Here is a 142536-nt window from a genome sequence, read left to right as displayed (position 1 = left end):
CATTCAGCTCTCCCTTTTAGTGTAGTGATATAGGGTACACTGCTGGAGTGGGCCTTGAACCAGTAACCCTGCACTTAGTTACAGGGCAAATGCTCTACCTCCTATGCCATAAAGGCCCAGACTCTTGACAGAGGAAGTAGGTGTGACCCACTTGGTATTATTGAACCGAGTTCATCCCCGAGCCTCAAGACCATTAGCCTACAGAGCTAAAGCCTAAATATATTGACACCTTTACACAATTTATCATTTCTTCTAAAATCAATTGAAATTGAAAAACGTTCAGTGTTCACACGTGTAATTGTTTGATTAACAATTTCACAGGACCTAAACAATTATAATAATTGAAACTGAAATTGAGATTTGTCAGTTCAAAGTAAAAAAAAATACTACATGTATTATTACAAATTCTCAATACTTTGGTTTGAGGAAAGTGTAATTTATCTCACCTGTGGTAAGTTACAGGTGCATACTGGGTAAAAATAGCCATTCAAGCAGTTTTGAAAGAGAAAACAAAACATTCTGCCCCATTGCACTCCATTGTAAAGTACAGGGTTGCCAATATATTTGACCGTATCGGTATATGCATGAGATTCGAGTCTTCATGGCACAGGCAAGATGACTCATCATACGAACGCAGTTTCCCAAACCACTTCCTCTACATCTGCGTCCATACAGAGAGAAGAGACAGTTAAAGTACTACCTAGAGTTCTTTGCAAAATGGCATCACCATAGCAACCATCTCTGTATAACTCATGATCGCATTCAGCCTTGCACTCCCGCTTAGAGCACGTCATGATGCCGTGAGACTCATCTCACCTCAGACACAGTGCATTGTGGGTTCTATAGACCATGCTGTTTTTCACGTGTCCAGCAGACAAAAGAGTCAAACAGTCACTCTCTATCCAGACAGTGATCTTTGTTGAGGACATGACACACACTAATGGAAAGATGTTAGAAACGCTCCTGTGTGTCTAACACGCACGCACAAGGACACACACACACACACACACACACACACACACACACACACATACTCACAGACAAGTAGACTGTGTGTGAGTCCAGGCTTATTGTTAAAGGTATGAATAGAGATGAGGTATTAACTGTATAGATCACTGCAATAGTGTATTAGTGCACATCCCTTCACTAGGCTTTAATCCAGGGCCCACAGACTCACCGTTTTACTGTCGTGTCTATTCATCAAAAATATATTAATAGCAAACAACAAGCATTAGCAGCAGAAGATAAAAGGGCATGTTTGGGACTGGACTGGATGTTCTGACTCTGACTGGACCGGCTGCTATGACTCTGACTGGACCGGCTGCTCTGACTCTGACTGGACCGGCTGCTCTGACTCTGACTGGACCGGCTGCTCTGACTCTGACTGGACTGACTGCTCTGACTCTGACTGGACCGGCTGCTCTGACTCTGACTGGACTGGCTGCTCTGACTGGACTGGCTGCTCTGACTCTGACTGGACCGGCTGCTCTGACTCTGACTGGACTGGCTGCTCTGACTCTGACCGGACCGGCTGCTCTGGGTACCGAGAGAGAGGAGATATGTTGTTTTTGTCCAAGTTCAAGAACAAGACTTGCAGTCCTACCTTGGCCCTCGGCTGTCTCGGGGAGCTGAACAGCCAGGACTCCAACAGCAGCTACACCCCCCCCCCCCCCCCCCGCCCCCGCCCCCCACACACACACACTCCCTGATGGTGCTTTAGCACTTAACAGGGATTTATCCGATGAGATCAGATGAGATCAGGAGGGTTTAATACACAGCAGCCTCTCCTCTCTGACCAGGACCTGATACCACAGCAGCCTCTCCTCTCTGACCAGGACCTGATACCACAGCAGCCTCTCCTCTCTGACCAGGACCTGATACCACAGCAGCCTCTCCTCTCTGACCAGGACCTGATACCACAGCAGCCTCTCCTCTCTGACCAGGACCTGATACCACAGCAGCCTCTCCTCTCTGCCCAGGACCTGACACCACAGCAGTGGACATGAGAGTGCCAGTGTACAGGGCAGGACTGGACTGGGGGACCAAGTGTACAGGGCCAAGCACCTGGGGTCTGTTGCATCTGCTGGGCTTATGACATAACGCTATGAATGTCCGACGTACCATTCACTAGGTCAGACCAGCACATTATACCTGTTGCACCACCCAGACGTAGGCGGGTCCTTCCTTCTGCTACACCCGGGTCTAGATCCTACACTCGGTGAACAGGCATAGGTTTGAAACTCAGCGCCATCCTTCATTGTCTAGAGCAGTGTGTGTGTGAGCGCTCCTCATCTCTGCTCTCTGCCTGCCTGTCGGTCTGGCTGTCCTCAGGTGAATCTGATTGATCCTGACCCCAAGTTAGAACAGCTCCAGATTACAGTGTTAGGATCAGTGAGCCAACCAACCTTCATGCTGTTACCTGAGGAGACCTGGGGATGTGACAACCGTTTGGACTACTGCACGGTTTCCCAAACTAGGTCCACATGGGTGCACATTTAGTTTTTTGCCACAGCACTACACAGCTGACTCAAATAATCAAAGCTTGGTGATGAGTTGGTTATTTGAATCAGCTGTGTAGTGCTGGGGCAAAAACCTAAATGTGCACCCGGGGGGGGGGGGGGGGGAGTTTGGGAAACCCTGGACTACTGCACCTTATAGACATGTGAAATGAAACCCTGGACTACTGCACCTTATAGACATGTGACATGAAACCCTGGACTACTGCACCTTATAGACATGTGCAATGAAACCCTGGACTACTGCACCTTATAGACATGTGAAATGAAACCCTGGACTACTGCACCTTATAGACATGTGAAATGAAACCCTGGACTACTGCACCTTATAGACATGTGAAATGAAACCCTGGACTACTACACCTTATAGACATGTGAAATGAAACCTGGCCCCATAATGTAAATAGTATACATGTGGATGACAGGACTGGTGCCTGAATTGTGAAATAGTGTGTGAGTGGATATGTGCATGTGGAAGTGTGATTGTGTGGACTTACCACTGTCATTATTTTGGTTTGTTAGGTAGGAAAAGAGATGCCAATGCATAGGTTGGGTGAGGACATCAGAGGACTGTGTGACTCGTGATGTAACTCCTGGCCCAGTGTCACTCATGGTTTTACTCCTGGCCCAGTGTGACTGTTACTCATTGGCGGTATTAATCGAGGTCTTCCGCAAGCCTACTGCATTAAGGCGACCTCTAAATCTATCTGTTCATTCAGCTTCTTTACCAGTCAGAGGTTAATGGAGACATAGACCTGCTTCAGGAGGAATTGTGATAATGGGGGCACTAAAGAAACAAATGATTATCTGCTAAAATCTGGGTAAAAGATTAAAAGGAATGTGAGTCCTATTAATTACGTTTAGTAATGTCTTTCTTTTCTAAAGTTTACCAACCTTGCCAGCAGGCTTGTTAGTTAGACAAGCTACAGTGCATTCGGAAAGTGTTCAGACCCCTTGACTTTTTCCACATTTTGTTACATTTCAGCCTTATTCTAAAGTGGATTAAATAATGTTTTTAACTCATCAGTCAACACACAAAACCCCATAATGACAAATGAAAACAGTTTTTTAGACATTTTTGCTACTTTATTCAAAATAAAAAACAGAAATACCTTATTTACAGAAGTATTCAGACCCTTTGCTATGAGTATCAAAATTGAACTCAGGTGCATCATGTTTCCAATGATCATCCTTGAGATGTTTCTACAACTTGACTGGAGTCCACCTGTGGTAAATTCAATTGATTGGACATGATTTGGAAATGCACACACCTGTGCCTTTTCTGGTCCCACAGTTGACAGTGCATGTCAGATCAAAAACCAAGTCAAGAGGTCGAAGGAATTGTTCGTAGAGCTCCTAGACAGCACTGAAGGTCCCCAAGAACATAGTGGCCTCATCATTCTAAAATGGAAGAAGTTTGGACTCTTCCTAGAGCTGGCCACCCGGCCAAACTGAACAATCGGGGGAGAATGGCCTTGGTCAGGGAGGTGACCAAGAACCCGAAAGTCACTCTGACAGAGCTCCAGAGTTCCTCTGTGGAGATGGGAGAACCTTCCAGAGGGACAACCATCTCTCAGGCCTTTATGGTAGAGTGGCCAGACGGAAGCCTCAGTAAAGGCACAAGACAGCCTGCTTGGAGTTTGCCAAAAGGCACCTAAAGGACTCTCAGACCATGAGAAACAAGATTCTCTGGTCTGACGAAACCAAGATTGAACTCTTTGGCCTGAATGCCAAGCGTCACGTCTGGAGGAAACCTGGCACCATCCCTACGGTCAAGCATGGTGGTGGCAGCATCATGCTGTGGGAATGTTTTTCAGCGGCAGGGACTGGGGGACTAGTCAGAATCGAGGCAAAGATGAACGGAGCAAAGTACAGAGAGATCCTTGACGAAACCTGCTGCAGAGCGCTCAGGACCTCAGACTGGGGACGACAGTTCACCTTCGAACAGGACAACGACCCTAAGCACAAAGCCAAGAAAACGCATGAGTGGCTTTGGGACAAGTCTCTGAATGTCCTTGAGTGGCCCAGCCAGAGCCCGGACTTGAACCCGATCAAACATCTCTGGAGAGACCTGAAAATAGCTGCGCAGCGACACTCCCCATCCAACCTGACAGAGCTTGAGAGGATCTGCAGAGAAGAATGGAAGAAACTCCCCAAATAAAGGTGTGTCAAGCTTGTAGAGTCGTACCCAAGAAGACTTGAGGCTGTAATCGCTGCCAAACGTACTTCAGCAAAGTACTGAGTAAAGGGTCTGAATACTTACGTAAATGGAACGTTTCCATTTTTTTTATATACATTTGCAAACATTTCTAAAAACCTGTTTTTGCTTTGTCATTATGGGGCATTGTGTGTAGATTGGTGAGAGGAAAAACAATGTAATCAATTTTATAATAAGGCTGTAACGTAATTTAAAAAAAGTCAAGGGGTCTGAATACTTTCCAAATGCACTGTAGCTACTCTAACTTGATAGCCTGAAATGGCTCTAGGTAGTTAGTTGAGGCTAGCTAAAGCCAACTTCATAAAATTGCTATGTGGCTAGTAGTATTACAGAGAAACAACAACAACATATCTTTTTTATTATTCCTATTTTTAAAACAGGACACATCTGAGGGGGCACATGCCTCTGCCTAGAGGAGAATGTACTGGGGCCTTCTGTCACTCAAATGCATGTGTAACAGTTTAACTTTAGTCCGTCCCCTCGCCCAGACCCGGGCGCGAACCAGGGACCCTCTGCACACATCAACAACAGTCACCCACGAAGCATCGTTACCCATCGCTCCACAAAAGCCGCGGCCCTTGCAGAGCAAGGGGAACCACTACTTCAAGGTCTCAGAGCAAGTGACGTCACCGATTGAAACGCTATTAGCGCGCACCACCGCTAACTAGCTAGCCATTTCACATCGGTTACACATGGCTCTTTATGACCTTTTTCCATTGCAGCACCAGTGTGTAACCAGTGATTATGTTAATGTGAGCTCTACTGTTATTTTTGGGGAAGTGTCCATCACCCAGTGTGACACTAAAGACATGTGAAGAGGAGAATCAACAACTTCTGCATAATCAAAACAGTTGCTTTGTGAGAAAGTGTTAACCCTGGATCTTAATGCATGTTCACAGTTAGCCATTGTTATGTAAAGGAAACCATGTAGCCAAACCAAACATAACATATCATACTACTACTATACTAATTTGGTATCCCGGAATTACGTTTACTATGTTATGTCTAGTCTATGAAACCAGGCTGTTATGATATGTCCCTGCTCAGCCTCTACAGTATCAGAAACATTGGCAGTAGCCTACACATGTGGAAACACACATCTCCACTTATCCACTGCTGCCTCTGGGTGGGAGGGCCAGACCCCCTCAACACCACTGGTCCCGAGCCGTGAGAACGCACAAGGGTGAGGGAGGAGACACAGACTTGACGTCAAGGAAACCCTATCTCGCGCTGAGCCCTTCTTTATATAAATCTCGCCGCAGAAGAAATCCCATTATAACATTAGAGAGAGAGACCGATTTACGGGATTACACGCGCTCACAGTGTTCAGAGACCTCAACAACCAAACAGCCTCTTTCTTTCCCATCTCGAGGATTTAACTGTCTACCTGCACTGATGCGTGACTTCCACTGATGTGGGACAACTTCTGACGTTTGTTCGTAGCTCTTGACTTCCACTGATGTGGGACAACTTCTGACGTTTGCTCGTAGCTCTTGATGAACTCTTATTCCTATTCCTGAGTTTGGACATTCGGTTGTATCCAGTCTTCATCCATTTCACTCAATTATGGACTTTTACTTTCTGAGAATACTTTGGAGATTCTCATCTGTTCCATTATTTGTTTTATAGTCCAGTCCAAGGGTGTTTTTTCAGCGCACCTTTATTTTAAAGGGCGAGTTTGTTTGATTTATTTTATTATCTTATCATCATGCTGTTGAGCATGCGACGACATAGTCTGAGGCTGCAGCACCAACTCCACCGGTGGAGCATCAGTGATACCGGGAGCCACCTATCAGACAGCCTCGTGTCTCCAGCGTGCATGTCCCGCTCCAAATCCTGTACGAACTCCGCCGGGGAATCAGATGGGAGCCGCGACAGCTGGGCCTCTTTAGACTCCGCAGACTCCGTCATCTCCACTGGGTCTACCGGGAATGCCGGCGGCAGCACGAGACCGTTTCGCGTGGTGCTGCTGGGCGCCAGAGGGATCGGTAAAACCGCGATTGCCAGCATCTTCGCTGGAGCGGCAGACAGCATGGACAGTGACGAGTGCGAGCTCTATGGAGGTGAATGAATTACAATGCGCTTGATAATAAGGAAAATATATTTTATAGCGTAGGCCAATATTATGACTTTGTGATGGATGTATTTAATGCTTTTGTGCGTAATGGGAAACATCCACTTGGGCTCCTTTTTACGCATCCATCTTACATCAATATAAAAGTAAGATGCTTGAACAATTCTATTTGTATGAATCTAAATGTTGGTTGTGAATGTGGTTCTTAACACAGTGATTGGTTTGTTCTTCAGATGAGGTGTGTGAGCGGACTATCACAGTGGATGGAGAGAAAGCCACAGTCACTCTAGTGGACAACTGGGACTCAGAGGTAAGAGAGAAACTTCTAATGGTTACTTGATGAAACTCTAGTCTGTAGGCCTAGTCTCAACTCTGTCTTGCTGTGTGTGTGTTTTTGCCATACTCTAACAGTTTGTTTATATATCACAGCTCTAACGTAGTCTCTATTTGTGTTCCCTTCAGGATGAGGGAGGGTCGTCTCAGGACCAGTGTATACAGACAGGCGATGCGTACCTGCTGGTCTACTCTATAACTGACCGGTCCTCCTTCCTGCAAGCCTCAGAGCTACGTATATCCCTCCGCCAACACCGCCCTGCCCACCACACGCCAATCATCCTGGTGGGAAACAAGTGTGACTTGGTCCGCCGCAGAGAAGTGTCAGTTAACGGTGAGATTAGAGGCACAGGTGTGTGTGTGTGTGTGTGTGTGTGTGTGTGTGTGTGTGTGTGTGTGTGTGTGTGTGTGTGTGTGTGTGTGTGTGTGTGTGTGTGTGTGTGTGTGTGTGTGTGTGTGTGTGTGTGTGTGTGTGTGTGTGTGTGTGTGTGTGTGCGTGCTTGCTTGCGCATGTGTATACAGTTGATGTCGGAAGTTTACATACACTTAGGTTGGAGTCATTATAACTTGTTTTTCAACCACTCCACACATTTCTTGTTAATTAACAAACTATAGTTTTGGCAAGTCGGTTAGGACATCTACTTTGTGCATGACACAAGTCATTTTATATTTCACTTATAATTCACTGTATCACAATTTCAGTGGGTCAGAAGTTTACACACAGTAAGTTGACTGTGCCTTTAAACAGCTTGGAACATTCCAGAAAATTATGTCATGGCTTTAGAATCTTCTGATAAGCTAATTGACATTATTTGAGTCAATTAGAGGTGTACCTGTGGATGTATTTCAAGGCCTACCTTCAAACTCAGTGCCTCTTTGCTTGAAATCATGGGAAAATCAAAAGAAATCAGCCAAGACCTCAGAAAAAAATTGTGGACATCCACAAGTCTGGTTCATCCTTGGGAGCAATTTCCAAATGCCTGAAATTACCACATTCCTCTGTACAAACAATAGTACGCAAGTATAAACACCATGGGACCACGCAGCCGTCATACCGCTCAGGAAGGAGACGCGTTCTGTCTCCTAGAGATGAACGTACTTTGGTGCGAAAAGTGCAAATCCATCCCAGAACAACAGCAAAGGACCTTGTGAAGATGCTGGAGGAAACAGGTACAAAAGTTTCTATATCCACAGTAAAACAAGTCCTATATCAACATAACGTGAAAGGCTGCTCAGCAAGGAAGAAGCCACTGCTCCAAAACCCCCATAAAAAGCCAGACTACGGTTTGCAACTGCACATGGGGACAAAGATCATACTTTTTGGAGAAATGTCCTCTGGTCTGATGAAACAAAAATAGAACTGTTTGGCCATAATGACCATCGTTATGTTTGAAGGTTAAAGGGGGAGGCTTGCAAGCCGAAGAACACCATCCCAACAGTGAAGCACGGGGGTTGCAGCATCATGTTGTGGGGGTGCTTTGCTGCAGGAGGGACTGGTGCACTTCACAAAATAGATGGCATCATGAGTGAAGAAAATTATGTTGATATATTGAAGCAACAACTCAAGACATCAGCATACCACCCTGCATACCACTGCTGGCTTGCTTCTGAAGCTAAGCAGGGTTGGTCCTGGTCAGTCCCTGGATGGGAGACCAGATGCTGCTGGAAGTGGTGTTGGAGGGCCAGTAGGAGGCACTCTTTCCTCTGGTCTAAAAAAAATATCCCAATGCCCCAGGGCAGTGATTGGGGACACTGCCCTGTATAGGGTGCCGTCTTTCGGATGGGACGTTAAACGGGTGTCCTGACTCTCTGAGGTCATTAAAGATCCCATGGCACTTATCGTAAGAGTAGGGGTGTTAACCCCGGTGTCCTGGCTAAATTCCCAATCTGGCCCTCAAACCATCATGGTCACCTAATAATCCCCAGTTTACAATTGGCTTATTCATCCCCCTCCTCTCCCCTGTAACTATTCCCCAGGTCGTTGCTGCAAATGAGAACGTGTTCTCAGTCAACTTACCTGGTAAAATAACGGTAAAATAAAATAAATAAAATCAGTCAGGAAGTTAAAGCTTGGTCGCAAATGGGTCTTCCAAATGGACAATGACCGCAAGCATACTTCCAAAGATGTGGCAAAATGGCTTAAGGACAACAACGTCAAGGTATTGGAGTGGTCATCACAAAGCCCTGACCTCAATCCTATAGAAAATGTGTGGGCAGAACTGAAAAAGCGTGTGCGAGCAAGGAGGCCTACAAACCTGACTCAGTTACACCAGCTCTGTCAGGAGGAATGGGCAAAAATTCACCCAACTTATTGTGTGAAGCTTGTGGAAGGCTACCCAAAACGTTTGACCCAAGTTAAACAATTTAAAGGCAATGCTAGCAAATACTAATTGAGTGTATGTAAACTTCTGACCCACTGGGAACGTGATGAAAGAAATAAAAGCTGAAATAAATAATTCTCTCTACTATTATTCTGACATTTCACATTCTTAAAATAAAGTGGTGATCCTAACTGACCTAAGACAGGGAATTTTTACTAGAATTAAATGTCAGGAATTGTGAAAAACTGAGTTTATATGTATTTGGCTAAGGTGTATGTAAACTTCCTACTTCAACTATATGTTACAGAGGGCTGTGGGTGAGCTATGGTGTTTGGTGGTGTGTTTATGAGTTTCTCAGCAGCGATCTGACTGTGACTGTTATTCTCTCCAGAGGGCCGTGTGTGCGCTGCAGTGTTTGACTGTAAGTTCATCGAGACGTCAGCAGCAATGCAACACAACGTCTGGCCAGCCTTCCATGGCATTGTACAGCAGCTACGACTACGCAGAGACACCAAGGAGAACAACGACCGCCGCAGACACACACACTCACACACACGCTGCGACAGCATACCCAAGAAGGCCAAACGCTTCCTGGACAAGATGGTGGCCAAGAACAATGCCAACGTGGCATTCCGTCTGAAGTCCAAATCCTGCCATGACCTTTCAGTGCTCTAAGACCCAGGACACACACACAACCCCACCCCTACTGCAGTCTACATTAGACTGACCCTTCAAAACTGTCACCCCATTCGCCAGCCTCTGTGACGGTCTGGAGAATCAACCAATGGACATGCAGTGTTCTGACAATCTCAGCCGACAGAGAGATTGAAATAGGAAAAGAGAGAGAGGTGCTAGATAATTAGTGATCTCTAATCCTTTTAGGATCCCTCACTGAGACTCACTTCTCTCTCTCTCTCTATCATCCCTCGTTCTCTCTCCCAAGTGCTTTAACTAGGTTACCCGGACAATTTGAATTCTGATAACAAGGTGTTTGTATGTCTGTGGTTTTGTACATAGTCCTATCTGTCCGATTGAGATAACTGACAATCTACACTGCTCGTCTTGTGTATGTTCTGCTGTGTGTGGATATTTACCGTTGGTTTTGTTTAGCAGTGGAATAAAATCCATATTTCCTTTAAAATGTCATAATGTTCACTTGTCGTCTTGCTAGACTCCAATAACATCACAAACACGCTATTGGAACATGACACAGAGCAGTTATATCCTCCCCTCAGAGGTAACTCCTCTGTGTGTGTGTGTGTGTGTGAGTGTGTGTGTGTGTGTGTGTGTGTGTGTGTGTGTGTGTGTGTGTGTGTGTGTGTGTGTGTGTGTGTGTGTGTGTGTGTGTGTGTGTGTGTGTGTGTGTGTGTGTGTGTGTTCCCACCAGGATGATTGGCACTGACCCCCTAGAGACCTGGGATTGGGGCCAGGGCAGTAGCGTGTGTGAGAGAGGGATAATTAGGACACACAGACATGTCTTGTACAGTGGCCTTACAAAATACTTTTAAACTGGAAGAACTTGTCCTGATTGGTATTTTTAAATCACTGATGAATGATCTTGAGACTGATTCTCTGACCTGTCAATGTTTTTAATTTGCTGTTTTTGATTTTTGTTATACTCTTGTGAATTTGATTGTTTTTACTAGATGACTTGTAGTTTTTCATGTTGTTTGTCTGTAATTTTTGTAATGACTTGGTGCTGCCTATCTTGGCCAGGACGCTCTTGAAAAATAGATTTTAAATCTCAATGAGCCCTTCCTGGTTCAATTTTATTTTATTTTTTTCTTGTTCCCTGCACACCTGGTTTTCTGTTCCCCATCATGTCTTTGTGTATGATTGTTTTGTGTTATGGGTATTTGGATATTGTGGACTTTATTACGCGCATTTATTTCTGTCTATGTTCCGTGTTTTAGGCACATTTATTGTTATTTTTGTGCTGTTTTCTTAACCGGAATATATTGCGCCTGTTCACTACACTCTGCTCTCCTGCACCTGACTTCGCCTCCGATCCACACTCATAACAGCATGTGTATTTGCGTTCCTTATCTCAGAGGCAAGGTAGGTTAGGTTGATATCCTAATCTTGTTTCAGTACTTCAACACTGATTGATCAAAGTAGATCATTATCGATTATGGATCACCTACTGAACGAGTCAGCAGGGAGATTAATACCTTCATCCTCATCATCATCATTGAAGGGTTAGCAGGATGGCAGCACTATTACTGACCAACCTTTCACAGAGGGACAGAGAACTACAGAGACATGGGTTTGTGCTTATACATTTGCGTAATTCTCAAATAACCACATGGTACCTTTAGATTAGACCAGTGGTTTTTAACTTTTTGGTTTATTTTTTATTTTACCTTTATTTAACTAGGCAAGTCAGTTAAGAACAAATTGTTATTTACAATGACGGCCTACCCCGGCCAAACCCAGATGACGCTGGGTCGATTGTGCTCCGCCCTGTGGGACTCCCAATCACGGAGGTGATGCAGCCTGGAGCCTTTTGAATCTTCTTGTGATGCTAAGTGCACAACACCAAGTCAGCAACTGTAAATACGACCAGATCACCTGGCCTGTCTGACTATTTGGGATACAGTTCCTTATTCCACCAATCAGCACACTGTATCTGTTCATTATTACAGGGGACCTGTCAGAGGTGTGTGTGTCTGTGTGAGAAGCAGTCATATCTGTGTCTCAGCTAAGCTCCTCTAAACAGCTTACTACTAGACATTCTCAGACAGGAAGCAGTTCATAAAGTCAAAGGTTAAAGTCCTCTTCGAGTGAGAAACTTTTCCAGTCCTTTGTAATCCCCACCTCCACCCTTACAGATTGTTCAGTCTGCCTGCTGACTGTGTGGTGTTGAGTCCAGTAGCCAGTTGTATGGTTCTACAGAGATGAGCCTTTAGCTTGTAGTAACAGTAAGAACTCTAATAGGGGCTTAGCACTGAATATTCATACATACATTACAACCTACAGTACTTTGGTTCCTGTGTCCTGTTCATGGTTACCATTCTGTGACGATCATGTTATATTAATTTATTACATCCTTTAGTTACACTCACTTCTCCTGTCCCCCTGTTTCTCTATTGGCTCGGCCTGTTGTAGGGGCGGGGAGATTAGACAATGAATAGGTTCAATAAAGCATTGTGTGTTAATGTTGAGTTAACGTTTGACCAGGCTGGATGGGGCAGTAGTGATCACACTACAGTCCAAGGAGTGAAACGGGAACTCTTTTAAGCAAGGTATGTCTCTCCCTCTTCCTCTCTCACTCTTTCTCTCCCTATCTCGCTTTCTCTCTCTCTGTCTTTTTCTGTGTCTGAATGTTGAGTTGAAGCCTGTATCTATATGTTGGTTACTTCTGTTTTCTATATGTGTGTTTAATATTGAGCATTTCCATTAGGGGATTTCTTTTGGGTGTGTGTTGTGATCTTGACTTGACTTTGCCAGGGCCTGTGTGTATATATGGCATCTTGAAGTCTGTGTTATTGAGCACCACTGTCCTGGGGCCTCTGGAGCCTCTGGGCTCTGGTTTCTGGGTCAGACACAGGAGCCTGGGTTTGATCAGTCTGGTCTGGTCTGGTCTTGGGGGCAGAAAGACACTAAAGGTCACTCAGTGTCGGCCTTCTAGAGACAGGCCTACATCAGGCCTCACACAAAGTTTGAAAAATGCATTCTACAGGTTGAGATGAATCTGTTTTATAAGGGAGACATGTCCCAACATGTCAGAGTAGTGTGTTTCCCTTAGTCCTTCATCTGGTGCTTGTCTGGGAGTGCCGGTTTGCTGTGTTCTGAACCCCATGTGTTGTGCATGATTAGTTATTGCGATTCTGGCGTGTGTCAGTCAGCCAACCAGTCAGTCAGTCAGCCAGTCAGCAGGGACAGAACTCCTGGAAACACAGAGAGTGCAGAGAGCCAGCAGGAGAGAGATGTAACAAGTGACTAACAGAAGACAATTTGTGTTTTAGGAGAAGGTTGTAGAAAAGGTCATAGCAGTAGGTAGATAGTGAGACAGGTAATGGAAGTTCTATGTGGGCACCACAGGCGGCTGGTGGCACCTTAGTTGGGGAGGACAGGCTCCTAGTAATGGCTGGCATGGAATAAATGGAATGGTATCGAACACATCAAAAACATGGTTTCTATGTGTTTGATTCCATTCACTCCATTCCAGCCATTATTATGAGTCATCCTCCCCTCAGCAGCCATCTGTGGTAGGGAACATGGAGTGTAAATGGAGTGTCAGGTGGAGCGTATCGTGCTGTGAGGAAAGCAAAGGTCGTCTGCAGCGGCAAGCCTCAAAGTCACATTCACACTCTTAATATCTCCCTATCACCTCTCTCTGCCCTCTGCAAGACTGGTCATACACATGTACTGGACACACTATAGACTCACATGTAGTGGACACACTATAGACACACATGTACTGGACACACTATAGACTCACATGTACTGGACACACTATAGACTCACATGTAGTGGACACACTATAGACTCACATGTAGTGGACACACTATAGACTCACATGTAGTGGACACACTATAGACTCACATGTAGTGGACACACTATAGACTCACATGTAGTGGACACACTATAGACTCACATGTAGTGGAAATATTTTAGACTCATGTACTGGACACACTATGTACTGGACACACTATAGACTCACATGTAGTGGACACACTATAGACTCACATGTAGTGGACACACTATAGACTCACATGTACTGGACTCACTATAGACTCACATGTACTGGACACACTATAGACTCACATGTAGTGGACATATTTTAGACTCATGTACTGGACACACTATGTACTGGACACACTACAGACTCACATGTACTGGACACACTATAGACTCACATGTACTGGACACACTGACACAGATAGAGAAACAGGTAAACACACTGTACAGACAGAGAAACAGGTAAAACACACTGTACAGATGCACATCCTGTTGAGGTGTATTCTATCTAGTCTGTTGTCGTTGTACATAACAGAATGTCCTGTAGCCTGAAGTGGAGACGTGTACATAACAGAATGTCCTGTAGACTGAAATGGAGACGTGTACATAACAGAATGTCCTGTAGCCTGTCATGGAGACGTGTACATAACAGAATGTCCTGTAGCCTGTCATGGAGACGTGTACATAACAGAATGTCCTGTAGCCTGTCATGGAGACGTGTACATAACAGAATGTCCTGTAGCCTGTCATGGAGACGTGTACATAACAGAATGTCCTGTAGACTGAAATGGAGACGTGTACATAACAGAATGTCCTGTAGCCTGTCATGAAGACGTGTACATAACAGAATGTCCTGTTGCCTGAAGTGGAGACGTGTACATAACAGAATGTCCTGTAGACTGAAATGGAGACGTGTACATAACAGAATGTCCTGTAGCCTGTCATGGAGACGTGTACATAACAGAATGTCCTGTAGCCTGTCATGGAGACGTGTACATAACAGAATGTCCTGTAGCCTGTCATGGAGACGTGTACATAACAGAATGTCCTGTAGCCTGTCATGGAGACGTGTACATAACAGAATGTCCTGTAGCCTGTCATGGAGACGTGTACATAACAGAATGTCCTGTAGCCTGTCATGGAGACGTGTACATAACAGAATGTCCTGTAGACTGAAATGGAGACGTGTACATAACAGAATGTCCTGTAGCCTGTCATGGAGACGTGTACATAACAGAATGTCCTGTAGTCTGTCATGGAGACGTGTACATCACAGAATGTCCTGTAGCCTGTCATGGAGACGTGTACATAACAGAATGTCCTGTAGCCTGTCATGGAGACGTGTACATAACAGAATGTCCTGTAGTCTGTCATGGAGACGTGTACATCACAGAATGTCCTGTAGCCTGTCATGGAGACGTGTACATAACAGAATGTCCTGTAGCCTGTCATGGAGACGTGTACATAACAGAATGTCCTGTAGTCTGTCATGAAGACGTGTACATAACAGAATGTCCTGTTGCCTGAAGTGGAGACATGTACATCAAAAGGCTGACGTTTTGATTGTGTGTGTTATGGAGTATATTTACATCTTAGTCATTTAGCAGACTCTATTATTCAGAGTGACTTACAATAAGTGCATTCATCTTAAGACACTGTAGCTAGGTGAGACAACAACACATCACAATGGTATCAGGTACATTTTCCCTTAACAAAGTATTTATCAGCAAAGTCAGTGCTAGTGGAGAAAGAGAAGTGCCTTTTTTGTGGTGGGGTTTCAGATGTTTTCGAAAGATGTGCAGGGACTCTGCTGTATATATACAGTTGAAGTCGGAAGTTTACATACACCTTAGCCAAATACATTTAAACTCAGTTTTTCACAATTCCTGACATTTAATCCTAGTAACAATTCCCTGTTTTAGGTCAGTTAGGATCACCACTTTATTTTAAAAATGGGAAATCTCAGAATAATAGTAGAGAGAATGATTTATTTCAGCTTTCATTTCTTTCATCACATTCCCAGTGGGTCAGAAGTTTACATACACTCAATTAGTATTTGCTAGCATTGCCTTTAAATCGTTTTGGGTAGCCTTCCACAAGCTTCCCACAATAAGTTGGGTGAATTTGTGGCCCATTCCTCCTGACAGAGCTGGTGTAGCTCTGTCAGGTTTGTAGGCCTCGTTGCTCGCACACGCTTTTCAGTTCTGCCCACAAATTTTCTATGGGATTGAGGTCAGGGCTTTGTGATGGCCACTCCAATACCTTGACTTTGTTGTCCTAAGCCATGTTGCCACAACTTTGGAAGTATGCTTCCATTTGGAAGACCCATTTGCGACCAAGCTTTAACTTCCTGACTGATGTCTTGAGATGTTGCTTCAATATATCCACATCATTTTCTTCCCTCATGATGCCATCTATTTTTTTTACCAGTCCCTCCTGCAGCAAAGCACCCCCACAACATGATGCTGCCACCACCGTGCTTCACTGTTGGGATGGTGTTCTTCGGCTTGCAAGCCTCCCCCTTTTTCCTCCAAACATAACGATGGTCATTATGGCCAAACAGTTCTATTTTTGTTTCATCAGACCAGAGGACATTTCTCCAAAAAGTACAATCTTTGTCCCCATGTGCAGTTGCAAACCGTAGTCTGGCTTTTTTATTGCGGTTTCTTGCTGAGCGGCCTTTCAGGTTATGTCAATATAGGACTTGTTTTAATGTGGATATAGATACGGTCGTACCTGTTTCCTCCAGCATTTCACAAGGTCCTTTGCTGTTGTTCTGGGATTGATTTACACTTTTCGGATGAACCAGACTTGTGGAGGTCTGCAATTATTTTTCTGAGGTCTTGGCTGATTTCTTTTGATTTTCCCTTGATGTCAAGCAAAGAGGCACTGAGTTTGAAGGTAGGCCTTGAAATACATCCACAGGTACACCTCCAATTGACTCAAATGATGTCAATTAGCCTATCAGAAGATTCTAAAGCCATGACATAATTTTCTGGAATGTTCCAAGCTATTTAAAGGCACAGTCAACTTAGTCTGTGTAAACATCTGACCAACTGGAATTGTGATACAGTGAATTATAAGTGAAATATTCTCTGTAAACTTGTGTCATGCACAAAGTAGATGTCCTAACCAACTTGCCAAAACTATAGTTTGTTGACAACAAATTTGTGGAGTGGTTGAAAAACGAGTTGTAATGACTCCAACCTAAGTGTATGTAAACTTCCGACTTCAACTGTATATAGACAGTGCCTTCGGAAAGTATTCAGACTCATTGACTTTTTCCACATTTTGTTACGTTACAGCCTTATTCTAAAATGGATTAAATAAATGTTTTTCCTCATCAATCTACACACAATACCCCTGTCGTGTCTTTACTGTCATTAAATTGAAGACTTAGTTTTTATCAAAGATTCTCTGTAATTAGTTATTACGCGATCAACTAATTAATAATGTAACAAATTAACTAGGAAGTTGGGGCACCAGGGAAAGTATTCAGATTACAAAGTTATAATTTCCCAATACAACCTTTCAGATATTTTCATATCTGATCAATAGTCTTCTGATTAATGATTTATTTATTTTACCTCACGTTAGTCTCATTCCAAACGTCGTAAATTGTTGTTATCTGCACGAACCCAGCCTTTACTATGAGTCATCCATCCATCAATTGTCTTAAATCATTTATTTATTACTAACTAAGTAATTCACAGAAATGCATAAACAAACACACTTAAAATGGTTATATGAAATGATAGGAGAATATGCCCTTTGGGCTAAACCGGCATGGCGGCTTGTTAAACAAAGGGAAAATGGGGGGGTCTACCAAGAAGTCACTACAGAGTTCATAATTTTAACAATTGACATGCTAATCTTTTACACATGAACGCTCACTCATTCGGGAACAATTACAATCAATATATATATATATATTTACGCTCAGTGTGTCGTCTTGATCGCTGGAGAAAAGTTAGTTTCTGTTGGAGAGTTTCGTCCATTCGTCCGTCTTGGTTATTGTGGATAGTTCAGAGTGACATTCGTTATAGAATGGATGTTTCGGCGGTTGTCATTCTTCGCGTTCAATGATACCGAATTCCTTGCTGCAGACTAGTAATCAATATCAAAGACTTGTTCTTATTCTGTCGGTATAGTCTAAGAGTTTAACCACGTGGTATGGTTAAAAGATTCAACAATGGTACACAACCTTCGTTCCCCTCCTAATGGAGAAAAACATGGTCTAGTGATAATTTCTCAGAGTTGGGTTTTATTCGGAAATGCAGAAAAGGGCTGTCCCAGGATGTCTGACCCTAACTGGGATCAGGGCGGTCCTCGGATTTAGTTTAAATCAAAAGGGAATTGTATTTCTCTTCATTAAACAGTCCAAAATCATATTACACAATTATACAAACAGTATCATACTCACTCATTCATCTTATACAACAATTAGATGTAAACCTCATATCTGAGGCTATTATATAAACAGCGTTATGGTAATGTAGCCACACAGTCTCCCATGAGTTTCCCAAGTTGTGACAAACGGACCAGTTAATAGCTGGAATCTTCACCGATATTTTATACTTTTTCCGGAACATGAAACCTGTTCGTACCTCAAGTTCTGTGAGGTGGAAGAAATCCCTTTGTTCTCTATGAAAGTTTACCCTCTCTCTAATACTGTGTGTCCATGAGGAGATTCTCAGGAATTTACGACGTCTCTCTGTGACCACAGCAGCCTAGTTGTAGGGGGCAGGGAGAGGCAGGGAGAGGCAGGGAGAGGGGGATGGGGCTTTCTATACCCAAACAGGCAACGTCATGACACCCCATAATGACAAAACAAAAACAGGTTTTAGAAATGTTTGCACATGTATAAAAAAATAAAAACAGAAATACCTTATTTACATAAGTATTCAGACCCTTTGCTCTGAGACTCGAATTGAAGCATCCTGTTTCCATTGATCATCCTTGAGATGTTTCCACAACGTGATTTGAGTCTACTTGTGGTAAATTAAATTGATTTGACCTGATTTGGAAAGGCACACACCTGTCTATAAAAGTTCCCACAGTTGACAGTGCATGTCAGAGCAAAAACCAAGCCATGAGGTCGAAATAATTGTCCGAAGAGCTCTGAGACAGGATTGTGTCGAGGCACAGATCTGGGGAAGGGTACCAAAAAATGTCTGCAGCATTGAAGGTCCCCAATAACACAGTGGCCTCCATCATTCTTAAATGGAAGAAGTTTAGAACCACAAAGACTCTTCCTAGAGCTGGCCATCTGGCCAAACTGAGCAATCGGGGGAGAAGGGCCTTGGTCAGGGAGGTGACCAAGAATCCGATGGTCACTCTCGCAGAGCTCTAGAGTTCCTCTGTAGAGCTGGGAGGAACTTCCAGAAGGACAACCATCTCTGCAGCACTCCACCAATCAGGCCTCTATGGTATAGAGGCCAAGCAGATGCCACTCCTCAGTAAAAGGCACATGACAGCCCGCTTGGAGTTTACCAAAAGGCACCTAAAGACTCTCAGACCATGAGAAACAAGATTCTCTGGTCTGATGAAACCAAGATTTGGCCTGAATGCCAAGCGTCACGTCTGGAGGAAACCTGGCACCATCCCTACGGTCAAGCATGGTGGTGGCAGCATCATGCTCTGGGGATGTTTTTCAGCGGTAGGGACTGGGAGACTAGCCAGGATCGAGGCAAAGATGAATGGAGCAAAGTACAGAGAGATCCTTGATGAAAACCTGCTCCAGAGCTTTCAGGACCTCAGACTGGGGGTGAAGGTTCACCTTCCAACAGGACAACGACCCTAAGCACACAGCCAAGACAACGCAGGAGTGGCTTCAGGGCAAGTCTCTGAATGTCCTTGAGTGGCCCAGCCAGAGTCCGGACTTGAACCCGATTTAACTTCTCTGGAGAGACCTGAAAATAGCTGTGTAGCGACACTCCCCATCCAACCTGACAGAGCTTGAGAGGATCTGCAGAGAAGAATGGGAGAAACTCCCAATATACAGGTGTGCAAAGCTTGTAGCGTCATATCCAAGAAGACTCGAGGCTGTAATCGCTGCCAAAGTTGCTTCAACAAAGTACTGAGTAAAGGGTCTGAATACTTATGTAAATGTGATATTTCAGTTTTATGTTTGTAGTAAATTATCAAAATGTTCTAAAAACCTGTTTTTGCTTTGTCATTATGGGTGTTGTGATGTCATTATGGGGTGTTGTGATGTCAATATGGGGTATTGTGTGTAGATTGATGAGGGGGGTAAAAACTATTTAATCAATTTTAGAATAAGGCTGTAACATAACAAAATGTGGAAAAAGTCAAGGGGTCTGAATACTTTCCGAAGGCACTGCATATATATTTGTAAGGTTGACAGGTGTGTGTTGTGAATCCTCATGAGTGTTTATAGTGAAGGAGTGTCAGTAGAGATAAGACTTGGCTCTCAGTAGATGTATTCTGTTCGTCATATCTGTCTCTGTCTCTGTATGACTGTGCTGCTGTTGGGGCAAGGAGGAGCTCACAGACGGACACTATTTCAATCTACAGTAATACACACACACCTTTAGGGTGGTTTTACTCTCTCTGTTCCCCCGCCCTGAGCTGTTATATCAGGCTCTGAGGTCACTGTCAGGTAATGGGGGGGTTTCACACCTGAGTGACCTTTCACTAACGAATGAGTCACGTCTGGAGGGGGAGGGGGGTGGTGGTCATCCAGTCATCTTCAAAGGGAATACTTCCTCTAGATAGCCTAGCTACCTCTCCCCTCTCTGCCCCTAGAGCTTAAAACTCCCATGTATGGTCAGTCATGGCTGCCGCTGGCTCAAACTTTCTGTTTCTAACCAGGGGGCGGGGCTTTCTGGTTGAGTGGGAGGAGTCCTGCACATGAAGGCCATTGACTTCCCCATCAGCTCAAAGTCTGTCTGATAGAGAGAGAGATAGTGTGGCCCTGGCAGAGAACAGTTGGACTACAGTAACACTCCCTTAGTGGATCCCTGTTAGTGATACTAAGAGAGAGAGATAGTGTGGCCCTGGCAGGGAACAGTTGTACCACAGTAACACTCCCTTAGTGGATCCCTGTTAGTGATACTAAGAGAGAGAGATAGTGTGGCCCTGGCAGAGAACAGTTGTACTACAGTAACACTCCCTTAGTGGATCCCTGTTAGTGATACTAAGAGAGAGAGATAGTGTGGCCCTGGCAGGGGACAGTTGGACTACAGTAACACTCCCTTAGTGGACCCCTGTTAGTGATACTAAGAGAGAGAGATAGTGTGGCCCTGGCAGGGGACAGTTGGACTACAGTAACACTCCCTTAGTGGATCCCTGTTAGTGATACTAAGAGAGAGAGATAGTGTGGCCCTGGCAGGGGACAGTTGGACTACAGTAACACTCCCTTAGTGGATCCCTGTTAGTGATACTAAGAGAGAGAGATAGTGTGGCCCTGGCAGGGAACAGTTGGACTACAGTAACACTCCCTTAGTGGATCCCTGTTAGTGATACTAAGAGAGAGAGATAGTGTGGCCCTGGCAGGGGACAGTTGGACTACAGTAACACTCCCTTAGTGGACCCCTGTTAGTGATACTAAGAGAGAGAGATAGTGTGGCCCTGGCAGGGGACAGTTGGACTACAGTAACACTCCCTTAGTGGATCCCTGTTAGTGATACTAAGAGAGAGAGATAGTGTGGCCCTGGCAGGGGACAGTTGGACTACAGTAACACTCCCTTAGTGGATCCCTGTTAGTGATACTAAGAGAGAGAGATAGTGTGGCCCTGGCAGGGAACAGTTGGACTACAGTAACACTCCCTTAGTGGATCCCTGTTAGTGATACTAAGAGAGAGAGATAGTGTGGCCCTGGCAGGGAACAGTTGGACTACAGTAACACTCCCTTAGTGGATCCCTGTTAGTGATACTAAGAGAGAGAGATAGTGTGGCCCTGGCAGGGAACAGTTGGACTACAGTAACACTCCCTTAGTGGATCCCTGTTAGTGATACTAAGAGAGAGAGATAGTGTGGCCCTGGCAGGGGACAGTTGGACTACAGTAACACTCCCTTAGTGGATCCCTGTTAGTGATACTAAGAGAGAGAGAGATAGTGTGGCCCTGGCAGGGGACAGTTGGACTACAGTAACACCCCCTTAGTGGATCCCTGTTAGTGATACTAAGAGAGAGCCTGTTTGCCCTTGACTCTAGTCCTTCAGGTGAATTAGTAACAGACTCTACTACCAGCTCCTGTACCAAAGGGAATGTGCTGAAAAACTAACCACTTCTCACCACTGGTGGACCACTACACACACACACACACACACACACACACACACACACACACACACACACACACACACACACACACACACACACACACACACACACACACACACACACACACACACACACACACACACACACACACACACACACACACACACCTAGACCAGGGGGGGGGGATATGAGGGACGAGTTTGGGAAGCCCTGACCTACACAACCTCTCATTGACAAAGAGTTTATTACAGTCTACCTCTGTGTTTTCTAATCCTCCTCCACCCAATCCTCTCCCTCTCCTCTCCCTCCTCTCCTCTCAGAGTCTCGTGCCTGAAGCTCATCATGGCAATTCCCATAATTCACCTGCTGCTGCTCAGTCTCCTCATCGCCACTGTGAGTTCACTCCGACCTCAAATATTTTAAGTCATACTCTATTACTCTACATACATGAACTCTTACGTTGATATTTGATTGTCACTGAGGAGTGAGACTTCTCTGGGTTCTCTTCCGGTTTGTTTCTGCTAGGTGAGCTTTGACTCTGGTTGGCTTGGAAACGAGCCACAGGGCGTTGTGCCGCCCTCTGTGACTTCTTAGCGTTACTGAAAGATTGAATGAAGGACAGACGTACAGGCTCACACAGGCCAGACAGTCTCCTTCAGTGGAAATCTGTAGAGTCGGTCAATGAGTAACTGTCCTTCTGCAAGGAGAGAGAGAACGTCTACCGCATGCTGTAGTGTTTTGTCCTTGAGAACACCAAGGGTTTTACATTTTCATTACAGCCCAATACTGGCACACCGGATTCAACTAATCAGGGTGTTCATTTATAGTTGAGTGATTGAATCAGGAGTGCAAGTACTGGGCTGGTGCAAAAATGTGCAACTCTGGAGTTTTTCAACAACTGGAGTCCATGAACACTGGTCTACTGTATATTCATCACATGTGTTGTGATAGGCTGCTGGGAAAGGCCTGGAGAAGGGACCACTGGAGAACAAGGTTCTAGACGTACCAGAGGGGACACCTGTACCTTACGCCCTCTACCAGGTAACACACACACACACACACACACACACACACACACACACACACACACACACACACACACACACACACACACACACACACACACACACACACACACACACACACACACACACACAGACACATACTCTGGAGGTGACACACACACACACACACACACACACACACACACACTGTAGAAGTTAACACACAGCTGTCCCCTTAATTTCTGGTCTTTGTATTAATACATTCTCTGTCCGTCTGCAGTTCCAAGCGTCCCACCTCGAGGTTGATGGGTTCAGATTGACAGGAGAGACTGAAGGAAAGATCAGCATCTCAGAGGACGGCTGGCTCTACCTAGAACAGACCTTGGACTGGGCCCACACACAGACACATACTCTGGAGGTGACACACACACACACACACACACACACACACACACACACACACACACACACACACACACACACACACACACACACACACACACACACACACACACACACACACACACACACACACAGACACATACTCTGGAGGTGACACACACACACACACACACACACACACACACACACACTGTAGAAGTTAACACACACTGTAGAAGTTAACACACACTGTAGAAGTTAACACACACTGTAGAAGTTAATACACACACACACACACACACACACACACTGTAGAAGTTAACACACACACACACACACACACACACACACACACACACACACACACACACACACACACTGCAGAAGTTAACACACACAGATACACAATGTAGAAGTTAACACTCACAGACACACACTGTAGAAGTTAACAGACACAGACACACACTGTAGAAGTTAACACACACACACACACACACACACACACACACACACACACACACACACACACACACACACACACACACACACACACACACACACACACACACACTGTAGAAGTTCACACACAGGCACACACACTGTAGAAGTTAACACTCAGACACACACTGCAGAAGTTAACACACACGGATACACAATGTAGAAGTTAACACTCACAGACACACACTGTAGAAGTTAACAGACACAGACACACACTGTAGAAGTTAACACACACACACACACACACACACACACACACACACACACACACACACACACACACACACACACACACACACACACTCAGACACACACTGTAGAAGTTAACACACAGACCCAGACTGTAGAAGTTAACACTCAGACACACACTGTAGAAGTTAACACACACAGACCCAGACTGTAGAAGTTAACACACACAGACACACACTGTAGAAGTTAACACACACAGACACACACACTGTAGAAGTTAATACACAGACACACACTGTGGAAGTTAATACACAGACACACACTGTAGAAGTTAACACACACAGACACACACACTGTAGAAGTTAATACACAGACACACACTGTAGAAGTGAACACACACAGACACACACACTGTAGAAGTTAACACACACAGACACACACTGTAGAAGTTAACACACACAGACACACACTGTAGAAGTTAAAAAACACACACAGACAAACACAATGTAGTTAACATACACGTGATACAAGTTAGTATTTGATGTCCATCCATGTCATGGATGTGGATAGACAGGAGATGATGTGGAAACTGCCCACTAGGGGCAATAGTGAGTGATGTTACCTTCAAGTAGGTTTTGGTTTTATGGATGGGGATGGTGGATGGGCCTAAGCATCTGCCTCTGATTCCAAAGGTTGCATGTTCAAATCCAGCAAAAAAAGTTGTTTCTGATTTTTTAAAATGAAACCTATCCCAAACCTTAACCCTTACCTTAACCAATCAGAGTTAATGTCTAACCTTAAGAATTTGGAGTTAAGCTTAACCCTAACCTTAACAATTCTAACTTAACACCTAAACTTAACCTTAAACACTTCCAAATTTGACATTTGTAACAACTTTAAAATGTGACGTCTAATTCTGACGTGAGACTGTGAGAGCTGGTAGGTACAGACACACAGACATACACACACTGTCGATTCACAGATCTGACAAGTATCTGCATGCACACACATACACCAAGACATTTAGTATAGACCCACACACACATACACCAAGACATTTAGTATAGACCCACACACACATACACCAAGACATTTAGTATAGACCCACACACACATACACCAAGACATTTAGTATAGACCCACACACACATACACCAAGACATTTAGTATAGACCCACACACACATACACCAAGACATTTAGTATAGACCCACACACACATACACCAAGACATTTAGTATAGACCCACACACACATACACCAAGACATTTAGTATAGACCCACACACACATACACCAAGACATTTAGTATAGACCCACACACACATACACCAAGACATTTAGTATAGACCCACACACACATACACCAAGACATTTAGTATAGACCCACACACACATACACCAAGACATTTAGTATAGACCCACACACACATCCCAGCTTCATGTTGTTTTTGTTGTTGTTGTTGTTGTTGTTGTAGCTGGAGGCCTTAGTGGGTTCAGATCCAGTAGAAGGTCCAGTCAGCATCACCATCAACGTGTTGGATGTCAACAACCATGCCCCCTCCTTCAACCAGACAGACTACATCGGCATCGTCAAGGAACGTACCCCCGCAGGTCTGTCTGTCTGTCACTCTGTCTGACTGACTGTCTGTCTATCCGTCTGTTTGTCTGTCTGTGTGTGTGTTCATTATGTGTGTGTGTGTGTTGCAGGTGTTCCATTTGCGCGTGTGTTTGCTACTGACCTGGACGACTCAGAGTCTCCCAACGCCCATCTGAGTTACACCCTGGTCTCCCAGATCCCCAACAGAGACAACACCCTGTTCTTCCAGATCAACAGCAACACAGGAGAGATTTCTACTACTGCCGAGGGTAACACACACACACACACACAAACGCATACACACAGGTGCACAAACACACACACAGACACACACACACACACTCCCGGAGATCCCCAAAGTGCACACTCATAGATCATCCCAAATGTTGTGGTCTCTAATCTCATCCTGTATGAGTGCTAATCTGTGAGTTCTGCATCCTTTAATCTCACACCAGCCCAGATTACCACAACACAACTCTCGTGCTCCAGATTAACACATGCTTGGTGTCAGATTGACCACATGTACCACGTGATTATATTACTGATTACAGCTGTGTGTGTGTGTGTGTGTGTGTGTGTGTGTGTGTGTGTGTGTGTGTGTGTGTGTGTGTGTGTGTGTGTGTGTGTGTGTGTGTGTGTGTGTGTGTGTGTGTGTGTGTGTGTGTGTGTGTGTGTGTGTGTGTGTGCGTGTGTCTGTGTGTGTGTGTTCCTGAAGGAGAGCGTCTGCTGAAGGCCAGAGAAAGTGTTATTCATTCCAGAGGAGGGGACTTCAGTGATTCTCTGAAGAAGAGGTTTGATGACTACTGCACCCCCACAAAGGACATCCCTTATGAACTCAACCCCTTCTACAGCTGTGTGCAGAGGGCAGGTCTGTGTGTACTTCACTATATTTACTTGTAGTTTAAGATGAAACCATAAAATCACTATTGTCAGGTAAGCCTGACCAAGATGGTCCAAATAGATAGATGATTGAGCCCATAGCAGACCACAAGGGGGGCGGATAAAGAGAAAAAGAGGAGGGCATTTCAGAGAGGAAGCAAATAGAGCAGAGCACATGCAGACACTTGGAAACATGTCAGGCAGAGAGAGAGGGGGGGTAAAGTGAGAGATAGGGATAGAGAGAGCGAGAATGATAGAGTGAGAGGGATAGAGACAGAGGCATAGAGAGCGAGGGATAGATAGATTAATTCAAGTGATTAAGGCTGATTAAGAGGCTAATGGTGTGATTGAGAGGCTGCTGAACAGAACCTCCTCTACATAATGTTGTTGAGTTCAGCTGTGGCCACTGGCCAGAGCAGCCTGACCTCTCACCTCTGACCCCTGTGTTATCACACAGAGAGCCCCGAGGTCACTCTCAGGTATTCCCGTATAGTACACTACTACTAGTACACATACAGGGCGACAGTCAAACACAGTGTGCCATATGGGAAATAGGGCATCATTTGGGCCTGTCTTCTTCGGTGGTGCCTGTGTATTGACTGTGAATGGTCTTGTTTCTTCCTCTGTGGTTGTAGAGTCTCGGAGGCTGAACCCTCTGGAAGACCCAGACTTCACGCTGATTGTTCGTGTGGAGGACATGGGCGGGGAGTCAGTGAACGCTCTCAACGGTAATGCGAGGGTTAAAATTGTCGTGCAGGAGAACCTGTGGGTCAATCCTGGACCGATCAACCTCAGAGAACAGTTGAAAGGGATATACCCCATGCACATCGGCAAGGTACGGCAGGGGTGGAAATCACACTCACACAATCACTATAGGTGCCCCAGTACCTAACTAAGGAAACTGTTTAGAAAACACTAAGGACCTAAGGAGGCTGTTTAGAAAACACAGATGACCTAATTAGGCTGTTTAGAAAATACTAAGGAACTAAAGAGACTGTTTAGAAAACACTAAGGACCTAAAGAGACTCTTTAGAAAACACCAAGGACCTAAAGAGACTGTTTAGAAAACACTAAGGACCTAAAGAGACTCTCTAGAAAACACATAATCAGCATGCATACCTTAAATTTGATCTCCTATTGACATCACTGCATAATTAAAGGAAAATGTTACATATAAAGCAGTTAAGATACAGTACATGTCTAAAGCTGTCTGTCTGTCTGTCTGTCTGTCTGTCTGTCTGTCTGTCTGTCTGTCTGTCTGTCTGTCTGTCTGTCTGTCTGTCTGTCTGGTCTGTTTGTGTGTCTGTTTGTGTGTCTGTGTGTGTGTGTTTGTCTGTGTGTGTGTCCGTCCGTCCGTCCGTCTGTCCGTCTGTCTGTCCGATGTCTCCCTGCAGGTCCAGTCTAATGATCCCAGTGCCTTCTACAGGCTGGTACAGAAAGAGCGGGAGCTGACGTTCCCCTTCAATGTCACAGAGGAAGGAGACATTCTGCTGACTGAGGAGCTGGACAGAGAGGACAAGGCCATGGTAACCAGCTAGTCCTCCTCATCACAATCACTATCTAACACTCTGGTCCCAAGCAGCATTATTTAATGGAGTACTGTCCATCACTGGATAGTTCACATAAAAATAAATGTGTGTGTGTGTGTGTGTGTGTGTGTGTGTGTGTGTGTGTGTGTGTGTGTGTGTGTGTGTGTGTGTGTGTGTGTGTGTGTGTGTGTGTGTATGTGTGTGTGTGTGTGTGTGTGTGTGTGTGTGTGTGTTCCAGTACATCCTGGTGGTGTTCGCTGAGGATAGCTATGGTAACCAGGTAGACCCTCCCCTGGAGGTGCAGGTGGTGGTGGACGATGTGAATGATAACGCTCCAATCTGTGAGGAGGAACTCAGTGTGTTTGAAGTGCAGGAGAACGAACCCACAGGTAACTAACTACTGGATGTGTGTGTGATAGGTTAGAGATGTGTGATACACTACACAGCCAAAAGTATATGGACACCCCTTTAAATTAGTGGATTTGGCTATTTCAGCCATGACAGTGTCGTGTCTTTGGCATCATTAAACTGAAGACTTATTTATCAAATAACTCTCTGTAATTATTATTACGCGATTAAACTGATTAATCAGGTAACTGTAATTAACTAGGAAGTCGGGGCACCAAGGAAAATATTCAGATTACAAAGTTATAATTTTCCTAATACAACTTTCCAGATATTTTAATATCTGATCAATTAGTCTTCTTAATTAATGAATTATTTATTTTACCTCACGTTAGTCTCATTCCGAACATCGTAAATTGTTGATCTGCACGAACCCAGCCTTTACTATGAGTCATCCATACATCAATTGTCTCAATCAATTATTTATTAACTAACTAAACAATCACAGAAGTGCACACACAAACAAACAAAGTAAATATGGTTACAAGAAATGATAGGGGAATTTGCCCTAGTGGGCTAAACCGGCATCGCGGCTTGTTAGACAGAAGGGAAATGGGGGTCGATAACACTACAAAGTTGATCATTATAACAATTGAAATGCTAATCCTTTGCACATGAACGCTCACTCATTCGGGTACAATTGCAATCAATATATATATTTACGCTCAGTGTGTCGTCGGGATCTCTGTTGAAAAGTTCGTTTCTGTTGGAGAGTCTCTCTCTCTCTCTCTCTCTCTGTCGTGGTTAGAATGTATAGTTCAGAGTGACATTCATTCATGTCGTTATAGAATAGATGTTTCGGCGGTTGTCGGTCTTCACGTTCAATGATACCGAATTCCTAGCTGCAGACTAGTAATTAATATCAAAGACTTGTTCTTATTCTGTCAGTATCGATAGTCTAAGAGTTTAACCACGTGTGGAGAAAAACTGGTCTGGTCTCAAACCTTGGCCCCCTCGTGGTGAGGTAAGCTGGTCTCAACCTTAGTCCTCTCGTAATTGAGAGAAACATGGTCTGTTGAGAAATTCTCAAGGTGGGGGTTTTATTCGGAATAGCAGAAAGGGCTGTCCCATGAGCCAGATCATGCCTGTGTTCATGGGGGCGTGCCAGTAACTTAAGTGAAACTTTACACAGAAATACAATTCTCTCACATTACATAGCATCCCATAATTTCACAAATAGTTTAATCTTTCCTCATTCATCCTGTACAACAATTAGATGTAAGCCTCCTATTGTATAAACAGTGTTATGGTAATGTGGCCGTATTGTCTCCCATGAGTTTCACAAAATTTTACCAAACGGACCAGTTCGTAGCTGGATTCTTCACCGATCTTTTATACCTTCTCCAGAACATAAATGTTGTGACCTCAAGTTCTGTGAGGTGGAAGAAATTCCTTTGTTCTCTCTGAAAACTCACTATCTCTATACTGTGGCCATGAGGAGACAATCTCCTCCAGGAATTTACGACCTGGGGTCGCAGCAGCCTGAGTGTAGGAGACAGAGAGAGGGGGATGGTGCTCGCTGTACCCAAAGAGGGCAACGTCATGACAGCAGCAAAGGGAGGACCAACTCCATATTAATGCCCATGATTTTGGAATGAGATGTTTGACGAGCAGGTGTCCACATGCTTACTTTTACATTTCATTGACCCTGATGTGCATTCCATAAATGTGTGAAAAGTCTCGTATCTTGTGACTTTGATGTTAGGACTGGTGTTAGGACTGTGTTGTGACAGATATTAGGACTGTGTTGTGACTGATGTTAGGACTGTGTTGAGACTGATATTAGGACTGTGTTGAGACTGGTGTTAGGACTGTGTTGTGACTGATGTTAGGACTGTGTTGAGACTGATATTAGGACTGTGTTGTGACTGATGTTAGGACTGTGTTGAGACTGGTGTTAGGTCTGTGTTGAGACTGATGTTAGGACTGTGTTGTGACTGATGTTAGGACTGTGTTGAGACTGATGTTAGGACTGTGTTAGGACTGTGTTGTGACGGATGTTAGGACTGTGTTGAGACTGATGTTAGGACTGTGTTGTGACTGATGTTAGGACTGTGTTGAGACTGATGTTAGGACTGTGTTGTGACTGATGTTAGGACTGTGTTGAGACTGATGTTAGGACTGTGTTGTGACTGATGTTAGGACTGTGTTGAGACTGGTGTTAGGACTGTGTTGAGACTGATGTTAGGACTGTGTTTTGACTGATGTTAGGACTGTGTTGAGAGTGATGTTAGGACTGTGTTGTGCCTGATGTTAGGACTGTGTTGAGACTGATGTTAGGACTGTGTTGTGACTGATGTTAGGACTGTGTTGAGACTGGTGTTAGGTCTGTGTTGAGATTGATGTTAGGACTGTGTTGAGACTGATGTTAGGACTGTGTTGAGACTGGTGTTAGGACTGTGTTGAGACTGATGTTAGGACTGTGTTGTGACTGATGTTAGGACTGTGTTGAGACTAATGTTAGGACTGTGTTGTGACGGATGTTAGGACTGTGTTGAGACTGATGTTAGGACTGTGTTGAGACTGATGTTAGGACTGTGTTGAGACTGATATTAGGACTGTGTTGAGACTGATGTTAGGACTGTGTTGAGACTGATGTTAGGACTGTGTTGTGACTGATGTTAGGACTGTGTTGAGACTGGTGTTAGGACTGTGTTGAGACTGATATTAGGACTGTGTTGTGACTGATGTTAGGACTGTGTTGTGACTGATGTTAGGACTGTGTTGAGACTGGTGTTAGGACTGTGTTGAGACTGGTGTTAGGACTGTGTTGTGACTGATGTTAGGACTGTGTTGAGACTGATGTTAGGACTGTGTTGAGACTGATATTAGGACTGTGTTGTGACTGATGTTAGGACTGTGTTGAGACTGATGTTAGGACTGTGTTGTGACTGATGTTAGGACTGTGTTGAGACTGGTGTTAGGACTGTGTTGAGACTGATATTAGGACTGTGTTGTGACTGATGTTAGGACTGTGTTGAGACTGATGTTAGGACTGTGTTGTGACTGATGTTAGGACTGTGTTGAGACTGGTGTTAGGACTGTGTTGTGACTGATGTTAGGACTGTGTTGAGACTGATGTTAGGACTGTGTTGAGACTGATATTAGGACTGTGTTGTGACTGATGTTAGGACTGTGTTGAGACTGATATTAGGACTGTGTTGTGACTGATGTTAGGACTGTGTTGAGACTGGTGTTAGGACTGTGTTGAGACTGATGTTAGGACTGTGTTGTGACTGATGTTAGGACTGTGTTGAGACTGATGTTAGAACTGTGTTGTTATATTAAAGGTATGTGTGTTCAGAGCTGAAGCATTCTAATATTAACTCATATAACCTGTGTGATTGGTTCCTCTGGGTTCCAGGCAGCCCAGTTGGACATCTGATGGTGCATGATGCTGATGATGACAACACACCCAACGCGCTGCTCTCCTATTCGCTGGTGTCCCAAACCCCTTCCTCCGTCTTTACCATTGATGGCATCAGCGGCCGCATCCAGGCCAAGCAGATGCTCCAACGCAGAGACGCAACAGAGTACCACCTCACTGTCAGAGTAAACGACCCAGGTACATGCACACACACACTTGACCTTTGTCTAAAAGTTGGAACAGCACAGACACGTGTTTGCTTCAATGGGGTCCTCACATACTGTTGTGTGTCTTCGTCAGGTTTCAGCACAGAATGTAAAGTCCTCATCAAGGTTATCGACATCAACAATGAGCTGCCCATCTTCGAGATGAATGACGTGAGACATACCTGAGACACACACCTGAGACATACCTGAGACACACACCTGAGACGTACCTGAGACACACACCTGAGACATACCTGAGACACACACCTGAGACATACCTGAGACACACACCTGAGACATACCTGAGACACACACCTGAGACATACCTGAGACACACACCTGAGACATACCTGAGACACACACCTGAGACGTACCTGAGACACACACCTGAGACATACCTGAGACACACACCTGAGACATACTTGAGACACACACCTGAGACATACCTGAGACACACACCTGAGACATACCTGAGACACACACCTGAGACATACCTGAGACACACACCTGAGACATACCTGAGACACACACCTGAGACATACCTGAGACACACACGAGACACACACCTGAGACATACCTGAGACACACACCTGAGACATACCTGAGACACACACCTGAGACATACCTGAGACACACACCTGAGACATACCTGAGACACACACCTGAGACACCTGAGACACACACCTGAGACACACACCTAAGACATACCTGAGACACACACCTGAGACATACCTGAGACACACACCTGAGACATACCTGAGACACACACCTGAGACATACCTGAGACACACACCTGAGACACACACCTGAGACACACACCTGAGACACACACCTGAGACACACACCTGAGACACACCTGAGACATACCTGAGACACACACCTGAGACACACACCTGAGACATACCTGAGACACACACCTGAGACACACACCTGAGACACACACCTGAGACATACCTGAGACACACACCTGAGACACACACCTGAGACACACACCTGAGACACACACCTGAGACATACCTGAGACACACACCTGAGACACACACCTGAGACACACACCTGAGACACACACCTGAGACATACCTGAGACACACACCTGAGACACACACCTGAGACACACACCTGAGACATACCTGAGACACACACCTGAGACACACACCTGAGACACACACCTGAGACACACACCTGAGACATACCTGAGTTTCATAGATGCTTTAGTTGGTATGGGTTGTTGACCTGTGACCTTTAATACTGTCTCTCTCTCTCTCTCTCTCTCTCTCTCTCTCTGTCTCTCTCTCTCTCCCTCTGTCTCTCTCTCTGTCTCTTTGTAGTATGGTAGTCACAACCTGTCTGAAGACACAGCTCTAGGCCACACCCTCCTGACAGTGAAAGCCACAGACGCCGACGACCCTGGAACAGGAAGCTCCCGCATCGAGTTCCACATAACCGCTGGCAACGAAGACGGAGTTTTCGCCATGGAGACAGACGACAATGGGGAGGGCAGGCTTGTTGTTGCTAAGGTAACTTCATACTGGAAGGTCAGATTTTGATAGGTGATGATAAAGATGGTAAGCTGATCCTAGATCTATGGTTGTATTGATTATTAAAGGAAACGTCCACCAGCAGCCTGAAACAAACCCACACAAACGCTTCCATTTTGCTCCAGAATGCTCACAGATCTCTCTCCCTTCCTCCCCATCTGCCTCCCTCTCCCTCCCCCTCTCTTTTCCTTCCTCCACCCTTCCTTCCTTTCCCCACTCTCCCCTCTCTCTCCCTTCCTCCCTCCCCCTTCATCCCCCCTCGATCTCCCTTCCTCCCCCCTCTCTCTTCCTCGCTCCCCTCTCTCGCCCTCTTTCTCCAGCCTCTGAACTATGAGATTGCTACATCCTATAAGCTACAGATTGATGCTCGTAACCCAGAGCCGCTGGTGAGCGGTCTCGAGTACGGCGCTGAGTCGTCCGCCGTGGTCTCGGTGGCGATCAGTGACGTTGATGAGGCTCCAGTGTTTGACATGGACATTCTGGATGTCACAGTGCTAGAGGACACTAAGGAGGGATCTACGCTGCTCAAAATACACGCCAAGGACCCAGAGGGCAAAGAGATACTGTAATCACATTATGAGAGGGACTGATGTTGTGTGTGTGTTATGGCTCTGATAGTGTATGTTTTGTGCTAACTGTGTGTGTATTGTAGGTTCAAGATGGAGGGAGACACTAAGGGTTGGTTGGAGATTGATCCTGCTACTGGAGAGATAAAGATAAAGAATAAAGCTGTGCTGGACAGAGAGACGGTGGAGGCCTTCCACTTTACTGTTGTCGCCTTCGAGAAAGGTGAAGAACACACATATGTATATTTCGGATACTTTTTGGACCCACACACTGCCAGTTTGAGTCCAGGTTAGAGAATATCCATAATGAATAATACCTCTCCACCCTCAGCCAATCCAGAGCTGTCCTCAGAGCGCGAGGTGTCTGTGAGGCTGCTGGATGTGAATGACAATGTCCCCAAGCTGACAGAGAACCAGGCCTTCATCTGTGTGAAGAAGCCCCAGCCTATAGTCCTGACGGCCCTGGACGCAGACGCAGACCCCTTCGGAGCACCTTTCACATTCAGCCTGGCCCAGGGCAAGAAGTCCCCCAACTGGGACCTAAGCGCTGTGGACGGTACACATTTGTTAGACAAGACTACATCTCCTAGAGATCCTGTCTATTAATGTGCTCCCGTGCTGATGTGGGATTGTGTCTCTTCCCTTGGTTTCCTGTAGGTACATCTGCTAAACTGACCCTGAAGAAATCTCCCAGCGAGGACAAAACCTTCCTAATCCCCATCAACATCAAAGACAACGCTGGCATGGGCATCACACAGAAGTTTGAGGGTGAGTGGTTACAGCCAGCTTTGTGTGATAACACACATCACACACAAGACCATGTAGCTGTGAGTGGGTGTCTTTTACCAATGTATATTTGTCTCTGATGTGTGTGTTCTCCCTACAGTGCGAGTGTGTAACTGCACAGAGCTGGGATACTGTTTCACCGAGCCAGGCGTTCATGCAGGGGTGTTAGGAATGCCCACCACCATCGGAATCCTGGCTGGAACTGTCGGATTCATCGGTGAGTAACAGGCGCTGTTGTTCACTAGTGTTGTTGCTATGCACTTTAAGGGAAGAGGGCGGAATGGTACAATCGAGGATCGAGGATCTAACGAGTATCTAACACAATTACGTAGGATTTTAGTTCTGGGTTTCCCATATTATTTTTTGACTGTTATTGATGGGTGATGTCACTTCCTCCCTAGCCCTGGTCCTGATCATCGCTTTCCATCGTATAAAGAAGGACAACCAGAAGAAAGCCTTGCTGGGAGAAACGGACGCCATTCTCTAGAAACACATGAGATAGCATGTGTTTGTTTAATTGTTATATTTCTGAAGAACAGATCTACTTTGATTGGTTGTATGCATATGTTATAAATACTACCTGGTTTCGTCATAATCATGCACTCATGCAGCTCAATAACTTATTTCCCTTGTCAGTGAATTTTGTCTGTATTTAGAATTTAGACTGTCCATTCTCAGCTGGTGTGTCTTGACTGGCTGTGTACTGTGTGATGGTTCAAACACTCCATTTCAAGCTGCTTGCTGTAATTGTGTAGACTGTTGCTCAGAGACTTCAGTTCACCGTTTGCCTCTGACTGTTTTTTTGTGGTTGATATGTCTTTATACTGATACTCCATGATGTTTTTTTAATGAGGCCTGATATTAGTGAAGATGCTAGCTAGCCGAGGGTTAAATTAGGACGGTTCCACCACTAGAATGGGAGAAAGACTGCATACAGTAAAGAGTAGAAATGACCATGGAAAAACAACCGATGTTGGAGACAGTTCCAACACCTAAACATCCCTCAGTTTAACCCTTGGTGTTAACTGTTTGACAAGCCCAGTGTAAATGAGTGCCTGGTGAATGTCTGAGTGTGTACCATGTTTATAATAGTTTTGTGATTTTCTATTAAATTTGATTTCTATTAATTATTCAATTTAAAAAAAAAATTCGGTTTAGTTTCCATTCTGTTTCAGACTTGATTTACTAGTTTTTATTCTGTTTCAGTACGATAAAAAACATATTTTGTTTTTATATTATTCAGTTGTAGTTTCAGTTTCAGTTGTATTTTTTGTGTGAGGGACAGAAAGTAGCCTCACGTGTCCTTATGCTAGGGGCCATGTATGTGATGTAGGACTATAGCAGGGGTACTCAAGTACTATTTGAGATGGTCCGGTCACACACATTTCCTAGGTGGCAAAAGTCCTGATGGATATTTTCATTTATCGGCGTAGTAACACACCCTCACCTCGCAATCCATGCCACAACAAACTGTTCAAACCGTTCACACCCTTCTTGTTGGTAGAGAGAATCATTTGTCGTTTTAAAGCTCATTGTCGGCAATTCTACATATTATCCACGTCTTATGCGTGTTCACATGATACCGGTAGTCGAATCCTCAGCGAATTACAAAAAATAAAACAATAGCTATCTCCCCATCTTTATCCTGAAATTCTTTGTGGGTGCTGTACAGATGAACTTTGAGGTTGTGGGATGCAGGGTGGGATGCAGGGTGGTATGCTGCTGGCTGGCAGCAGTGGGATGCAGGGTGGTATGCTGCTGGCTGGCAGCAGTGGGATGCAGGGTGGTATGCTGCTGGCTGGCAGCAGTGGGATGCAGGGTGGTATGCTGCTGGCTGGCAGCAGTGGGATGCAGGGTGGTATGCTGCTGGCTGACAGCAGTGGGATGCAGGGTGGTATGCTGCTGGCTGGCAGCAGTGGGATGCAGGGTGGTATGCTGCTGGCTGGCAGCATACCACCCTGCATCCCACTGCTGGCTGGCAGCAGCATACCACTCTAGATCCCACTGCTGGCTTGCCTCTGAAACTAAGCCCGGTCGGTCCTGGTCTGTCCCTGGATGGGAGACCAGATGCTGCTGGAAGTGGTGTTGGAGGGCCAGTAAGGGGCACTTTTGCGTCTGGTCTAAGGAGATCCCCAGGGCAGTGAAGGGGACATTGCCCTGTGTAGGGTGCTGTCTTTTGGATTGAATGTTAAACGGATGTCCTGACTGTGGTCATTAAAAAGCCCATTACTTATCATAAGAGTATGGGTGTTAACACTGGTGTCATGACAAAATTCCCAAACTGGTACCATTCCCATCATGACCACCTAATCACCCCCCCCCCCACCCCTCATTCTAATTGGCATATATCAATTAGCTGATGTTGCCGTTCATCACCCAGGTGGGTTCTACACATTGGAAGTGAGTTTCCCCCTACAATGTAAAGCACTTGGAGTACCTCAGTTTGTAGAAAAGTGCTATATAACTCCAAGAAATTATTATTAGCTTCTGACACTACGATACATTTGCTTTTGTCCTTTCCAGCAATGTACTCCAAATAATCCCATACATGGCTTTGTCTTTTGCAACCAACCACTGCTGGTGTTGTGTTTGCTGCTACCATTGTTCAAGCTCATGCTTTGTCCTCGGATTTCTTCCCTTAGCTAGCGATGCAGCAGTTAGGCCTATTTGAAACATCACCATCTACTGGCAGCATTTACCCTCCAGATTCAGAAGTTCAAAAACCCCATTAGAGAAAAAAGCTTCAAAACCCCATTCGATTTTTGTCCAAAGTTTAGAAGGAAAAAAACAACTGAACATGATTCATGATGGTTTTAATTATATTTTAGTTTGTTTTGCAGTCAAAGATAATAGTTCCAGTATAGTTTTAGTTTTTCAGTTTACTCAATTGTTTATCCAATTTTTGTTTTAATTAATTTTCATTTCAGTTTTCATTTACTATTATAACCTTGGTGTGTGCAACACAGTAATGGAGAGAGGAGTGGAGAAAATGTCTATCTGAATAAAGGCTATCTGGACCTACTGCTTTTGAGTAAAATTGTGTGCTTTGGGCTGAGAGAGGAATGTAATATTATGTGCATGTGTGTGTGCTTTGGGCTGAGAGAGGAATGTAATATTATGTGCATGTGTGTGTGCTTTGGGCTGAGAGAGGAATGTAATATTATGTGCATGTGTGTGTGCTTTGGGCTGAGAGAGGAATGTAATATTATGCGCATGTGTGTGTGCTTTGGGCTGAGAGAGGAATGTAATATTATGCGCATGTGTGTGTGCTTTGGGCTGAGAGAGGAATGTAATATTATGCGCATGTGTGTGTGCTTTGGGTTGAGAGAGGAATGTAATATTATGTGCATGTGTGTGTGCTTTGGGCTGAGAGAGGAATGTAATATTATGTGCATGTGTGTGTGCTTTGGGCTGAGAGAGGAATGTAATATTATGTGCATGTGTGTGTGCTTTGGGCTGAGAGAGGAATGTAATATTATGTGCATGTGTGTGTGCTTTGGGCTGAGAGAGGAATGTAATATTATGTGCATGTGTGTGTGCTTTGGGCTGAGAGAGGAATGTAATATTATGTGCATGTGTGTGTGCTTTGGGCTGAGAGAGGAATGTAATATTATGTGCATGTGTGTGTGCTTTGGGCTGAGAGAGGAATGTAATATTATGTGCATGTGTGTGTGCTTTGGGCTGAGAGAGGAATGTAATATTATGTGCATGTGTGTGTGCTTTGGGCTGAGAGAGGAATGTAATATTATGTGCATGTGTGTGTGCTTTGGGCTGAGAGAGGAATGTAATATTATGTGCATGTGTGTGTGCTTTGGGTTGAGAGAGGAATGTAATATTATGTGCATGTGTGTGTGCTTTGGGCTGAGAGAGGAATGTAGGTGCGTGCTTGTGTGTGTTTCTGAAAGGTGAGTGATGAGGTAACTGTAATAACCATTAAAACTTGTACAGCAGCAGCTTTTTATACCTCTGTGAAAAGGCTTCTGATGAGGAAAACTCATTATAGGTGGTATTTAAGTGGTATAACACCTGAGAATTAATACATTAGTTTCTGTAGGTCTTTCTCTCTCTCCCTGTTTTTATGTCTACCTGTCATTCTGTCCTCAACGCTACTGAACTGAATGATGATGACTCGTCTCAGGGAGAGAGAGAGAGAAAGAGAAATAAAGAGAGAAAGAGAGAGGGGGATAGAGAAGAACTGAATAGTTTTCTTAAAGGTACTGGGAGAATGAAAGCAAATTATCTCTCTGCAAATTATTTCACAGCTGCTCTTTCAAAATAATATTTATTTATTGTAAGACACATACTGATGTAATCAGTTAATGGCAGCACCTGTCAATGATTTAAATGTTTTCTTTGTCCAGATCCGTCTACACTTGTAAGATATCCAGACACAATGTGTGTCTGACTACCTCCGGAGGTGATCTGATCACAATGTGCCTTTTGACTGTCTAAAAATGTGGGCACAATCAGAATGTGGACAAGATCAGGACAAAAGACGCAGGTTAGAACCATGCAGGTATAAACGGGCCTAGTGTGTGTGTGGAGACAGAGGCAGAGTGGAGTTTAGGTTTCAGAGCTCATAAAGTGCATCTAAGCATCAGACAACTTTTATTGTTTACGCCTGGGTCCACTCTGCTCTCGTAACCTGGTAACGCATTCCACAACAACAGACCCAAACACACCCACCAGAGAGACAGAGAGACACCGAGACAGCAGAGATGAAGTGATAGGATGTCGTTACTGTCACAAAACACAAATGTGTGCAGGTCAGTGTGTGTCATCACAGCTTCTCATGACCATCAACTGACCTCTGATCTCTCCGCCCATGCAACACATATCACCAGAACGGCCCTTACAGGGGTGTCCTTTAACTGTGTGGTGTGTGTGCATGTGTGTGTTTTTGTTTGCCAGTTTGTGTGTGTGTGTGTGTGTTACAAATTCCTATTCAACTTAAAAAATCGAATGTAACACCATCAACACGCTGTTCAGCAAGACACAAAATACTGTTTTGTGAGGAAATGAAGGTCTATTAACATTGACAATAGAGTCTACATGTTAGTTTTATATATGTTTCACAAGAGTTTAGTTTTTCAGAACAAAAACACAACATGTAGCTGCCAGGGTAAAACTGCACCTGCAAGATGTCCTCATGTAACTGTGACACGGCCAGAGGAATTCCTGGAAAGACATTACGAACACAAGTGACAAGCAGTGTGTGTGTGCAGAGGGGTGAGCCAGGGGACAAGGATGTGACATAACAGGAAGAGGCTCCTCCACCCCGTCACCATCGCTGTTCCACAGGGAGATAGCAGGATAACGCAGGTCTCATGAGAGACTCACGCACACGGAAACAAGATGCTTACTATTAGTTAAGCACGAAGAGGTGTCAGAGCGTGGAGTCTGGGCTGTGACTGAAGCTCTGAATGGGTGTTGATTACTATCAACTCAATAAATAAACATCACAACGACAAATCAAATTGTATTTGTCACATGCGTCATAAGCAACAGGTGTAGACTAACAGTGAAATGCTTACTTACGGTTCCTTTTCTAACAATGCAGTTAACTTTTTTTTGTAGAAATAGTGACACGAGGAATAAATGAAAAACATGGCTCTATACAGGGATTACCAGTACAGAGTCGATGTGCAGGAGTAGATACAGTTGAAGTCGGAAGTTTACATACACTTACGTTGGAGTCATTAAAACTAGTTTTTCAACCACTCCACAAATTTCTTGTTAACAAACTATAGTTTTGGCAAGTTGGTTAGGACATCTACTTTGTGCATGACAAGTCATTTTTCCAAAAATTGTTTACAGATTATTACACTTATAATTCACTGTATCACAATTCCAGTGGGTCAGAGGTTTACATACACTTAGTTGACTGTGCCTTTAAACAGCTTGGAAAATTACAGAAAATTATGTCATGGCTTTAGAAGATTCTGATAGGCTAATTGACATCATTTGAGTCAATTGGAGGTGTACCTGTGGATGTATTTCAAGGCCTACCTTCAAACTCAGTGCTTCTCTGCTTGACATCAAGGGAAAATCAAAAGAAATCAGCCAATACCTTAGAAAGAAATTGTGGACATCCACAAGTCTGGTTCATCCTTGGGAGCAATTTCCAAACGCCTGAAGTTACCACATTCATCTGTACAAACAATAGTACGCAAGTATAAAAACCATGGGACCACACAGCCGTCATACCGCTCAGGAAGGAGACGCGTACTGTCTCCTAGAGATGAACATACTTTGGTGCGAAATATGCAAATCAATCCCAGAACAACAGCAAAGGACCTTGTGAAGATGCTGGAGGAAACAGGTACAAAAGTATCTATATCCACAATAAAACGAGTCCTATATCGACATAACCTGAAAGGCTACTCAGCAAGGAAGAAGCCACTGCTCCAAAACCCCCATAAAAAAGCTAGACTACAGTTTGCAACTGCACATGGGGACAAAGATCGTACTTTTTGGAGAAATGTCCTCTGGTCTGATGAAACAAAAATAGAACTGTTTGGCCATAATGACCATCGTTATGTTTGGAGGAAAAAGGGGGAGGCTTGCAAGCCGAAGAACACCATCCCAACCGTGAAGCACGGGGATGGCAGCATCATGTTGTGGGGGTGCTTTGCTGCAGGAGGGACTGGTGCACAAAATAGATGGCATCATGAGGGAGGAAAATGATGTGGATATATTGAAGCAACATCTCAAGACATTAGTCAGGAAGTTAAAGCTTGGTCGCAAATGGGTCTTCCAAATGGACAATGACCACAAGCACACTTCCAAAGTTGTGGCAAAATGGCTTAAGGCATTGGAGTGGCCATCACAAAGTTCTGGCCTCAAACCCATAGAAAAATTGTGGGCAGAACTGAAAAAGCGTGTGCGAGCAAGGAGGCCTACAAACCTGACTCGGTTATACCAGCTCTGTAAGGAGGAATGGGCCGCAAATTCACCCAAACTATTGTGGGAAGCTTGTGGAAGGCTACCCGAAACATTTGACCCAAGTTAAACAATTTAAAGGCAATGCTACCAAATACTAATTGAGTGTATGTAAACTTCTGACCCACTGGGAATGTGATAGAAGAAATAAAAGCTGAAAGAAATCATTCCCTCTACTATTATTCTGACATTTCACATTCTAAAAATAAAGTGGTGATTCTAACTGCCCTAAGACAGGGAATTTTTACTAGGATTAAATGTCAGGATTTGTGAAAAACTGAGTTTAAATGCATTTAGCTATGGTATATGTAAACATCCGACTTCAACTGTAACGTGACTACGCAACAGGATAGATAATAGACAATAGCAGCATATGTGGTGTGTGAAAGTCTGTGTGTGTGTGAGTGGTGCCAGTATGCATGTGTGTGCGTGTTATATGTGTGTGAATGGCTGTGTGGTTAGAGTCCAGTGTGTGTGCATAGTGTCAGTACAGGAGAGTTAGTGCAAAAAAGTGTGTGTGTGTGTGTGTTGGATTGTCAGTGTAAATATGTGTGGGTAGAGTCCAGTGTGTGTGTAGAGTCAGTGCAAGAGAGTTAGTGCAAAAAAGGGTCAATGCAGGTAGTCCGGGTGTCCGTTTTACTAACTATTTAGCAGTCTTGTTTAGCAGTCTTATGGCTTGGTAGTAGAAGCTTTTCAGGGTCCTGATGATTCCAGACTTGGTGTACTGGTACTTATTGCTGTGGGCTAGCAGAGAGAACAGTCTATGGCTTGGGTGGTTGGAGTCTTTGACAATTTTTTGGGCCTTTCCTCTGACACCGTCTGGTATAGAGGTCCTGGATGGCAGGGAGCTCGGCCCAAGTGATGTACTGGGCCGTACACACTATCCTCTGTAGCGCCTTGCGGCCGGGTGCCTTGCAGTTGCCATACCAAGCACTGACGCAGCCAGTCAAGATGCTCTCAATGATGCAGCTGTAAGGAACTGAGGGCCCGTGCCAAATCTTTTCAGCCTGCTGAGGGGGAAGAGGCGCAGTTGTTCCCTCTTCATAACTGTGTGGGTGTGTGTGGGCCATGATAATCCCTACGTGATGTGGACACAGAGAAACTTGAAGCTCTGGACCAGCTCCAATACAGCCATGTCGATGTGGATGGGTTGAGCTCGGCCTTCTGTTTCCTGTAGTCCACGATCAGCTCCTTTGTCTTGCTGACATTGAGGGAGAAGTTGTTGTCCTGGCACCACACTGCCAGGTCTCTGACCTCCTCCCTATAGGCTGCCTCATCATCCTCTGTGATCAGTCCTACCACCAATGCCTTGTCAGCAAGGACTTGATGATGGTGTTGGAGTCGTGCATGGACACAGTCGTGAGTGAACAGGGAGTACAGGGGGGGCCCCAGTGTTGACGGTCAGCGTGGTGGATGTGTTGTTGCTGCCTAGCGGCGGCCCGTCAGTAAGTCCAGGATCCAGTTTCAGAGGGAGGTGTTCAGTCCCAGGATCCTGAGCTTGGTGATGTGCTTGCAGGGGACTATGTTGTTGAATGCTGAGGTGTAGTCAATGAACAGCATTCTTACATAGGTATTACTTTTTTCCAGGTGGGTGAGGGCATTTTGGAGTGCAATAGAAATTGCCTCATATGTGGGTCTGTTGGGGCGGTAAGGAAACTGCAGTGGGTCCAGGGTGACCAGGCTTTCAAAGCATTTAATGGCTACAGATGTGAGTGCTGGGGTTAATAGTCAATTAGGCTTTGGCGTTCTTGGGTACAGGGACTATGGTGGTCTGCTTGAAACAAGTTGGTACAGACCGGGTCGGGGTAGGTTGAAAAGTCTTAAATCATCTCGGCTACAGAGAGTGAAATCACACAGTTGTCCGGAACAGCTGGTGCTCTCATGCATGGTTCAGTGTTCCTTGCATCGAAGCGAGCATAAAAGGCATTTAGCATGTCTGGTAGACTTGCGACATTGGGCAACACGCGGCTTGGTTTCCCTTTATAATCCTTGATAGTTTGCAAGCCATGCCACACCCGTCAAGTGTCAGAGCCGGCGTAGCAGGATTCGACCTTTACTCCTGTATTGATGCTTTGCCTGTTTGATGGCTCGTCTGAGGTCGTAGCGGGATTTCTCCTTGAAAGCGGCATCTCTAGCCTTTAGCTCAGTGCGGATGTTGTCTGTAAACCATGGCATCTGGTTGGGGTATGTGCGTACGATCACTGTGGGGACGACGTTGTCGATGCAATTATAAAGAAGCTGGTGACTGATGTGGTAAACTCCTCAATGTTATCATATGAATCCCAAAACACATTCCAGTCTGTGCTAGAAAAATAGTCATGTAACTTAGCACCTGCATCGTAGGAACACTTCTGTATTGAGGGTGTCACTGGTACTTCCTGTTTGAGTTTTTGCTTGTAAGCAGGAAGCAGGAGGTTATGGTCTGATTTGCCAAAGGGAGGGCAAGGGGGGGCTTGTATGTGTTTTTGTGTGTGGCGTAAAAGTGATATAGAGTTCTGTCGCCTCTAGTTGCACAGCTGACATGCTGGTAGAAATTAGGTAGAATGGATTTCAGTTTCCCTGCATTAAAATCCCCGGCCATGAGAAACGCCACCTCTGGATGTGCATTTTTTTTTTTGCTTATGGCCCTATACAGCTCGTTGAGTGCAGTCTTGCACCTTGCCCAAACCGGCTGCGCGCGTGCACTATCGTGCATAAATGTATTTTGCCCCCCCACACCAAACGCGATCACGACACGCAGGTTAAAATATCAAAACAAACTCTGAACCAATGACAGGTCGAAAAGCATTAAACATGTATGGTAATTTAGCTAGTTAGCTTGCACTTGCTAGCTAACGTTAATTTGTCCTATTTAGCTAGCTTGCTGTTGCTAGCTAATTTGTCCTGGGATATAAAACATTGAGTTTGTAACGATTGTTGTCTGGAGAAGGAGAGGAGGACCAAGGTGCAGCGTAGTAAGTGGTCATATTTTTAAATAAAATACGAAAACACTTGACAAACAACAAAAATGACAAACGAACAGTCCTGAAAGGTGAAACAAAACACGAAACAGGAAACAACCACCTACAAACAAAAGTGGGAAAACAGGCTACCTAAATATGGCTCCCAATCAGAGACAACGATAGACAGCTGCCTCTGATTGGGAACCACACCAGGCCAAACACACAGAAACAGAAAACCTAGACCTACAACATAGAATACCCAGACAAAGAATACCCACCCACATCACACCCTGACCAAACTAAAAATAGAAACATACAAAGCAATCTACGGTCAGGGCGTGACAGAGTTGTTATTTTACCTGAAATGCACAAGGATCTCTACTCCGACAATTAATCCACACATAAAACGGCCACCCGAATCGTTTCTAGTCATCTCTCCTCCTTCCAGGCTTTTTCATCGTCTAAATTATATGGTGATCGCATCCAAACTTTCATTGTATTACCACTACTACCAGCAAAACAATTCATCTTTCTATCACCCACGTGGGTATAACCAATGAGGAGATGGCACGTGGGTACCTGCTTCTATAAACCAATGAGGAGATGGCACGTGGGTACCTGCTTCTATAAACCAAAGAGGAGATGGGAGAGGCAGGACTCGCAGACGCTTGATGGCGCGCGCAAGCAGTGTGGGTGCAATAATTGAATAACATGGATTTCAAAATTTATTTTGCGACGCTCGCGCACGCGACGTGTCCGGTCTGGTCAGCATGTTAGTGCCAGCATCGGTTTGTGGTGGTAAATAGGCAGCAACTAAAAATATAGATGAAAACTCTATTGGTAAATAGTATGGGCTGCAGCTTATCATGAGGTACTTTAATTCAGGCAAGCAAAAACTCGAGACTTCCTTAACATTACAGATTGCGCACCGGCTGTTGTTAACAAAGAGACACACCGCTACGCCCTTCGTCTTACCCGAGTCAGCCGTCTGGTCTTGACGATGCATAGAACAACCAGCAAGATGTATATTATCCATGTTCTCGTTCAGCCACGACTCGGAGAAACTGAGAAACACCAAATATTAAACATCTTCAGGTCCGTTGATAGCATAGCCTTGAACGGAGCTCATCCAGTTTGTTTTCCAGTGACTGCACGTTCGCCAATAGAACTGAGGGCAACGGTGGTCTATTTGCTCTCCACCGTAGTCTCGTCAGGATGCCGCCTGCCTCTCCTTGGGCCTGGTCCGGAGGAAGCACAACATCCAGAGATGCCTACTCGTTGAAGTAGAAATGTTGATCTAGATGGAGGTTAGTGATCGCTGTTCTGATGTCCAGAAGATGTTTTCAGTACTAGGAATGATGGCGGAGACATTATGTACAAAAAAAAGTTAAGATCAGCGTAAAAAGACCACATGAAATAGGTCAGGAGCCCGAAAGACGGTAACAAGAACAGTCCAATAACACCAGCATAAACACGTAACAGCACATTCCAATAACACCAGCATAAACACGTAACAGTCCAATAACACCAGCATAAACACGTAACAGTCCAATAACACCAGCATTAACATGTAACAGTCAAATAACACCAGCATTAACACGTAACACAGTCCAATAACACCAGCATTAACATGTAACATCACAGTCCAATAACACAAACATAAACATGTAACAGTCCAATAACACCAGCATTAACATGTAACAGTCCAATAACACCAGCATAAACACGTAACAGTCCAATAACACCAGCACAAACACGTAACAGCACATTCCAATAACACCAGCATAAACACGTAACAGTCCAATAACACCAGCATAAACACGTAACACAGTCCAATAACACCAGCATAAACACGTAACATCACAGTCCAATAACACCAGCATAAACACGTAACAGTCCAATAACACCAGCATAAACATGTAACAGTCCAATAACACCAGCATTAACATGTAACAGTCCAATAACACCAGCATAAACACGTAACAGTCCAATAACACCAGCATTAACATGTAACAGTCCAATAACACCAGCATAAACACGTAACATCACAGTCCAATAACACCAGCATAAACACGTAACAGTCCAATAACACCAGCATTAACATGTAACAGTCCAATAACACCAGCATAAACACGTAACATCACAGTCCAATAACACCAGCATTAACATGTAACAGTCCAAAAACACCAGCATAAACATGTAACAGTCCAATAACACCAGCATTAACATGTAACATCACAGTCCAATAACACCAGCATTAACATGTAACAGTCCAATAACACCAGCATTAACATGTAACAGTCCAATAACACCAGCATTAACATGAAACAGTCCAATAACACCAGCATTAACATGTAACAGTCCAATAACACCAGCATTAACATGTAACAGTCCAATAACACCAGCATTAACACGTAACAGTCCAATAACACCAGCATTAACATGTAACATCACAGTCCAATAACACCAGCATAAACATGTAACAGTCCAATAACACCAGCATTAACATGTAACAGTCCAATAACACCAGCATAAACACGTAACACAGTCCAATAACACCAGCATTAACATGTAACATCACAGTCCAATAACACAAACATAAACATGTAACAGTCCAATAACACCAGCATTAACATGTAACAGTCCAATAACACCAGCATTAACATGTAACACAGTCCAATAACACCAGCATAAACACGTAACAGTCCAATAACACCAGCATAAACACGTAACACATTCCAATAACACCAGCACAAACGCGTAACAGTCCAATAACACCAGCATAAACACGTAACACAGTCCAATAACACCAGCATAAACACGTAACAGTCCAATAACACCAGCATTAACATCACAGTCCAATAACACCAGCATTAACATGTAACAGTCCAATAACACCAGCATAAACACGTAACACAGTCCAATAACACCAGCATAAACACGTAACAGTCCAATAACACCAGCATAAACACGTAACACAGTCCAATAACACCAGCATAAACACGTAACACAGTCCAATAACACCAGCATTAACACGTAACACAGTCCAATAACACCAGCATAAACATGTAACACAGTCCAATAACACCAGCATTAACATGTAACATCACAGTCCAATAACACCAGCATAAACATGTAACAGTCCAATAACACCAGCATAAACACGTAACACAGTCCAATAACACCAGCATAAACACGTAACACAGTCCAATAACACCAGCATAAACACGTAACAGTCCAATAACACCAGCATTAACATGTAACATCACAGTCCAATAACACCAGCATAAACACGTAACAGTCCAATAACACCAGCATAAACACGTAACACAGTCCAATAACACCAGCATAAACACGTAACAGTCCAATAACACCAGCATTAACACGTAACACAGTCCAATAACACCAGCATAAACATGTAACACAGTCCAATAACACCAGCATTAACATGTAACATCACAGTCCAATAACACCAGCATAAACATGTAACAGTCCAATAACACCAGCATAAACACGTAACACATTCCAATAACACCAGCACAAACGCGTAACAGTCCAATAACACCAGCATAAACACGTAACACAGTCCAATAACACCAGCATAAACACGTAACACAGTCCAATAACACCAGCATAAACATGTAACACAGTCCAATAACACCAGCATAAACGCGTAACAGTCCAATAACACCAGCATAAACACGTAACACAGTCCTATAACACCAGCATAAACACGTAACACAGTCCAATAACACCAGCATAAACATGTAACATCACAGTCCAATAACACCAGCATAAACATGTAACACAGTCCAATAACACCAGCATAAACACGTAACACAGTCCAATAACACCAGCATAAACACGTAACACAGTCCAATAACACCAGCATAAACATGTAACATCACAGTCCAATAACACCAGCATTCACATGTAACAGTCCAATAACACCAGCATTAACATGTAACAGTCCAATAACACCAGCATTAACATGTAACAGTCCAATAACACCAGCATTAACATGTAACAGTCCAATAACACCAGCATTAACACGTAACAGTCCAATAACACCAGCATAAACATGTAACAGTCCAATAACACCAGCATAAACATGTAACAGTCCAATAACACCAGCATTAACATGTAACAGTCCAATAACACCAGCATAAACATGTAACACAGTCCAATAACACCAGCATTAACATGTAACAGTCCAATAACACCAGCATAAACACGTAACACATTCCAATAACACCAGCACAAACGCGTAACAGTCCAATAACACCAGCATAAACACGTAACACAGTCCAATAACACCAGCATTAACATGTAACAGTCCAATAACACCAGCATTAACATGTAACACAGTCCAATATCACCAGCATAAACATGTAACAGTCCAATAACACCAGCACAAACGCGTAACAGTCCAATAACACCAGCATAAACACGTAACACAGTCCAATAACACCAGCATTAACATGTAACAGTCCAATGACACCAGCATTAACGTGTAACAGTCCAATAACACCAGCATTAACATGTAACAGTCCAATAACACCAGCATTAACATGTAACAGTCCAATAACACCAGCATAAACACGTAACAGTCCAATAACACCAGCATTAACATGTAACAGTCCAATAACACCAGCATAAACACGTAACAGTCCAATAACACCAGCATAAACATGTAACAGTCCAATAACACCAGCATTAACATGTAACAGTCCAATAACACCAGCATTAACATGTAACAACAAACAGTCCAATAACACCAGCATTAACATGTAACAGTCCAATAACACCAGCATTAACATGTAACAGTCCAATAACACCAGCATAAACACGTAACACAGTCCAATAACACCAGCATAAACATGTAACAGTCCAATAACACCAGCATTAACATGTAACAGTCCAATAACACCAGCATTAACATGTAACAGTCCAATAACACCAGCATAAACACGTAACACAGTCCAATAACACCAGCATTAACATGTAACATCACAGTCCAATAACACAAACATAAACATGTAACAGTCCAATAACACCAGCATTAACATGTAACAGTCCAATAACACCAGCACAAACGCGTAACAGTCCAATAACACCAGCATTAACATGTAACAGTCCAATAACACCAGCATAAACACGTAACACATTCCAATAACACCAGCACAAACATGTAACAGTCCAATAACACCAGCATAAACACGTAACACATTCCAATAACACCAGCACAAACGCGTAACAGTCCAATAACACCAGCATTAACATGTGACAGTCCAATAACACCAGCATTAACATGTAACAGTCCAATAACACCAGCATAAACATGTAACAGTCCAATAACACCAGCATTAACACGTAACAGTCCAATAACACCAGCATTAACATGTAACAGTCCAATAACACCAGCACAAACGCGTAACAGTCCAATAACACCAGCATAAACACGTAACACAGTCCAATAACACCAGCATTAACATGTAACAGTCCAATAACACCAGCACAAACGCGTAACAGTCCAATAACACCAGCATAAACACGTAACACAGTCCAATAACACCAGCATTAACATGTAACAGTCCAATGACACCAGCATTAACGTGTAACAGTCCAATAACACCAGCATAAACATGTAACAGTCCAATAACACCAGCATAAACATGTAACAGTCCAATAACACCAGCATTAACATGTAACAGTCCAATAACACCAGCATTAACATGTAACAGTCCAAAAACACCAGCATAAACACGTAACAGTCCAATAACACCAGCATAAACACGTAACAGTCCAATAACACCAGCATAAACATCACAGTCCAATAACACCAGCATAAACATGAAACATCACAGTCCAATAACACCAGCATAAACATCACAGTCCAATAACACCAGCATAAACATGTAACAGTCCAATAACACCAGCATTAACGTGTAACAGTCCAATAACACCAGCATAAACACGTAACAGTCCAATAACACCAGCATAAACAAGTAACATCACAGTCCAATAACACCAGCATTAACATGTAACAGTCCAATAACACCAGCATAAACACGTAACAGTCCAATAACACCAGCATAAACAAGTAACATCACAGTCCAATAACACCAGCATTAACGTGTAACAGTCCAATAACACCAGCATAAACAAGTAACATCACAGTCCAATAACACCAGCATAAACACGCAACACAGTCCAATAACACCAGCATAAACACGTAACAGTCCAATAACACCAGCATAAACAAGTAACATCACAGTCCAATAACACCAGCATAAACACGTAACAGTCCAATAACACCAGCATAAACACGTAACATCACAGTCCAATAACACCAGCATAAACAAGTAACATCACAGTCCAATAACACCAGCATAAACACGTAACAGTCCAATAACACCAGCATTAACATGTAACAGTCCAATAACACCAGCATAAACATCACAGTCCAATAACACCAGCATAAACATCACAGTCCAATAACACCAGCATAAACACGTAACATCACAGTCCAATAACACCAGCATTAACATGTAACAGTCCAATAACACCAGCATAAACACGTAACAGTCCAATAACACCAGCATTAACATGTAACAGTCCAATAACACCAGCATTAACATGTAACAGTCCAATAACACCAGCATAAACATGTAACATCACAGTCCAATAACACCAGCATTAACATGTAACAGTCCAATAACACCAGCATTAACATGTAACATCACAGTCCAATAACACCAGCATAAACATGTAACAGTCCAATAACACCAGCATTAACATGTAACATCACAGTCCAATAACACCAGCATAAACATGTAACAGTCCAATAACACCAGCATAAACATGTAACAACAAACAGTCCAATAACACCAGCATTAACATGTAACAGTCCAATAACACCAGCATTAACATGTAACAGTCCAATAACACCAGCATTAACATGTAACAGTCCAATAACACCAGCATAAACATGTAACAGTCCAATAACACCAGCATTAACATGTAACAGTCCAATAACACCAGCATAAACATGTAACATCACAGTCCAATAACACCAGCATTAACATGTAACAGTCCAATAACACCAGCATAAACATGTAACATCACAGTCCAATAACACCAGCATTAACATGTAACAGTCCAATAACACCAGCATAAACATGTAACATCACAGTCCAATAACACCAGCATTAACATGTAACAGTCCAATAACACCAGCATAAACATGTAACAGTCCAATAACACCAGCATTAACATGTAACAGTCCAATAACACCAGCATTAACATGTAACAGTCCAATAACACCAGCATAAACATGTAACATCACAGTCCAATAACACCAGCATTAACATGTAACAGTCCAATAACACCAGCATAAACATGTAACAGTCCAATAACACCAGCATAAACATGTAACATCACAGTCCAATAACACCAGCATTAACATGTAACATCACAGTCCAATAACACCAGCATTAACATGTAACAGTCCAATAACACCAGCATTAACATGTAACAGTCCAATAACACCAGCATTAACATGTAACAACAAACAGTCCAATAACACCAGCATAAACACGTAACACAGTCCAATAACACCAGCATTAACATGTAACATCACAGTCCAATAACACAAACATAAACATGTAACAGTCCAATAACACCAGCATTAACATGTAACACAGTCCAATATCACCAGCATAAACATGTAACAGTCCAATAACACCAGCACAAACGCGTAACAGTCCAATAACACCAGCATAAACACGTAACACAGTCCAATAACACCAGCATTAACATGTAACAGTCCAATGACACCAGCATTAACGTGTAACAGTCCAATAACACCAGCATTAACATGTAACAGTCAAATAACACCAGCATTAACATGTAACAGTCCAATAACACCAGCATTAACATGTAACAGTCCAATAACACCAGCATTAACATGTAACAGTCCAATAACACCAGCATAAACATCACAGTCCAATAACACCAACATTAACATGTAACAACAAACAGTCCAATAACACCAGCATTAACACGTAACACAGTCCAATAACACCAGCATTAACATGTAACAGTCAAATAACACCAGCATAAACACGTAACACAGTCCAATAACACCAGCATTAACATGTAACATCACAGTCCAATAACACCAGCATTAACATGAAACAGTCCAATAACACCAGCATTAACATGTAACAGTCAAATAACACCAGCATTAACATGTAACAGTCCAATAACACCAGCATTAACATGTAACAGTCCAATAACACCAGCATAAACATGTAACATTCCAATAACACCAGCATTAACACGTAACAGTCCAATAACACCAGCATAAACATGTAACATTCCAATAACACCAGCATAAACACGTAACACAGTCCAATAACACCAGCATTAACATGTAACATAACAGTCCAATAACACCAGCATTAACGTGTAACAGTCCAATAACACCAGCATTAACATCACAGTCCAATAACACCAGCATAAACATGTAACAGTCCAATAACACCAGCATTAACGTGTAACAGTCCAATAACACCAGCATAAACACGTAACAGTCCAATAACACCAGCATAAACAAGTAACATCACAGTCCAATAACACCAGCATTAACATGTAACAGTCCAATAACACCAGCATTAACGTGTAACAGTCCAATAACACCAGCATAAACACGTAACAGTCCAATAACACCAGCATAAACAAGTAACATCACAGTCCAATAACACCAGCATTAACATGTAACAGTCCAATAACACCAGCATAAACACGTAACAGTCCAATAACACCAGCATAAACAAGTAACATCACAGTCCAATAACACCAGCATTAACGTGTAACAGTCCAATAACACCAGCATAAACAAGTAACATCACAGTCCAATAACACCAGCATAAACACGCAACACAGTCCAATAACACCAGCATAAACACGTAACAGTCCAATAACACCAGCATAAACAAGTAACATCACAGTCCAATAACACCAGCATAAACACGTAACAGTCCAATAACACCAGCATAAACACGTAACATCACAGTCCAATAACACCAGCATAAACAAGTAACATCACAGTCCAATAACACCAGCATAAACACGTAACAGTCCAATAACACCAGCATTAACATGTAACAGTCCAATAACACCAGCATAAACACGTAACAGTCCAATAACACCAGCACAAACACGTAACAGTCCAATAACACCAGCATTAACATGTAACAGTCCAATAACACCAGCATAAACACGTAACAGTCCAATAACACCAGCATTAACATGTAACAGTCCAATAACACCAGCATTAACATGTAACAGTCCAATAACACCAGCACAAACACGTAACAGTCCAATAACACCAGCATTAACATGTAACAGTCCAATAACACCAGCATAAACACGTAACAGTCCAATAACACCAGCACAAAGACGTAACAGTCCAATAACACCAGCATTAACATGTAACAGTCCAATAACACCAGCATTAACGTGTAACAGTCCAATAACACCAGCATTAACATATAACAGTCCAATAACACCAGCATAAACACGTAACACAGTCCAATAACACCAGCATAAACATGTAACAGTCCAATAACACCAGCATTAACATGTAACAGTCCAATAACACCAGCATTAACATCACAGTCCAATAACACCAGCATTAACATGTAACAGTCCAATAACACCAGCATAAACATGTAACAGTCCAATAACACCAGCACAAACACGTAACAGTCCAATAACACCAGCATTAACATGTAACAGTCCAATAACACCAGCATTAACATGTAACAGTCCAATAACACCAGCACAAACACGTAACACATTCCAATAACACCAGCATAAACACGTAACAGTCCAATAACACCAGCATAAACACGTAACAGTCCAATAACACCAGCATAAACACGTAACAGTCCAATAACACCAGCATAAACACGTAACAGTCCAATAACACCAGCATTAACATGTAACATCACAGTCCAATAACACCAGCATTAACACGTAACAGTCCAATAACACCAGCATAAACACGTAACAGTCCAATAACACCAGCATTAACATGTAACAGTCCAATAACACCAGCATTAACATGTAACAGTCCAATAACACCAGCATTAACATTGTAACAGTCCAATAACCAGCATTAACATTGTAACAGTCCAATAACACCAGCATAAACACGTAACAGTCCAATAACACCAGCATTAACATGTAACAGTCCAATAACACCAGCATAAACACGTAACAGTCCAATAACACCAGCATTAACATGTAACATCACAGTCCAATAACACCAGCATTAACATGTAACAGTCCAATAACACCAGCATTAACATGTAACAGTCCAATAACACCAGCATTAACACGTAACACAGTCCAATAACACCAGCATTAACATGTAACAGTCCAATAACACCAGCATTAACATGTAACAGTCCAATAACACCAGCATTAACATGTAACAGTCCAATAACACCAGCATAAACATGTAACATCACAGTCCAATAACACCAGCATTAACATGTAACATCACAGTCCAATAACACCAGCATTAACACGTAACAGTCCAATAACACCAGCATTAACATGTAACAGTCCAATAACACCAGCATTAACATGTGACAGTCCAATAACACCAGCATAAACATGTAACATCACAGTCCAATAACACCAGCATAAACACGTAACAGTCCAATAACACCACCATAAACATGTAACATCACAGTCCAATAACACCAGCATTAACATGTAACAGTCCAATAACACCAGCATTAACATGTAACAGTCCAATAACACCAGCATTAACATGTAACAGTCCAATAACACCAGCATTAACATGTAACAGTCCAATAACACCAGCATTAACACGTAACAGTCCAATAACACCAGCATTAACATGTGACAGTCCAATAACACCAGCATAAACATGTAACATCACAGTCCAATAACACCAGCATAAACATGTAACAGTCCAATAACACCAGCATAAACACGTAACAGTCCAATAACACCACCATAAACATGTAACATCACAGTCCAATAACACCAGCATTAACATGTAACAGTCCAATAACACCAGCATTAACATGTAACAGTCCAATAACACCAGCATTAACATGTAACAGTCCAATAACACCAGCATTAACATGTAACAGTCCAATAACACCAGCATTAACATGTAACAGTCCAATAACACCAGCATTAACATGTGACAGTCCAATAACACCAGCACAAACACGTAACAGTCCAATAACACCAGCATTAACATGTAACAGTCCAATAACACCAGCATAAACACGTAACAGTCCAATAACACCAGCACAAACACGTAACAGTCCAATAACACCAGCATTAACATGTAACAGTCCAATAACACCAGCATAAACACGTAACAGTCCAATAACACCAGCATTAACATGTAACAGTCCAATAACACCAGCATTAACATGTAACAGTCCAATAACACCAGCACAAACACGTAACAGTCCAATAACACCAGCACAAACACGTAACAGTCCAATAACACCAGCACAAACACGTAACAGTCCAATAACACCAGCATTAACATGTAACAGTCCAATAACACCAGCATTAACGTGTAACAGTCCAATAACACCAGCATTAACATTGTAACAGTCCAATAACACCAGCATTAACATGTAACAGTCCAATAACACCAGCATTAACATTGTAACAGTCCAATAACACCAGCATTAACACCAGCATTAACATGTAACAGTCCAATAACACCAGCATAAACACGTAACAGTCCAATAACACCAGCATTAACATGAAACACAGTCCAATAACACCAACATTAACATGTAACACCACAGTCCAATAACACCAGCACAAACACGTAACACAGTCCAATAACACCAGCATAAACACGTAACAGTCCAATAACACCAGCATTAACATGTAACAGTCCAATAACACCAGCATTAACATGTAACAGTCCAATAACACCAGCATAAAGAAAATAGCCCATGAAGTACCCTCCTTCCAAACACAACCTTACCTCAGAAATACAGTCATTATGCCAGTAAGACATGCTGAGAATGATAAACACAATACCCACTGACACGCACGATGCAGGTATGCACACACACACACACAAATTCCCACTATCAAAACAGGTCTACACACCCAAACACATAGATTGGTAACTAAGGACAGAAAAACCTAGGAGAATAACAATCCTGCCTAGAGGTCACTGCATCAAATAAATTAAACACGTGTGCATGCGGACGTCTCAGTCATATTTCTGTGTAAGGGATCTTCCAATAAGGTTCTCTGACTACTAGCGCCATCTAGTGGCTGACAATGGACACGTCTGAGTTACTGACTGACTCCACCGCAGAATGAGTGCAGTGTGAACATAATATGAACCAGACTGGTTACATTACAAGGACTCTCCTTGCTATCAAAGTAGCCAAAAAAAGCACCACTGATTACTGATCCAACTACACAAACTAGAAGATAACTCGGTTTCAGGCAGACAGGGACACAGATTAAGCCTACTACAGAGCTGCAAAGCAATAGGGGGTTGTTGTTGGGGAGAGTGCGGAGCGAGAGGGTGAGCTGTACTCTGTACTGCCTTGGTCACTGTGGCAGCGTGTGACTAGGAGAATCTGTCAGAGAAATTACCATGACCTGAACACACACAAATACACACCAGTGTAACTTGACACCTCGCTGGCTGACCTCTGGAATGGACTCAGTCTGCCTTGACCTTCTGAGAGCACCACCGGCACACAGTCCGGTCTGAGCACATTCCAGGGGTGTGGCAGGAGAGAGTTAAAGACAGAGGCACTGCAGAACAGCACAACCAGGCAGCAATACGTACAGACAGGCAGAAAACAATCTAACATGTGTAGTAGCCATTGTGTGTAGTTAGTGTTTTATTAAAAGTTTCCAAATACAAAAAACTTTAATCTCAAGCCTAAACAGGTAAAGACACTGTACATACATACCTGTCACATCTCATATAATTGTGGATAAATACCTGCGACATATTAAAAGTTGCATAAATAACCTTCAAGTATTCAGCCAGCGTCCAGACAGAGCCACCTTCAGCTTTACATTCTTTCCTCTCCTAAATATACACCACCATAAGATAAACAACCTCCTATTATGCACACCCTTCATTTGACCTATAAAAGCCTAGAACCACACCACCATGGTTAGTGTCCTACCAACAATGACTAATTCTGTCTCTGTTTCAGTCACTCCTGGAGGTTTGGCATGAACATGACAGGAGATGGTTACAGTTCAATTCCTAATTCCATGGTTACCTCAGACAGAGATCTGACACCAGGCTAGCAATGAAGACAGGCCAGATTGAACAAACACAAAGGCTGCCACCGTATCATTACCTCAATGCTCAGACAACATAGTTATAAAGCAGCAACTCTTTTGGCACAAATGAAAGTTTCCTATGGGCAGAGACTGTGACAGAGCAGAGCAGCTGCAGGGAGCTTGATCAAATATCCTTTAAAAGCTTCATACACACACAAGGCCACAAAAGAGCCAACTTGTGATCAGTTTCAGCAAGCCTTTCAACAATCCACATGACCAGGACTGTGTGCTCACATGTGCACATACTGTACACGCACCTCTTCAATAACAATCCTAAAATAAGGAGTCCGAAGGTAGACAGTCCTCCCTCTGCAGGGTTAGTCCATAAACAGTATGTTTTGTGCACGTTTGGTAAAATAAAAATTAGGGCTTAACCATGTGTCTGTAGCAAGACCCAGTCCTCACATCAGTGTTTTTCCTCCTAGAAAGTAAACTTCCTGTTCATGTCCACGTTCCCCTCTGATAGGCTGAGCTGGCTCAGGACTCCCCCCCTTGGCGCTGGTGTCCAACCACGTGTGGGTTGAACTGTGTGATGATGATGGTGATGTCGTCACGGTACATGCGGGCCAGTTCCTCAGGGAGAGACAGCATCTTGGACAGCGTCTCGTGGTCCACTGCTCCAAACTCATTGTTGCCCACCGCGTGGCGAATCAGGTGGGTGGCAGCGTTCTGGTCCTGGAACGCCAAGGAGGCACGGGCCTTCCTCTCAGCCAGCAGCCCCTGCATCTGTCCCAGGGTGACATGGTAACCCCCCACGGTGAGGGGCTGGCGCTGGTGGACCCCCGTTAGATACTCCCCTACGATCCGGACCACCTCCTGTCGGTGGAGCGTCTCCCACAGCCCGTCTGTACCCAGCACCTGCGGAGGAGCGACAAAGACCCTTAGTTAACAAAAGGAAACTTCTAACTACATAACTTCAGATATAGTTATGTGTTAATGGAGCACAATGCAAGTTTCTGTTCAAGAAAAGACAACAAAGCCTTATCAATCAATCAATCAATGAAATCATGAATTGGTCAATCAGTCAATTGACCAATCCTTTGTCTCTCACCAGGAAGCGGTCCTGAGGTCGGAGGCGGTGGTGTGTGATCTCAGGCTCGGCCGTGAGGTAGGGAGGGGTGTGGTAATTGGGGGGGATGAACTTGGTGTGTTCGTTGTCATGGAGCTGGTCTGGTCCTGACTCCAACACACCTCGCTGCAAATCAATGCTCCACTTGAACTTCACATCTCCAAACGCACGGAACGGCATCAGCAGGCCCAACAACCGGTCCTGACAGAGGGAGAGAAAGAGATAGAGGATATATGTTTGTTTTTACTTTATGTTTAACTGACCTGCTGTGCCACCGTTCTCTCTGGATGTGTAACGGTACTGACCTGTTGTGCCACCGTTCTCTCTGGATGTGTAACGGTACTGACCTGCTGTGCCACCGTTCTCTCTGGATGTGTAACGGTACTGACCTGCTGTGCCACCGTTCTCTCTGGATGTGTAACGGTACTGACCTGCTGTGCCACCGTTCTCTCTGGATGTGTAACGGTACTGACCTGCTGTGCCACCATTCTCTCTGGATGTGTAACGGTACTGACCTGCTGTGCCACCGTTCTCTCTGGATGTGTAACGGTACTGACCTGCTGTGCCACCGTTCTCTCTGGATGTGTAACGGTACTGACCTGCTGTGCCACCGTTCTCTCTAGATGTGTAACGGTACTGACCTGCTGTGCCACCATTCTCTCTGGATGTGTAACTTTACTGACCTGCTGTGCCACCATTCTCTCTGGATGTGTAACGGTACTGACCTGTCGTACGACAGTCTTCTTCTCAGAGGGGGGGTGCTCCTCCTGGATGCGGGCCACCTCGTTCTCATTCTGGGCGTTGTGGTCGTTGGAGAGCGTGTGAGCGCTGAACGAGCCGTCCTCCTCCTGGACCCCCAGCACCGCCCGGCCGTCGCCCGTGTTCGCTACATACCTACACAACCACAGTCAGAGGTTTCAGACACTCAGTCAGAGCAGACAGATGGAGACCAGGCAGTACATATGGGAGCCAACAGAGAGAGATCCGTGGCTGTGGACTAGAGTACGTACAGGTCGGATCCATCGATGTGAGCTACGCAGGCAGTCGCTCCAGAGAAGGCCACTCTCAGAACCCAGTAGTGGAGGAAGGAATTGGCATCTCCCACCTGGACAACACAACATAGGGATCAGCACTACACATTTCTACCCAGGGCTGGATACTATGGTAACACAGAGACATCGATGGACAGAGGATAGAAGTCAAGGGGATAGAACACGGTCTCCCACCTGAGCCTCCAGAGACAGGTCACTGTCCAGTCTCTTAAAGGCACTCAGCAACGCCTCTCTGGGCCCTAGGCTCTCCCCTGGACTGGGAACACAATCACATACAATCAACTCCAACACTGAATAATGACCCATGTTTAATAACATTACTGATGCACCCTTATTACCCCATGCCTGTTGAGGTCTATGACTTGCTGTGTGTGTGTGTATGTGTGTGTGTGTGTGTGTGTGTGTGTGTGTACCTGCTGAGGTCTATGAGTTCCTGTGTGTGTGTGTGTGTGTATGTGTGTGTGTGTGTGTGTGTGTTTACCTGCTGAGGTCTATGAGTTCCTGCCAGTAGGTTCTGAGGCTGTTGAAGTACATAGTCTGTGCCTCCCTGGTGAAGTAGTCGTTGGGGTGTTTGTGCCACTGCAGGATGGGGCTGAGGGGTCTGCCTGCCTCTACTGCCGACTCCAGCTCACACAGGGTCTCATGGGGCATCAAGGACATGGCTACGTAGTAGAACAACCTCTCACTCAGCGCCTGAGAAACAGACAGGTAGATGTTTTAACTGCACATCAAAACTAACTCGCAGATTATATACAATGACAGCAGAAACTTTACCTGTGCACAGGCACAGCCCGCATGGCCGTCGAACACTCCCAGCAGCATCCCCCGCGTCTGCAGACAGGTGGCAGCGCTGCGCCGGTCCTCGATGGGTGCGTTGGCAGGCAGCTGGTTACTGTCGAACCCCATCACCGACGACACATTCTTACCATCAAACTCCGGAACCTAGAACCAAAGCACACACTCATATTGTTATGGTCTCAGCACAATCGTGAAGCTGTACTCGTTGTGTGTAAATGTGTGTAATGTCCGCCCCTACCTTGAAGCTGTACTCATTGTGTGTAAATGTGTGTATCGTCCGCAACTACCTTGAAGCTGTACTCATTGTGTTTAAATGTGTGTATCGTCCGCCCCTACCTTGAAGCTGTACTCGTTGTGTGTAAATGTGTGTATCGTCCGCCCCTACCTTGAAGCTGTACTCATTGTGTGTAATGTCCGCCCCTACCTTGAAGCTGTACTCATTGTGTGTAATGTCCGCCCCTACCTTGAAGCTGTACTCATTGTGTGTATCGTCCGCAACTACCTTGAAGCTGTACTCATTGTGTGTAAATGTGTGTATCGTCCGCCCCTACCTTGAAGCTGTACTCGTTGTGTGTAAATGTGTGTATCGTCCGCAACTACCTTGAAGCTGTACTCATTGTGTGTAAATGTGTGTATCGTCCGCCCCTACCTTGAAGCTGTACTCGTTGTGTGTAAATGTGTGTATCGTCCGCCCCTACCTTGAAGCTGTACTCATTGTGTGTAAATGTGTGTATCGTCCGCCCCTACCTTGAAGCTGTACTCATTGTGTGTAAATGTGTGTATCGTCCGCCCCTACCTTGAAGCTGTACTCGTTGTGTGTAAATGTGTGTATCGTCCGCCCCTACCTTGAAGCTGTACTCGTTGTGTGTAAATGTGTGTATCGTCCGCCCCTACCTTGAAGCTGTACTCGTTGTGTGTAATGTCCGCCCCTACCTTGAAGCTGTACTCATTGTGTGTAAATGTGTGTATCGTCCGCCCCTACCTTGAAGCTGTACTCATTGTGTGTAAATGTGTGTATCGTCCGCCCCTACCTTGAAGCTGTACTCATTGTGTGTAAATGTGTGTAATGTCCGCCCCTACCTTGAAGCTGTACTCATTGTGTTTAAATGTGTGTATCGTCCGCCCCTACCTTGAAGCTGTACTCATTGTGTGTAAATGTGTGTAATGTCCGCCCCTACCTTGAAGCTGTACTCATTGTGTGTAAATGTGTGTAATGTCCGCCCCTACCTTGAAGCTGTACTCGTTGTGTGTAAATGTGTGTAATGTCCGCCCCTACCTTGAAGCTGTACTCATTGTGTGTAAATGTGTGTAATGTCCGCCCCTACCTTGAAGCTGTACTCATTGTGTGTAAATGTGTGTAATGTCCGCCCCTACCTTGAAGCTGTACTCATTGTGTGTAAATGTGTGTAATGTCCGCCCCTACCTTGAAGCTGTACTCGTTGTGTGTAAATGTGTGTAATGTCCGCCCCTACCTTGAAGCTGTACTCATTGTGTGTAAATGTGTGTAATGTCCGCCCCTACCTTGAAGCTGTACTCATTGTGTGTAAATGTGTGTATCGTCCGCAACTACCTTGAAGCTGTACTCATTGTGTGTAAATGTGTGTATTGTCCGCCCCTACCTTGAAGCTGTACTCGTTGTGTGTAAATGTGTGTATCGTCCGCAACTACCTTGAAGCTGTACTCATTGTGTGTAAATGTGTGTATCGTCCGCCCCTACCTTGAAGCTGTACTCATTGTGTGTAAATGTGTGTATCGTCCGCCCCTACCTTGAAGCTGTACTCATTGTGTGTAAATGTGTGTATCGTCCGCCCCTACCTTGAAGCTGTACTCATTGTGTGTAAATGTGTGTATCGTCCGCCCCTACCTTGAAGCTGTACTCGTTGTGTGTAAATGTGTGTATCGTCCGCAACTACCTTGAAGCTGTACTCATTGTGTTTAAATGTGTGTATCGTCCGCCCCTACCTTGAAGCTGTACTCATTGTGTGTAAATGTGTGTAATGTCCGCCCCTACCTTGAAGCTGTACTCATTGTGTGTAAATGTGTGTATCGTCCGCCCCTACCTTGAAGCTGTACTCGTTGTGTGTAAATGTGTGTATCGTCCGCCCCTACCTTGAAGCTGTACTCATTGTGTGTAAATGTGTGTAATGTCCGCCCCTACCTTGAAGCTGTACTCATTGTGTGTAATGTCCTCCCCTACCTTGAAGCTGTACTCATTGTGTGTATCGTCCGCAACTACCTTGAAGCTGTACTCATTGTGTGTAAATGTGTGTAATGTCCGCCCCTACCTTGAAGCTGTACTCATTGTGTGTAAATGTGTGTATCGTCCGCAACTACCTTGAAGCTGTACTCATTGTGTTTAAATGTGTGTATCGTCCGCCCCTACCTTGAAGCTGTACTCGTTGTGTGTAAATGTGTGTATCGTCCGCCCCTACCTTGAAGCTGTACTCATTGTGTGTAAATGTGTGTATCGTCCGCCCCTACCTTGAAGCTGTACTCGTTGTGTGTAAATGTGTGTATCGTCCGCCCCTACCTTGAAGCTGTACTCATTGTGTGTAAATGTGTGTATCGTCCGCCCCTACCTTGAAGCTGTACTCATTGTGTGTAAATGTGTGTATCGTCCGCCCCTACCTTGAAGCTGTACTCGTTGTGTGTAAATGTGTGTATCGTCCGCCCCTACCTTGAAGCTGTACTCATTGTGTGTAAATGTGTGTATCGTCCGCCCCTACCTTGAAGCTGTACTCGTTGTGTGTAATGTCCGCCCCTACCTTGAAGCTGTACTCATTGTGTGTAATGTCCGCCCCTACCTTGAAGCTGTACTCATTGTGTGTAAATGTGTGTATCGTCCGCCCCTACCTTGAAGCTGTACTCATTGTGTGTAAATGTGTGTATCGTCCGCCCCTACCTTGAAGCTGTACTCATTGTGTGTAAATGTGTGTAATGTCCGCCCCTACCTTGAAGCTGTACTCATTGTGTTTAAATGTGTGTATCGTCCGCCCCTACCTTGAAGCTGTACTCATTGTGTGTAAATGTGTGTAATGTCCGCCCCTACCTTGAAGCTGTACTCATTGTGTGTAAATGTGTGTAATGTCCGCCCCTACCTTGAAGCTGTACTCGTTGTGTGTAAATGTGTGTAATGTCCGCCCCTACCTTGAAGCTGTACTCATTGTGTGTAAATGTGTGTAATGTCCGCCCCTACCTTGAAGCTGTACTCATTGTGTGTAAATGTGTGTAATGTCCGCCCCTACCTTGAAGCTGTACTCATTGTGTGTAAATGTGTGTAATGTCCGCCCCTACCTTGAAGCTGTACTCATTCTGTGTAAATGTGTGTAATGTCCGCCCCTACCTTGAAGCTGTACTCATTGTGTGTAAATGTGTGTAATGTCCGCCCCTACCTTGAAGCTGTACTCATTGTGTGTAAATGTGTGTATCGTCCGCAACTACCTTGAAGCTGTACTCATTGTGTGTAAATGTGTGTATTGTCCGCCCCTACCTTGAAGCTGTACTCGTTGTGTGTAAATGTGTGTATCGTCCGCAACTACCTTGAAGCTGTACTCATTGTGTGTAAATGTGTGTATCGTCCGCCCCTACCTTGAAGCTGTACTCATTGTGTGTAAATGTGTGTATCGTCCGCCCCTACCTTGAAGCTGTACTCATTGTGTGTAAATGTGTGTATCGTCCGCCCCTACCTTGAAGCTGTACTCATTGTGTGTAAATGTGTGTATCGTCCGCCCCTACCTTGAAGCTGTACTCGTTGTGTGTAAATGTGTGTATCGTCCGCAACTACCTTGAAGCTGTACTCATTGTGTGTAAATGTGTGTATCGTCCGCCCCTACCTTGAAGCTGTACTCATTGTGTGTAAATGTGTGTATCGTCCGCCCCTACCTTGAAGCTGTACTCGTTGTGTGTAAATGTGTGTATCGTCCGCAACTACCTTGAAGCTGTACTCATTGTGTGTAAATGTGTGTATCGTCCGCCCCTACCTTGAAGCTGTACTCGTTGTGTGTAAATGTGTGTATCGTCCGCCCCTACCTTGAAGCTGTACTCGTTGTGTGTAAATGTGTGTAATGTCCGCCCCTACCTTGAAGCTGTACTCATTGTGTGTAAATGTGTGTAATGTCCGCCCCTACCTTGAAGCTGTACTCATTGTGTGTAAATGTGTGTATCGTCCGCCCCTACCTTGAAGCTGTACTCGTTGTGTGTAAATGTGTGTATCGTCCGCCCCTACCTTGAAGCTGTACTCATTGTGTGTAATGTCCGCCCCTACCTTGAAGCTGTACTCATTGTGTGTAATGTCCGCCCCTACCTTGAAGCTGTACTCGTTGTGTGTAATGTCCGCCCCTACCTTGAAGCTGTACTCATTGTGTGTAAATGTGTGTAATGTCCGCCCCTACCTTGAAGCTGTACTCGTTGTGTGTAATGTCCGCCCCTACCTTGAAGCTGTACTCATTGTGTGTAAATGTGTGTAATGTCCGCCCCTACCTTGAAGCTGTACTCATTGTGTGTAAATGTGTGTAATGTCCGCCCCTACCTTGAAGCTGTACTCGTTGTGTGTAAATGTGTGTATCGTCCGCCCCTACCTTGAAGCTGTACTCATTGTGTGTAAATGTGTGTAATGTCCGCCCCTACCTTGAAGCTGTACTCATTGTGTGTAAATGTGTGTATCGTCCGCAACTACCTTGAAGCTGTACTCATTGTGTGTAAATGTGTGTATTGTCCGCCCCTACCTTGAAGCTGTACTCGTTGTGTGTAATGTCCGCCCCTACCTTGAAGCTGTACTCATTGTGTGTAAATGTGTGTATCGTCCGCAACTACCTTGAAGCTGTACTCATTGTGTGTAAATGTGTGTATCGTCCGCCCCTACCTTGAAGCTGTACTCGTTGTGTGTAAATGTGTGTATTGTCCGCCCCTACCTTGAAGCTGTACTCATTGTGTGTAAATGTGTGTATCGTCCGCCCCTACCTTGAAGCTGTACTCATTGTGTGTAAATGTGTGTATCGTCCGCCCCTACCTTGAAGCTGTACTCATTGTGTGTAAATGTGTGTATCGTCCGCAACTACCTTGAAGCTGTACTCATTGTGTGTAAATGTGTGTAATGTCCGCCCCTACCTTGAAGCTGTACTCGTTGTGTGTAAATGTGTGTATCGTCCGCCCCTACCTTGAAGCTGTACTCATTGTGTGTAATGTCCGCCCCTACCTTGAAGCTGTACTCATTGTGTGTAATGTCCGCCCCTACCTTGAAGCTGTACTCATTGTGTGTAAATGTGTGTATCGTCCGCAACTACCTTGAAGCTGTACTCATTGTGTTTAAATGTGTGTATCGTCCGCCCCTACCTTGAAGCTGTACTCATTGTGTTTAAATGTGTGTATCGTCCGCCCCTACCTTGAAGCTGTACTCATTGTGTTTAAATGTGTGTATCGTCCGCCCCTACCTTGAAGCTGTACTCATTGGCTTTGAGGATTGAGTTGACCTGTGGGGGGGTGAGATTGTAGCTTTGGAGGTCAGGGCTCCTCCTATAGCCACGCACGGGCATGGCTGTCGGCCATATGGGGTGGGGCTGCGACGAGGTGGGCCGGTGGGAGGTGGGGCAGCAGGGGAGCTGGCGTTGGCATGGGAACAGGGAGGAACCCCAGAGCTTCGCCCGAGGGAAGCCTCGGAACAGCTGTGATGTCACGGGCATGGTGGCTCGCTCTGGGCGCACACACTCTCAGAGCACCGCCACACACACACACTGTCAGAGCAGCGCCACACACACACACACACACACTCTCAGGGCAGCGCCAACACTCCTACACCTACGGGAGACACCAGGAACTGTGAGCTATGGGCAAAAATGCAGCTTGTATCATCTGTATCATTCAGTCAACACAACCACGGCTGACTATGGCATTTTGATTGTGTACACACCTCTCATTCAGTCAGTGTACATAAATTACTGACACGTAGTAACAGAGCTCTCGACAAAGGTACCATTACAGATCAATACAAACAAAAGTGACATGCAAATAACATAACGGATCAAGACAAGTAGTTTTATCTTCCAACTGTATTTATTTTGATTGTGTGGTGAATAAAGGAGCTGGAACCAGTGACCTTGCTACAAGGAAACCTCCTGTGCAATAAAGGTCTGAGCCTCTTGGCAGAGGCTTTATTATGCTTTGAGGCAGATTGCACTCCAACAATGGAACACTGCATTCCAGTACTCTAGCTGACTAGTGTGACAGACTGGCACTAGGTTGCCATGCTGTGTTGCCCCATAAAAGAGCCTTGCCCCTCTACAGGGGTCAGCCACCAATAGTTTTCTGACAGACTATATATAGTCCTGTGAAGCGGCTCTGACATTTGCTCACTCCTGAAAGCCCAATCTTGTCCTACTGAACTAGATTCTCTCTAACGGCATAGGCTATCCCTCTCTCTGCCCTTTCCCGCCTCCTAGATTAGGACCCCAGGGAGAGGAGCTACTGCTATTGTAACAGCTAATGGGGTTCCTAATAAAACATTTAAAAAATACAATAATTATACAATAATTAAAGAGGAAATCAGCAGTTGTTAAATTACTGATATGGACCCATTGATTCTTGAAGAATATAACTTAGAAATGCCTTGATCTTAGTTCAACTGTCACACTCCACCAGAAGCCAAAATAAAAGCTGGTTTACCTTCAATGTTTGTAAACAAACACTATATAGCCTCACAACATGGTTTAAACTATTATTTTGATAGCATGGATGGTCAGTCTTTGCATCCATAGCTCTGTCTATGAATTTGAGAGTAGATACATTTCTCCAGCCCTATCTCTCAGCATTTTACCGAAACAGGCCGTGGATTTCGCTTTCTTATTGTTTCTACTGTTGATTGACGCTTTAATCTAGCTAATTGTAGCGAAGGGGCAATGCGTGCAGCTGCTTTTATCGGTCGAAAGAGACCCAGGCACGGCTGAAATACACGTAACCACCCGGTACTAGTTAAAATACCGCTCAAACCTCCAGTCTATAACCAGTGACCACGGCCTATCCCTGGCTAGGCCTGACTGCTATTGATTTGCCATATTGTTTACAGTACAGTTCAGAGTCAGTTTTCTTTGTACTTAGATTAAATTGACATCAATATCTACATAGTTCCCAATAACGAATAATCCCAAATACAAGCCAGCACATTGTTACGTATTAATTTGATGGGCCGACAGTCTACTCTACTGCTGGGTAGTAACGTTGGCTAGCGATGATCTAGCTATGCGTCACCGCAAGCCAGCTAAAAACACCACTCCTCCTTCAGTCCTTGTACATTACTGTCACCGTAACAAAGCTCACAACATATAACAGAAGTTAGTTATCAATGCATTAACACATACTGCACAAAAGTAACATGCCAAATACATTTATCTAGCCACCGACCTTATTCTCTGAGTTTACTATTTCGTTTTCCTACGCTACCCACCCTCCTGCATCTCTCTCTCCAGCTCACAATATACTAAACGCTGATTGGCTCACCTCTCTGAAAGAGAGTTGACTGGCTTGTTAACCCTTTGCACGCTGCTGGGGGTGTGTGACAGACTTTCAAGCACCAACATGATGTCTAGATCTCAATTCATCATGAACTATTTGCAAAATAACACCCAGTGTAGTAAAGGAACATGTGAACGGAACCTGCTGGCTGCAGCTCCTACTGGCCCTGGAGCAGAGCCTACTCTGTTATCTAGTTTTATAGCACCATAATGTCATCACACTTCAGCAGAAGAGATATTTGCTGGTACGTTAGGTTAGTAATTGATGATGCCACTACAGCAGCCAATAGCTAATGTGTGGATGGTTAAGTACCACAATCCATCTACCTTCACCTCCCTCCATCTTCTCTCTCTAACTACAGGGCCAATAACAGAGGAAGCGAATGAAGAGACAATATAAAATCAGACACATTGTTTTAATTTGTAAAAACATATCACAAAGAAAAACTGAATTACAAAATGTACATCATCGACCCTGTGAAGAACATATACAAAATACTGTGTAAACAAGTAGAAAAGCATTTGTCAAAAAAAAGAGGCTGCCAAAGCTGTAAACAAAACAATTAAACCGCACTAGTCACACAGCTACCAAGGCTGTTACATGCTAACAAGGCATGGCATACTATAGTCTATACCACTCAAGCTCAACTGGACCAGTTCCACTGCTTTTTTCAGATTTAGAGCTGGGACACCAGGTGGGTGTAATTAATTATCAGGTAGAACAGAAAACTAGCAGGCTCCAGACCTCGTAGGGTAAGAGTTGAATACCCCCGTCACACTTTTTCTCCATCTCTAGCAAACACAGCTGATTGATCAAATTGCATTCTAAACTGAAGATCATGATTAGTTGATTATTGGAGTCAGGTGTGTTAGCTGGGACAAAACTGTGACACCAATCAGGCCCCGAGGACTGGAATTGACTGCGCCTGGTCTATACTTTCACCATTCTGACAGCAGAAACTAGATCAGGAATCTCTGGTCCACCAATGTTTTGTTGGCCAGGTTTCTCCGCCCAATACCGTTACGGATTAAACGAAAGATCTAGAATAGAGAATATATCAAATGTTATTTTTTGCTGTTATACAACTAACACAAACAAACAAAGACAGGTACAAGTACACCCACAATACTGACCATTTGCTGTACGTATGTGAGTACGCCTGCCAGTATGAAGCTCTGTGCTCCCAGGTCGACCACACAGAAGAAGAGCGTGTCAAAGATCAACAGAGTGGCTTCGTTCCCATAGAACAGCACGTCACTGAACGAATGGGACTCATCTGTCAGAGTTGAATAAAGATATATTTCAGAGGTCATACAGGTGTACAGGCTTGTTCACAACCCACACAGTGTGTGTAATGTAGTAATATAGACAGCATGTTACTGTTGTATCTGCCATGTTTTGAGATATATACAGTACCAGTCAAAAGTTGACACACCTACTCATTCAAGGGTTTTACTTTATTTTTTACAATTGTCTACATTATAGAATAATAGTGAAGACATCAAAACTGTGAAATAACACATATGGAATCATGAAGTAACCAAAAAAAGTTAAACAAATCAAAATATATTTTAGATTCTTCAAAGTAGCCACCATTTGCCTTGATGACAGCTTTGCACACTCTTGACATTCTCTCAACAAGCTTCATGAGGTAGTCACCTGGATTGTATTTCAATTAACAGGTGTGCCTTGTTAAAAATGTATTTGTGAAATTTATTTCCTCCTTAATGCATTTGAGCCAATCAGTTGTGTTGTGACAAGGTAGGGTTGGTATACAGAAGATAGCCCTATTTGGTAAAAGACCAAGTCCATTATATGGCAAGAACAGCTCAAATAAGCAAAGAGAAACGACAGGTGTGCTTCACAGTGGGAACCACACATGCGGAGATCATCTGGTCGCCTACTCTGTGTCTTACAAAGACACGGCGATTGGAACCAAAAATCTCAAATTTGGACTCATCAGACCAAAGGAAAGATTTCCACCGGTCTAATGTCCATTGCTCGTGTTCCTTGGCCCAAGCAAGTCTCTTCTTATTATTGGTGTCCTTTAGTAGTGGTTTCTTTGCGGCAATTCAACCTTTATCTTGGCCAGGTCGCAGTTGCAAATGAGAACTTGTTCTCAACTAGCCTACCTGGTTAAATAAAGGTAAAATAAAAAAAAGTAAAAAAAATGAAGGCCTGATTCACGCAGTCGCCTCTGAACAGTTGATGTTGAGATGTGTCTATTACTTAAACTCTGAAGCATTTATTTGGGCTGCAATTTCTGAGTCTGCTATCTCTAATTAACTTATCCTCTGCAGCAGAGGTAACTCTGGGTCTTCCTTTCCTGAGGTGGTCCTCGTGAGAGTAATGATGGACTGTCATTTCTCTTTGCTTATTTGAGCTGTTCGTGCCATAATATGGACTTAGTCTCTTACCAAATAGGGCTATCGTCTGTATACCACCCCTACCTTGTCACAACACAAATGATTTGCTCAAACGCATTAAGGAAAGAAATTCCACAAATTAACTTTTAACAAGGCATTGCAGGTGACTACCTCATGAAGCTGGTTGAGAGAATGTCAAGAGTGTACAAAGCTGTCATCAAGGCAAAGGGTGGCTACTTTGAAGAATCTCAAATATATTTTGATTTGTTTAACTTTTTTTGGTTACTTCATGATTCCATATGTGTTATTTCACAGTTTTGATGTCTTCACTATTATTCTACAATGTAAAAATAAAGAAAAAGCCTTGGCTGAGTAGGCGTGTCCAAACTTTTGACTGGCACTGTATATACATATAAACTATTGGAACCAAGATTGAAAAAGAAGTGATGTTGGCACAAGATGGAGGAAAGGCTGCAGCATAACCGTTGTAGAAGATGCTCTTCTCCATAGGCTCCATGAACTCCATCCCTATGACTCTCTCAAAAAACAGTTTGTCTCTCACAACGTATTCCATGTCCCGATGGGCCTACAGAGAATACAACATAACATCAGGAAATGGTATATGTGATTGTGTGTGTGTGAAAATATTTAGACAGATCCCAGGAAGTGACTCATGGTGTGTTATGTGTGTGGTATGTTGATATCTTACATGGTCTATGACAGATCCTAGGAAACGGTTCATGGTGTGTGGTATGTTGATATCTTACATGGTCTATGACAGATCCTAGAAAACGGTTCATGGTATGTTGATATCTTACATGGTCTATGACAGATCCTAGGAAACGGTTCATGGTATGTTGATATCTTACATGGTCTATGACAGATCCTAGGAAACGGTTCATGGTGTGGTATGTTGATATCTTACATGGTCTATGACAGATCCTAGGAAACGGTTCATGGTATGTTGATATCTTACATGGTCTATGACAGATCCTAGGAAACGGTTCATGGTGTGGTATGTTGATATCTTACATGGTCTATGACAGATCCTAGGAAACGGTTCATGGTGTGGTATGTTGATATCTTACATGGTCTATGACAGATCCTAGGAAACGGTTCATGGTATGTTGATATCTTACATGGTCTATGACAGATCCTAGGAAACGGTTCATGGTATGTTGATATCTTACATGGTCTATGACAGATCCTAGGAAACGGTTCATGGTATGTTGATATCTTACATGGTCTATGACAGATCCTAGGAAACGGTTCATGGTATGTTGATATCTTACATGGTCTATGACAGATCCTAGGAAACGGTTCATGGTATGTTGATATCTTAAATGGTCTATGACAGATCCTAGAAAACGGTTCATGGTGTGGTATGTTGATATCTTACATGGTCTATGACAGATCCTAGGAAACGGTTCATGGTGTGCGGTATGTTGATATCTTACATGGTCTATGACAGATCCTAGGAAACGGTTCATGGTGTGGTATGTTGATATCTTACATGGTCTATGACAGATCCTAGGAAACGGTTCATGGTGTGTGGTATGTTGATATCTTACATGGTCTATGACAGATCCTAGGAAACGGTTCATGGTATGTTGATATCTTACATGGTCTATGACAGATCCTAGGAAACGGTTCATGGTATGTTGATATCTTAAATGGTCTATGACAGATCCTAGAAAACGGTTCATGGTGTGGTATGTTGATATCTTACATGGTCTATGACAGATCCTAGGAAACGGTTCATGGTGTGCGGTATGTTGATATCTTACATGGTCTATGACAGATCCTAGGAAACGGTTCATGGTGTGGTATGTTGATATCTTACATGGTCTATGACAGATCCTAGGAAACGGTTCATGGTGTGCGGTATGTTGATATCTTACATGGTCTATGACAGATCCTAGGAAACGGTTCATGGTGTGGTATGTTGATATCTTACATGGTCTATGACAGATCCTAGGAAACGGTTCATGGTGTGGTATGTTGATATCTTACATGGTCTATGACAGATCCTAGGAAACGGTTCATGGTGTGGTATGTTGATATCTTACATGGTCTATGACAGATCCTAGGAAACGGTTCATGGTGTGTGGTATGTTGATATCTTACATGGTCTATGACAGATCCTAGGAAACGGTTCATGGTGTGGTAGGCTTTGGTGCTCTGGTCAAAGGGGTGTCCCGAGGCTGAGCCCACCAACCGCGACGGTCCATTTCTCTGTTAGAGACAAACACAGATATACCTTTGAACAAGGTAAATATTTCCATGCCCTTGAGTGTACCTGACCCATCGAACTCTACGAAGTAATCTGAAATTATAAATCATGAAATGTGTTGTAACCTGAAATAATATGAAAACGGTGACTACATTTTTTTAAGCTTCAGACAGAGGCACGTTCAAAGTGGTACAACGTAACAGAATATTCTGATAGAAACACATTGCATAGAACAGACATGAATATCTTTCCTGTTGATTATGATGACCTCAAACAACACACACAGACACACACAGCCCCACCCTGCTGAGGGGCTCCAGGATGCGGTCGTACTGCAGGCGTAGGCGGCTGGTGATGGAGATCTGGAAGGTCTGAGTGTCTGTGTTGGGAAGGAGACCTCTCTGACCACACAGAGACTCCTACAGGGAGAGAGAGGGAGAAAGGGTTGAATAGCTTTTTATATCGGAACGAAATAAACACATCCCAATTCCACACCTACACTCTCTCTGTCTGTCTCTCTGTGTGTACGTACAGCCTCTCTCTTGAGGTTGATGTTCATCTCCTCCATGTTGGTGTCAGCGTGGCCGTGGACGGAGCGCCCGTGGATGTAGTAACCAAAACACCTGTGGGACAGCAGCAGCACCGAGATCTAAGACAGAAGAAAATGTTGTTTAAATGACTGATAGCATTAAAACAGCAGCAGTTCATCAGCCTATCTCACTTTTACAAAATGTGCACGGCAGCTGAGACACACACACACACACTGTACATGCTGGTGAGAGTGATACTCACGTTGCTGATGGAGCATAGGTCCACAAACTGACGGATCTTATCCTCCACAAAACGCTCATGAAACGCAGTGAAGAAAATGATCTGCAGAGAGAAAGTGAAAGACACACAGTGAGAAAGCCTGTCCAGATATCCACTCTGGTAACAGGTCTGACCAACGTCTGCAGTTCATAGGGGTTTACCTACCTGCAGCAGTCCAATGCAGAGCCAGAGGGTGGCGGCCAGGCCATAGCGCAGCGTCAGGCTGTAGGGAGGGGAGTAGGACTGAGGGGGGCGCTGGAGATCTGACCAGGGGTCCCTAAGGGCCAGACTGGAGAAGCCAACCACCTAGATACACAGGAAGAGAGAAAGAGAGAGCAACAGAGTCACAGAGAGAGCGTTTAGAAAGTGATTTGAAATGTATCAGGGGAGAGTGCTGCCATTTCTCTGATGGGAAAGAGAGAGAGAGAGACAGAGGGGCAGAGAGAGACAGAGACACAGACAATGAGACAGAGAGAGAGAAGGAAGATGTGTGTGTACCTCCAGTAGGAAAAGCACAGCCATGATCTGGAAGGTGGGGCTGATCTTGCGTATGGTCTGAATCTCATTCCACTCGTTGGCCACAAAGTAGGTCCTCCAGATGCTGACAGGAGAAGGGTTGTGCTTCGCCTCACCGTTGCCATTGCCTTGCAACAACCCAAATCATGGTCACTTCTAATTCAGAGAGACAGAGGGGTAAACTACTTTCAGAGAAAAGGGGACTACGTACCCTGGATGGTCTTGTTGGCTTTGCCGCGCGGTCTCTCCCAGTCTATGAAGAAGATATCCACTGACAACTGCTGGATCAGCTTATGGAGAAACTGCACAGTCTGGAGGACAGGAAGACAATTTAGACCAGTGGTATTCAAACTTTTTCAGCAGGGATCCCATTTCTATCGGCAGAATTTCTCGTGACCCCACCTCAAATCTAATGACCGATATATCGATATCGGCCAATAATTCCACCGCTATTTGATAAATAGGATGAAAAAGGCAAATATGTTCCTTTTTCCCCCCCAACTTTATTATTAGGATTAGGAGGCTCCAACACAAGGTTACCACAAGAAAGTGGGAAATCACTTCCTCAGCAAAACCTCTCACTATCCAAATCTGCATGTGCTTCAGGGAGGAGAACAGAGTTGTGAAGTAGTACAGATCCATGAACACGTTACTGCTCAGCTGCCCCGTAAAACACAAGGGTTATTCTTTGACTGTGCATGTTTATGTTAATGTTGTGTTCCGAACGTTGGGTCAGAATCTGTGTGTGGGTTTGGGTGTGTGCATGTGTGTTAAGTCATGTGGTGTTCCTAGGTGTGGATTGATGAGGCCTTCAGATCTTCTATTATGCCATTGGCACCTATGTTGCCGCCTTGGCAAAAACTGTCCGAAAAATATAGTTTATTCTCCATAAAATTTGTTTAATGAAATTGTGAAATAATAGATCATTAGGATCCTTGGCATCCTAACGATGATAGTCAGAGGAGTTGGACTGCAAGTTTCAACAGATTCACCTATATTAACACCAGCCCTATTTTCCTGACAGTTTTCCTATAGGTGTGCCACAAAGCGGTATCCTTAGCGTTGGCACACAAAACAGAAAAGTATTACAATTTTGGAACTAGATGTTCATGCACATGTTTGAGAACGTTACAGCATGTTATCCCCCCACCAGTGGTGAGAACCTGCTCTAGCTCTTACTACCATCATCTATGCCTTAGTTGGTTTTAGGTGGTATGAACTAATTTATATACTTACACAACCTTAAAAATCTGTAAATGGACATTTTACATCAACAAATAACATTCAATTCATTTTTATCTCTTACAAAATTAGGAGAACCAATATAAATAATTTACTAAATCACATTTAATTTTTCAAATAATCTGTACTGTAATCCCCACGCCCATTAAAAAGAAATATATATATATAACTGCAATTCCCCCGCGCCCACACTAGGGGTCGCTCCCTCAATTTTGAATACCACAATTTTAGACAAATAGAAGCATACACATAACACAAGCTGTCAACAGGGTGGGATGGCCTCACCTTGAGAGCGAATGCACAGCCCACATACGCCACAAACCTCTCCTCCTGCAGACCTGGTAACGGTAGCAGCACTGACACAAAATGCTGGGCCTAGACACACACACACACACACACACACTTGAATGTTTTTAATGTTCTTGTGTGGGAGGGGGAGAGGAAAAGAGGGGAGGAGAAGAGAAAGACTTGCCTCCACCGTCTGAGTGTGCAGCCCAGGAGAAGAAAGAAGAGAAAAACCTTGAATAAAATCTGGTAAAGACCAGAGACAGGTCAGAAGTAAAGGTGTACAAGAGAGGGACAGGTCTGTTAGTGTGTGTGTGCGTGGGGGGGGGGGGGGGGGGGGGGGGGGGGCTGTGGTGTGGTGTGTGTCTGTCTGTGGGGGTCTCCGTCTACCTTATAGAAGATGAGCCAGTACAGGCCTGTTCCCACAGTGATGAAGAAGAAGACGTTAGCCAGATCACCAGCGTAAAACAACAGGAACTTCAATACGGTCTGAGAGCAAGAAAAGGAGGGGTGAGAGACGGAGAAAAATAGAGAGGGAGAGGCAGAGAGAGAGAGAGACAGGTCAGGGAGAGGTCAAAATATATGACAAACATGCAATCGAATTCTACATTTAAATAAATGCATTTGGGTGTTTAAAGGTTAATGGTTCGAAGTCAGGGGTTACAGGTTAAAGGTCAGGTACCTCCATGTCAATGAGAGGAGAGCCAATCCTCCTCTTCCAGCTGGCTGTCTTCACCAGGGAATACAGAACAGAAACGCCACCCAACACACCTAGGGCGATCTACACACACACACACTAATCATTATGGTCTTCACTATACATGCAATCGCAACAGCATTACCCTTCTCGTTCTCTGCCCCCTGGTTACTCACATCAGTCTTCATGTGAGCCTCAGTCTGGTCCATCTCATAGTCCACAGCAAACGACACCTAGAACACACACAAGTTACAGTGGGATCAGGGATGTGTGTGTGTGCTGTGATAGGCGTGTGTGCTGTGTTTGTGATGTGTTACTCACAGAGACAGTCTGTGTGTTTGGGGCAGTGATGAGGACGTCTGAGTAGGTCACAGAGAGGAGAGGAGGGAACACCTGTCCCTTCTGAGTCCCTGGCACCAGCTGAAACCTATGTCACAAATACAAATACACACATACATGTTTTCACACCCTGCTAACATTGATGAATGCATGTATTCCTACATGGATGTGTGTTTGTGTGTGCAACTCACCCAATCCTGATGCTGCTTGCGATGCGTATGACTTTTGGCAGAGAGCCGAGGCTCTTCTCTCTCCCACTCAGAGTGTCCACCAGTAACACACGTCTCGATAGGTACCAGTCGTTCAAGTTACCTACACACACACACACACACACACACACACACCACACACACACACACACACACACACACACACACGTAATTCAAGATACTTGTTGAGGGAGAAAGGATTTAAAACAAATGTACCCTCTCCCACATTCACCCCGGTTGATGAACTTCCTGTTGTATTCTTGGTTGAGGTTGCGTGTGGGGAGGGGGAGCAGTCTCCTGTCCTCTCCTCGGCTCAGATCCACAAACACATCGTAGAATAAAGGCTCAGCATAAACACGCAACAGGTCTGCTACGGAGAGAACACACTACACACACAGACACATAAGAAATAGAATTGGCGCTAAGTGAGAACGCAAAACAACTGTCACCATGAGAAAACACCACAGCACATGTTGACGAGATAGAGACAGGGCTTGACTTGGGCAGGAGTTCACCGGAGCTGAGTCCCGGCACCTCAAATGTTCTACTGCTCGGGCTCCTGTTCCTCTTATAGAATATTACCTCAAAAGTATTGTGGAGCTTCTGCACCTAAATACTGTATAAACAGTAGTGGCATCCAAAATGATTACAGGAACCTATTTCAGTCCAAGTCAAGCACTGGATAGAGGTAGAAACTCACAGTCTCCTGGTAGGCCGTGCCAAAGGTGTAAGCTGCCTCCTGTCTCCTGGCGGTGTCTGGACAGAGCTGGGAGAGGAGACAGTCACTTTCCTCATGTCAAACCTAATAATGATAACGACTGATCTATGACTGAGCTGTATCATGAAACACTGGCGTCTCAACACTGGAACCAACAGTGTGATGGAAAGAAGAACACCTTTAGGCTAGACTTGTGTGTCACTCAGGGCTCTGCTCCCAACCTCAGGTCGTTACAAATATTACTACAGTAGACAGCTCAGCTTGAAGGTCAATATGAATGTGGCAATGCAAGACTAACCTTCACTAGTCAGGCTCAAGATGAACTTCCTGTTTTACCTGCAGGTTGTTTCCTCCCACTTTCTCCCATTGGAGGAAGTCTCCTCTGGCGTTGTAGACAGCAGCCACTAGGTTGATGTCTGTATTCTGAGAAAGAGAGACAACCCATGTAGAATCAGAGTGATCATCATAGGTGTTATGGTAATAGTGTTGGGTCAATGTGTGTGTTACGGACCCTGTTGCGTCCCTTGAAGCTGAATCCAGTGGGAAGTGGCTCTGTCTGCAGCACGCGGTTGGCCAGACCCGGCTGGTCCCCGTAGTAAAGCCATGGGAGATTGGCTCTCCTAAAGTCACAGGGGCAGGAATGGACAGTTCCATTGACTGATCTACTCCAGATTTGACATCATTGGTTGAAAACAGTGGTTAGAGACTCCAGAGCAAGAGTAGATCTTCGGAAGATGCTTTAGGGGTTATAGGTTAGGGGTCAGGAAAAGGGTTAGAGGTTACCAGTAGGATATGTCCTGTGTAGATCCCAGGGCTGCGGTAGCTCTGAAGATGGTGTTGTAGAGACCACAGGCATCGTTGACCACGCTGCTGAAGGAGTGCATGTTCATCACACACATGTTCCCCAATGCCTGGCATGCTGTCAGGTTAGTATACACCTGTACAACGCACACATACCAACACGGTCAGGTCAGAGAACACCTGCAGGACACACACCACACACACGGACAAGTGCACATAGATCGTCCAGGGACAGAAAGGTGAACAGGTATTTGAGAGACTGTATATTTTACCAAGCAGGCAGCTGCTGAAGAGTAGAGGTTTGTGGAGAACCATGCTGATTGCACAGGAAGGGACTACAAGGGGAACATACCAAACAGTGTTACTATAACTCCACAGTCACATACAGTGGGGGGAAAAAGTATTTAGTCAGCCACCAATTGTGCAAGTTCTCCCACTTAAAAAGATGAGAGAGGCCTGTAATTTTCATCATAGGTACACTTCAACTATGACAGACAAAATGAGAAAAAAAATCCAGAAAATCACATTGTAGGATTTTTTATGAATTTATTTGCAAATTATGGTGGAAAATAAGTATTTGGTCAATAACAAAAGTTTCTCAATACTTTGTTATATACCCTTTGTTGGCAATGACAGAGGTCAAACGTTTTCTGTAAGTCTTCACAGGGTTTTCACACACTGTTGCTGGTATTTTGGCCCATTCCTCCATGCAGATCTCCTCTAGAGCAGTGATGTTTTGGGGCTGTTGCTGGGCAACACGGACTCTCAACTCCCTCCAAAGATTTTCTATGGAGTTGAGATCTCGAGACTGGCTAGGCCACTACAGGACCTTGAAATGCTTCTTACGAAGCCACTCCTTCGTTGCCCGGGCGGTGTGTTTGGGATCATTGTCATGCTGAAAGACCCAGCCACGTTTCATCTTCAATGCCCTTGCTGATGGAAGGAGGTTTTCACTCAAAATCTCACGATACATGGCCCCATTCATTCTTTCCTTTACACGGATCAGTCGTCCTGGTCCCTTTGCAGAAAAACAGCCCCAAAGTATGATGTTTCCACCCCCATGCTTCACAGTAGGTATGGTGTTCTTTGGATGCAACTCAGCATTCTTTGTCCTCCAAACACGACGAGTTGAGTTTTTACCAAAAAGTTATATTTTGGTTTCATCTGACCATATGACATTCTCCCAATCTTCTTCTGGATCATCCAAATGCGCTCTAGCAAACTTCAGACGGGCCTGGACATGTACTGGCTTAAGCAGGGGGACACGTCTGGCACTGCAGGATTTGAGTCCCTGGCGGCGTAGTGTGTTACTGATAGTAGGCTTTGTTACTTTGGTCCCAGCTCTCTGCAGGTCATTCACTAGGTCCCCCCGTGTGGTTCTGGGGTTTTTGCTCACCGTTCTTCTGATCATTTTGACCCCACGGGGTGAGATCTTGCGTGGAGCCCCAGATCGAGGGAGATTATCAGTGGTCTTGTATGTCTTCCATTTCCTAATAATTGCTCCCACAGTTGATTTCTTCAAACCAAGCTGCTTACCTATTGCAGATTCAGTCTTCCCAGCCTGGTGCAGGGCTACAATTTTGTTTCTGGTGTACTTTGACAGCTCTTTGGTCTTGGCCATAGTGGAGTTTGGAGTGTGACTGTTTGAGGTTGTGGACAGGTGTCTTTTATACTGATAACAAGTTCAAACAGGTGCCATTAATACAGGTAACGAGTGGAGGACAGAGGAGCCTCTTAAAGAAGAAGTTACAGGTCTGTGAGAGCAAGAAATCTTGCTTGTTTGTAGGTGACCAAATACTTATTTTCCACCATAATTTGCAAATAAATTCATTAAAAATCCTACAATGTGATTTTCTGGATTTTTTTTTCTCATTTTGTCTGTCATAGTTGAAGTGTACCTATGATGACAATTACAGGCCTCTCTCATCTTTTTAAGTGGGAGAACTTGCACAATTGGTGGCTGACTAGATACTTTTTTGCCCCACTGTAACTACAGCAGGCTCACTGATGCTCTGGGACCAGTTTTTCAAAAATTACAGTATCTACCTGGATTTCGCCTATCGGCTAGGAATAAAACAGAGAAATAGAATGAATACAACGGAATAGCCCATTCAAGTAAATTATTTGTTCTATTTCTATGCATTTAATCTTATCCGATAGACAAAATCCAGATAACATTTGAAAAACTGGGCCCTGTTGTGTTGACTTACCAGCTCGGCATAGTTGACGTTTGGGTTCACAGCTGTAGGGAGGTTGTTGGGAGGGAAACACATACCTCCAGCCTGTAAAGAAACACGACATATGATTCACAGATGCTCTAGACTTGTATTTCATTTTAAACCCATACATGACACACACGCGTATTATAGAGGTTGGGCTCACCAGGATGTTGGAACCACACATACAGGACTGAGAAGTGTTGATGAGGGAAGCCTGGCATCTCTGACACCTGACAGAGACAAAAGAGCAGAGTCAGACAGAGACAGGCAGAGACAGACAGAGTCAGGCAGAAACAGACAGAGACAGACAGAGACAAGAAAGCAGAGTCAGACAGAGTCAGACAGTCAGACAGAGACAGCCAGAGACAGTCAGACAGAGACAGACAGTAAACAGTTCAATCAGCAGAATCTTAACAAGCCGTGCCATCTGAGAGTTTAGAGCAGACAGCCAGAGACAGTCAGACAGAGACAGACAGTAAACGGTTCAATCAGCAGAATCTTAACAAGTCATGCCCTCAGAGTTTAGAGCAGAAATATCAGTTGTTCTGCAGGAAGACTTGGCTGTGTCTGGTACCTGTCTCCGTAGCTGTCAGGGGCTGAGAGGGCAGGCTCAGCTCCATTGCACACCTCACACCTGGCCTCTTCCAGAGGGTTCCCCTGGACATCCCGCTCCACTACAGTACAACAATACAGCATTAGCATCACACAGCACCGCACCATAAACACCATCACATCCCCTGTAGATGTGGCTCCTCCAGCTGCTGTCTAACCCAGTATACTCCCAGTTTTACTCACCCAGTATACTCCCAGACGGGCACTGACAGGTTCCCTGCTCAGTCAGACTGCCCGGACAGAGGATACACCCATAGCCATCCTCTGTTACTGCCTACAGGAGACAGGCAGAACAACACATGCAGTTCAGCACCAGTGGAGGCTGCTGAGGGGAGAACAGCTCATAATAATGGCTGGAACGTAGCAATGGAATGGCATTAAACACATAAAAACCATGTGTTTGATGTATTTGATACCATTCCACTTATTCCGCTCCAGCCATTACCATGAGCTGTCCTCCCCAACTCCGGTGCCACCAACTTCCTGTGTTCAGCACACTTGCCAGGACAATCTGTATTGACTGAGATCTTTAAACTGGTCGGTGAATGATAAATCAATTGAAATAGCTGATTTTGTAATGTATTATATGGTGTGATGTACTGTCTAGTAGTATGGAATAAGAACATACAGGTTTTTCTAGTGGACACTGCTGACAGGTGATGGAAGCTCCGTTGGTGGCGAGAACTCTGAACCCAGTCACACATTCACAAGACAGACCTGATGAAGGAGGAGAGGGTAATTGGTTAACACAAGAGATTATAACAGTAGACACAGCTGTAGGTTACATTGTAAACGATCAGTGCCATTTCTCTCAGCAAACAATACCTGCAGTAAGCTTATTGACTGATGAACCAGCTAACATAGTCTACATATAGGACAATGCAACTAGCAGGCCAGTTTACACTATATTAGCTGCATTATTATCCAATTCTAACCAGATAGCTAGCCAGGTGGTTTACTGCAATATACATTCCTCCCCTATGATTTAGGTCCTATTTAGCAAAGATGGTTGAGCCTGTTCTATTCTTACACGTAACGTTTTAAACAACGCGATTGACTCTATAACAAACCCGGACTGGAGTGGATTAGCGTACTGCTAATTTGGTAGCCGGTTAGTCACAGTATAACCAACAACACCATTGATAAACGCACCAGTTGCACTTGTACACTGGTTCGGTCCGCATTTCACACAGGACTGACTGGAGATGTCGTAGAACTGTTCCACGCCGCAGTCTGAAGGACGCTGAAACGAAATCGTAAACTGCTGGGAGTGAAGTAGGTTTGATTTTATTGTTAGAAATAGTGCCAATCCGCACACAAGTAGCATCCCCGTTGCCATGGTAGAGAAACTGACTTCCTGTTATTTTACCCACAACCCCTTCTGTCTTTTGGGGCGTGCTCGCGCCACTTTTCTCGCGCCTCCCTACTTCCCCATAAAATGCGCGCATGTGGCAGCTCGGGCACAGTTAATGTGGTCGGGCTTGTAAAGGGACAACATTTAGACCTATCAGCATCACATAAAATTACGATATAAAGGTTAAAATACAGAGGAGCCAGAGTTGTTATGGTTTTCATCTGGTAAGTAATTTGAGGAGTTGAGCTGTTTACCTTTTTAACTGAAATATTCTTAAATGTTTCGTCTTACAGGGCAGGCTAGCTAGTCTCATTTCACAGCCACCGTGCTAACTAGCTAGCCAACCAGGTGTTCATCATAATAATGTACCGCGTGCCAGCGTTCATCAGTTGTGTTGTTGGTTATTTAACGTGTTTAATTTCTATGGAAATTCTGGAATTTGGATGTTCTTAACAGAAGTAAAAAATTATGTGCCCATTTAAATGTTTATCATTTTGTTGCTGTTCTTAAAATGTATTAAATAACTCAATTTCTGCTTCATGTTAAAGACTGATTTTCTTGTTGTATCTGTTTCCAGATCTCTGGTTGCCAGATAAAAGGAGTTAAATATGACCATAGTACTTCGGTTGCAGGGTCTGAATATTGAGGCCGGGACTGAAGACATACGCAGATTCTTTACCAACTTATACATCCCAGAAGGTGGTGTATATATTATAGGAGGACACCTTGGTGAAGCGTTCATTGTGTTCACTACAGAGAGAGATGGCCAGCACGCAATGAGGCGCTCTGGAACTCTTCTTAGAAAGTCTCCGGTGACCCTACATATTAGTAGCATCGCAGAACTGCAACGAAAAATGGAGTCCAAACTACAGAGGGAGAAGCTCCTTCCAGCGCTGTTACCTGAGAAGAAGCCTTTGCTGCCCCTGGCAGCGCCCTTGCCCGACCCTGTCACAGCCCTACTGTTCGGCCTTGTTGCTGTTATCCAAGGACTGCAGTCTAATCAGCCAGGAGAGCACAACAAAGCGACAGCAGCACCTGGTCCTGTGCTCAGGGCCGATAGCCCAGCTGTCGGTTGTGTGCTCAGGGCCGATAGCGCAACTGTCGGTCCTGTGCTCAGGGCTGATAACACAGCTGTGCCTGGGGGTGAGCTAAGGAGATCAGATGAGGCTTACAGGCCAAGACCAAGCTACGTCAGGCTCTTTGGCCTGCCAAAGACTGTCACCAGCCAGGAGATCTGCCACTTCTTCAAAGGCCTGTTGGTCCAGGATGTGATAGCTAATGTGAAGCTGGGCGTGAGACAGGGCTGCCTTGTAAAGTTTGGGCATGCCCAGGACGCATGTGATGCTCTAAGCTTCAACCACCAGCAACTGGGCCGCATCAGCGTGGAGGTCCGTGGGGCCTCTGAGGAGATGTGGAGCTATGCCATCCAGCAGTGTCAGAACCCTTCATATGACCCCTTGGAAAACCCCTTGTATAGGCCCACAACGCAGAGAGATAGAACCTCGTACAACCCCCAAGAAATACCCCCGTATATAATCCAAAGAGATGGACCCTCATTAGAATCCAAGGAAATGCAGCACCAGGAAAGGGCAAGGCCCTCATACAGAACCCAACGACAAAGCTTGTATGAGCCTGACAGAGAAATACACAGGACCTGGGCCAAGAGGTACTCTGAGGACAGGTCGCTGTCACTGTCACCGAAGAGGCCCAGATCCTGTGAGTCCCTTTCACAGAGCGTGGAGTACTGTATTATGGCCAAAAATCTATCCAAAACAATAACGAAGACTGAGATAAAAGAATTGTTTGGCTGTCCGAACATCGCCAACAGCAAAATATTACACTTACTGTATAAGGATAGCGAGAGGACAGATACAGTGTTTGTAATATTCGACCAAACGGAAGACTACGTTTATGCTTTGAACCTCAATGGCTGCCATGTTGGTTCCCAGGCCATAGACGTCTCCTCTGTCACCAAGGAGAAGATGCAAGCCATGTTGTCAACTGGGAGACATCATGGCAACCCCAAGACCACACCAGCAGTGTCGGAGCAAAGCGAGGAGAGACATCAGATTGAGAGACCCAGGGTGAGACAGTTTCCCACAGCACAGACATGCGTTTACGTACGAAACCTCCAGTCAGACGTGACGAAAATGGAAATAAAAGATTTTTTCTGCGACATTCCTCTGACTGAACAGTTTATCTACATTCTGCGTGATCAAGATGGCAACGGCATCGGTGAGGCTGTGGTTCAGTTTAAAACGGAGGATTTTGCCACACAGGCCCAGAAACGACATGGCAAGACATGTATGGGGACCAGAGTGCTGCTCACCTGTATCAGCTTCCAGCAGATGGAAGATATTGTGAAAAGGAATGCGTGAGGAAAGACGACCTACTCCTCATATTTACATTTGTCATTTAGCAGACGCTCTTATAGAGGACTGCAGTCTAATCAGCCAGGAGAGCACAACAAAGCGACAGCACCCTGTGAGTGCATACTTTTTTCTACTGGTCCCCCGTGGCAATTGAAACCCAAAACTTAGCGTTGCAAGTGCCATGCTATACCAATTGAGAAATACTAGACAACTGTTGACCAGAGCCACATGGGGATCTGGTTGGAAGTAGTGGACTCTATGGAGGATAGGGTGTCATCTGAGATTGTCCCTAAAACTCTAAAGATGGCACTTTAGGACTGAGCTCATCACTGGAATGAGCATCCTTGAGGCGTAGTGGCTTCCAGAAGTGTTAACCCCATACCCTCCAGTCAGTCAACAGTTACATTTGGACAAGTCTAAACTGGATATGAGTCAATATCCAATGATTCCAACTTTAATTTCAAGACCTCCCATGGTATAGAGACCCTTTAATATTTCTATAATACCAATGGTGGCAAATTATTCTACACCTGCAGGTTGATTTTAAATGCATTTCACACTGTGCAACATTGTCACAATGTTTGAAAACCAGCAACAGTATATCAGGCAACAGGACAGCATTTCATTTCTCTTCCGACATTCCTTATTTCTTTTATTGGATTTTTCATTCCAAAAATTACTTTGAAACCAATATTTGTGTATTTTTGTCACTAATTAAATGTTACCAAAATGACCTGATTTTGATTCAAACTCTTATTAAACTGTTTTCAATAATGGTAGTATGTCAATTCACTGTGTTTATGGTATATTTAAGGTCAACTTGAGAGCCAGCAACATTTCTCACACAGCTGGAGAAGCATAGATGATACCACTGAGACAGTTTATTTTCAGTTCCCGATTTTGTTGGATCAGTTAAAATACAGCTCAGAATCCCCTGGGTGATGCACAGTTCCAGTTTTACATCGAAGGAACAATATCCTCCATACTGTGCATTTGGAAAGTACTCTAAAATGGATTAAATACATTTTGCCCCTCAATCTACACACAACCCATATGGACAAAGTGAAAACATGTTTTTTTAGAAATGTTTGCAAATTTATTACAAATAAAAAACATACATATTCTTAAGTATTCAGACCCTTTGCTATGAGACTCAAAATTGAGCTCTGGTGCATCCTGTTTCCATTGATCATACTTGATGTTTCTGCAACTTGTTTGGAGTCCACCTGTGGTAAATTAAATTGATTGGGCAGGATTTGGAAAGGCATACCAGTCTATATAATGTCCCACAGTTGACAGTGCATGTCAGCGCAAGAAGTGAAGTTTGGAACCACCAAGACTTCCTAGAGCTGGCTGCAGTCGGGGTAGAAGGGCCTTGGTCAGGGAGGTTATCAAGAACCCGATGGTCACTGACAGAGCTCCAGAGTTCCTCTGTGGAGAACCTTCCAGACGGACAACCATCTCGGCAGCACTCCACCAATCAGGCCTTTACGGTAGAGGCCAGACGGAAGCCACCCAGTAAAGGCACAAGACAGCCCGCTTGGAGTTTGCTAAAATGAACCTGAAGGACTCTGACCATGAGGAACAAGATTCTCTGGTCTGATGAAACCAAGATTGAACTCTTTGGCCTGAAGGCCAAGCGTCACATCTGGAGAAAACCTGGCACCATCCCTACGGTGAAGTATGGTGGCAGCATCATGATGTGGGGATGTTTTTCAGTGGCAGGGAGACTAGTCAGGACCAAGGGAAAGACAGAGCAAGGTACAGAGAGATCCATGATGAAAACCTGCTCCAGAGTGCTCAGGACCTCAGACCGGGGCAAAGGTTCACTTTCAAAAGGACAACGACCCTAAGCACACAGCCAAGACAACCCAGGAGTGGCTTCAGAACAAGTCAATGTCCTGGAGTGACCCGGTCAGAGCCCAGACTTCAATCCAATCAAACATCTCTGGAGACCTGAAAATAGCTATGCAGTGATGCTCCCCATCCAATCTGACAGCGTGAAAGGATCTGCAGAGAACAAGAGAAACTCCCCATATACAGCTTGTAGCGTCTTACCGAAGACAACGAGGCTGTAATTGCTGGCAATGGTGCGTCAACAAAGTACTGAGTAAAGGGTCTGAATACTTATGCAAATATATTTCAGTTTAATTCATTTGCAAACATTTCAAAAAACCTGTTTTTACTTATTGGGTAGTGTGTGTAGATGAATACATTTTAGAATACGGCTATAACGTAAGAAAATGTGGAAAAAGTCAGTGTCTGAAAACTTTCCGAATGCACTATAAATCCTGGGATTCCGTTCAGGCCCAGCCACTCAGAATGAGTTTCCCCCCACAAAAGGGCTTTAACAGACAGAAATACTCCTCAGTTTCATCAGCTGTCAGGGTGGCTGGTCTCAGACGATACTGCAGGTGAAGCCAGGTGTGGAGAAAAACAGCGATGACAAGCCCAACTCAAACAGCAGTCAGTACATCAGTAACCCATTTACCACCAAACATCTGTTTCCCTAAACATTACACTTGTTTTCTATCAAACACTTAATTTCTAAACATTAAACAAGATTCATCCAAGAAACCCCAGTAAAATATATGCCAAAATCACATATGAATACAGACAATGGTTAAAACTAAAAGTCAAACTTTGGTCCAATCTATTCATGTCAAAATAAGTTATGTAAAAACAAAGTCTGCACTAATAAGTACACAATTGTATCAGAGTTTCTGCTTTGAAGGAAAATTATAACTATATAAAATAAAAATCCTCTTCAGTGGCTAGACAGCTGCAGACCCCATGGACTCAGGGTATATCTTGGGGGTGAGGCGGAGGTGGTGGATGGGTTACCCCAGGAAGATGGATGTCACGTGGGGATGGATCAGTTACTTGTAGTACCTGGATGGACCATCAGAGTATCTGGAAGGGCCTGCAGAGAGGAGATCATAGATGAGACTGATGTACTGTAGATTTCTGAACCAAACTACAGCCATTAAAAGGCTGGACGTGTGTGTATTTAATTTTTCAACTGGGGCCGTGCGTACCGGAAAGGTTCCCAGAGAAGCCACCTGAGAAGCGGTCACTACCGCTAGACATTCTGGGAGAATCGGAGTAGCTCATGGAGCCCAGCGACGAACCGCTCTTCATACTAGGACCCTGCTGGAGACAAACGCACATACACTGAATCAAGGAAAACAAAGTGGACAAACTACTGAGGAATTCTTTGTGGTTTCCTGAATCGCACCATCTACCTTACGACTGTATGGGAGTACAAAAGGAACAGGTTTAGACACAGTAAGGATGTGTGCTGTCAGAACACAGAAGGTTCTAGAGCACTGCCATAATCAACAGCAATAAATCACTGACTGAACACCGACAGGAAGTGGATTAAAGGACTGAATCAAGTGACATTTATCCTCACGTCACCAGTTCCTGTTACAGGAAGCACCTGAGAGCTGTTTGTTGCACTGGTATTGCAGCTGACAGAGCACGGTGTGTGTGCGGCATACCGAGGAAACACTCCTAAGTCTGTAGTCCATTAGGACATCCGTCAGCTTCTGTGTCACCTTCAGCACGATCTGAGCATCACCCTCGTTCTCGATCTGGAAATTGTCCTACACACAGGAAACAGACCCTCAACACACACAGCATGTTGAAATAACACGTGAAAGCATAGTTCCACACACAGTTCCACTCACCAGGTATTTGAGCAGTGTGGACGGAAGGCTGCTGGTTTCAGGCACAGCTCCCATCAACCCTTGGCCTGATCCACTTCCCATCTGTCCCCCTCTGAACTCATCAGGGTAGCGGCTTCCCGGACTCTCCCCCAACAGCCCCTCCTGGCCAAAGCCTCCGTCCCTTCCCAGCCCAAAGCCATCGGCTGAACCCCCCAGCCTCTGCCCCCCTGTATTGTCAGGGTAGCCTCGGAAGCTCATGTCCCTTTTCTGGAAGGCTGTAGAGGGAGTGGAGCGAGAAAGGGGGTCAGAGTAGCCCCCCATACCACCCATGGGGTAGTTGAGGAGGCCGCCTTGGAGAGGGAACTCCCCTGGGAACAGAGGCTCTGCAAACCTGCCACCTAGAGGGAGACAAAAGACTGCATTTGGACTACTACACACTGCATCCCAACATAGACCAGTCAAGCACACAACAAAGGTCTTATCACCTCAGCAATCTCGGTTAACCCGGAAGTAAAATCAAGTAATTTGGACAGCTGCGTGATTATTTATACTTGTTTGAAATTGCAAACAAACTCTCAACTAAAGCCCCCCCCCCCCCACGAAGCACTTGAGGCGAAGCAGGTTAAGCACCGCCTTTACCCAATAAGGCCAAATAACCAGTGATGAAAAACAAAACCGGAACTAATGCTGCTCGGATCTCACGCATCCCATTCAGTCCTTGCAGATTATCTCAGTCTACATTCAGAATCTGCCCACGGGAGATTATCACCTCAGAGGCAACCTTACACTTCTCCCCCACACACGCTCTCACCTGGTTTTGGTCCTCTAGCTCCCATCCCTCCTGGCGGCCCCATGTTGGGGATTGCTGAACCTGTGATGACAGGGAGATATGTCAGAACCACAGTACATTTAAAAACAGACTGAGCACAGACTGACTGAGCACAATGAGATTCAGACAAACTTGAGAATAAACAGAAAAACGTACGTAGTCCTGCAAACGCTTGGACCTCACTGGGCTCCTTCAGAATCACCTGAAAACACCGTACAGAATCAAGTCAATAACCAACAGCACCAGAGAGGTCCCCCCCCCGACGCATCTCAATAGTCTGCCGTCTTTTCTTTTCCTCATCCATAGCTTTCTGCTCCCCCTTCTCACCTTTAGCTGTCCCCTGCCCTCTGCCTTCTCCAGCTCTGCTGCTGCTTTTTTCACCTTCTTCCTCACTTCATGGTCCTTTGTGGCAGCATCTTCCTCAAAGGGCACCTTGGCAGAATGATTTTGCTTCTAGAGAACAGATGAGACCATACAGTTACACAGCATCATAACATAGACCTGTAGATCCAACAGCCTTTCACAGGGACTTTTAATGTGAAAGTTAACAGTGACACACACACACGGCCTCACCATGTATCTGAAGGAGTGCTTCCAGCCCTTGATGTGAGCCAGCATGTCAGTCTGCAGACGGCTCACCTTGCAGAGTTTACACTGGTAATGGGGCGGGACTGACTTACTGGGGCTGCGGTACTCCCACAGATACTGAAGACCTGCAGAACATAAGTGACAGCTCTAACAAACAACCATGGGCAATGAAACATCTCAACAACCAATCATAGACTTGAAAAACAAATCATAGAGGCCCATGAAGCCTATATTAGTGATAGAGTGCAATGGAGTGACTTGACTTAAATCTCTTGAACCCTTTGGGGCATAGGGCTACTACCATGGTGCAATGAGTAGGTACTCACCAATGACAGTCTCACCAGTGATGGCCTTCAACTGTTTGGTCAAGGAGGGGATGGTCTGGACATTTCCCGCCTTGGTGGTGAACACTGGGTAATGCACAGAAGTCAACACAAAGCACAAACATGGCAGAGACTGCATAAAGAGATCGCCATCCTGCCCACGAACAGGTGAGACCAAAGGGTCCACACGTCCAGTCATCTGACCAGCAGACAGCCAATAGCCAAAGAGCCTCATACTTCAGGAAGTGAAACACTGCAGGTATACTTCAAAAGAAGGTATAGCTTTAAAAAGGTCACTGTGCATTCCTTACACAACCCCCCAGTCAAAAGACTTGTAGTGGAGTTTAGAGGTCCTTCATTTACTGAACAACAGTTAGAAACACAACCCCTGCTCTTCTGAGCCTCTGAGGTCCTGTTTCCAGCCGTGCATCATCGACAACATCTGGTAAGAATCCTTACCATTTGTGCGCTACACAGATTGGTTGGGAGTACTGGAATCTCCTGCTCTGGCTGGTAATCAACATTGCTGGTAACCAAAAATAACTTCATTTGATTCGCTGTGTGCAATTCGAGCCCCACCTTCACAAGATCATGATTCCTTAGAAGGTTGCCTGGAAGGCACACCAGGGTCTGTTTCATGCCACGTTATAGTACTGACCACTACACAGAAGAGAAGCCAATCTGAGGTATGAGGCCTGCTGAAAACCGTGGGGGCTGCAGTTCTTCTGCCCACCTAGACACAGGTCAGAGCTGGGCTATAGGATGCTCTCACACCCATCAGGCACTCCTCCATACCTGTGTCCAATCAAAGCAGTGGAACTCTTGCATGGGTACTGCAGGTCCCAGTCACATTGGCAGACAGTGAGTTGAAACACTTCCTACTCTTTGAGGGCCACAAAGGCCCCTAAAGAAAGTCCCGCTGCCAGCATCCATTGCCCATCTGAACTACCATAGGCTTATGAGGCCACATTTTTGTGCCGGGGGCTGATAGCCCTAAATTACATTGGGATGGTGTATCCCATCTCATCCACCACCAATGTGTAGCACCCAACTGGGTGATGCACGGCAGTCATGTGGGCCCACAACATCTGACCCAGACAGGATCCTTACTGATTTGACTTGCACCAGTATGGGGCAACAGCTCTACAGGACTGCAGAGAGCATCTGCACACCTATGAGTTCCCTAGAGTTAGACATTCTTCTGAGAGGACAGGTTTCACGTTGCGGTTTCTAAAGTTGTTCAGACTGTAAATCATGGATCAAAGTGTTTTATGAAATAAAACTACTTTTAATCCATCTAAAAAGATTTGTGCACATTGTATCAAAGACAGACCCCCCAAAAAGTCATTGAAATGAACACTAGGGAAAAGCCTTTGTGAGCCACACAGCCTAAGCCTGTGGACAGTGACTAAGTTCACTGGCATTTACAGCAACCTCTAAGAGTTGTGAATCTCAGACACAGCCCAGAGCCCACGCTTGGACTTGCCCCCTGCCCAATCAGCCACCAGCAAAAAGGCAGGAGGATGTGAAGTCACAACTCCCAACCTCCTATCAGAGGCAGTGATGCTGTGTGGAGGCAGAACTTACCTATGTCAGCAGAGAAGTTAGGCTGCTTTCTCTGTCAGTTGGGATAACCAGGCCGAAGGAGAGAGAGACAGACAGGCATTAGTGAGACTGGAGGCAGCAGAGGGGCAAACCCCACTGCACCGTTCCCCAAACAGTGGGTCAGGACCCCCTAGAGGGTTGCAGCTTAAGATTGGGTTCTGGATAGAAACATTGGTTTGGTTTAAGCAAAGCTTCAGGTGGACCACAGCAGAAAAACACATTGGAGAAACCTACTGCACTCCTGTCTCTATGGAGAGAGAGAAATGTAATTTCAGCCTCTCCTCCATGACCCGGTCAGTGACATGAGGGAACTCTGAGCTGTCACTGACTCTGCACCGTACACATGCGCTTTACCTTGAAACGAAAGTACAAGTACTCTAGTCAGGGGTTCCAATCAGAATATATATCTGTCACAAAGGCATCATAGAACCAAGCTGCCAGTGAGCCTTAGTGTTAATAGCTCAGCAGGAAAATTAGTGTTATGGGGGCTGACTGCCCACTTAATAGAAAGACAGCGGTAAAGAGGGCATGAGATTGCCCAGAGAAAACACCCAGCCCTGTTACCCTCGTTAGTTGCAGCCCTTCTACACTTGGTAACAGGGTTATCTGGAATTCCTGCTGCCCACAATACTCTTTAGCATCTCGTAGTCAATGGGTAACTCAAGCCCTGATTGAGGGGCAGTGCAGCAGGCTGCATCTCCACAGAAACACTTCGTCTCAGGAGACCAGAGAGCACTGATCAGTCCCTGCTGCTCCAGCAGTGTCCAGTGTCTGTGTCCAGCCAAGGGCGGCTAGTAAGGGTCCATACCACTTCCTCTGCACAGAGCACTGCTACAACTTTAGGAATGAAACCGGTTAGAAGACCATACAAAGACTACGTACACAGTACTCTCAAAACCACTTTTGGAATCCTCTTAGCACAATAGACACTTCAGGATGGATTAATTAACCTCATCTGGGTTGTGAATGACTAGTACTACAACTATAATTCTAACCGGGGGCAATTGGCATGATTACCATGGGAGACTGAACTTACCCTGTTGTTAGCCCCTCCATTAGCGTTCCTGAACCTCTTGTGTGGTGGGGCGCCATAAGATGGCCTTGGATTGTTGCCGTGTTGCATTCTGAGGGTCATCACAAACAAATAAAGACAGCGTTTAATATCTAGTTATATGGGCCACATTTTTTAGGGTGACTCAGAAACAACGCAGCTGGCCTTCTTGTGGGAAAAACCACTTGGCCACGCACGGTGCAAAATATGGTGATTAGCTAGCTGTAGCCACAATATAGTAACGCTACCCGGACAACGTCCTCCAAGGTTACTATAGAATAAATACGGTGTGGTATGAGTGACATGGAATACTCTACCTGAAAAATTTAGATTCGCTAAAACCAGAGCGGGGTGAATTTTGCGTGTCAAGAAGAACAACTAGCAAATTGACGCACGCGCAATTGTGTATCTCTTTATAGAAAGACCCGTGACGTACCTGATTTTGTGAGCCTATGCGTTTGCCTGTGTACTCGAAGTCGGAAATTTGAGTTCAAATGAATAAAAAAAGATTAAAAGATAATAACGACATACATTTTTCATTTGAAATGTATCCTTTACACAAGTTGAAATAAAACACTGATATATGTAGACGTGAAATTGAGAACAGGAAAAAACAAACAAATGTTGCAGGCAAATGTGAAGACAGCTTAGCTAGTTGTCGTATCAAAGAGAAAGGCCCATGTTTGTAAAGAGACAACACGAGCTTGGTTTTGCTGATTGACCGTCTTCAAAAGCTACATTCAGCGCTGGAACGCTACTGCATGCACAATTATTCCGACAGTGTCAACACACGTGGGTATTATTATTACGTTACGCAATAAATTATTCTGGGTTTACTACTCATAGATTCTGTGTAAGAGCCGGTAGCTTGCAAATTCACTGCTGCCCACTGTGATTGTGGTCTCCTCCTGGTCCATCACTAGCACACACTTCGTTATTGTGTCAAATGGCACCATATTCCCCAAATAGTGAACCACTTCATCAACATCAACCCTGTTTGGCTCTGGTCAGAACAGAAGTAGTGCACTATATTAGAGAATTGTTTGCAATTTAAGATGTTCCCCATGTTTCTCTCCACAGATAGTCCTATCCTGCAGAGATGACCAAGTGCAAGAAGAAGAAGAGGCAGGATGACTTCCAGAAGGTCAAGCTGAAGGTGGGGAAGACCAAGCCTAAAGCTGACAATGCCACCAACATCAACTTCCGCACCAAGGGAATAAACCTAACTGAACAGCTGAAGAAAGATACTAATGCACCCACCACACACCGGAAGCTCAACATCAAGGTAGGTAACACACACACACACACACACACACACACACTCACTCCTCTACTGTACCTTATACTGTGTGCCTCCCCTCTAGGACCTGTTGTCCCAGCTGCATCACTACAGTGGTACAGTGAAACAGGGAGCTCTTGTGGGACTGAGGGAGCTGCTGACCCTTCACCCCTCAGAGTTAGACCAACACCTCTCCAGTCTGCTCAGCGAGGCTGCTGCCGTCTTCACAGACAAGGACGCGAATGTACGGATGTCTGCCACACGCCTGCTCAGGTTAGAAAAGCATTTTGTTATGACAGTAGGAATTTGTCTTCAGGTCTTTGAAAAAATATATATATTTCACCTTTATTTAACCAGGTAGATCAGTTGAGAACAAGTTCTCATTTACAACTGTGACCTGGCCAAAATAAAGCAGTGTGAAAAAAAACAACACAGAGTTACACATAGGATAAACAAAAGTACAGTCAATAACAATAGAAAAATCTATATACAGTGTGTGCAAATGGAGTAAGGAGGTAAGGCCATAGTGGCGAAATAATTACAATATAGCAATTAAACACTGGAGTGATAGATGTGCAGAAGATGAGTGTGCAAGTAGAGATACTGGGGTGCAAAGGAGCAAAAAAAAAAAACAGTATGGGGATCGAGGTAGTTGGATGGACTCTTAACAGATGGGCTATGTATAGGTGCAGTGATCTGCGAGCTGCTCTGGCAGCTTAAAGTTAAAGAGGGAGATATGAGTCTCCAGCTTCAGTGATTTTTGCAGTTCGTTCCAGTCATTGGCAGCAGAGAACTAGAAGGAAAGGCAGCCAAAGGAGGAGTTGGCTTTGGGGGTGACCAGTGAGATATACCTGCTGGAGTGCGTGCTACGAGTGCGTGCTACGGGTGGGTGTTGTTATGGTGACCAGTGAGCTGAGATAAGGCAAAGCTTTACCTAGCAAAGACTTATAGATGACCTGGAGCCAGTGGGTCTGGCGATGAATATGTAACAAGGGCCAGCCAACGAGAGCATACAGTTCGCAGTGGTGGGTGGTATATGGGGCTTTGGTGACAAAACGGATGGCACTGTGATAGACTGCATCCAGTTTGCTGTGTAGAGTGTTGAAGGATATTTTGTAAATGACATCGTCGAGGATTGGTAGGATAGTCAGTTTGACGAGGGTATGTTTGGCAGCGTGAGTGAAGGAGGCTTTGTTTTGAAATAGGAAGCAGATTCTAGATTACATTTTGGATTGGAGATGTTTAATATGAGTCTGGAAGGAGACTTTACAGTCTAACCAGACACCTAGGTATTTGTAGTTGTCCACATATTCTAAGTCAGAACCATCCAGAGTAGTGATGCTAGTCGGGCGGCGGGTGCGGGCAGCGATCGGTTGAAGAGCATGCATTTAGTTTTACTAGCGTTTAAGAGCAGTTGGCGGCAACGGAAGGAGTGTTGTATGGCATTGAAGCTCGTTTGGAGGTTTGTTAACACAGTGTCCACAGTGTCTGTTCTCCAACCCTCACAAAACCATACACCACTTAAGAGCAGCACAGTCCTTGGAGAAATGCCTTAATACCAGTTCTTCTACTAGTGCACCTCCCTAACCTTTAACCTCTACCCTCTCCGTGCCCTGCTCAGGTTCATAGCCCAGAGTGTGCCAGCGGAGCGGACGTCTCCATTCTTCCCTCTCCTCTCTGCCCACCTCTCCTGTGCCATGACCCACATCGAGACGGGTATCCAGGAGGATGCCCTGAAGGTCCTCGACGTTTTGCTGGACCACTATCCTGCCCTGCTGGCTGCTCGTCCCGCCCTGCTGCTCACCAACTTCCTGGAGCTGATCTCACACAAAAGTACCGGGGGCGGGGCAAGGAAGGGGCTGGAGGGGAAGGGGAGGAGCTGGGCCCTGTCAGTCAACCCTAACAGGAACGTGACTGGTCAGCAGTGGAGACTCACAGTGCTGCTCAGGTACTCATACACTTGCAATGAGTTAGCAGTGTCCTATTGGTGTGTACATTTTTCTGGCATGACCTTTGTGTTTGTGTGTTTTCCAGACTGGGGCGTTTTCTTCAGGCGGTAGTTGAGGAGAGGCGAGCGGAGGAGGGGGTTGCATGTGTCTCAGGTGACATGTTCAGTGTTTTGAATGGACAAGGAGGAGCTAACGCACCTTTGGAGCTCAACTGGGAGGAGCTTACCTACAGAAAAGACGGATTTCAGGTGTTTGAACATTCAGGAGCCATGCCCACTCCGCACTCCACCTTCAAACTCAGGTACGCACATCACAGACACACACTTTATTAACAAGCATACACACACACACTCTGCTGACTCACTCTCCTGTCCTGCTCATCATCTGTCCCTTTCCTCCACTGTATTTGTAGGCCGGAGACTGAGCCTGGGGCTGGGGTGAGTGAGGGGCTGGGCACAGGGGAGGCTGTACGGGGCTTTGCCTCCACCCTGGTGCCCCTTCTACTAGATGTCTGGGTAGAGGCTAGTGCCAGCGACCGGAGCAAGACTGACAGTGCTCATCTCCTCACCCCCGACGCCATGTCACTGATGTACCAGGTCCTCTCCATACTACAGCTGCTACGCAAGCTGGCACCACAGAGAGAACACCAGGATACACTGGTAACACACACACAGGCGTTCTCTCTCAGTATAAGATGTGTGGTTACCTTTGTTCTATTAACAGTGGTGTTTGTGCGTTTAGGATGCGTGGTTTCGCAGTGAGTACCTGGGGGATTTTAAGCAGCACTTCATGAAGAACTTCCCCTATGGAAATCTGGACACCCCTAAACAAAGGCGGAAGACAGACCCCAAGAGGTGAGGTGGGGTGAGGTGGTGCTAGGGCCCTTGGTGTATGTGTAGGTACTCCAGCTTTTCCCAAACTAGGGGTCGCTACCCCATATGTGTCGCCTGATTTGAAAATCGGGTCGTGAGAGAAACTCTGGGGGTAAAACATCTGGTCTATAGTCAACTGAATGCTCTGCTTAGTCGTAGAACCACGGTTACATTTCAGATATCAGCGGTTAGGACAAACAGCGGTTTCTGTTTTCTTACTAAAAATTAGCTCTAACCATTGAACAGTTTGAGCTATTAGCAATTCTGATATATAATATCAGCACAAAATGACTGGGGGGGACATCATTAAAAGTGTGTGTTTGGGTGTGGTGTTTCAGGAGTAAGCAGGCCCCTACAATCTCAGGGCAGACAGTGGAACCCTTGGCTCTGAACGTGCTGCTCTGCCAGGTCATGGTGTCCATGGTTACCCTCAGCCAGAGGGAGGGGCAAGCCCAGGAGCCCGATGCCGAGTGGCTGATGCCTCTGAGAGGGTTTGTCCAAGAGACTCTGTCCAGTGGGGCCAAGCTGAGCCAAAGACATCTACATACACTCCTGGAGACTGTCTGGAGAATGGTCATCACACAACGCAGCAGGGGTAAGACTGTCTGTGTGGGTTTGTGTGGGCTGTCAAGGGTGCGGTTATGAGTTAATCTTAAATGGTTTTCGCATGTCTGGCGTCCTAACCGGTGGTGTGTGTAGCGGTGACGGAGGATCTGTTACAGGCGGTGTATGTTCAGTACCAGCAGATGAACCTGAATCTGCAGACCAGAACACTGCTACTTTCCTTCTACAGCAGACTGTACCTACAGGAACACAACCACACACATATCGCCAGGTAACACACACACACACACACACATTCTAGTGTTTACTGTACCAAATAACCAAAGATATATGTAGGCATAACCAAGTCTGCAGGGTAGATTACTCTGCTCCTAAAGCTCTTTCTTCCTCTCCGGTCTCCCCCTTCAGGAGTAGAGTGTTGTCTCGGTGGCTGGCTGCTCTACCGCTCCAGTTGTCCCAGCTAGGCCACCGTAACCCTGCCCTCTCAGACAGGCTCCTGCTCTCCATCCAGGCTGCTGCCTCCCGCGGGAACAAGGCTCTGCTGAACTCCCTACACACGCATGCATGCAGGCTCTACGGTGAATACACACACACACACACACACACACACACACACACACACACACACACACACACACACACACACACACACACACACCTGCATGCAGGCTCTACGGTGAATACACACACACACACACCTGTATGCAGGCTCTACGGTGAATACACACACACACACCTGTATGCAGGCTCTACGGTGAATACACACACACACACCTGTATGCAGGCTCTACGGTGAATACACACACACACACCTGTATGCAGGCTCTACGGTGAATACACACACACACCTGTATGCAGGCTCTACGGTGAATACACACACACACCTGTATGCAGGCTCTACGGTGAATACACACACACACCTGTATGCAGGCTCTACGGTATATACAACAACAAAAATCACATGTGAAGCTCCACTTATAACAGTCGGGCAGATCGGTACTAAACAGGTAGTCACTAAATGGCCATGCTAGAAAATACCTAAATGTACCTTTTGGAGATGTTTTCTATGTTTCTCCACTGGGGGGCAGTAAAGGTCCACCTGAACTCCATAGCAGAAGAGAGAGGGGAGCATGTTGTACAAGCTAGAGACAAAGGTTGGAGGAGTCTCAGTTAAAAGGGGTGGAGGGCACCTATGTTGTAATATAAGCTAAGATAGAACTGGTGAGGGGGTTTGTTATGATTAAAGGCCCTAGGCAAGACAGATCTGGGGAGGGTGAGGGGGTTTGTGTTATGATTGAAGGCCCTAGGGAAGACAGGTCTGGGGAGGGTGAGGGGGTTTGTGTTATGATTAAAAGCCCTAGGGAAGACAGATCTGGGGAGGGTGAGGGGGTTTGTGTTATGATTGAAGGCCCTAGGGAAGACAGATCTGAGGAGGGTGTTTGTGTTATGATTAAAGGCCCTAGGGAAGACAGATCTGGGGAGGGTGAGGGGGTTTGTGTTATGATTAAAGGCCCTAGGGAAGACAGATCTGAGGAGGGTGAGGGGGTTTGTGTTATGATTAAAGGCCCTAGGGAAGACAGATCTGGGGAGGGTGAGGGGGTTTGTGTTATTATTAAAGGCCCCAGAGAAAACAGATCTGGGGAGGGTGTTTGTGTTAATATAAAGGCCCTAGGGAAGACAGATCTGAGGAGGGTGAGGGGGTTTGTGTTATGATTGAAGGCCCCAGAGAAGACAGATCTGGGGAGGGTGAGGTGGTTTGTGTTATGATTGAAGGCCCTAGGGAAGACAGATCTGAGGAGGGTGAGGGGGTTTGTGTTATGATTGAAGGCCCTAGGGAAGACAGATCTGGGGAGGGTGTTTGTGTTATGATTAAAGGCCCCAGAGAAGACAGATCTGAGGAGGGGGTTTGTGTTATGATTGAAGGCCCCAGAGAAGACAGATCTGGGGAGGGGGTTTGTGTTATGATTGAAGGCCCTAGGGAAGACAGATCTGGGGAGGGTGAGGGGGTTTGTGTTATTATTAAAGGCCCCAGAGAAGACAGATCTGGGGAGGGTGAGGGGGTTTGTGTTATTATTAAAGGCCCCAGAGAAGACAGAGTGGGCGATTCACCATCACAAGACTCTGTTTGTCTGAATGGTCTGTGACATCAGCAATGTGCGTCAGCAGCCAACATAATATAATACAGACTATCTGATCATTACTACTCTCTCTCTTTATCTCTCTCCCTATCTCTCTAGCGCTCTCTCTTTATCTCTGTCTGTTTGATGATTTTCTTTCTTAGACCATAAACTGGTGATGGATAGTCCATTCACTCTTTACATCACCATTGGCTTCTATTTGCTAGGTACGGTGTGTGTGTTTACAACACCGTGGTCCTGGATAGGTACAGGAGTGCAAGCTTTTGTTCCAGCCCAGCACTAACACACCAGATTCAGCTAATCAAGGGCTTGATGGTTACAGGTGACTAATGATGGGGTGTGTTGGACAGGAAGTAAGGCTCTCCAGGACCACAGATGCCCTCCTCTGCTGTAGTGTATGAGCTGTAGTTGGTGATGTGTAGAGCAGCCAAACTGGTGAAAAAATATTACAGTTTGAACTTTAACGACTTTAACAGGGTAGAAAGTGTATAGGGTTGATAATAAATGTACATTTCTAAATAATTTACTCTCTGAAAAAGTGTTCTTCAATCACAGTATTTTTTTATATAAAGCTTTTAGCAGCATTTTTGTTGATTTTGTGGTCTCAAACCAGTGAGTTTATTTAAATTCTTAATCAAGAATATGGGCAAAATGTAATTATTGAGAATGAGAGGTGGGAATGTTGTTCCCTTGTCATATAATTGCTATATTTAATATCAATATAGAATTTACAATTTTTTTTCAAATTGTATTTTGACTTATTTTTCTCGACGCGAATATTGAGTCAAGACTGAGACAACCTGGTTCAATATGGGTCCTGAGACAACCTGGTTCAATATGGGTCCTGAGACAACCTGGTTCAATATGGGTCCTGAGACAACCTGGTTCAATATGGGTCCTGAGACAACCTGGTTCAATATGGGTCCTGAGACAACCTGGTTCAATATGGGTCCTGAGACAACCTGGTTCAATATGGGTCCTGAGACAACCTGGTTCAATATGGGTCCTGAGACAACCTGGTTCAATATGGGTCCTGAGACAACCTGGTTCAATATGGGTCCTGAGACAACCTGGTTCAATATGGGTCCTGAGACAACCAGTTGAGAACCACTGTTGTAGAGTTTGTATATTGACGTGTGTGTGTGTGTGTGTGTGTGTGTGTGTGTGTGTAGACCCACAGGAGGGCAGTGTGGTATTGTTACCGGCTGAGTCTCAGCAGCGATTGGTCCAGCTACTCTACTTCTTGCCTGTGATGTCACAGGGTCTATTGGCCAATCTGAGTCGCTGCTGCACTGCGGGACGCGTCTCTGCTGGCCTGGCTGCCTCCCTCATACGCATCATACACCTCAGGTAACCCCAGCAACCTCCCAAAGCTACAGACTGAGGTCAGAAACTCTGTCACTAACCCAATGTTCTTACATGGTCCCCGTGTCCCAGAAATGTGAGAGTCATGTGCCATGTGGTTTAAACAGCGTTTGACCGTTGAGGTTTCATCCTCTAAACATCTAGATGATGTCCAGACCAACATCACCTGGCCTTTACACTTTCACATCCTTTCTCTTGCACTTAACAATGTTCTGAATAGAATTTTCAATTCATACGTGTGTGTGTGTGTGTGTGTGTGTGTGTGTGTGTGTGTGTGTGTGTGTGTGTGTGTGTGTGTGTGTGTGTGTGTGAGAGAGAGCCGTCAGTCCTTCCTGGTTAGAGAGGGGAGACAGCAGATCGATGGTTCGCCAGCTTAATGGAATCAAACAATCAACCAATTAAGGCACGTCGATGGTTGTGGCACAAGATCAGTGTCATGAGCTCATGGTTTATAACAAGGCCTGACGCTGATGGCACTTGATGGGAATTTATAGTTCACTAGACCTTTAGATGGCAGTGTTGGTACTTTAGTGTGCTGTTGTGTGTGAGCATATCACTGTTCTGCTGTTTGGTCATGCTGTGGTTTGCCAGTGATTTCTCACACGCATCCGGCCTTGCATAACGCTATGATGTTATCAGTGTTCATCGCCCGCAAGTGTGTGTGTATTTGTGAGACACCCAGTGTTTCTCTGGGGTAGTGTTACACACACACACACCTGACTAGGGGTTGGGGGAGTGTATGTGTGTAGAGACTAGGGGTTGGGGCAGTGTGTGTGTGTAGAGACTTGGGGCTGTGTGTGCGTAGAGACTAGGGGTTGGGGCAGTGTGTGTAGAGACTAGGGGTTGGGGCTGTGTGTGTGTAGAGACTAGGGGTTGGGGCTGTGTGTGTGTAGAGACTAGGGGTTGGGGCAGTGTGTGTGTAGAGACTAGGGGTTGGGGCTGTGTGTGTGTAGAGACTATGGGTTGGGGCAGTGTGTGTGTAGAGACTAGGGGTTGGGGCTGTGTGTGTGTGTGTGTGTGTGTGTAGAGACTAGGGGTTGGGGCAGTGTGTGTGTGTGTAGAGACTAGGGGTTGGGGCAGTGTGTATGTGTGTAGAGACTAGGGGTTGGGGCAGTGTGTGTGTGTAGAGACTAGGGGTTGGGGCAGTGTGTGTGTGTGTAGAGACTAGGGGTTGGGGCAGTGTGCGCGTCTAGAGACTAGGGGTTGGGGCAGTGTGTGTGTGTGCGTCTAGAGACTAGGGGTTGGGGCAGTGTGTGTGTGTAGAGACTAGGGGTTAGGGCAGTGTGTGTGTGCGTGTAGAGACTAGGGGTTGGGACAGTGTGTGTGTGCGTGTAGAGACTAGGGGTTGGGGCAGTGTGTGTACGTCTAGGGGTTGGGGCAGTGTGTGTACGTCTAGGGGTTGGGGCAGTGTGCGTGCGTCTAGGGGTTGGGGCAGTGTGCGTGCGTCTAGGGGTTGGGGCAGTGTGCGTGCGTCTAGGGGTTGGGGCAGTGTGTGTGCGTCTAGGGGTTGGGGCAGTGTGTGTGCGTCTAGGGGTTGGGACAGTGTGTGTGCGTCTAGGGGTTGGGGCAGTGTGTGTATGTCTAGGGGTTGGGGCAGTGTGTGTGCGTCTAGGGGTTGGGGCAGTGTGTGTGCGTCTAGGGGTTGGGGCAGTGTGTGTGCGTCTAGGGGTTGGGGCAGTGTGTGTGTGTAGAGACTAGGGGTTGGGGCAGTGTGTGTGCGTAGAGACTAGGGGTTGGGGCAGTGTGTGTGCGTAGAGACTAGGGGTTGGGGCAGTGTGTGTGCGTCTAGGGGTTGGGGCAGTGTGTGTGTGTAGAGACTAGGGGTTGGGGCAGTGTGTGTGCGTAGAGACTAGGGGTTGGGGCAGTGTGTGTGCGTCTAGGGGTTGGGGCAGTGTGTGTGCGTCTAGAGACTAGGGGTTGGGGCAGTGTGTGTACGTCTAGGCGTTGGGGCAGTGTGTTTACGTCTAGGGGTTGGGGCAGTGTGTGTACGTCTAGGCGTTGGGGCAGTGTGTGTGCGTCTAGGGGTTGGGGCAGTGTGTGTGCGTCTAGGGGTTGGGGCAGTGTGTGTACGTCTAGGGGTTGGGGCAGTGTGTGTACGTCTAGGGGTTGGGGCAGTGTGTGTGCGTCTAGGGGTTGGGGCCGTGTGTGTGCGTCTAGAGACTAGGGGTTGGGGCAGTGTGTGTGCGTCTAGGGGTTGGGGCAGTGTGCGTGCGTCTAGGGGTTGGGGCAGTGTGCGTGCGTCTAGGGGTTGGGGCAGTGTGCGTGCGTCTAGGGGTTGGGGCAGTGTGCGAGCGTCTAGGGGTTGGGGCAGTGTGCGTGCGTCTAGGGGTTGGGGCAGTGTGCGTGCGTCTAGGGGTTGGGGCAGTGTGCGTGCGTCTAGGGGTTGGGGCAGTGTGTGTGCGTCTAGGGGTTGGGGCAGTGTGTGTGCGTCTAGGGGTTGGGGCAGTGTGTGTGCGTCTAGGGGTTGGGGCAGTGTGTGTGCGTCTAGGGGTTGGGGCAGTGTGTGTGCGTCTAGGGGTTGGGGCAGTGTGTGTGCGTCTAGGGGTTGGGGCAGTGTGTGTGCGTCTAGGGGTTGGGGCAGTGTGCGTGCGTCTAGGGGTTGGGGCAGTGTGTGTGCGTCTAGGGGTTGGGGCAGTGTGTGTGCGTCTAGGGGTTGGGGCAGTGTGTGTGCGTCTAGGGGTTGGGGCAGTGTGCGTGCGTCTAGGGGTTGGGGCAGTGTGCGTGCGTCTAGGGGTTGGGGCAGTGTGCGTGCGTCTAGGGGTTGGGGCAGTGTGCGTGCGTCTAGGGGTTGGGGCAGTGTGCGTGCGTCTAGGGGTTGGGGCAGTGTGCGTGCGTCTAGGGGTTGGGGCAGTGTGTGTGTGTGCGTCTAGAGACTAGGAGTTGGGGCAGTGTGTGTGTGTGCGTCTAGAGACTAGGGGTTGGGTCAGTGTGTGTGCGTAGAGACTAGGGGCTGGGGCAGTGTCTGTGTGTGTGTAGAGACTAGGGGCTGGGGCAGTGTCTGTGTGCCTGTAGAGACTAGGGGTTGGGGCAGTGTGTGTGTGTGCGTAGAGACTAGGGATTGGGGCAGTGTGTGTGTGTAGAGACTAGGGGTTGGGGCAGTGTGTGTGCGTCTAGGGGTTGGGGCAGTGTGTGTGCGTCTAGGGGTTGGGGCAGTGTGTGTGTGTAGAGAATAGGGTTTGGGGCAGTGTGTGTGCGTAGAGACTAGGGGTTGGGGCTGTGTGTGCGTAGAGACTAGGGGTTGGGGCTGTGTGTGCGTAGAGACTAGGGGTTGGGGCAGTGTGTGTGTAGAGACTAGGGGTTGGGGCTGTGTGTGCGTAGAGACTAGGGGTTGGGGCTGTGTGTGTGCGTCTAGGGGTTGGGGCAGTGTGTGTGCGTCTAGGGGTTGGGGCAGTGTGTGTGCGTAGAGACTAGGGGTTGGGGCAGTGTGTGTGTAGAGACTAGGGGTTGGGGCAGTGTGTGTGTAGAGACTAGGGGTTGGGGCAGTGTGTGTGCGTCTAGGGGTTGGGGCAGTGTGTGTGCGTAGAGACTAGGGGTTGGGGCAGTGTGTGTGTAGAGACTAGGGGTTGGGGCAGTGTGTGTGCGTCTAGAGACTAGGGGTTGGGGCAGTGTGTGTGCGTCTAGAGACTAGGGGTTGGGGCAGTGTGTGTGCGTAGAGACTAGGGGTTGGGGCAGTGTGTGTGTGTAGAGACTAGGGGTTGGGGCAGTGTGTGTGTGCGTCTAGAGACTAGGGGTTGGGGCAGTGTGTGTGTGTGTAGAGACTAGGGGTTGGGGCAGTGTGTGTGTGTAGAGACTAGGGGTTGGGGCAGTGTGTGTGTGTAGAGACTAGGGGTTGGGGCAGTGTGTGTGCGTCTAGAGACTAGGGGTTGGGGCAGTGTGTGTACGTCTAGGCGTTTGGGCAGTGTGTTTACGTCTAGGGGTTGGGGCAGTGTGTGTACGTCTAGGCGTTGGGGCAGTGTGTGTGCGTCTAGGGGTTGGGGCAGTGTGTGTGCGTCTAGGGGTTGGGGCAGTGTGTGTACGTCTAGGGGTTGGGGCAGTGTGTGTGCGTCTAGGGGTTGGGGCAGTGTGTGTGCGTCTAGAGACTAGGGGTTGGGGCAGTGTGTGTGCGTCTAGGGGTTGGGGCAGTGTGCGTGCGTCTAGGGGTTGGGGCAGTGTGTGTGCGTCTAGGGGTTGGGGCAGTGTGCGTGCGTCTAGGGGTTGGGGCAGTGTGCGTGCGTCTAGGGGTTGGGGCAGTGTGCGTGCGTCTAGGGGTTGGGGCAGTGTGCGTGCGTCTAGGGGTTGGGGCAGTGTGCGTGCGTCTAGGGGTTGGGGCAGTGTGTGTGCGTCTAGGGGTTGGGGCAGTGTGCGTGCGTCTAGGGGTTGGGGCAGTGTGCGTGCGTCTAGGGGTTGGGGCAGTGTGCGTGCGTCTAGGGTTTGTGGCAGTGTGTGTACGTCTAGGGGTTGGGGCAGTGTGTGTATGTCTAGGGGTTGGGGCAGTGTGTGTGCGTCTAGGGGTTGGGGCAGTGTGTGTGCGTCTAGAGACTAGGGGTTGGGGCAGTGTGCGTGCGTCTAGGGGTTGGGGCAGTGTGCGTGCGTCTAGGGGTTGGGGCAGTGTGCGTGCGTCTAGGGGTTGGGGCAGTGTGCGTGCGTCTAGGGGTTGGGGCAGTGTGCGTGCGTCTAGGGGTTGGGGCAGTGTGCGTGCGTCTAGGGGTTGGGGCAGTGTGCGTGCGTCTAGGGGTTGGGACAGTGTGTGTGCGTCTAGGGGTTGGGGCAGTGTGCGTGCGTCTAGGGGTTGGGGCAGTGTGCGTGCGTCTAGGGGTTGGGGCAGTGTGCGTGCGTCTAGGGGTTGGGGCAGTGTGTGTACGTCTAGGGGTTGGGGCAGTGTGCGTGCGTCTAGGGGTTGGGGCAGTGTGCGTGCGTCTAGGGGTTGGGGCAGTGTGCGTGCGTCTAGGGGTTGGGGCAGTGTGCGTGCGTCTAGGGGTTGGGGCAGTGTGCGTGCGTCTAGGGGTTGGGGCAGTGTGCGTGCGTCTAGGGGTTGGGGCAGTGTGCGTGCGTCTAGGGGTTGGGGCAGTGTGCGTGCGTCTAGGGGTTGGGGCAGTGTGCGTGCGTCTAGGGGTTGGGGCAGTGTGCGTGCGTCTAGGGGTTGGGGCAGTGTGCGTGCGTCTAGGGGTTGGGGCAGTGTGCGTGCGTCTAGGGGTTGGGGCAGTGTGTGTGCGTCTAGGGGTTGGGGCAGTGTGTGTACGTCTAGGGGTTGGGGCAGTGGAATGTGGCAGAGATGTCATGGAAGGATGGGAATATTGTCCTGTTAGGTCACGTGTTTCTAATGTTACCGAACACACCATGTATTTATCTCTGACCCCCCCCCCCTTCCTCTTCACCCCCAACTTGCGCGCAGACACACAAACACACACAATTTGTTTAACTCTAACCCTTTCGTCCTCCTCACCCCACCCTGCGCACAGACACACTCTCTCTCTCTGCTCGGGGAAACTCAATTTGTTTAATGTGGTCAGTTCCAGGTAAGCATACAGAAATGGACATAAGTGTGATCCATATCGTCAGAAAACTAACCGGAACAATCCTCCATCCTGTAAGAGCACTTTTGTTATGCTCTATCACTCCACCAACACTCCAGACCGTCCTCTCTCACTCCATTGTAACCTGTGTGCGTTTCAGGTCCTCTTTGAGTGGCTGGTCAGTAGGGTCTCAGGACACAACCCTGCGTGATGTTGACTACATCAGCTTCCTGTTCTCCACCCTCACAGGTCAGGCTCTGCCCTCATACTTCCTGTCTCACTGGGATCTGGTCAACAGATGTGATGAATCTTCAGGTTCGTGAAGAAGTACACTCCAAGAAAACTGACCAATCTTTCTCTCCTTCAGGGTTTTCGTCTGATGAGCTGGCCACCCTGCAGGAGGCTGGGGATGAGAGCGTGCTCCCTCCCTCCCCCCTCTCCCCCCTCAGCCTCTACCCCACCCCCCTGGAGCAATTCACACACCACTGGGACGTGGTGGAGGTCAGGACACACCTCACTCAGAACACCTAGCAGGGCTTTATAAGTGACTGTTGTGACAGAAACAGGAAGAGACGATGAATGAGAGGTCAAGATGGAGTGTAAAATGTGAAAAGAGAAAGACAGCAACCGAGATGGAGACTGAGCACTTTTGCCAGTGTAGTGTACTTGTGAGAGAGGTGTTCTGGACACTGTGTCAGTTATTTAGTTCCCCCTGGTGTCACACACAGGGCTCAGAGGGGGGATGCTTTATCTGGCCACGCTGGCCAAGAGGGGAACCTTTATCGCGTTGCGCAGGCTGTGTCTGCGTGGTTATCGGGCACTGTGGAAATGTAGAAATGCTAATGAGAGCCTGTGGCATTACGGGAGTGTGACATTTGTGCTCGGAAATTACCGTTAAAGGAAACGTGCCCCGAAGCAAGAGGTGTGTGTGTGGAGGGGAGGGGGGGCTATAATCACTAATTCAGCTCTTCAATTAGAGCCTGAGATCCTGGTCATCTCATCGCCATGTCTGAGTCAATCAGACTGAGGGTTGGGGGGGGGCGGGATTAGGGGACGGACCATGTCTGCTCTGATTCCACTAATGAGACAGGATTGTTTTTAATGGAGGAGAGAATGCCAACAGGTGCACAGGTCTGGGGGCTGGCGCACACACACATTCTAACACATTGAACGAACCTCATTTCATTAGAACGTAATGACAAATTGGGTTTTGATTTGAAGTTAATGAGGAAAAGTTTAACATTGTTTCTCACCTCTGAAAGTTTGTGTGATGCACTCTCGTCTCACCTGTACCCCTCTGTCGCTCTCTACAGTGTGTGTGTGTGAGCAGTGACATAGAGAAGATGTAGGGAGCACTAAAAACGACACATAACAGGCCCCAACCTGTTATGTATCTCTTGGATGTGTGGAGAAAGACCATCTGTTAGATATAAAAAATAACTAAGTAGACATTTGCACGTGTGGTGTAATGTGGTTTGTCTGATGAATGGTTGTGGGTGATGTTGATTAGAGAGTGACGTGTGCCTCTCCTTCATTTGTCCTCTAATTCCATCCCTCCATAATGCCATTACTACTATTGAATTTCGCCCTCCTTACACACAGAGACACTTCCTGATTGTTTGGGCTCATAAAACAATGTTTAAAAAGATTGTCAGATCTGCCACGTCAGCCCTCATTACCCAGCCTCGCTTAACCCTTTCATTTCTAGGAAAAGGGAGTGTGAAGGAGAGGTATCTGGTGGATGGAGAGGAGAGGTATCTGGTGGATGTGGAGGAGAGGTATCTGGTGGATGTGGAGGAGAGGTATCTGGTGGATGGAGAGGAGAGGTATCTGGTGGATGTGGAGGGGAGGAGAGGTATCTGGTGGATGTGGAGGAGAGGAGAGGTATCTGGTGGATGTGGAGGAGAGGTATCTGGTGGATGTGGAGGAGAGGTATCTGGTGGATGTGGAGGAGAGGTATCTGGTGGATGTGGAGGAGAGGTATCTGGTGGATGGAGAGGAGAGGTATCTGGTGGATGTGGAGGGGAGGAGAGGTATCTGGTGGATGTGGAGGAGAGGAGAGGTATCTGGTGGATGTGGAGGAGAGGTATCTGGTGGATGGAGAGGAGAGGAGAGGTATCTGGTGGAGGAGAGGAGAGGTATCTGGTGGAGGGGAGGAGAGGAGAGGTATCTGGTGGAGGAGAGGAGAGGTATCTGGTGGATGTGGAGGAGAGGTATCTGGTGGATGTGGAGGAGAGGTATCTGGTGGATGTGGAGGAGAGGAGAGGTATCTGGTGGATGTGGAGGAGAGGAGAGGTATCTGGTGGATGTGGAGGAGAGGAGAGGTATCTGGTGGATGTGGAGGAGAGGAGAGGTATCTGGTGGATGTGGAGGAGAGGTATCTGGTGGATGTGGAGGAGAGGAGAGGTATCTGGTGGAGGAGAGGTATCTGGTGGATGTGGAGGAGAGGAGAGGTATCTGGTGGATGTGGAGGAGAGGAGAGGTATCTGGTGGATGTGGAGGAGAGGAGAGGTATCTGGTGGACGTGGAGGAGAGGAGAGGTATCTGGTGGACGTGGAGGAGAGGTATCTGGTGGACGTGGAGGAGAGGTATCTGGTGGAGGGGAGGAGAGGTATCTGGTGGATGGAGAGGAGAGGTATCTGGTGGATGTGGAGGAGAGGAGAGGTATCTGGTGGATGTGGAGGAGAGGAGAGGTATCTGGTAGATGTGGAGGAGAGGTATCTGGTGGATGTGGAGGAGAGGAGAGGTATCTGGTGGATGTGGAGGAGGGGAGAGGAATCTGTTGGATGTGAAGGAGAGGAGAGGTATCTGGTGGATGTGAAGGAGAGGAGAGGTATCTGGTGGATGTGGAGGAGAGGAGAGGAATCTGTTGGATGTGAAGGAGAGGAGAGGAATCTGGTGGATGTGAAGGAGAGGAGAGGTATCTGGTGGATGTGAAGGAGAGGAGAGGTATCTGGTGGATGTGGAGGAGAGGAGAGGTATCTGGTGGATGTGGAGGAGAGGAGAGGTATCTGGTGGATGTGAAGGAGAGGAGAGGTATCTGGTGGATGTGAAGGAGAGGAGAGGTATCTGGTGGATGTGGAGGAGAGGAGAGGAATCTGTTGGATGTGAAGGAGAGGAGAGGAATCTGGTGGATGTGAAGGAGAGAAGAGGTATCTGGTGGATGTGGAGGAGAGGAGAGGTATCTGGTGGATGTGGAGGAGGGGAGAGGAATCTGTTGGATGTGAAGGAGAGGAGAGGTATCTGGTGGATGTGAAGGAGAGGAGAGGTATCTGGTGGATGTGGAGGAGAGGAGAGGTATCTGGTGGATGTGAAGGAGAGGAGAGGTATCTGGTGGAGGGGAGGAGAGGAGAGGTATCTGGTGGATGTGGAGGAGAGGAGAGGTATCTGGTGGAGGGGAGGAGAGGTATCTGGTGGATGTGGAGGGGAGGAGAGGTATCTGGTGGATGGAGAGGAGAGGTATCTGGTGGATGTGGAGCGGAGGAGAGGTATCTGGTGGATGTGGAGGAGAGGAGAGGTATCTGGTGGATGTGGAGGAGAGGAGAGGTATCTGGTGGATGTGGAGGAGAGGAGAGGTATCTGGTGGATGTGGAGGAGAGGAGAGGTATCTGGTGGATGTGGATGTGGAGGAGAGGTATCTGGTGGATGTGGAGGAGAGGTATCTGGTGGATGTGGAGGGGAGGAGAGGTATCTGGTGGATGTGGATGTGGAGGAGAGGTATCTGGTGGATGTGGAGGAGAGGTATCTGGTGGATGTGGAGGGGAGGTTAAGAATAAATTCTTATTTACAAGGAGGGCCAAACCCGGACGTCCTATGGGACTCCCAATCACGGCTGGATGTGATACAGCCTGGATTCGAACCAGGGACTTTTGTGACGCCTCTTGTACTGAGATTAGGCTGGACAATAGAACGAGTCAAAATTCACCCAAGGCTGAAAATGGCAAAAGAACGTTGGCTAAGCTGGAACACTTGCGCAAGCCCATAGCAAATGAATGGAATGGAATGTTCACAGAGGCTGTTTTGACTGAAGTGATGCTTAGAATTCCATTTCGCCTAAATGGCACACAAAAAAATTATCCCTTTTTATTTTACCACTAAAATCTAAGTTCGCCATTGCCAACAATAGCAAAGCAGGCATTGTGACAGTACAATAAACTGGGATTAGGACGAAACTGATTCAAGAGAGGAGATTCAGCCTTACATAATTCGAGAGAGGAGATTCTCATGATTAAAATGGTGTCTGAATTGGTAAAAAATCTAAATATACACATTCCGAGATATTTGGCGAAATATACGAAATATACCAGCATGCTTCTCCATAGGAAAACAAGGGCAAAAGGTATTTTGGGGATATCGTTTAATGACAACGAGATACACTGCCCAGCCTTACATAATTAGAAAGAGGAGATTCTCATGATTAAAATGGTGTCCAATTTAAAAAAAATCTAAATAAACACATTGCGAGATATTTGGCAAAATAGACAGACATACTTATATTTCCCTATAGTAAACAATGGGACGACCTCAGAGTTCCATGAGTTTTTTTGTTGTTGTTTACATTTGAACTATAAACAATGTGCGCACGTCTCTATTGCCAACAATAGCAAAGCAGGCATTGTGACAGTACAATAAACTGGGATTAGTACGTTCGGAAGGCGAGTTGGTGCCACGGTGTACAATAGAACTAATAGGAGCTGGCAGGGTGAACAATGCCCGAAAATAAGGCCTATTTTATCGTGATTACTTTAAAACTACGGCAGGCAGCTGGGATATATGGTAATATTATGAAATTGGGCTCCACCGCAGATGCAATTAACTTGTTTCTATTAGAAAAAAGCATTGTTAAAAATGTCATGTGTCCAGCCTACTGAGATGCAGTGCCTTAGACCGCTGCGCTACTCGGGAGACACTCCTATATGAATGATATTAATGTTGTGAAATATGACCTTTAAAACAGCAGGAAGTGATCTTAACCACTGTCTATGTCCCGCCCACAGGAAGTGTGCCACTGCTTGGAGACGCTGGGGTCTCGTTCACAGTGCTTTGATGTGCTGCAGAACGGCATCTGCAAGAACCTGGTGAGATGGTGTACTTGTGTGTACTCATTACTGTGTGTGTGTGTGTGTGTGTGTGTGTGTAACTGTGTCTCTCCCTCCCAGACTGGTCTGGCTGTGGTACCAGACAGTATGGCAGCAGGGTTGTTGAGAGCGGTGGCCAGACTGTTGGACCTGTCCTTCCTCCCCAGTGAACCTCTGCTGAGGTTCCTGTCCCGCTGCTGCCTCAGCCTACTGTCTCTGCTACTGACCCTACAGCAGGACACCGCCTCAGAGAACAACCACAAGAGGTAGCCTGTGTGTGACCTCTCTGTGCAGTCATGTTGTGTGTGTGTGTGTAACCTTTTTCCTTCCCTGTAGGGAGGCGGTGTGGGGAGCGTGTGTGTGACCTCTCTGTGCAGTCATGTTGTGTGTGTGTGTAACCTTTTTCCTTCCCTGTAGGGAGGCGGTGTGGGGAGCGTGTGTGTGACCTCTCTGTGCAGTCATGTTGTGTGTGTAACCTTTTTCCTTCCCTGTAGGGAGGCGGTGTGGGGAGCGTGTGTGTGACCTCTCTGTGCAGTCATGTTGTGTGTGTAACCTTTTTCCTTCCCTGTAGGGAGGCGGTGTGGGGAGCGTGTGTGTGACCTCTCTGTGCAGTCATGTTGTGTGTGTGTGTAACCTTTTTCCTTCCCTGTAGGGAGGCGGTGTGGGGAGCGTGTGTGTGACCTCTCTGTGCAGTCATGTTGTGTGTGTGTGTAACCTTTTTCCTTCCCTGTAGGGAGGCGGTGTGGGGAGCGTGTGTGTATAGATTGTGTCCAACCTTTCTCTCTCCCTGCAGGGAGGCAGTGTGGGGAGCGTGTGTGTATAGATTGTGTCCAACCTTTCTCTCTCCCTGCAGGGAGGCAGTGTGGGGAGCGTGTGTGTATAGATTGTGTCCAACCTTTCTCTCTCCCTGCAGGGAGGCGGTGTGGGGTGCGTGTGTGGCAGCGCTGAGCAGCATTCCCCGGCTGTTGCGGTTGGTTCTGCAGTCGTTGCGAGTTAGGGACCTGTGTGAGGAGGAGCTGCCTCAGCTGGCCCAGATACTGTCCCTGCTGCTGCAGCACACAGCGCTACGCAACCACATGCTGGCTAACGCAACTCTACTACAACACATTATACAGGACCTCACGGTAAACACACACAGTGCTACGCAACCACATGCTGGCTAACGCAACTCTACTACAACACATTATACAGGATCTCACGGTAAACACACACAGTGGTACGCAACCACATGCTGGCTAACGCAACTCTACTACAACACATTATACAGGACCTCACGGTAAACACACACAGTCAACTACTCAACCACATGCTGGCTAACGCAACTCTACTACAACACATTATACAGGACCTCACGGTAAACACACACAGTCAACTACTCAACCACATGCTGGCTAACGCAACTCTACTACAACACATTATACAGGACCTCACGGTAAACACACACAGTCCTACGCAACCACATACTGGCTAACGCAACTCTACTACAACACATTATACAGGACCTCACGGTAAACACACACAGTGGTACGCAACCACATGCTGGCTAACGCAACTCTACTACAACACATTATACAGGACCTCACGGTAAACACACACAGTGCTACGCAACCACATGCTGGCTAACGCAACTCTACTACCACACATTATACAGGACCTCACAGTAAACACACACAGTCAACTACTCAACCACATGCTGGCTTTCGCAACTCTACTACAACACATTATACAGGACCTCACGGTAAACACACACAGTGCTACGCAACCACATGCTGGCTAACGCAACTCTACTACAACACATTATACAGGATCTCACGGTAAACACACACAGTCAACTAATGACTAACGCAACTCTACTACAACACATTATACAGGACCTCACGGTAAACACACACAGTCAACTAATGACTAACGCAACTCTACTACAACACATTATACAGGACCTCACGGTAAACACAAACAGTGCTACGCAACCACATGCTGGCTAACGCAACTCTACTACAACACATTATACAGGATCTCACGGTAAACACACACAGTGCTACGCAACCACATGCTGGCTAACGCAACTCTACTACAACACATTATACAGGACCTCTCGGTAAACACACACAGTCAACTAATGACTAACGCAACTCTACTACAACACATTATACAGGACCTCACGGTAGTAAGGAAGCTTAAACAAGTATCATGTTAAAATAAAAACGTAAGTGTGAGGTGTGTGTTCTCTGAGGTTCTAATGATGGTGTGTGTGTTCCAGAGGTACTGTCGAGGTGAGTCCAAGGAGCAGTGGATGACTGACCTGCTGTACTGCTACAGCGTAACCATGGCGACTCACCGGGGAAACCTGGGGCTCCGAGACATCTACTGACCTAGGCCCCAAACCAACCACAGACCCTTCTGTACTCTGTCTAACCCACATGTCAAACTTCTTCCACGGAGGTCATAGTGCCTGAGGGCTTTCGCTCCACCCTTGTACTTGATGGATGAATTAAGGTCACTAATGAGTAAGGAACTCCCATCACCTGATTGTCTTAATTGAAAGGAAAAAACAATAACCTGCAGACACTCGGTCGTCCGTGGAATGAGTTTGACACCCCTGGTCTAACCCAACATCCTGTCTTCCCCATCGGTCTCTGGCCTCCTCATTCAGCTTTTATTCCTGGCCCAAAACCAACTGTCTTCTTCATATTGCTAAATATTGTGGCTGCCACTAGTCCTGGAGAGATAAAAGGATGTGCAGGCTTTAGTTACAGTGCAGCACTAACATACTTGTTTAACTAATCACCTGAATCAGTTCTGGGTTGGAACTAACGCCTGCACACACTGCATCTCCAAGACCACGATTGAATTAAAGGATTTCTCAACTGATTACTGTTTTTATTACAAAAAGAGAAAATAAAGCTGGAGTCACTGAAACTTGTCAATGTATTTATTTGAGAAGTTTTCTAAAAGAGTAGAAAAACAACATGGACATTAACATTGAGGTTGGTTTTCATTCATAAATGTAAAGCCTTGACATCTGATAGTGTTTCACCAGTAGTGCATCAGAGTGAACAGCATCCACACTGAAACACTGTTTATATCTTTAACGTGACAGTTCCCATTGAGGAGGTGCCACAAACATCTAGCTAACTTTTTAAGTCAACTATCTCTTTAAGGCAGGAAGTGATGTATAATATACAATTAAAGAGTAACAGAGTGTGTATGAAATGCATAAATATACCCCCCTCCACAGAGTCCCACAGAGAAAGCACAGGTACACGTGTACCCTCTGGACCTAAATGACCTTGTGTACATCTGTGTACCTACTGTTATGGCTGAGGGGGGAAAGTGGGAGGGGCATGCATGCCTGTGGGAACCTGCTCAGGTAGATACTGAGGTAGAGTTGACTACAACCTAGTACAAGTGTTATGGCTGATGGGAAGAGTGTGTGTTTGCAAGCAGGCGTGTGTGTCAGCGTCTGCAGGTGGGCTGGCTGTATGACCGGCTGTTGACAGACTGCTTCATTCTCCACATGGGAGGAAAGGTTATCTGTGTGTGTGTGTTCATTTTCTGTATGGTTGAAATGATCTTGCACACATACCATGTTGGTTGACTTAACTCCGCCTTGTGAGGTCATGACTGTGACGTCTCATAACTTTGTCCTGTCTTCCTGTGAGAGTATAAACTATCAGGACAAGAACTCCTCCATGGTTAATACTGGGCAGAGAGTACAATCTGAGAGGAATAGGGATTATTACTCTGCCTGAAAATACAGCATGACACAAACCAAGTGGGGATTTTTTTTATGGTGGTCAATGAGTGTCAAATTGATGAGTGAGTCTTATTTGACCTAATATACATTTTGTAATATTTAGGTTATTACATCTGTACTGATACGTGGACACACATGGCATCTCTGAGAAGTCAGTTATATCAGCATTGTTCACATGCAAACCTGCCCTCATTGGCTTAAGAGTTCCCACCTCTGCAGAAACATATTCCTATAGTTACACCATTGGGGCCCCCCTCTTGTCAGTATATATATGCTCTGTTTACAATCTGGCCAATAACTCCACCATGATAAGGCAGTTGGGTAAGTCATTTCAAGACAACACACACATATATATTATATGTGTGTATGCCATTTAGCAGATGCTTATATCCAAGGCAACTCAGTCACGTGCATACATTTTACATATGGCTGGTCCTGGGAATCAAACCCAGTACCCTAGCATTAGAAGCGCCATGCTCTACCAACTGAGCCACGAAGGACACATGCAGGGTGTGTGTGTAGTCGTTAGTGTTTCCCCCGGCCCTGTCCAGCGCTGTGGGGTCTGAGGTGGTAGGAGTACTGCCTGGCCTGCCCCACTGCATCACACAGGTGCACACACTCCACACTGCTCACTGCAAAAACACACACACAGAAAGAAATAACATGCTAACAGAGGAAACAGATTTTGTACAGTTCATCCACATCACTCCATTCCCGTAATCAAATTAATCAAATCAAATGTTATTGGTCACATACACATGATTAGCAGATGTTATTGCGAGTGTAGCGAAATGCTTGTGTTTCTAGTTCCGACAGTGCAGCAATAACTAACATGTAATCTAACAATTCCACAACAACTACCTAATACACACAAATCTAAGTAAAGGGATGGAATAAGAATATACATATAAATATATGGATGAGCAATGACAGAGCGGCATAGGCAAGATGCAATATATTGTATAAAACACAATATATACACTACCGTTCAAAAGTTTGGGGTCACTTAGAAATGTCCTTGTTTTTGAAAGAAAAGCAATTATTTTGTCCATTAAAATAACATCAAATTTATCAGAAATACAGTGTAGACATTGTTAATGTTGTAAATGACTATTGTAGCTGGAAAAGGCTGATTTGTTATGGAATATCTACAGAGGCGTACAGATGCCCATTATCAGCAACCATAACTCCTGTGTTCCAATGGCACGTTGTGTTAGCTAATCCAAGTTGATCGTTTTAAAATGCTAATTGAATATTTGAAAACCTTTTTTGCTATAATGTTAGCACAACTGAAAACTGTTGTTCTGATTAAAGAAGCAATAAAACTGGCCTTCTTTAGACTAGTTGAGTATCTGGAGCATCAGCATTTGTCGGTTTGATTACAGGCTCAAAATGGTCAGAAACAAAGAACTTTCTTCTGAAACTCGTCATTCTATTCTTGTTCTGAGAATAGAAGGCTATTCCATGTGAGAAATTGCCAATACACCGAAGATCTGGTACAACGCTGTGTACTACTCCCTTCACAGAACAGTGCAAACTGGCTCTAACCAGAAAAGAAAGAGGAGTGGGAGGCCCTGGTGCACAACTGAGCAAGAGGACAAGTACATTAGAGTGTCTAGTTTGAGAAACAGACGCCTCACAAGTCCTCAACTGGCAGCTTCATTAAATAGTACCTGCAAAACACCAGTCTCAATGTCAACAGTGAAGAGGCGACTCCAGGATGCTGGCCTTCTAGGCAGAGTTCAGTGTCTGTGTTCTTTTGACCATCTTAATCTTTTCTTTTTATTGGCCAGTCTGAGATATGGCTTTTTCTTTGCAACTCTGTCTAGAAGGCCACCATCCTGGAGTCGCCTCTTTACTGTTGACGTTGAGACTGATGTTTTGCGGGTACTATATAATGAAGCTGAGCTTTTCTTTCAAAAACAAGGACATTTCTAAGTAACCCCAAACTTTTGAACGGTAGTGTACATATGAGATGGGTAATGCAAGATATGTAAACATTATTAAAGTGACTAGTGATCTGTGTGTGTAATACACCCAGGTGTGTGTGTGTGTGTGTGTGTGTGTGTGTGTGTGTGTGTGTGTGTGTGTGTGTGTGTGTGTGTGTGTGTGTGTGTGTGTGTGTGTGTGTGTGTGTGTGTGTGTGTGTGTGTGTGTGTGTGTGAGAGAGATAGTACTCACGCTGGCTGTGTGTGCGTAGTGACAGGTCCAGTAGTATCTGAGACTGAGAACCCCCGAGTGAGCGCCCCCTTCGGGCCACAGAACCTCCTACAAGACAATAAACACACATCATCTCCATACATATATATACACACACACACACACACACACACACACAGTCATTATACACAGAAACATCTGGAGAGCCTACAGCAAGACAAAAAAATAGCAACATTGTAAGTCTGAAATATACAAATTGGCTAAGGCTGCTAGCTTGAATGGTGAATCGCTACACACACAATCCTTCTGGAAAGACCAAGGTAAAATAGGGCATTTGCAATCCGTCTCATTTAGGTTTCATTCATGCATCTAACTGTAACTGCTAAACTGAGGTAAGCTGTATAAGTGAGATCAGGGAGAGTCCTTTGTTTTAGGAGCCTGACTGGTAACCTGCCTGTCAGGTTGGGTGTGTGGCCATCTTTGTTCTCGAAAGGGAGTATCATTTAAATCCTTTTCTCCTCCTGGTTGAACTGTAAAAAGCAAGGCTCCATAGCTCAGTGGTTAGAGCACTGGTCTCGTAAACCAGGGGTCGCGAGTTCAAATCCCGCTGGGGCCTTCAAGTGATAACAATTTTTGTCAACACTACACCTGTACACCGAACAATGCATGGTGAAAGGAATGAAGTAAAGACTTGGAAATGTCAACCTGTAAGAAGAGTGAAACTGAACAAAAGAAGTAGGAAAAACAGCAACGTTCTGCGATACCTCTGTACACACACACACACACACACACACACACACACACACACACACACACACTCACTCACACACACACACACACTCACTCACTCACTCACACACACACACACACTCACTCACTCACTCACTCACTCACTCACACACACACTCACTCACTCACTCACTCACTCACACACACACACACACTCACTCACTCACTCACTCACTCACTCACTCACTCACTCACTCACTCACTCACTCACTCACTCACTCACACACACAGGTGAATGTGGTTGACGGGTTTGTATGTCTGACATGGAGACAACGGGTTTCGTGAATGTGTGTGTGTGTGTGTGTGTTCAGCAGACAGCTCCACGCAGTCGTCTGACATTCCCCCTGACAGCTCTGAACTTTTCACAGCAGCAGTCGACAGGACTGTCAGTGTGTGTATGTGTGAAAGGGGGCGGGCTACCACGTCAGGCCAGAAAAGGTAGGGGGTCTATCTGGCTGTATCGGTGTGTATGTTTGTGTGTGTGTGACGGTGTGTATGTCTGTGTGTTGGCACTAGTAGGTTTCTGCCCAGTCTCCCATCATCACCTGGTCATGTGTGCTGAAGGTCAGGTGTGTCTACGGGCCGAACCCATACCAGAAGTTATTACAACACACAACGCACACACATCTCTATATGATTATACAACTATGTATTCACAGCTGAGAGTGTGATTGCATGTGTATATTAACATCATAAGTTAAATAGTTATTGCTAACTCTCTGCATTGATGCTACTCTCATTCTGTTTTAACATAACATCACGTTCCAAACCAAACAACGTCATACCATCACATACTAATTCTATACAGATATTAATATCTTCAGTGGACTATACACCTCCCTATACTAATTCTATACAGATATTAATATCTTCAGTGAACTATACACCTCCCTATACTAATTATACTAATTCTATACAGATATTAATATCTTCAGTGGACTATACACCTCCCTATACTAATTCTATACAGATATTAATATCTTCAGTGAACTATACACCTCCCTATACTAATTATACTAATTCTATACAGATATTAATATCTTCAGTGGACTATACACCTCCCTATACTAATTCTATACAGATATTAATATCTTCAGTGAACTATACACCTCCCTATACTAATTATACTAATTCTATACAGATATTAATATCTTCAGTGGACTATACACCTCCCTATACTAATTCTATACAGATATTAATATCTTCAGTGAACTATACACCTCCCTATACTAATTATACTAATTCTATACAGATATTAATATCTTCAGTGAACTATACACCTCCCTATACTAATTCTATACAGATATTAATATCTTCAGTGAACTATACACCTCCCTATACTAATTCTATACAAATATTAATATCTTCAGTGAACTATACACCTCCCTATACTAATTCTATACAGATATTAATATCTTCAGTGAACTATACACCTCCCTATCCTAATTCTATACAGATATTAATATCTTCAGTGAACTATACACCTCCCTATACTAATGCTATACAGATATTAATATCTTCAGTGGACTATACACCTCCCTATACTAATTATACTAATTCTATACAGATATGAATATCTTCAGTGAACTATACACCTCCCTATACTAATTCTATACAGATATTAATATCTTCAGTGGACTATACACCTCCCTATACTAATTCTACACAGATATGAATATATTCAGTGAACTATACACCTCCCTGTACTAATTCTATACAGATATGAATATCTTCAGTGAACTATACACCTCCCTGTACTAATTCTATACAGATATGAATATCTTCAGTGAACTATACACCTCCCTGTACTAATTCTATACAGATATGAATATATTCAGTGAACTATACACCTCCCTGTACTAATTCTATACAGATATTAATATTTTCAGTGGACTATACACCTCCCTATACTAATTCTGTACAGATATTAATATATTCAGTGAACTATACACCTCCCTATACTAATTCCATAGAGATTTGTTGGAATTTGAAGTCGCAGCTCGGCAGTAATGCACCCATTCACAGTAGGCGACTAGGCGCTGTTAAGAATTGGTTTATTTCTAAATGTTAACAGTTCAGAGTTGAAACAAATTAAAGACAGAATCAAACATTCTGGACAGAACGCCAGGCTTTACCATAGATGCTTTGCAGCACTGAGCTCTTGGCTGCTGTCTTGGTGGGTGGAACTCTGGCCTCAGGCTTGGTCCTAATAGGGGTGTGACCAGGGAAAGCCGGCCTATCCCAGAGCAGCTGGATCAGGAGGGAGGCGACCTCAGGTGGCTCCACTCTTTTCCCAGCACCAAAAGCCGCCCTCAATCTGTCTCGCACATGGAACCTACACACAAACACACCCAGAACACAGTACATTATAGAGGCCTTCATTTGTCCAACCTATTCGGTTCGTATATTACACAGCACATGACATTTGGACATTATTCAGTTCACTGAAAAACGTTACAGGCATCCCTTAAAAAGCTGGTTTAAGAGGGGTGAGAAATAATAATGTCCAACCTCAGGGGTTCCACATGGCTCAATTCTGGGTCCGCTACTCTTCAGCATCAATACATAACACTTCCTCTAGGGGAACTGAACCCGGCCATGGCATACTTCAAGAGCTTAGTAGAAAAAGCTTATTACTTGTATACTACAATTAAATCAGTACACGCATCCGCACGCACACACATCTACTGGCGGCTGGGAACAGAACGCTTTCCGATGTGGGGTAGTAGATCCTGAATGAGAGGCTGCTGGTAGCTATTAGAATGGCACGCCTGAACTTTTAGCCTCTCGTTAAAACACTGAGAGGGCTCCAGATTATACCCCCTGTCTCCCCCACCTCCCCCGTCATGGAGGTGTTGATGGTAGGAGGGCAGGCAGCCAGACCACAGAGAGCGAGAGGGGGAGACGCTGTGTGTAAGTTGGTGTGTGTGTGTGTGGAGGGAAGACACATGTGGGCACCACATGGCACTGCCACACTCTCTTGGTAAGAGAGAACGCTACTGTGGAGCACAGTATACCCCCCCCCCCTTTCAACCATACACACACTTCCTCCAGGCTGTTTGGGAAGCCATCTCAGAGCCAACCTTGGTATCAGGCCAGAGAGAAACTACCTGAGCACATCTGCTTTGGCAAAGGGGCCACAGGCTCTATTCCATGGCAGTACTCCCAGTACTGGCTCAGCTTGGAGAGGGAATGGGAAGAATGAAAAGCAGACCATCCCTGGTCGGGCTTCAACCTTACCTCCTCCAGGCTCGTTGGATAGTGCAGGCAGCCTGGTCTCTGTCCCGCTCCCTGGGCTTGCTGCTGGGGCGGTGTGATTGTGTGGAGGCTTTAGTGTGGTTCTTGCTGGAGGAGGTGGTATGGTCTGTGGCAGGGCGTGTTCTGTGTCTGGGGTTGTGTGTGTTGGTGTGTGTGTCTCTCTTGCTTCTAGGGGTGCGTTCCCTGGTGCTGGGGGCTTCTTGATCCATGGTGGGGCGAGTAGACATGTTTGTGTTGGATGGAGTGTGTGTGTGGGAAGGAGTTTGTGTGTTGGAGGTAGTGTGTGTGTTGGAAGGAGTGTGTGTGTTGGAGGGAGTGTGTGTGTTGGAGGTAGTGTGTGTGTTGGAAGGAGTGTGTGTGTGGGAAGGAGTTTGTGTGTTGGAGGTAGTGTGTGTGTTGGAAAGAGTGTGTGTGTTGGAGGGAGTGTGTGTGTTGGAGGGAGTGTGTGTGTTGGAAGGAGTGTGTGTGTTGGAGGGAGTGTGTGTGTTGGAAGGAGTGTGTGTGTTGGAAGGAGTGTGTGTGTTGGAGGGAGTGTGTGTGTTGGAAGGAGTGTGTGTGTTGGAAGGAGTGTGTGTGTTAGAGTTAGTGTGTGTGTTGGAAGGAGTGTGTGTGTTGGAGGGAGTGTGTGTGTTGGAAGGAGTGTGTGTGTTAGAGTTAGTGTGTGTGTTGGAAGGAGTGTGTGTGTTAGAGTTAGTGTGTGTGTTGGAAGGAGTGTGTGTGTTGGAGGGAGTGTGTGTGTTGGAGGGAGTGTGTGTTTTGGAAGGAGTGTGTGTGTTTGCAGAGGTGAGTCTCTTGGTCCTGGGTGTGGTGGGGGGTCTGTGTTTTGGACTGGGGGGTCGGCTGCAGCCTGCAGGAGAGAGACGCTCCCTGACCCTAGACCCCTGCGCAGGGGGCATGGGGTCAGCGGTCACTGAGGGGTGAGGGGTCACCACGGGGTCAGGGCCTTTGGCTGGCTGCGCCTCCTTCCCTCTCCTGGAGGGTCTGCTTCTATGTGCTGAGAAAGAGAGGGAAGTAAGAGACTGAGTGAGTGGGTGAATACGAGTGTGTGTATATGTGTGTTAGGTTTGGGCGGTTTACCGTATATATACCGTAGTCCAGGGTTTTGGAAAAAGAGACAGGATGGTTTTTCAATAATGTCAATACTGTTTAAACTACTTCTTTTTTATACATTTGAATATTTCTAGCTACTTTTTAAGTAAATATCTGCAGTCAACTTGTGCCATATGGTGGGAGATAATGAAGATGGCGTTCATAATTTCACCTGTTTTTCATTGAGTGGATCTGATTAAGCTGAGCCGCAGGGCACCGGTCTATGACCCGTGACGAGAAGGGGCAAAAGCAGTGAGGGAGGAGCGCCCTTCTCAAACGGAACAGTAATGAGTAGGATTCACATGCAAAAGTCATTGCTTTTGATCAAAAAGGCTTTATCTGCCTTCCCAATGAAAACTAGTTTGGTGTCACCTTGATTGGGGAGGACGGGCTCATAGTAATGGCTGGAACAGAATGAATGGAATCAAATTTATCAAACACATGTTTGATAACATTCCATTAACTCCATTTCAGCCATTATTATGAGTCGTCCTCCCCTCAGCAGCCTCCTGTGTGCGTGTATGTCCGTACCTCTATGTTTCCGTGTCTCCTCTTTGCTATTGGTCTGTTCTGCTTTGGAGGCTGTATTAGCCCCGCCCCCTGCCTCTCTCTCATACACTGACAGTTCCTTCATAGTCTCAGCCAATGACAGCTGCTCCTGCTCAGCGCGGGCCAATAACATCCTCTGTTTCTCTGTTCTGGCCAATGAGATTTGCTGCTCCGCCTCCCGCCTCCGCTGCTCCTCCTCGCGTTTCCTGAGTGAAATCATGACACATCTTACACACGTCTCACACACATACACCCTAACCCTAGTTACAGCCTTATCTCAAAACCCTACCTAAACCCTACCGCTGGACCAGCCCTGACCAACATCACAAACTAGTCCTGACGTTACAAAGAACAACAGGAGAATCCTTTCAGTAATCCAAGCCTAATAGGAGTCCCAAGCACACAGAGACCCTTACAGGCCATTTATTACAAACAGTGTAGAATTATAAGAGAGGGATGTGTGAGCAAGAGAGAGAGAGAGAGAGAGAGAGAGAGAGAGAGAGAGAGAGAGAGAGAGAGAAAGAGAGAGAGAGAGAGACAGGGAGAAGATGTATGTGTGTGCAGGGATGACAGGTGGAAAGATGGATATGGAGAGAGTGTGACTGTTTCTATATGGGTTGGGGGAATAAGACAGGGAGAGATGGAGAGAAAGGGAGAGGAGAGAGAGAGAGAAAGAGAGAGAGAGAGAGAGAGAGAGAGAGAGAGAGAGAGAGAAAATAGATAGAAAGAGAATGTGTGTGTGTGTGTGTGTGTGTGTGTGTGTGTGTGTGTGTGTGTGTGTGTGTGTGTGTGTGTGTGTGTGTGTGTGTGTGTGTGTGTGTGTGTGTGTGAGTGTGTGTGTGTGTGTGTGTGTGTGTGTGTGTGTGTGTGTGTGTGTGTGTGTGTGTGTGTGTGTGTGTGTGTGTGTGTGTGTGTGTGTGTGTGTGTGTGTGTGTGTGTGTGTGTATGGCATGATCTGGTTGACTATGATATAGTTATTGACAGAGAGTACTGAGCAGACAGGGGATGGATCACAATGCAAATTTCTATGTGTGTGTGTGTATGTGGTTGTGTGTGTGCGTGTGTGGTACTTGGCTGCGTCCTTGCGTAGCTGTTCGTGTCTCATCAGTAGTTGTTTCCTCTCAGTGAAGGCCTTGCGGACCGTGTATCCTTTATACAGCGCCTGGATGGAAGCAGCAGCGATGTCCTGGATGGCCGCTATAGACAGAGCTCCATGCTCCAACATGTACTGAGTCACCTCACTGTGTTCCCCTAGGAGGGCGTAGTCCAGGGGGGTGTACCTACACACACACACACACACACACACACACACACACACACACACACACACACACACACACACACACACACACACACACACACACACACACACACACACACACACGCATGCTTCCTGTTCTTAAGTTTTTTGCTTCTGTACACCAGCTTCAAACAGCTAAAAATACAACATTATTGGTTATGGAAGATATATTTCACAGCGGTTTAGATGGTACAATGGTTCTCTACGCTATACTTGGATGTTTTGTCACATAATCTGATATTATAATTAGAATTTTAGTAACCAGGAAATGGCGGAGTGATTTCTGCATAGTGCATCTTTAACCTAATGAACTTGCTTTGTGAAAAACAACACACATAGAGAATAGATTCACAAAATTCATTCAGAAAATTACAACATATAATTTTACATTGATATTTTAGTCATTTAGCAGACGCTCTTATGCAGAGCGACATCCATTAGTGCATTCATTTTAACATAGCTAGGTGAGACAACAACACAATCGTAGCAAGTACATTTTCCCTCAATAAAGTACAGGTAACTGACAAAGTAAAGGAAACACTTGAGGAAATGAGGGATACAAAGTATATTGAAAACAGGTGCTTCCACACAGGTGTGGTTCCTGAGTTACTTAAGCAATTAACATCCCATCATGTTTAGGGTCATGTATTAAAATACTGCGCAGGACATTATTTTGGCTACCATGTCTATGCCTCCATAGGATGACAATGCCCCCATCCACAGGGCACGAGTGGTTACTGAATGGTTTGAGGAGCATGAAAAGATGCACACCACATGTCATGTCTGTCTCAGTCACCAGATCTCAACCCTGTTGATTCTGGAGCGGAGCCTGAGACAGCGTTTTCCACCACCATCAACAAAACACCAAATGATGGAATTTCTCATGGAGGAATGGTGTCGCATCCCTCCAAGAGTTCCAGACACTTGTAGAATCTATGCCAAGATGCATTGAAGCTGTTCTGGCTCGTGGTGCCCAACGCCTATTAAGACACTATGTTGGGGTTTCCTTTATCTTGCCAGTTACCTGTAGTTATCAGTCAGTACCAGTAGAAAAATGCAAGTAGGACACTAGGTAGAGAGACAGCACAACAACTAAACTGCCTTAGCAAGACAATACCAACAGCTACTTTTTGAATCTAAATCGATACTTGCTGCTGTTGTAGGAGTTGATGTTCTTCCAAACTATAGACGAGGCACTTCCTCATCATCCACCTCCTCCTCACCTCTCCTCGTTGTGTTCCATGTGGTTGGGGAAGGCATTAGAGTTCAGCAGCAGCTTCACAGCATCCAGATAGCCATTGTTACAGGACCAGTGGAGAGCTGTCCTGCCCTGCAGACACACACGGTAGGACAGGACCAGTGGAGAGCTGTCCTGCCCTGCAGACACACACGGTAGAACAGGACCAGTGGAGAGCTGTCCTGCCCTGCAGACACACACGGTAGAACAGGACCAGTGGAGAGCTGTCCTGCCCTGCAGACACACACGGTAGGACAGGACCAGTGGAGAGCTGTCCTGCCCTGCAGACACACACGGTAGGACAGGACCAGTGGAGAGCTGTCCTGCCCTGCAGACACACACGGTAGGACAGGACCAGTGGAGAGCTGTCCTGCCCTGCAGACACACACGGTAGGACAGGACCAGTGGAGAGCTGTTCTGCCCTGCAGACACACACGGTAGGACAGGACCAGTGGAGAGCTGTCCTGCCCTGCAGACACACACGGTAGGACAGGACCAGTGGAGAGCTGTCCTGCCCTGCAGACACACACGGTAGGACAGGACCAGTGGAGAGCACTTTGTGTCTGTGTGTTTCTGTATATGTACTGTATGTGTGTGTGTGTGTGTGTGTGTGTGTGTGTGTGTGTGTGTGTGTGTGTGTGTGTGTGTGTGTGTGTGTGTGTGTGTGTGTGTGTGTGTGTGTGTGTGTGTGTGTGTGTGTGTGTGTGTACCTCTTTGTCCTGTATATTAGGGTCGGCGTTGTTCTCCATTAGTAGTACAGCCATACAGGTGATGTACCCTCCATAAGCAGCACACTGGAGAGGAGTCCTGCCTGCCTGGTCTTGGACGTTAGGACTGATCCCATTCTCCATCAGCAACTACCATGACCATCACACTGAGGTTACAGTACCAGACAACCGGCTCAATGACCTGAACAACACACCCTTAACACAGTCTATAAGGAAAGGAAATGAAGACAAATGAAGAAGTGTTCAGGGATAATAAAAGTGTATAAAGGTGAAAAGACAGACCTGGCAGACTTCAGCGTTCCCCCCCAGAGCCGCCCAGTGCAGAGCAGTGTGTCCATCTAGATCCACCAGGTGGACACGAGCAGAGCCTACACAATGAAAATCAATGAGGCATTTTTCACCATAGTAAGCCCACCCAAATCCTGCATTACAAGAGCATGGTACACTAGTGTAGACCTGTATGACTCAGTAGGTAGAGCATGGTACACTAGTGTAGTCCTGTATGACTCAGTAGGCAGAGCATGGTACACTAGTGTAGTCCTGTATGACTCAGTAGGTAGAGCATGGTACACTTGTGTAGTCCTGTATGACTCAGTAGGTAGAGCATGGTACACTAGTGTAGTCCTGTATGACTCAGTAGGTAGAGCATGGTACACTAGTGTAGTCCTGTATGACTCAGTAGGTAGAGCATGGTACACTAGTGTAGACCTGTATGACTCAGTAGGTAGAGCATGGTACACTAGTGTAGTCCTGTATGACTCAGTAGGTAGAGCATGGTACACTAGTGTAGTCCTGTATGACTCAGTAGGTAGAGCATGGTACACTAGTGTAGTCCTGTATGACTCAGTAGGTAGAGCATGGTACACTAGTGTAGTCCTGTATGACTCAGTAGGTAGAGCATAGCACCACATACAAAATGACTATAAGTTGAATGGCAGATATTATTGAATAAACCTCCCAATTCACAGCTTTATTGACAATGTTTTGATCCGAACCGGATCTTCATCAGGTCAAACAAACTGAGTGTTCACATCCCCAAATATACACATTTCACCTCACATGCACATGACGCATGGTAGGTGTGGAACAAATTCTATTCACTTTGCACATATTTAATCATAATTAATCACAGAGGTACATACGGTCATAAAGGATTACAGACATCAAAAAAAGATTACTGTTGCCTAGGTTTTTAACTTGGCCCAATTTGTATGTATATAATCGTTACGTACCTCTGTGATCAATTATGATCGACTATACACAAAAGTGAAATGACACACACTGTGCTTCATGCACATAATGGTCATGTGAGGGGGAATGTGTATATTTGGGGATGTGAGGGGAAATGTGTATATTTGGGGATGTGAGGGGGAATGTGTATATTTGGGATGTGAGGGGAAATGTGTATATTTGGGGATGTGAGGGGGAATGTGTATATTTTGGGATGTGAGGGGGAATGTGTATATTTGGGGATGTGAGGGGAAATGTGTATATTTGGGATGTGAGGGGGAATGTGTATATTTGGGGATGTGAGGGGGAATGTGTATATTTGGGGATGTGAGGGGAAATGTGTATATTTGGGGATGTGAGGGGGAATGTGTATATTTGGGATGTGAGGGGGAATGTGTATATTTGGGGATGTGAGGGGGAATGTGTATATTTGGGGATGTGAGGGGGAATGTGTATATTTGGGGATACGAGGGGGAATGTGTATATTTGGGGATACGAGGGGGAATGTGTATATTTGGGGATACGAGGGGGAATGTGTATATTTGGGGATGTGAGGGGAAATGTGTATATTTGGGATGTGAGGGGGAATGTGTATATTTGGGGATGTGAGGGGGAATGTGTATATTTGGGGATGTGAGGGGAAATGTGTATATTTGGGGATGTGAGGGGAAATGTGTATATTTGAGGATGTGAGGGGAAATGTGTATATTTGGGGATGTGAGGGGGAATGTGTATATTTGGGGATGTGAGGGGAAATGTGTATATTTGGGGATGTGAGGGGAAATGTGTATATTTGGGGATACGAGGGGAAATGTGTGTATTTGGGGATGTGAGGGGAAATGTGTATATTTGGGGATGTGAGGGGAAATGTGTATATTTGGGGATGTGAGGGGAAATGTGTATATTTGGGGATGTGAGGGGGAATGTGTATATTTGGGGATGTGAGGGGAAATGTGTATATTTGGGGATGTGAGGGGGAATGTGTATATTTGGGGATGTGAGGGGAAATGTGTATATTTGGGGATGTGAGGGGAAATGTGTATATTTGGGATGTGAGGGGGAATGTGTATATTTGGGGATGTGAGGGGAAATGTGTATATTTGGGGATGTGAGGGGAAATGTGTATATTTGGGGATGTGACGGGGAATGTGTATATTTGGGGATGTGAGGGGAAATGTGTATATTTGGGGATGTGAGGGGAAATGTGTATATTTGGGGATGTGAGCACCTACGTTTTTAAGGATGCGTGTATGACCACAAACTCTTCACTGCTATCAGACCACAATGTATTGAAGGAATACCAAGTCTACAATAATCACCACCACACACACTGGTGTACTGCGTACCAGAGACGGAGGAGGAAATGAGACATCTCACTCGCTCCTTTTTTCCAATGGTCAACGACCTTAGTAAAGCAAAATCTTCATTTATCCACCATCTTTGCTGTGTACCTTTGATAAGTGTGAGGATGATGTGGCGGTGTCCCATCTCACAGGCTCTGAACAGAGGCGTGTGTTTCATCACGTCTAGACTGTCCACTATGGCTCCTCTCTCCAACAGCAACCTCACTGTACTCACATGACCTGACAGAGAGGCCGCGTGCAGCGCTGCAACAGACACACATTTAGTCTAAACACACCTCAGCAGCCTCACCTACTGGAGTTTTCAGAACCAGTTCGGCAAATGAAAAGTCCTTTGTTGCACTTTGACCCTGTACTGTGTTGTTATTTCATGTCAGTCAATATTTACACCACTGGCCCATCTATCTACTCCAGTGACTCTGATCAACCCACTCTGCTCAACCCACTCTGCTCAATCCACTCTGATCAACCCACTCTGCTCAACCCACTCTGATCAACCCACTCTGCTCAATCCACTCTGCTCAATCCACTCTGATCAACCCACTCTGATCAACCCACTCTGATCAACCCACTCTGCTCAACCCACTCTGCTCAACCCACTCTGCTCAATCCACTCTGATCAACCCACTCTGATCAACCCACTCTGATCAACCCACTCTGCTCAACCCACTCTGATCAACCCACTCTGATCAACCCACTCTGCTCAACCCACTCTGCTCAACCCACTCTGCTCAACCCACTCTGATAAACCCACTCTGATAAACCCACTCTGATCAACCCACTCTGATCAACCCACTCTGATCAATCCACTCTGCTCAACCCACTCTGATCAATCCACTCTGATCAATCCACTCTGATCAACCCACTCTGCTCAACCCACTCTGCTCAACCCACTCTGATCAACCCACTCTGATCAACCCACTCTGCTCAACCCACTCTGATCAACCCACTCTGCTCAACCCACTCTGATCAACCCACTCTGCTCAACCCACTCTGATCAACCCACTCTGATCAACCCACTCTGATCAACCCCCTCTGCTCAACCCACTCTGATCAACCCACTCTGATCAATCCACTCTGATCAATCCACTCTACTCAACCCACTCTGCTCAACCCACTCTGCTCAACCCACTCTGCTCAACCCACTCTGATCAACCCACTCTGATCAACCCACTCTGATCAACCCACTCTGCTCAACCCACTCTGCTCAACCCACTCTGATCAACCCACTCTGATCAACCCCCTCTGCTCAACCCACTCTGATCAACCCACTCTGATCAATCCACTCTGATCAACCCCCTCTGCTCAACCCACTCTGATCAACCCACTCTGCTCAACCCACTCTGCTCAACCCACTCTGATAAACCCACTCTGATCAACCCACTCTGCTCAACCCACTCTGATCAACCCACTCTGCTCAACCCACTCTGATCAATCCACTCTGATCAACCCACTCTGCTCAACCCACTCTGATCAACCCACTCTGCTCAACCCACTCTGCTCAACCCACTCTGATCAACCCACTCTGCTCAACCCACTCTGATCAACCCACTCTGCTCAACCCACTCTGATCAATCCACTCTGATCAACCCCCTCTGCTCAACCCACTCTGATCAATCCACTCTGCTCAACCCACTCTACTCAACCCACTCTGATAAACCCACTCTGCTCCCCATCACACTCAACCTCATTAGCATAGTACACCAGATAATTTGCATATTTTACCAACTCATTAGCATATCCACATAAATTGTCCCTGCAGGGCAGGAAGCAGGGGCATCACCATGGTGATTAGTGCTCCAATCAGCCCACAGGGCAGAGCAGGGGACAAAGGATAGCATGTCTACAGCTTGGGGATGGTGTGTGTGTGTGTGTGTGTGTGTGTGTGTGTGTGTGTGTGTGTGTGTGTGTGTGTGTGTGTGTGTGTGTGTGTGTGTGTGTGTGTGTGTGTGTGTGTGTGTGTGTGTGTGTGTGTGTGTGCGTGTGCGTGTGTGCGTGTGCGTGTGTGTCAGAGAGAGTATGTGTACATGCTCACTGTTTTTGGTAATTTTCTTAACAGTGTCAGTTATGTGTTGACATGTCTCTCTCCCCACGTCTCTCCCGCTCCACTGCTTTCGGGGAATCCCCTGACATCTATGCCCCTCTGGGGAATCCCCTGTGACATCAGACAGCGGCTGTCCTGCCACCTGTCACCTACAGTGCCTCAACATTCCTACACGTGCAGGATGACAGAGGCTAGCACCAGTGTGTGAGTGTGAGTGTGAGTGTGTGTGTGTGTGTGTGTGTGTGTGTGTGTGTGTGTGTGTGTGTGTGTGTGTGTGTGTGTGTGTGTGTTTGTGTGTGTGTGTGTGTGTGTGTGTCATCTCTGTCTGTTTATCTCTCTGAGTAGCCCTGATGGTGACAGTGCCAGGGCATTAAGATCTGGGAAACTGTGGTGAAGGCGGTGAGGGGGGTAGGGGATGAAGGGGGAGGGAGGGGTGGGGGGAGGTGTCCTCTACCAGCCTGACCAATCACAGCAGCTCTTGGTCTACTGCTGACTGAATCAATCCCTGCGTATTAAACACATCCCAGAGTTCCTCACCAGTGCCTCCGTACTTGTCGGCCATGTTGATGTCGATGTGAGGCGTGAGTGTCAGCATGGTGCGTATGACATCATCGCTTCCTTTGCCAGCAGCCCACATGAACGCTGTGCGGCCCTCCAGATCTGGCTCGTCTTTCACAGAGGGGTGGGACAGAAACACACCCACCGTCTCCTACACACACACACACACACACACACACGTGCACGTACGCACGCACACACATGTAACTTGTCACTGATGTAACTTGAAAAGGTGCGCGTGTGTGCGCGTGTGTGTGTCTACGTACGGCGTAGTTGCTCTGAGCTCCATAGTGTAGAGGTGTGGCCCCATGACTGTCTGAGGGGATGGTGCCTGACGTGTTCCTCTCCAACAACAAGTGCACTATCTTGGCATGTCCTGAAACACACATCAAAATATTCAGGTCCAGCTCGGGTTGCCCCCCCCCCCCCCGGTACAGTATCTGGACCAGTGATGGTACCACATTCTGATGACAGGATTCACATTGTAAACACAGTCTCTTACCCAGCAGTGCAGCCCAGTGCAGCGGGGTTCTGAACAGGTTGTCGTACGCCGTGACACTGCAGCCGTCATACGATGTCAGCACCTCCACCACTGCCTCGTTGCCATCGGCAACAGCAAAGTGCAAAGGCGTGCGCCCCTCATAGTCCTGCCAGTTCAACAGAGACTCGGTAGGAGCCGCCTCCTACGCACACACACACACACCTCATTTACATCAGTAAGCAAAGGATGGTGTGTGTAAGGATGACATTCTCACTGGATCCTGTGTGTGTGTGTGTGTGTGTGTGTGTGTGTGTGTGTGTGTGTGTGTGTGTGTGTGTGTGTGTGTGTGTGTGTGTGTGTGTGTGTGTGTGTTTGTGTGTGTGTGTGTGTGTGTGCGTGTGTGTGTGTGTACCAGTATGCAGCGGACGGTGTGTATAGCGGTGTGCTCCTGGCTGTGAGCAGCCCAGTGTAGGGGGATCTTGCCCTCGCTGTCAGGGATGCCAATGTTGGAGTCATGTTTGATGAGCAGTCTGACGTGCTCTGGCCTGTTATAGAACGCTGACCAGTGGAGCGCAGTCTGCTGCAGGGGGAGAGAGAGAGAGGGGAGGGGGGTCAGACACTATTGTAATAATAATTTTGGGGGTGTTTATATTTGACCTGTTACACAAGTGTGTAATGGAAATGTGTTTCTTGCATATCCAAACTCCCCCTGGGGTCACAGCCAGGGTCACTATTGTCAGGCACCTGTGGAGCAATTGGAGTTAAGTAACCTTTTGGTTACTGGCCCAACGCTCTAACCTCCAGGCTCTAACCTCCAGGCTCTAACCTCCAGGCTCTAACCTGCAGGCTCTAACCTCCAGGCTCTAACCTGCAGGCTCTAACCTGCAGGCTCTAACCTGCAGGCTCTAACCTCCAGGCTCTAACCTCCAGGCTCTAACCTCCAGGCTCGAACCTCCAGGCTCTAAACTGCAGGCTCTAAACTGCAGGCTCTAACCTCTAGGCTCTAACCTCCAGGCTCTAACCTCCAGGCTCTAACCTCCAGGCTCTAACCTCCAGGCTCTAACCTCCAGGCTCTAACCTGCAGGCTCTAACCTGCAGGCTCTAACCTGCAGGCTCTAACCTGCAGGCTCTAACCTGCAGGCTCTAACCTCCAGGCTCTAACCTCCAGGCTCTAACCTCCAGGCTCTAACCTCCAGGCTCTAACCTGCAGGCTCTAACCTCCAGACTCTAACCTGCAGGCTCTAACCTGCAGGCTCTAACCTCCAGGCTCTAACCTCCAGGCTCTAACCTGCAGGCTCTAACCTCTAGGCTCTAACCTCCAGGCTCTAACCTCCAGGCTCTAACCTCCAGGCTCTAACCTCCAGGCTCTAACCTGCAGGCTCTAACCTCCAGGCTCTAACCTCCAGGCTCTAACCTGCAGGCTCTAACCTCTAGGCTCTAACCTCCAGGCTCTAACCTCCAGGCTCTAACCTGCAGGCTCTAACCTCCAGGCTCTAACCTCCAGGCTCTAACCTCCAGGCTCTAACCTCCAGGCTCTAACCTCCAGGCTCTAACCTCCAGGCTCTAACCTGCAGACTCTAACCTCCAGGCTCTAACCTCCAGGCTCTAACCTCCAGGCTCTAACCTCCAGGCTCTAACCTCCAGGCTCTAACCTGCAGGCTCTAACCTCCAGGCTCTAACCTCCAGGCTCTAAATCAAAAAGCCCTAGAACATATTCTAAAGAAACACACAAAGCCTGAGGATTTAACATGACAGTAACAGCAACAGTAACAGCAACAGTGACAGTAACAGTAACAATAACAGTAATAATGACTGTAACAGTGACAGTAACAGTGACAGTAATTATGACAGTAACAGCAACAGTCACAGTAACAATAACAATGACTGTAACAGTGCCAGTAACAGTAACAGTGACAGTAATTATGACTGTAACAGTGACAGTGACAGTAACAATGACAATAAGAGTAATAATGACTGTAACAGTGACAGTAACAATGACTGTAATAGTGACAGTGACAGTGACAGTAACAATGACAGTAACAATGTCTGTAACAGTGACAGTAACAATGACAGTAACAATGACTGTAACAGTGACAGTAACAATGACAGTAACAGTGACAGTAACAGTGACAATAACAATGACAGTGACAGTAATAATGACAGTGACAGTAACAATGACTGTAACAGTGACAGTAACAATAACAATGACTGTAACAATGACAGTAACAATGACTGTAACAATGACTGTAACAGTAACAATGACAGTGACAATAACAGTGACAGTAATAATGACTGTAACAGTGACTGTAACAGTGACAGTAACAATAACAATGACAGTAACAGTCACAGTAATAATAACAGTGACAGTAACAATGACTGTAACAGTGACAGTAACAAAAACAATGACTGTAACAATGACAGTAACAGTAACAATGACTGTAACAGTGACAGTAACAGTGACAATGACTGTAACAGTGACAGTGACAGTAACAATGACTGCAACAGTGACAGTAACAATAACAATGACTGTAACAATGACAGTAACAGTAACAATGACTGTAACAGTGACAGTAACAGTGACACAGCAAGGCCAGGGGTTTGGGGGAGGGGTGACGGGTCGCCAGGTGGAGGGGTGTTACCTCCTCTAGTAACAGTGACAGTAACAGTGACAGTAACAGTGACTCTAACAGTAACAGTAACAGTGACAGTAACAGTGACTCTAACAGTAACAGTAACAGTGACAGTAACAGTGACAGTAACAGTGACAGTAACAGTGACAGTAACACTGACTCTAACAGTGACAGTAACAGTGACAGTAACAGTGACAATAACAGTGACAGTGACTCTAACAGTGACAGTAACAGTGACAGTAACAGTGACTCTAACAGTGACAGTAACAGTGACAGTAACAGTGACAGTAACAGTGACAGTAACACTGACTCTAACACTGACTCTAACAGTGACAGTAACAGTGACAGTAACAGTGACTCTAACAGTGACAGTAACAGTGACAGTAACAGTGACAGTAACACTGACTCTAACAGTGACAGTAACAGTGACAGTAACAGTGACAATAACAGTGACAGTGACTCTAACAGTGGCAGTAACAGTGACAGTAACAGTGACAGTAACAGTGACAGTGACTCTAACAGTGACAGTAACAGTGACAGTAACAGTGACTCTAACAGTGACAGTAACAGTGACAGTAACAGTGACAGTAACAGTGACTCTAACAGTGACAGTAACAGTGACAGTAACAGTGACTCTAACAGTGACAGTAACAGTAACAGTGACAGTAACAGTGACAGTGACTCTAACAGTGACAGTAACAGTGACAGTAACAGTGACAGTAACAGTAACAGTGACTCTAACAGTGACAGTAACAGTGACAGTAACAGTGACAGTAACAGTGACTCTAACAGTGACAGTAACAGTGACAGTAACAGTGACAGTAACAGTGACTCTAACAGTGACAGTAACAGTGACAGTAACAGTGACAGTAACAGTGACAGTAACAGTGACAGTAATAATGACTGTAACAGTAACAGTGACAGTGACAGTGACAGTAACAGTGACAGTAACAGTGACTCTAACAGTGACAGTAACAGTGACAGTAACAGTGACTCTAACAGTGACAGTAACAGTGACAGTAACAGTGACAGTGACAGTAACAGTGACAGTAACAGTGACTCTAACAGTGACAGTAACAGTGACAGTAACAGTGACAGTAACAGTGACAGTAACAGTGACAGTAACAGTGACTCTAACAGTGACAGTAACAGTGACAGTAACAGTGACAGTAACAGTGACAGTAACAGTGACAGTAACAGTGACTCTAACAGTGACAGTAACAGTGACAGTGACAGTGACAGTAACAGTGACAGTAACAGTGACTCTAACAGTGACAGTAGCAGTGACAGTAACAGTGACTCTAACAGTGACAGTAGCAGTGACAGTAACAGTGACTCTAACAGTGACAGTAGCAGTGACAGTATGCTATAACAGGGATATCACCTCCTCTATGGCTGTTGTTAGAGATCTATTCTGGGACATACTGAAACCAGTGTCATCTGACATGCTGATGATGCATATTGGATTATTACAGAACTAACAGACAGATAGACATCATCGCTACAGACAGAGGGGGCCTGTGTGTGTGTGTGTGTGTGTGTGTGTGTGTGTGTGTGTGTGTGTGTGTGTGTGTGTGTGTGTGTGTGTGTGCGTGCGTGTGTGTAGAATATATTTGGCACAACTGTCTGCCTTGAATAGTCAGGACAAAGCAGCCAATTGTCATTCCAGTGTGTGTGTGTGTGTTTTGTGTGTGTGTGTGTGTATGTATGTGTATGTGTGTGTGTGTGTGGATTGCTCAGAACTCCATGTGAACTCTAATTCAGTCAATCAAATCAAAGAGCCGGGACAGTTTCATAACAAGTCTGTTTGATAGAACTATTACCCAACTTTGTAAACAGTGTGTGTGTGGTACCTTGTTCTTGTCCTGTGTGTCCACCTCTCCAGGTCCTATGTGTTTGAGCAGCAAGGCCAGGGGTTTGGGGGAGGGGTGGCGGGTCGCCAGGTGGAGGGGTGTTACCTCCTCTAGATCCTTCTGCAGCCAATCAGCACGACGAGACAGGAGCAGCTTCAGAAACCGCACGTTCCCCTTGGAGCACACACACACACACTCTCTATGGTGTCTTATCCAATTCCATCATCATCCATCTCTGTCCTTTCCTATTGGTTCTCAGACTCTCTCCTCTCTCCTCTCTATTCTTTCCTATTGGTTCTCAGACTCTCTTCTCTGTTCTTTCCTGTTGGTTCTCAGACTCTCTCCTCTCTGTTCTTTCCTGTTGGTTCTCAGACTCTCTCCTCTCTGTTCTTTCCTGTTGGTTCTCAGACTCTCTCCTCTCTCTTCTCCTCTCTGTTCTTTCCTGTTGGTTCTCAGACTCTCTCCTCTCTCTTCTCCTCTCTGTTCTTTCCTGTTGGTTCTCAGACTCTCTCCTCTCCTCTCTGTTATTTCCTGTTGGTTCTCAGACTCTCTCCTCTCTGTTCTTTCCTGTTGGTTCTCAGACTCTCTCCTCTCCTCTCTTCTCCTCTCTGTTCTTTCCTATTGGTTCTCAGACTCGCTCCTCTCTGTTCTTTCCTGTTGGTTCTCAGACTCTCTCCTCTCCTCTCTTCTCCTCTCTGTTCTTTCCTATTGGTTCTCAGACTCGCTCCTCTCTGTTCTTTCCTGTTGGTTCTCAGACTCTCTCCTATCTATTCCTTCCAGCCTCATCGTTTGACAGATCTATCTGCTGACTGAGCATGCATGTGAGAGTATGTGTGAGCTTTGAGAAAGTGTGTGTGTGTATGTATGTATATATGTGTGTGCACGTGCAAATGTGTGTCCATATAGGCCTGTATGTGTGTGTGTGTGTGTGTGTGTGTGTGTGTGTGTGTGTGTGTGTGTGTGTGTGTGTGTGTATGAGTGTGTGTGTGAGTGTGTGTGCGTGTGTGTGTACATATGGTCTATCCTCCCTATTCTCAGTCCAATTAGATCAGTAATCCCAGAAGTCTCTCCCTGTCTCAGCTAGATATTGATCAGGTGTCAGAGAGAGAGAGGGCCTCCCATCACCCCACACACATTAGAATTGGAGTGTGTGTGTGTTAGAGTGTGTGTGTGAGCACCCTCCTCCGCTCCTCCAGCCACCGCTCCTCACCTGCCCTGACACCCCCCCCCCCAGGACAAGGCTAATAAACACTTTCTATAGAGATATTACTGCTCATACAGCCCAGTCTTTCAATTCATTTTCTAGATCTAGATATCTTTTTTAGGAACTCAGTCGGGGTCTCAACTTACTGTTGGAATAGTAGAATACACAAGGTGGCATTTTGAAACTTGGTTGTGCATCAACTGTTTTTCACTTGTGATGTCAGTCACTGATAGTCACTCAATTAGCCATGTCAGCTAAAACATTTTATATGGTAAGTTAGTCTTGTGGCCAGCTATCTAAACTTGATATAAATTACTGACCGGGGGAAATGAGCTTTAAAACAGAAAATGTTTCTCCCTGCCTCAAGGCCAAAATTTGGCGAATTGCATGAAATGAGTTGTAGAATTGCAAAATCTTTTCTCCGAGCCATGGCAAAATGTGTAGATTTGCAGCAAACTTGCTTTAAAACTTCATTTACTCTATGCCCCATGGCAAAATGTGTAGATTTGCAGCAAACTTGCTTTAAAACTTCATTTACTCTATGCCCCATGGCAAAATGTGTAGATTTGCAGCAAACTTGCTTTAAAACTTCATTTACTCTATGCCCCATGGCAAAATGTGTAGATTTGCAGCAAATTTGCTTTAAAACTTCATTTACTCTATGCCCCATGGCAAAATGTGTAGAATTGCAGCAAACTTGCTTTAAAACTTCGTTAACTCTATGCCCCATGGCAAAATGTGTAGATTTGCAGCAAACTTGCTTTAAAACTTCATTTACTCTATGCCCCATGGCAAAATGTGTAGAATTGCAGCAAACTTGCTTTAAAACGTCGTTTACTCTATGCCCCATGGCAAAATGTGTAGAATTGCAGCAAACTTGCTTTAAAACTTCATTTACTCTATGCCACATGGCAAAATGTGTAGAATTGCAGCAAACTTGCTTTAAAACTTAATTTACTCTATGCCCCATGGCAAAATGTGTAGAATTGCAGTAAATTAACTCTGAAGTTTTCACTGTCAAGAGGGGGGTGTTTATAATGTTTAGCTCACAAAGTACAACATTTCGCTCAGATTTTTTGTGGCCCCCACCCTCATCAAAGTTGCCGATCCCCTTGTCTAGTTCTTAACAGCCGCCCTGAGGGTGTCTGTCTGTCACCACTGGGGGGCACTACCTTCTCACCTAAGCTACCAGTATGTGATATACACTGAGTATACCAAACATTACGGAACACCTTCCTAAAATTGAGTTGCCCCTATCTATGTCTTAATTGTGTCAATGCTTAAAAATCCTTCTTTAACCTGTCTCCTCCTCTTCATCTACACGGACAGAAGTGGATTTAACAAGTGACATCAATAAGGGATCATAGCTTTCACATGGAATCACCTGGTCAGTCTATGTCATGGAAAGAGTTCTAGTGTTTCCTTTAGTGTTCTACAGGTAAACTCAGTGTTCTGATGGTTCCACTACTGTTCTAGGGTTTCCTTTAGTGTTCTACAGGTTAACTCAGTGTTCTGATGGTTCCACTACTGTTCTAGTGTTTCCTTTAGCGTTCTACAGGTTAACTCAGTGTTCTGATGGTTCCACTACTGTTCTAGTGTTTCCTTTAGTGTTCTACAGGTTAATTCAGTGTTCTGATGGTTCCACTACTGTTCTAGTGTTTCCTTTAGTATTCTACAGGTTAACTCAGTGTTCTGATGGTTCCACTACTGTTCTAGGGTTTCCTTTAGTGTTCTACAGGTTAACTCAGTGTTCTGATGGTTCCACTACTGTTCTAGTGTTTCCTTTAGCGTTCTACAGGTTAACTCAGTGTTCTGATGGTTCCACTACTGTTCTAGTGTTTCCTTTAGTGTTCTACAGGTTAATTCAGTGTTCTGATGGTTCCACTACTGTTCTAGTGTTTCCTTTAGTATTCTACAGGTTAACTCAGTGTTCTGATGGTTCCACTACTGTTCTAGTGTTTCCTTTAGTGTTCTACAGGTTAACTCAGTGTTCTGATGGTTCCACTACTGTTCTAGTGTTTCCTTTAGTGTTCTACAGGTTAACTCAGTGTTCTGATGGTTCCACTACTGTTCTAGTGTTTGCTTTAGTGTTCTACAGGTTAACTCAGTGTTCTGATGGTTCCACTACTGTTCTAGTGTTTCCTTTAGTGTTCTACAGGTTAATTCAGTGTTCTGATGGTTCCACTACTGTTCTAGTGTTTCCTTTAGTATTCTACAGGTTAACTCAGTGTTCTGATGGTTCCACTACTGTTCTAGTGTTTCCTTTAGTATTCTACAGGTTAACTCAGTGTTCTGATGGTTCCACTACTGTTCTAGTGTTTCCTTTAGTGTTCTACAGGTTAACTCAGTGTTCTGATGGTTCCACTACTGTTCTAGTGTTTCCTTTAGTGTTCTACAGGTTAACTCAGTGTTCTGATGGTTCCACTACTGTTCTAGTGTTTGCTTTAGTGTTCTACAGGTTAACTCAGTGTTCTGATGGTTCCACTACTGTTCTAGTGTTTCCTTTAGTGTTCTACAGGTTAATTCAGTGTTCTGATGGTTCCACTACTGTTCTAGTGTTTCCTTTAGTATTCTACAGGTTAACTCAGTGTTCTGATGGTTCCACTACTGTTCCAGTGTTTCCTTTAGTGTTCTACAGGTTAACTCAGTGTTCTGATGGTTCCACTACTGTTCTAGTGTTTCCTTTAGTGTTCTACAGGTTAACTCAGTGTTCTGATGGTTCCACTACTGTTCTAGTGTTTGCTTTAGTGTTCTACAGGTTAACTCAGTGTTCTGATGGTTCCACTACTGTTCTAGTGTTTCCTTTAGTGTTCTACAGGTTAACTCAACGTTCTGATAGTTCCACTACTGTTCTAGTGTTTGCTTTAGTGTTCTACAGGTTAACTCAGTGTTCTGATGGTTCCACTACTGTTCTAGTGTTTCCTTTAGTGGTTCCAGGTTAACTCAGTGTTGTAGTGTACCTTCTGTGCTGCCAGGTGCAGCGCAGTACGTTGGCTATGGTCAGTCTTGTTAACAGAGGCTCCGGCCTTCAGCAGTGTCTCAGCACAGTCCAGACGGTCAGCCAGGACACAGTACATCAGTGGGGTACGCCCAAACTGGTCCTCACGGTCACGCAGGGAGGGATCCACTGCACACAGTGGGTCAGGGGTTAAAGGTCAGGGGTCAGGGGAAAGTATGTGTGTATGTGTGTATAGTACCTGTGATGAGTCTGAGGAGGACGCTCCGGTCTCCGTTGACGGCGGCTGCGTGGACCTGGGAGCCCAGAGGGGCGGGGCTTGGGGGTGAAGGGTCAGATGCCTACAACACATATAGTCCAGTCAGAGCCGGACACACACCTGGCCATACAGGTAAACACACTTGCTGTGCATGTGTTAATACAGGCTGATAGTAGTGTGTGTGTGTGTGTGTGTGTGTGTGTGTGTGTGTGTGTGTGTGTGTGTGTGTGTGTGTGTGTGTGTGTGTGTGTGTGTGTGTGTGTGTGTGTGTGTGTGTGTGTGTGAGCCCCTGCAGTGGGAGTTAAATCTCTTCCTGCCCTCACTTAACCAGACAGGAAGCAGCTGGGGGGGATCCCCGACAGGGAGTGGGGGGTTCTCTGCTCATGCCTTTTCATAACTCATCAATACTGCAGAACGCCTGTGTGTGTGTGTGTGTGTGTGTGTGTGTGTGTGTGTGTGTGTGTGTGTGTGTGTGTGTGTGTGTGTGTGTGTGTGTGTGTGTGTGTGTGTGTTGGTTAGCCCAGGGGGCCCAAAGTAAAACTCTATTACTGCCCCTAACCGAGTCAATTCATAAACAATGAGAAGCCCATTCAAGGCAGGGATCATTAATGCTGGTTTGAAATGTAACAGTGCAGATATGCAGTCAAAGATCTGTTGCATTACAAACTGAACATTGAGGAAGTTGTCC

The 142536-nt window shown here is 45.6% G+C and overlaps 9 protein-coding genes and 1 non-coding gene across 34 annotated transcripts; 6 read left to right on the top strand and 4 right to left on the bottom strand.

The window, feature by feature from the left end:
- The first annotated feature begins 5939 nt into the window (after positions 1–5939).
- LOC129857032 (GTP-binding protein GEM-like) lies at positions 5940–10745 on the top strand. The gene is made up of 4 exons (XM_055924914.1): positions 5940–6797; positions 7042–7118; positions 7271–7475; positions 9854–10745. Exons 1-4 carry the CDS (start codon positions 6443–6445, stop codon positions 10135–10137), a joined length of 921 nt encoding a protein of 306 aa, XP_055780889.1. The 5' UTR covers positions 5940–6442; the 3' UTR covers positions 10138–10745.
- Positions 10746–12631: 1886 nt separating this feature from the next.
- On the top strand, positions 12632–38140 carry LOC129857031 (cadherin-17-like). Its single transcript, XM_055924913.1, has 19 exons — positions 12632–12707; positions 22493–22565; positions 23124–23213; positions 23457–23594; positions 25721–25856; positions 25953–26111; positions 26558–26710; positions 27357–27556; positions 28116–28247; positions 28489–28639; positions 32020–32220; positions 32323–32399; positions 33557–33745; positions 34087–34331; positions 34419–34555; positions 34664–34888; positions 34990–35100; positions 35219–35335; positions 35520–38140. The coding sequence occupies exons 2-19, from the start codon at positions 22515–22517 to the stop codon at positions 35603–35605; spliced, it is 2598 nt and encodes an 865-aa protein (XP_055780888.1). The 5' UTR covers positions 12632–12707; positions 22493–22514; the 3' UTR covers positions 35606–38140.
- A 19791-nt stretch (positions 38141–57931) lies between these two features.
- LOC129857029 (pyruvate dehydrogenase [acetyl-transferring]-phosphatase 1, mitochondrial-like) lies at positions 57932–68804 on the bottom strand. Of its 19 annotated transcripts, none has more exons than XM_055924905.1 (10): positions 65854–66730; positions 64718–65550; positions 63562–64090; positions 61302–63483; positions 61009–61220; positions 60702–60783; positions 60486–60580; positions 60201–60369; positions 59458–59676; positions 57932–59264 (listed from the first exon to the last, which is right to left on the bottom strand). In XM_055924905.1, exons 4-10 carry the CDS (start codon positions 61431–61433, stop codon positions 58884–58886), a joined length of 1290 nt encoding a protein of 429 aa, XP_055780880.1. In that variant the 5' UTR covers positions 61434–63483; positions 63562–64090; positions 64718–65550; positions 65854–66730; the 3' UTR covers positions 57932–58883. The 19 variants fall into 19 exon arrangements, with proteins under 19 accessions (XP_055780880.1, XP_055780881.1, XP_055780867.1 ...); XM_055924906.1 differs by having other exon boundaries at positions 63562–64325; positions 64865–65550; XM_055924892.1 differs by lacking the exons at positions 63562–64090; positions 64718–65550; positions 65854–66730 and adding exons at positions 66755–67118; positions 68718–68804 and having other exon boundaries at positions 61302–61469.
- A 420-nt stretch (positions 68805–69224) lies between these two features.
- Positions 69225–83258, bottom strand: tmem67 (transmembrane protein 67). Its single transcript, XM_055924886.1, has 28 exons — positions 83028–83258; positions 82504–82592; positions 82059–82149; positions 81838–81937; positions 81427–81493; positions 81255–81326; positions 79317–79379; positions 79027–79181; positions 78755–78863; positions 78580–78666; positions 78226–78291; positions 77758–77911; positions 77508–77628; positions 77299–77404; positions 77154–77210; positions 76963–77061; positions 76671–76769; positions 76281–76370; positions 74965–75064; positions 74736–74881; positions 74403–74543; positions 74220–74300; positions 73960–74076; positions 73730–73846; positions 73322–73429; positions 71678–71780; positions 69962–70104; positions 69225–69868 (listed from the first exon to the last, which is right to left on the bottom strand). Exons 1-28 carry the CDS (start codon positions 83212–83214, stop codon positions 69788–69790), a joined length of 2949 nt encoding a protein of 982 aa, XP_055780861.1. The 5' UTR covers positions 83215–83258; the 3' UTR covers positions 69225–69787.
- A 37-nt stretch (positions 83259–83295) lies between these two features.
- On the top strand, positions 83296–86334 carry rbm12ba (RNA binding motif protein 12Ba). Its single transcript, XM_055924888.1, has 2 exons — positions 83296–83453; positions 83807–86334. The coding sequence occupies exon 2, from the start codon at positions 83838–83840 to the stop codon at positions 85605–85607; it is 1770 nt and encodes a 589-aa protein (XP_055780863.1). The 5' UTR covers positions 83296–83453; positions 83807–83837; the 3' UTR covers positions 85608–86334.
- A 128-nt stretch (positions 86335–86462) lies between these two features.
- si:ch211-197h24.6 (uncharacterized) lies at positions 86463–94090 on the bottom strand. 3 transcript variants are annotated; one of them, XM_055924889.1, is made up of 12 exons: positions 93986–94090; positions 93654–93741; positions 92600–92630; positions 91016–91099; positions 90675–90814; positions 90429–90554; positions 90258–90303; positions 90084–90143; positions 89294–89670; positions 89105–89209; positions 88640–88754; positions 86463–88524 (listed from the first exon to the last, which is right to left on the bottom strand). In XM_055924889.1, exons 2-12 carry the CDS (start codon positions 93738–93740, stop codon positions 88481–88483), a joined length of 1215 nt encoding a protein of 404 aa, XP_055780864.1. In that variant the 5' UTR covers position 93741; positions 93986–94090; the 3' UTR covers positions 86463–88480. The 3 variants fall into 3 exon arrangements, with proteins under 3 accessions (XP_055780864.1, XP_055780865.1, XP_055780866.1); XM_055924890.1 differs by having other exon boundaries at positions 88640–88751; XM_055924891.1 differs by having other exon boundaries at positions 89294–89547.
- A 232-nt stretch (positions 94091–94322) lies between these two features.
- tex10 (testis expressed 10) lies at positions 94323–115324 on the top strand. 3 transcript variants are annotated; one of them, XR_008759852.1, is made up of 18 exons: positions 94323–94455; positions 94489–94521; positions 94749–94953; positions 95033–95220; positions 96569–96895; positions 96982–97197; positions 97309–97555; positions 97638–97750; positions 98107–98363; positions 98468–98603; positions 98741–98910; positions 101643–101820; positions 107488–107576; positions 107695–107828; positions 112325–112405; positions 112487–112671; positions 113319–113989; positions 114666–115324. XR_008759852.1 is itself a non-coding variant. In XM_055924883.1 (17 exons), exons 2-17 carry the CDS (start codon positions 94768–94770, stop codon positions 114774–114776), a joined length of 2829 nt encoding a protein of 942 aa, XP_055780858.1. In that variant the 5' UTR covers positions 94324–94460; positions 94749–94767; the 3' UTR covers positions 114777–115324. The 3 variants fall into 3 exon arrangements, 1 of the variants encoding a protein (XP_055780858.1); XR_008759851.1 differs by lacking the exon at positions 94489–94521 and having other exon boundaries at positions 94324–94460; XM_055924883.1 differs by lacking the exon at positions 94489–94521 and having other exon boundaries at positions 94324–94460; positions 113319–113529.
- On the top strand, positions 107835–110671 carry LOC129857025 (uncharacterized). 2 transcript variants are annotated; one of them, XM_055924884.1, is made up of 3 exons: positions 107835–109307; positions 109385–109413; positions 109517–110671. In XM_055924884.1, exons 1-3 carry the CDS (start codon positions 108963–108965, stop codon positions 110262–110264), a joined length of 1122 nt encoding a protein of 373 aa, XP_055780859.1. In that variant the 5' UTR covers positions 107835–108962; the 3' UTR covers positions 110265–110671. The 2 variants fall into 2 exon arrangements, with proteins under 2 accessions (XP_055780859.1, XP_055780860.1); XM_055924885.1 differs by having other exon boundaries at positions 109385–110671.
- Positions 115323–141956, bottom strand: invs (inversin). 2 transcript variants are annotated; one of them, XM_055924881.1, is made up of 17 exons: positions 141831–141956; positions 141594–141760; positions 137430–137603; positions 133359–133526; positions 132968–133148; positions 132732–132841; positions 132445–132616; positions 129954–130109; positions 127555–127640; positions 127255–127401; positions 126531–127060; positions 125078–125287; positions 123990–124213; positions 122352–123363; positions 121247–121446; positions 118344–118430; positions 115323–116794 (listed from the first exon to the last, which is right to left on the bottom strand). In XM_055924881.1, exons 2-17 carry the CDS (start codon positions 141708–141710, stop codon positions 116688–116690), a joined length of 3681 nt encoding a protein of 1226 aa, XP_055780856.1. In that variant the 5' UTR covers positions 141711–141760; positions 141831–141956; the 3' UTR covers positions 115323–116687. The 2 variants fall into 2 exon arrangements, with proteins under 2 accessions (XP_055780856.1, XP_055780857.1); XM_055924882.1 differs by having other exon boundaries at positions 126531–126637.
- Positions 118866–118938, top strand: trnat-cgu (transfer RNA threonine (anticodon CGU)). Its single transcript has one exon. It is a non-coding gene; the product is annotated as a tRNA-Thr (tRNA).
- Positions 141957–142536: the final 580 nt, after the last annotated feature.

The sequence above is a fragment of the Salvelinus fontinalis genome, chromosome 6 (assembly GCF_029448725.1).
Source record: "Salvelinus fontinalis isolate EN_2023a chromosome 6, ASM2944872v1, whole genome shotgun sequence".
In the NCBI taxonomy this organism is placed as follows: Eukaryota; Metazoa; Chordata; class Actinopteri; order Salmoniformes; family Salmonidae; genus Salvelinus; species Salvelinus fontinalis.
The sequence above is the reverse complement of the archived record's forward strand: the minus strand, read 5'-3'. Positions and strand labels throughout refer to the sequence as shown.

Bases quoted from the DNA above. Each gene is read 5' to 3' on its own strand.
- LOC129857032 (XM_055924914.1), top strand. From the start codon at position 6,443: ATGCTGTTGAGCATGCGACGACATAGTCTGAGGCTGCAGCACCAACTC. The intron at 6,798-7,041 runs GTGAATGAATTA...TTTGTTCTTCAG, and splicing joins CGAGTGCGAGCTCTATGGAG to ATGAGGTGTGTGAGCGGACT. The intron at 7,476-9,853 runs GTGAGATTAGAG...TATTCTCTCCAG, and splicing joins CAGAGAAGTGTCAGTTAACG to AGGGCCGTGTGTGCGCTGCA.
- LOC129857031 (XM_055924913.1), top strand. From the start codon at position 22,515: ATGGCAATTCCCATAATTCACCTGCTGCTGCTCAGTCTCCTCATCGCC. The intron at 26,711-27,356 runs GTCTGTGTGTAC...CTGTGGTTGTAG, and splicing joins CAGCTGTGTGCAGAGGGCAG to AGTCTCGGAGGCTGAACCCT. The intron at 32,400-33,556 runs GTGAGACATACC...GTCTCTTTGTAG, and splicing joins CCATCTTCGAGATGAATGAC to TATGGTAGTCACAACCTGTC.
- LOC129857029 (XM_055924892.1), bottom strand. From the start codon at position 67,003: ATGCCCGTGACATCACAGCTGTTCCGAGGCTTCCCTCGGGCGAAGCTC. The intron at 61,470-66,754 runs GTAGGGGCGGAC...CTTTGGTTCTAG, and splicing joins CCAATGAGTACAGCTTCAAG to GTTCCGGAGTTTGATGGTAA. The intron at 61,221-61,301 runs GTAAAGTTTCTG...TCTGTTTCTCAG, and splicing joins CGGGCTGTGCCTGTGCACAG to GCGCTGAGTGAGAGGTTGTT.
- tmem67 (XM_055924886.1), bottom strand. From the start codon at position 83,214: ATGGCAACGGGGATGCTACTTGTGTGCGGATTGGCACTATTTCTAACA. The intron at 77,405-77,507 runs GTGAGTTGCACA...TTTGTGACATAG, and splicing joins GCAAGCAGCATCAGGATTGG to GTTTCAGCTGGTGCCAGGGA. The intron at 73,847-73,959 runs GTACGTACACAC...CTCTCCCTGTAG, and splicing joins TCAACCTCAAGAGAGAGGCT to GAGTCTCTGTGTGGTCAGAG.
- rbm12ba (XM_055924888.1), top strand. From the start codon at position 83,838: ATGACCATAGTACTTCGGTTGCAGGGTCTGAATATTGAGGCCGGGACT.
- si:ch211-197h24.6 (XM_055924889.1), bottom strand. From the start codon at position 93,740: ATGCAACACGGCAACAATCCAAGGCCATCTTATGGCGCCCCACCACAC. The intron at 91,100-92,599 runs GTAAGTTCTGCC...TGCATTACCCAG, and splicing joins TAACTTCTCTGCTGACATAG to TGTTCACCACCAAGGCGGGA. The intron at 89,210-89,293 runs GTGAGTGGAACT...TCCTGTGTGTAG, and splicing joins CCACACTGCTCAAATACCTG to GACAATTTCCAGATCGAGAA.
- tex10 (XM_055924883.1), top strand. From the start codon at position 94,768: ATGACCAAGTGCAAGAAGAAGAAGAGGCAGGATGACTTCCAGAAGGTC. The intron at 98,364-98,467 runs GTAAGACTGTCT...TGGTGTGTGTAG, and splicing joins CATCACACAACGCAGCAGGG to CGGTGACGGAGGATCTGTTA. The intron at 112,672-113,318 runs GTAGCCTGTGTG...CTCTCCCTGCAG, and splicing joins TCAGAGAACAACCACAAGAG to GGAGGCGGTGTGGGGTGCGT.
- LOC129857025 (XM_055924884.1), top strand. From the start codon at position 108,963: ATGTTTAAAAAGATTGTCAGATCTGCCACGTCAGCCCTCATTACCCAG. The intron at 109,308-109,384 runs GTATCTGGTGGA...TGTGGAGGAGAG, and splicing joins CTGGTGGATGTGGAGGAGAG to GAGAGGTATCTGGTGGATGT. The intron at 109,414-109,516 runs GTATCTGGTGGA...AGGAGAGGAGAG, and splicing joins CTGGTGGATGTGGAGGAGAG to GTATCTGGTGGATGTGGAGG.
- invs (XM_055924881.1), bottom strand. From the start codon at position 141,710: ATGTACTGTGTCCTGGCTGACCGTCTGGACTGTGCTGAGACACTGCTG. The intron at 124,214-125,077 runs GTACCACACACG...GATTTCACTCAG, and splicing joins CTACGCAAGGACGCAGCCAA to GAAACGCGAGGAGGAGCAGC. The intron at 121,447-122,351 runs GTAAGGTTGAAG...GTTTGTGTGTAG, and splicing joins ATCCAACGAGCCTGGAGGAG to GTTCCATGTGCGAGACAGAT.